Source organism: Hyperolius riggenbachi, chromosome 8 (assembly GCF_040937935.1).
Source record: "Hyperolius riggenbachi isolate aHypRig1 chromosome 8, aHypRig1.pri, whole genome shotgun sequence".
Classification (NCBI taxonomy): Eukaryota; Metazoa; Chordata; class Amphibia; order Anura; family Hyperoliidae; genus Hyperolius; species Hyperolius riggenbachi.
The window spans coordinates 146656020-146800198 of NC_090653.1; the positions used below are offsets into that span (position 1 = coordinate 146656020).

At 45.4% G+C, this 144179-nt stretch overlaps 1 long non-coding RNA gene across 1 annotated transcript; it reads right to left on the minus strand.

Annotated features, from left to right (window-relative positions):
* Window positions 1-29585: 29585 nt before the first annotated feature.
* Window positions 29586-115275, minus strand: LOC137528337 (uncharacterized). Its single transcript, XR_011023368.1, has 3 exons — window positions 115194-115275; window positions 30911-31170; window positions 29586-29754 (listed from the first exon to the last, which is right to left on the minus strand). It is a non-coding gene; the product is annotated as an uncharacterized lncRNA (long non-coding RNA).
* Between the last annotated feature and the right edge of the window lie 28904 nt (window positions 115276-144179).

Genomic DNA, 144179 nt, shown 5'->3' on the forward strand with positions numbered 1-144179 from the left:
TCCCTATAGGTATGTATTCATTGCTGTGCAATTGGTCCTTATGCAATTCTAGTATCTGGTTACTTTATATTCACTCCTATGGAGGCGCTCCTCCTCTCTTTTTCCTCATACTTGGGTCTCAGATTAACACTGGTCTGTGGTGCTTTGATGTATTTAATCAGAAATGACCATTACTTTTATTTCTCATAATGTGAGGGGCTTTAATACCCCTCACAAGAGGAGGAAAGCCTTCAGGGAATATAAGAAATCTAAAATCACAAACACTGGTCCACATGACAGCCCAGGGGCCCCAGGTCTCTCTCACTCACTGGGGCCCCCAAACCACCATGCGACACCTAGAGGGTAGTGCGGGCAAGCCCTGGACCTCTCACCCCCAGGGAACTCACCCCACCACCTCTAAACTGAATGCCAACTGCAACAAACACAATTGCTAACTTCCAGCCAGAGCAATATCCTGCCTCTATCTGGCCAGCAGACGCCAGTCAGCCAATCAGGTGCACTGTCATACACCCTTTGCCTGCTGTACCATACCTAGCAGGAATTACATAGATTAGCATTCAGGTGGGAGGCTTTGGTTGGACGCAATCGTGAATTGCGTCGTTTACAGGGACGCCCCGTGTAGGCACATCTCCCACACGGTCCCCTCCCTAACCACTCACCTGTCAACCGCATCCTAGAAGCTGCAAAAAATAAATTTAAAATCACAATCACTGGTCCACATGACAGCCCAGGGGCCCCAGGTCTCTCTCACTCACCGGGGCCCCCAAACCACAATGCGACACCTAGAGGGAAGTGCAGGCAAGCCCTGGACCTCTCACCCCCAGGGAACTCACCCCACCACCTCTAAACTGAATGCCAACTGCAACAAACACAATTGCTAACTTCCAGCCACATGGCCGAACTAAGAGCGCATGGCCGAACGTTCCCCGAACGTTCGGCTAGCGCTGTGATTGGCCGAACGGGTCACGTGGTTCGGACCCGAACGTGCTCTGATTGGCCGAACTGTCACGTGGTTCGGGTAAATAAATACCCGAACCACGTCATATTTCCGCCATTTGTCTGTGGGTTTAGCTTTGGGTAGGCAGGCAGGGTAGTTCGCGCTCCAGCCATGCTAGCCAGGGTCCCCCCAGTCATTGTGTCGCTGCTGGGAATAGTAGTACACCGCTCGCTCAGCATTCTGTTTACTGCCACTCTGTGTACCTCGCTCAGCCACACTATATAGCATTCTGTTTACTGTTCTGTGTCTGCTGGGAATAGTAGTACACCGCTCGCTCAGCCACACTATATAGCATTCTGTTTACTGCCACTCTGTGTACCTCGCTCAGCCACACTATATAGCATTCTGTTTACTGTTCTGTGTCTGCAGGGAATAGTAGTACACCGCTCGCTCAGCCACACTATATAGCATTCTGTTTACTGTTCTGTGTCTGCTGGGAATAGTAGTACACCGCTCGCTCAGCCACACTATATAGCATTCTGTTTACTGCCACTCTGTGTACCTCGCTCAGCCACACTATATAGCATTCTGTTTACTGTTCTGTGTCTGCTGGGAATAGTAGTACACCCCTCGCTCAGCCACACTATATAGCATTCTGTTTACTGCCACTCTGTGTCTGCTGGGAATAGTAGTACACCGCTCACCCACCACTGTATAGCATTGTGCTCTGTGTCGCTGCTGGGAATAGTGGTACACCGCTCACCCGCCACTGTATAGCATTGTGCTCTGTGTCGCTGCTGGGAATAGTGGTACACCGCTCACCCGCCACTGTATAGCATTGTGCTCTGTGTCGCTGCTGGGAATAGTGGTACACCGCTCAGCCACACTATATAGCATTCTGTTTACTGTTCTGTGTCTGCTGGGAATAGTAGTACACCGCTCGCTCAGCCACACTATATAGCGTTCTGTTTACTGCCACTCTGTGTACCTCGCTCAGCCACACTATATAGCATTCTGTTTACTGCCACTCTGTGTCTTCTGGGAATAGTAGTACACCGCTCACCCGCCACTGTATAGCATTGTGCTCTGTGTCGCTGCTGGGAATAGTGGTACACCGCTCACCCGCCACTGTATAGCATTGTGCTCTGTGTCGCTGCTGGGAATAGTGGTACACCGCTCACCCGCCATTGTATAGCATTGTGCTCTGTGTCGCTGCTGGGAATAGTGGTACACCGCTCACCTGCCACTGTATAGCATTGTGCTGTGTGTCACTGCTGGGAATAGTGGTACACCGCTCAGCCACACTATATAGCATTCTGTTTACTGTTCTGTGTCTGCTGGGAATAGTAGTACACCGCTCGCTCAGCCACACTATATAGCATTCTGTTTACTGCCACTCTGTGTACCTCGCTCAGCCACACTATATAGCATTCTGTTTACTGCCACTCTGTGTCTTCTGGGAATAGTAGTACACCGCTCACCCGCCACTGTATAGCATTGTGCTCTGTGTCGCTGCTGGGAATAGTGGTACACCGCTCACCCGCCATTGTATAGCATTGTGCTCTGTGTCGCTGCTGGGAATAGTGGTACACCGCTCACCTGCCACTGTATAGCATTGTGCTGTGTGTCGCTGCTGGGAATAGTGGTACACCGCTCAGCCACACTATATAGCATTCTGTTTACTGTTCTGTGTCTGCTGGGAATAGTAGTACACCGCTCGCTCAGCCACACTATATAGCATTCTGTTTACTGCCACTCTGTGTACCTCGCTCATCCACACTATATAGCATTCTGTTTACTGCCACTCTGTGTCTTCTGGGAATAGTAGTACACCGCTCACCCGCCACTGTATAGCATTGTGCTCTGTGTCGCTGCTGGGAATAGTGGTACACCGCTCACCCGCCACTGTATAGCATTGTGCTCTGTGTCGCTGCTGGGAATAGTGGTACACCGCTCACCCGCCACTGTATAGCATTGTGCTCTGTGTCGCTGCTGGGAATAGTGGTACACCGCTCAGCCACACTATATAGCATTCTGTTTACTGTTCTGTGTCTGCTGGGAATAGTAGTACACCGCTCGCTCAGCCACACTATATAGCATTCTGTTTACTGCCACTCTGTGTACCTCGCTCAGCCACACTATATAGCATTCTGTTTACTGCCACTCTGTGTCTTCTGGGAATAGTAGTACACCGCTCACCCGCCACTGTATAGCATTGTGCTCTGTGTCGCTGCTGGGAATAGTGGTACACCGCTCACCCGCCATTGTATAGCATTGTGCTCTGTGTCGCTGCTGGGAATAGTGGTACACCGCTCACCCGCCACTGTATAGCATTGTGCTGTGTGTCGCTGCTGGGAATAGTGGTACACCGCTCAGCCACACTATATAGCATTCTGTTTACTGTTCTGTGTCTGCTGGGAATAGTAGTACACCACTCGCTCAGCCACACTATATAGCATTCTGTTTACTGCCACTCTGTGTACCTCGCTCAGCCACACTATATAGCATTCTGTTTACTGCCACTCTGTGTCTTCTGGGAATAGTAGTACACCGCTCACCCGCCACTGTATAGCATTGTGCTCTGTGTCGCTGCTGGGAATAGTGGTACACCGCTCACCCGCCACTGTATAGCATTGTGCTCTGTGTCGCTGCTGGGAATAGTGGTACACCGCTCACCCGCCACTGTATAGCATTGTGCTCTGTGTCGCTGCTGGGAATAGTTGTACTGTATAGCATTTCTGTACTGCCACTGTACTGCTGCCAGTCAGCGTGTACTGTAAGGATAAGTGAAATGAGGAAGAAATCCGGTGAAAGAGGGAGGGGCAAGGGAAGAGGTGTTTCCCCTGACGGTTCACGTACAGGCCACAACCAGGACAACAACCCTCACAAATCCAAAAGAACAGGATCAGTTAATTACTTGGATGACCTCTCAAGCGTCCAGCAGTGGGTTAAGCAGCACCAGCACATCACGCACGAGGTCCGAGTCCTCAGCCAGTTACAAGGAGCCAGTGGGCACAAAGCTGAAACAACCGGCAGCGACACCACGCACACAACTGCCAGATAACCAGTCCGATGAATTAATGAGAAAAACCAGAGGCGCCAATAGAGTAAAAATGTACCAATTAAAACCAATTAAAATTGTATGAGTGGCAGTGGTGGACCCGCCTACCTCCAATCAAAAAGGACCACTATAATGGTTAACAATATAAATTTAATCAATTTAGTACTCCAACAACAACAATTAGTTTGCAACGCGTTTCACGGGACCCAAGCCCGCTTCCTCAGGCAAAATACATACAATCAGGAGCAACTGAAACAAAATAAGGGGGGGGGGTAAGGGAACATAAACAAGAGGGAAACAAAATCTTATAACCTTAAAAAAAATACCATACAAATATTTATATTTGCTCATCATGGGACCAAAAATAGAGGTCCGCATATCAATTCTGCATATAAAAATGTACATATAAAAAAAAAAATTTGTTTGTCAGTGGCCAAAGGTCCTGGAATTAGTCTGTCTTGAGGACCTCTGAATAATAAAATTCAAAAATCAAAAATCAGTCATGTTTGGCATTCTTGCATTTTTCTAATTTACCTCATGATAAAACGTATATTTATGGGGCTGTTTATGAGGTCCCCATATGAAAAGTAATTATTTGGGTAAAGGGATAGGAGATTGAGAAGGGGGGGGGGGGGGGGGGGGGGCAAGGATGCGGGGGGGGGGGGGAGGGGGCCTAATTGCCCCTAATTTTTACCACACGCGTCTGCACAACAATCATGTAGTCTTCCTCCACTAACTACAGGATTGGCCGCCACAATACTGTCTTTCCGCTCAACAGCGGACTATATTGCCCACAACCAACATGGCGGCACCAGCGCTGTGCCCAGAGATGACGTACTTCCGCCTAAAGCCAGCAACCAAGGGGCTGGCGACGGATAGCGTCATTCTCCGCATCTGGCAATCTCCGCCCACCCACACCTGCCGCTCGCATTAGGGAGGATATTTAGTAGCTGGCGTGGCGTCCATCCATAGCAGAGGCGCCACGCTGGTACAGACTACTACTGGGTAAGAACTATTTATCCCTGTATTCCTTGTTTCTGTATTTCCCATATATGCTGAATAACGAGTGGGCACACATATCTGACCACCAGGGATATAGGTGGACAGATTATAACCCAGCATGTTATGCAAACACCGATCGAACCCAAAAGCTCTTTTTCAAATGAGTATATTTGTGTGTATACAGATACTGAGAGAGTTATGTATATATATATCTGTGTCGCTTTAGGTTATTACATGACTACGCTGGCTAATAGGATTCCCAAAGAGGGTCCTCCCATCACTTGGTCCGTTTTTCCCGGCCTTCCTCCCTCTTTCCCTCCCCCCCCCTTCCCTTTCCCTTCCCCACGAAAACCTAAACAACCTCATTACCTAACCCCCCCCCCCCCCCGCATCTTTGCCCCCCCCCCCCCCCCTTCTCAATCTCCTATCCCTTTACCCAAATAATTACTTTTCATATGGGGACCTCATAAACAGCCCCATAAATATACGTTTTATCATGAGGTAAATTAGAAAAATGCAAGAATGCCAAACATGACTGATTTTTGATTTTTGAATTTTATTATTCAGAGGTCCTCAAGACAGACTAATTCCAGGACCTTTGGCCACTGACAAACAAAAAAAATTTTTTATATGTACATTTTTATATGCAGAATTGATATGCGGACCTCTATTTTTGGTCCCATGATGAGCAAATATAAATATTTGTATGGTATTTTTTTTAAGGTTATAAGATTTTGTTTCCCTCTTGTTTATGTTCCCTTCCCCCCCCCCCTTATTTTGTTTCAGTTGCTCCTGATTGTATGTATTTTGCCTGAGGAAGCGGGCTTGGGTCCCGTGAAACGCGTTGCAAACTAATTGTTGTTGTTGGAGAACTAAATTGATTAAATTTATATTGTTAACCATTATAGTGGTCCTTTTTGATTGGAGGTAGGCGGGTCCACCACTGCCACTCATACAATTTTAATTGGTTTTAATTGGTACATTTTTACTCTATTGGCGCCTCTGGTTTTTCTCATTACGTGATATCCACCTGGTGGATGGGTGTGGACACCCCCCCCCCTTTTTTTCTTCTACGCAGAGAGCGACATTTTAACCTGAGCGGGGACAGGTTTAATCTCCCCGACTGTGATACAAGTGGTTGCCTGAACCGGCAACCCACACTTGTGAGTATAACTTACTACTTTACTATTTTTACGATCACTTAATCTACAATAATACACTATTGGGGGCTCTCGATTTTTCTTTTCTTCTAGTCCGATGAATTACCTCAGGACACAATAGGGTATTCGCAGGAGCTATTCCCAGCCCAACAAACTTCCACCTTTCAAAGGTCAATGGAGGAACAGCCAGAAATGTTGTGCCCGGATTCACAACCATTAACTGTGGGAAATGCACCACGCACTGAAATACAAGGCGAGTCCGAGGAGGACTCGGAAACCCAAATCCCAGAGCAAGTTGGGCAGGAGGGGTTGCAATTGCAGGAGGTCGGCCGACAAGATCTGGAAGACGACGTTGGAGTGAGCTGCGCAGAGGTTGTTCTGGGGAGCTCTACTCCACGTCGGCGGCCCCCCACAATGACATATGACGAGTTTGAAGAGATGGAAGAGGAGGGTATTGACAATGTGGACAGAGACCCAGATTTTGTTTGTGAACGAGAACATCGCCGTCGTAGCAGCAGCACAGATGAGTCTGTTGAAGAACCCACTGCTGCACGAGTTCGCCTTGTGCCACAAGGTAGGCGGCGCGCAATTTCAGGCACCACAAGCGTGGAAGTTCAAGTGAGAGGCAAAAGAGGAGCAAACAGAAATCGCCAGCAAGGCAGGTGCTCCAAAGTCTGGGCTTTCTTTGAAGACTGCACTGAGGATGTTACCATGGCGATTTGCAAGGTGTGCAAGACCCGCCTGAGCAGGGGGAAAAGTATTAACAACCTCTCCACCACCAGCATGAGCCGCCACATGCTATCCAAACATCCCACTCTGTGGGCAAACTCGGCAGGACAGGGTACCAGCAACACTGCCTCCCTTGGGTTCACCAGACTCACCACCAGACCCGCCTCAGCAGCAGCGGTAGCCCAGCCATTGTGTGGTTCACAACATTCACAAACATCAGACGATGCTGACACTGTCACTTTCCGGAGTAGTGCTCTTGAGGTCTCCCAGTCTTCATCAAACACAACAACCAACAGCCCTTCCGTGTGCAGCGCTACGGTTTAGTTGTCTGTGTCGGAGATGTTTGAGCGCAAAAGGAAATTGCCAGCAAATGACCCCCGGGCCGTGGCAGTAACAGCCAGCATAGCCAAGCTTCTGGCCTGCGAAATGCTGCCATATCGAGTGGTGGAGACAAACAGCTTCAAGGGCATGATGTCAGTGGCCATCCCACGTTACGTGGTTCCCAGCTGCTACCACTTTGCGCGCTCTGCAGTGCCTGAGTTGCATGAGCACGTGGTCAGCAAAATAACCCGAAGCTTGAAGAATGCCGTTGCCTGCAAGGTTCACCTCACCACTGACACCTGGACGAGTGCGTTCGGCCAGGGTCGATACATCTCCCTTACCGCGCACTGGGTGAACCTTGTGGAGCCTGGCAGCGATTCCTCACCTGCTACGGCGCGGGTGTTGCTTACGCCGCAAACAGCTGCACCGCCGTCCCTCCCACTGGATAACAACAGCAGCACCTACCTCTCTGACTCCTTCTCCTCCAACGCATCTCAAAGCTGTACTTCATCCGGAAATGCTAACCCAGCAGCAGTAGGATCGTGGAAGCAGTGCAGCACAGCTGTTGGCATGCGTCAGCAAGCGTTGCTGAAGCTGATCTGCCTTGGGGATAAGCAGCACACAGGGGAGGAAATTTGGAAAGGAATAAAGGAACAGACGGATTTGTGGCTGGCACCGCTGGACCTGAAACCGGGCATGGTTGTGTGTGATAATGGGAGTAATCTTATTCGCGCTTTAAGGTTGGCTAAGCTGACACACATCCCTTGCCTGGTGCACGTGATGAACCTAGTAGTTCAGCGGTTCCTGAGGACATACCCAGGCGTGGCCGATCTTCTGTTGAAGGTGCGTCGAGTGGCCAAACATTGTAGAAATTCCAGTACTGCTTCGGGGGCACTCGCCAAGATGCAGGAGCGCTTCAATCTCCCCCACCATCGCTTGCTGTGTGATGTCCCTACGCGCTGGAATTCTACGCTGCACATGCTAGCCCGCTTTTGTGAGCAGAAGAGTGCAGTGGTCCAGTACATGACGGCGCAGTACCGAGGCGCATCCGGACAGCTGCCAAGCTTCTGTGGATCCGATTGGGCCAACATGTTGGACCTCTGCCAAGTCCTCCAAAATTTTGAGCAATCCACGTTGCTTGTGAGCAGTGACAACTCTTCAGTCAGCATTACCATACCACTGCTGTGTTTACTGAAGAGGTCAATGTTGAAAATCAAGGAAACAGCTGTCATGATGCAACTGGGGGAATCTGAAGGAGAAAACGATCAGCGTGATGGTACCAACATCAGGCCATCTGCCTCAGGGAACGCTGGCCCCAGCAGCTATGACGAAGAAGAGGAGGAGGAACAGCTGGAGTTGGAGCAGGAATTTCATGCCACCACTGACGAGGGCCAGAGCGGTGCACGTTGGACTTCCACAATTCAGCGCGAATGGTCAGCAGAAGCAGACCAGGAGGAAGGTGACGACTATGATGCATCACAACAACTATCACAACGCTCACAAGAGGATGATGAGGATTCTGGTAGGACTCTGGCACACATGGCTCAATTCATGCTAGACTGCATTGAACGTGACCCACGCATTGTGCGCATTTTGGACAACACCAATTACTGGGTTTATACCCTTCTGGATCCACGGTACAAACACAATGTTCCAAAACAACTTGAAGAAAGAGTCAGACAGGTCAAAATGGAAGAATACCAGCAGGCCCTTGTGGAGACTTTAGAGAGGAGATTGACATCCTCCTCCTCCTCTAGCCAGTTGTACGCCGACAGACTGACTTCCGCAAACCCAGGACGACCAGGAGGGCAGCAAACAACGCAAGCCGCAACTAGTGCCCAAAAGGGAATGGTATCGGCAGTGTCCTTGAAGTGGGAAAATTTTCTGACACCCATGCAGCAGCAGCCCACTGAACAGCAAGCGTGCAAATCCACCTCCAACACCGATCGCCTGGAGAAGATGGTCAAGGACTACATGTCAGATGACGTAGCTGTGTCGAACAATCCATCTGCACCCTTCAACTATTGGGTATCGAAGCTAGACACCTGGCACGAACTGGCAATGTATGCAATAGAGGTGCTGGCTTGCCCGGCAGCCAGCGTTATGTCGGAACGCTGTTTCAGTGCTGCCGGAGGCATCATCACAGATCGGCGTATCCGCCTCTCCACAGAAAATGCAGACCGTCTGACTCAAATTAAAATGAATCAATCCTGGATTGGAAATGACTACGCAACACTCCAGGACCCCAACCAAGTAGCATGACCAATGAACATCTGGGATGGTGTAGCGTTTCCGGTCCCTGTTTATTGAACCTCTCATCTGTATTACATTTATGACTACATGGCGGCAAAAAGCATTGCTGCTATATCCGCACGCTTTTTGTCCTCATGCAAGGCCTGGGTTGTTGTGTCTCACAAAGCGTGGCCTTCTCCTCCTGCGCCTCCTCCTGTTCCATCACGTCTGCTGCTGCTGGGTTAGCGTTGCCGCGTGGTCCGTTTATTGAACCACTTATCTTTATTACATTTATGACTGCATGGCGGTACAAAGCATGCTATCCGCACGCTTCTTGTCCTCATGCAAGGCCTGGGTTGTTGTGTCTCACAAAGCGTGGCCTCCTCCTCCTGCGCCTCCTCCTGTTCCATCACGTCTGCTGCTGCTGGGTTAGCGTTGCCGCATGGTCCCTGTTTATTGAACCACTTATCTTTATTACATTTATGACTGCATGGCGGTACAAAGCATGCTATCCGCACGCTTCTTGTCCTCATGCAAGGCCTGGGTTGTTGTGTCTCACAAAGCGTGGCCTTCTTCTCCTGCGCCTCCTCCTGTTCCATCACGTCTGCTGCTGCTGGGTTAGCGTTGCCGCGTGGTCCCTGTTTATTGAACCACTTATCTTTATTACATTTATGACTGCATGGCGGTACAAAGCATGCTATCCGCACGCTTCTTGTCCTCATGCAAGGCCTGGGTTGTTGTGTCTCACAAAGCGTGGCCTTCTTCTCCTGCGCCTCCTCCTGTTCCATCACGTCTGCTGCTGCTGGGTTAGCGTTGCCGCGTGGTCCCTGTTTATTGAACCACTTATCTTTATTACATTTATGACTGCATGGCGGTACAAAGTATGCTATCTGCACGCTTCTTGTCCTCATGCAAGGCCTGGGTTGTTGTGTCTCACAAAGCGTGGCCTTCTCCTCCTGCGCCTCCTCCTGTTCCATCACGTCTGCTGCTGCTGGTGCTGGGTTAGCGTTACCGGTCCCTTTTCGTGGAACCTCTTCTCTGTATTACATTTATGACTGCTTGGCGAAAAAAAGCATGTTACCTGTGCAAAGAAACATGACATTTTCCACATTTAAAAGACAGTTTTTCCTTTGAAACTTTACAATCAATTTTCTCAAAAACTATAAGCTCTTTTTCAAATATTTTTTTTCCTCTTGTACCCACTCCCAAGGTGCACATACCCTGCTAATTTGGGGTATGTAGCATGTAAGGAAGCTTTACAAAGCATGAAAGTTCGGGTCCCCATTGACTTCCATTATGTTCGGAGTTCGGCGCGAACACCCGAACATCCCGGCGATGTTCGGCGAATGTTCGCGAACCCGAACATCTAGGTGTTCGCCCAACACTAATTGCGTCCAACCGAAGCCTCCCACCTGAATGCTAATCTATGTAATTCCTGCTAGGTATGGTACAGCAGGCAAAGGGTGTATGACGGTGCACCTAATTGGCTGACTGGCGTCTGCTGGCCAGATAGAGGCAGGATATTGCTCTGGCTGGAAGTTAGCAATTGTGTTTGTTGCAGTTGGCATTCAGTTTAGAGGTGGTGGGGTGAGTTCCCTGGGGGTGAGAGGTCCAGGGCTTGCCCGCACTTACCTCTAGGTGTCGCATGGTGGTTTGGGGGCCCCAGTGAGTGAGAGAGACCTGGGGCCCCTGGGCTGTCATGTGGACCAGTGTTTGTGATTTTAAATTTATTTTTTGCAGCTTCTAGGATGCGGTTGACAGGTGAGTGGTTAGGGAGGGGACCGTGTGGGAGATGTGCCTACACGGGGCGTCCCTGTAAACGACGCAATTCACGATTGCGTCCAACCGAAGCCTCCCACCTGAATGCTAATCTATGTAATTCCTGCTAGGTATGGTACAGCAGGCAAAGGGTGTATGACAGTGCACCTGATTGGCTGACTGGCGTCTGCTGGCCAGATAGAGGCAGGATATTGCTCTGGCTGGAAGTTAGCAATATAAGAAATCTAAACCAGATTTCATTTTTTTGCAGGAGACCCATTTTTGTGACCGTTCTGCTCCAACCTTTTTTGACCCTTCCTATTCTCGAGTGTTTTATACTACTTTTGAGAGGAAAAAGAGAGGAGTAGCTATCCTTATTCATAATAAGACCCCTATTACTGTTGTACAGGTATATAGAGACCGACAGAGTCGTTTTATTATTATTAAGGCCAGACTAGGCTCTAAAGATATAACTTTAGTCAATTGCTATGCCCCCCAGAGCTCTCAAGCCCAGTTTTACAAATCCCTGTTCCAGCATATGGACCAGTTTCATTCGCCTCATTTTATTCTAGCAGGTGATTTTAATGGTGTGTCTAGTCCCTCCCTGGATAGAAGTAGACAGACGGTTTTCACAAGGGTATTTCCCAGAACTCTTATTTCTTGTCTAAGTAAATTCCAATTATTGGATGTTTGGAGGGCTCACTTTCTCGGCGGGACTGGACACACCTATTATTCTCAAGTTCGGGATGTGTATGGCAGGCTTGATTATATGTTTGTTTCTCCGGTAGATATCGGGGGCTCTTCGGGGGTTGAGACGAGGTGGCACTCTTGGTCAGATCACGCTTCACTGCAGGTATCTTTTCATCATCTTGGCTTTCCCTATTCAACGGCTCATTGGAGGCTTAATGACTCCCTGTTATCAGACTCCTCGGTGAGAGATCAGCTCCCTACTGTCCTCGAAAATTTCTTTGAGGATAATGAGATCAAAAAAGTATGTCCAGGCAACACAGCAAGCAGATCTCCAACCTTCCCAAGTCCTCTTCCCAAAGTAAGGGAATTCATCCTCCTTCCCCAAACACCAGTAATATCTTTCAGCTGGCAATCCGTTTTTTGCAGACTGTACAAATACTTAAATGCATTCAGAGGCTGAAATTATATTGACTCCATTGCCTTTCTAAGTGAACCTTAGTAGGCCCCATGTTTCTGCATATCAATGGAATTTTCACACCTCTCCTATTTGATTCACAAGGTCAGCAGTTTGCTTTTGTCTACCCCCCACTGATAAACAACAACAATCAAAGGAAGAGCTTACTTAACCCATTCCTTCCCAAAGAGCAATGTTAATCTATACAGCCAGCATGTTACTATCTCTCAGGCCATCAAGAGCTGCATCTCACATTGAGAAAAAACAAGCTAATTTGCTGCAATCTCTAGGGATTTTAAATAAAACGCACAGAGGAAAAAAAGGTGGCCAGGCCCATAAAAAATGCCACACTCAGACTCAGTCCAACTTCAGGGACCCAGGCCCATTCAAGGGAAAGAACTTTCCAGCGATCTCCAGTGATGTGTACTGGAACTCAGAGGCTGAAAGTAGCAGAAGTTACCATGTCCCTAGTCAGAGATGCAGTAACACCCCGGCAGTGAACCCAGTCGCCAATGCTAAGCCCCATGCAGTCACGGCATTGCTCTGCAATGCCCGCTCTATAAACAATAAGACAGCCATTATTGCGGACCTTATTCAGACATGCGATTTTTCATGCATCACTGAAACCTGGATTGATGCCAATGCGGGCCCCACATTGGAAGCAACCATCCCATACAATTACTCAGTCCTAAGTGAGGGAAGACGAGACCGCAGAGGAGGGGGTGTAGCAATTTGTGGCAAAACAACTCTGCAGCTCAGAGCCCTGAACGTTGGCTCAACAAAGTCTTTTGAATGTATAGGTGCCCAGATCTCAGCTGGTAAAGGCTTCAAAATTTTAGTGGTTTATCGTCCCCCCGGAGATGCTGACCCATTCCTACAGGAATTCTCAGAACTTCTGGCAATGCTAACTCTGTCTTATCCGAGATGGATCATCCTTGGTGATTTCAACGTCTGGGCTGATGACACTCAATCACAAAATGCAAATGAACTAATAAACCTCATGGGTGGACTAGGCTTCACACAAGTTTTTAAATCTGCTACCCACAGAGGAGGGCATACGCTAGACTTACTGTTCCACCTTGGAATGGACATTCGTAACATAACAGTAACCCCAGTGGTGTGGTCAGACCATCACATAATACAGTTTACTATTGATCACCACCCTATCAAGCAGCTCCCTAAAGAAACAATCAAAATCCGTCCCCTGAATAAATTAACACCGGAGAGGATAACTGCCAACCTGGATTTTACAAATCTGCTCCACAGTCAAATGGACCCAAACACTCTAGTAACCCAGTACAACAACACGATATATGAAACACTTGACAGTATTGCCCCATGGCGCACCAAATCAGCAACCAAAAAGCAGAAAGCTAATTGGTTTGACAAAACCATCATGGATCTAAAAAAGAAAGGGCGCAGACTTGAAAGACAGTGGCGTAAATCAGGGTCTGAGGAGCACAAATCTAGCCTAATTCAACACCTCAGACAATACCAACAAGCAATAACCAAGAAAAAATCAGACTATCTCGCATGAAATATCTACAGCCAACAACAGAGCTGGTCAACTCTTCCACACAGTGGAATCACTCTGCAATCCTTCCTGCCTAAAAGCCCCAACCACTTTCTCCAGGGAAAGTTGTGAAGAATTCTCTGCCTTCTTCACAAACAAGGTGTCTACCATCCGTGCCAGCATTACACCAACATCAATTGACCACTGGACTTTGCATCTGCCTACTACCGTACCACCATGGCAAGTCTTTGACACTCTGAGTGAAGATTTTGGAATTCTCATTCAAAGTCTCCGCCCCACTACCTGCGACCTGGATCCTGGCCCAACTGGATCCTTAATGCAGTGCCCAGAGCTGATCAGGCCAGCACTTCACAAAATCATTCAGTGCTCCTTGCAAAGTGGACTTTTCCCAGAAGAACTAAAGAAAGCAATCATAAAACCCCTCTTGAAGAAACCATCACTAGATCCTGATTCTGTAACCAACTACAGACCTGTGCGAACTTACCATTCCTATTAAAAGTTATCGAGAAAGTAGTCGCCAACCAGCTGGAAGCCAGGCTTACAGATAACATCTTTGATACTTTTCAGTCAGGATTCAGGAAAAGGCACAGCACTGAAACAGCATTAGTCCGAGTAATGAATGATCTACTTACTGCAAGGGACAAGGGTGATTGCTCAGTTTTGATTCTTCTTGACTTGTCTGCAGCATTTGATACTGTGGATCATGAAATACTAATCCAGCGACTGAAGAATTACTGTGGCCTAAGGGGTACTGTTCTTAGCTGGTTTCAGACCTTCCTATCTGGCAGGACACAGCAAGTATGTCTGGGCACACACTACTCTAATCCAGTGCCACTTCCCTATGGAGTTCCACAGGGTTCTGTACTATCACCATTACTCTTTGCAGTCTATATGCTCCCACTGGGCAAAATAATCCAGAACTATGGCCTAGGATACCATTGTTATGCAGATGACACACAACTGTATCTGTCCTTCAAGCCTGGCACCCAAGACCCATCAGCATCCATAAATGCGTGTCTAGTGGATTTACAAAATTGGATGAACACCAGCTGGCTGAGGCTGAACTCTGACAAAACAGAGGTGTTGGTGGTAGGTGGTCCACACATGATGGATAAAGTTCAAAACGCTCACCACCTCAAACTAGCAATTGGGGGAGATACTGTACAGTATAAAGACTCTGTGCGAAACCTTGGGGTGATCCTGGATGGAAATCTAAAACTCAAACAGCAGATATCAGCTGTCGTCAAGTCTTCCTTCTTCCATCTAAGAAATATAGCGAAAATCAAACACCTTATCCCAGCTGAAGACCTACCTGCCCTGGTTCATGCATTTGTATCCTCCCGCCTAGACTACTGCAATGCCCTGTTCATCGGATCTACAGAAAAGGTTCTGCGCCCCTTACAGCTAGTACAGAATGCTGTAGCCAGACTCCTAGCCAATGCCCCCCGCAGCTCACACATCACCCCAGTACTGCAAACTCTTCACTGGTTGCCAGTAAAATGGAGAATCAATTTTAAGATCTGCCCGCTGACATTCAAGGCTCTACACCACATGGGACCCAAATACAGAGCGGATCTATTGGAACTTTATGCCCCTCCACGCACCCTCCGCTCTGCCAACAAGATGAAGCTGATTATTCCCAGGATACACTTAACATTTGGTGCTCGGGCCTTTTCCTACGCAGCCCCTACTCTATGGAACTCACTTTCACAATCAGTACGAGAGGCTCCCTCTCTGGACAGCTTTAAAAAAAGGCTAAAAACTCACCTCTTTTCCCTAGCCTTTGAGACTGCATAATGCAGGGTCACAGCGCTTTGAGTCCCCAGGGAGAAAAGCGCTATATAAATATTATTGTTATTGTTTTTGTTGTTGTTGATGGTCAATCACCAGGAACTCTTTGGACTGCACACAAGGCAGTCCTAAGGGGCCATTTAATAAGCATAGCCAAGCATAAACATAAATCTAGGTGCGCAGAAATTGCTCGTCTTAGCAGAGAACTTGACACTCTGCATAGGAGGAACAGAATTGGTCGTTCTGGCTCTTTAAAAGATCTTATTACTGCCAAACGTAAAGAACTAAAATCTTGTTTTGATTCTCAAATTGATAAAGACCTCCGACGTTCCAAAACTCGATTTATCTTATTAGGCAATTCGCACTCTAGAATGTTTGCACGTAAATTGAACCAATCATATAGAACGCCACATGTATACAAACTCAGAGATTTGAGGGGCCGACTTGCCTCCCATCCGAATGAGGTTGTAAAATTGTTTGAGTCCTTTTATAGTAAGCTATACACCACTGAAGCTTCCCCTTCTTCAGAATCTATTAGGAACTGGCTGGATACATTACCATTACCTAGGTTGGGCGCAGATCAGTTTGAGACTCTGGGCCATTCAATTGCGGATGACGAAATACGTGCAGCCATTCAATCTCTCAAAAATTCTAAATCTCCTGGTCCCGACGGGTACACGGCTTTGTATTATAAAACTTTTAGTCACATACTTTTACCCCGTCTTAAACTTCTGTTTAACTCAGTTATGAATGGTTCTCCCCTCCCTAATGAGATGTTGTTGGCCAGTATGTCTCTCATCCCCAAACCTAAATTGGACCATACCCAACCTACCAATTACAGACCAATGTCAGTTCTGAATAAAGATATTAAACGATATTAAATTATTGGCAAAAAGTTATTCAATCAATTATTTCCCCTTCTCAGACAGGATTTATCCCTGGGCGTCAGCTCACTGACAACACAAGACTAGCTATAAACATAATACAGGATGCTTGGCTAACAGAGGAACGGGTAGTCTTATTGAGTCTCGACCTGATCAAAGCGTTCGACTCTGTGCTCTGGCCTTATATGAACACTACATTGAAACATTTTGGTATTCCTGATACAATATTAGGTACGATTCAGTCTCTTTATCATCTTCCTGAAACAGTCATTAGGATCCCAGGTGCTAACTCCTCTTCTATAACTATGCATAGGGGCACCCGTCAGGGATGTCCCCTTTCCCCGTTAATTTTCTCTCTCATAATGGAAGCTTTAGCATGTGCCATTAAATCTAATCCAAATATTAAAGGGTACGAAAAAGGTACATCTACATATAAAACAATTATGTATGCTGATGACGCTCTTATGTTTGTCACTCAGCCCCTTACTTCCATGCCTAACTTGCTCAATCTATTAGATGAATTTGCCAGTCTTTCAGGTTTGAAAATTAGCCCTCATAAATCTAAAGCTATGCCAATTAATTTTCCCCCATCTGTTTATAAAGTTTACCAAGCTAATTTCCCTTTTGATTGGCCTTTAAACTTCATCCCCTATCTGGGCATAAAACTAACCTCTACATATGAGGCCTTATTCAAATACAATTTTCCCTCTTTGTTTACGTTGGTTCTAAATGACCTGAAAGACTGGCTATCATTTAAATTACCTGGTCTGGTCGCATGGTGGCCTACAAAATGACCCTTCTGCCAAGGCTCCTATTTTTTTTTCGGGCTATTCCAGTACCGGTTTCCAGATCCCTTCTAAATTCAATCCAGGGCTAGTGTTGGGCGAACACCTGGATGTTCGGGTGTTCGCGCCGAACTCTGAACATAATGGAAGTCAATGGGGACCCGAACTTTCGTGCTTTCTAAAGCTTCCTTACATGCTACATACCCCAAATTTGCAGGGTATGTGCACCTTGGGAGTGGGTACAAGAGGAAAAAAAATATTTGAAAAAGAGCTTATAGTTTTTGAGAAAATTGATTGTACAGTGGTGGGTGAGCGGTGTACTACTATTCCCAGCAGCGATCACAGAGCACAATGCTATACAGTGGCGGGTGAGCGGTGTACTACTGTTCCCAGCAGAGACACAGAGTGGCAGTAAACACAATGCTATACAGTGGTGGGTGAGCGGTGTACTACTATTCCCAGCAGCGATCACAGAGCACAATGCTATACAGTGGCGGGTGAGCGGTGTACTACTGTTCCCAGCAGAGACACAGAGTGGCAGTAAACACAATGCTATACAGTGGTGGGTGAGCGGTGTACACAGAGTGGCAGTAAACACAATGCTATATAGTGTGGGTGAGCGGTGTACTACTGTTCCCAGCAGCGACACAGAGCACAATGCTATACAGTGGTGGGTGAGTGGTGTACTACTATTCCCAGCAGCGACACAGAGCACAATGCTATACAGTGGTGGGTGAGCGGTGTACTACTATTCCCAGCAACGACACAGAGCACAATGCTATACAGTGGCGGGTGAGCGGTGTACTACTGTTGCCAGCAGAGACACAGAGTGGCAGTAAACACAATGCTATACAGTGGTGGGTGAGCGGTGTACACAGAGTGGCAGTAAACACAATGCTATATAGTGTGGGTGAGCGGTGTACTACTGTTCCCAGCAGCGACACAATGACTGGGGGGACCCTGGCTAGCCTGGCTGGAGAGAGAACTACCCTGCCTACCTACCCAAAGCTAAACCCACAGACAAATGGCGGAGAAATGACGTGGATCGGGTATTTATTTACCCGAACCACGTGACCCGTTCGGCCAATCAGAGCGCGTTCGGGTCCGAACCACGTGACCCGTTCGGCCAATCACAGCGCTAGCCGAACGTTCGGCCATGCGCTCTTAGTTCGGCCATATGGCCGAACGGTTTGGCCGAACACCATCAGGTGTTCGGTCGAACTCGAACATCACCCGAACAGGATGATGTTCTGCAGAACCCGAACAGTGGCGAACACTGTTCGCCCAACACTATCCAGGGCCAGATCTTAAAATTCATTTGGGATAGGTGACCCCCTCGAGTTAGTCGCAAATCTTTACAAAGACCTAAGTATTTGGGAGGGATGGGTTTACCTGACCTGTGGTCCTATTATTAAGCCTCACAATTTGCTCAGTTAGGTAGTTGGTACTCCTCGTTGGATCCTCCTCTTTGGGTAGCCTTTGAAAGGGATTCTATAGGCTCCTATAACCTCCACTCCTTTTTGCCTTCTAGTAAAAATCTTTCTAAACACCTTTTTAAATATAATAAGGTTGTTTCCCATGGGATTTCTTTATGGTGGCGTAGGTTTGGGCAGTCCCCCCTAGGAATTTCAACTATCCCTTTAATTGGTAATCCTGAATTTTCCCCGGCCTTTGATGACCCAGGCTCATTTAAATGGTGTGTGGATAATGGCATGCATTATGCCAAGAAATTTTGGATCTCTGATATTTTTGTTTCTTTCGAACAGTTGAGATTTACTAAAGATATCCCAAGACCGGAATTTTTTCGCTACTTGCAGATTAGGAATTTTCTGCGTTCCAAGAGCCTTGGCAGAAGGGTTGACCCCCCCATCACTTTATGATAGACTATGCAGAGGGGACACCTTGAGTAAAGGACTCATTTCTTCTATTTATGTGGATCTGATCACAATTAATATTGAAGCCAAACCTAAATATATATTGGACTGAGAGGGAGAATTGGGAAGAACTCCTACTGAAAATCAATGGTTGCTCATTTATGACATATTTTTAAAATCCTCTCCATCCCCCTGCTTAAGGGAAACAGCTTTTAAATTGATGATGAGATAATATAATACACCGGTCAAACTTCATACGATTTTTCCCACTCATTCTCCATTATGTTTTAGGGGCTGCGGGGGGAGGGGTACATTATTTCACATTTTTTGGGATTGTACAGTTGCTCAATCTTTTTGGGCAGAAATGTGGGCCTTGTTTCACAATATTACTCAAGTAATGTTTTCTAGCTCTCCAGCCCAAGTTCTGTTATATGCCAATGCCCCTACTATCCTCAAAACTTTTAGACGCCTCTATAGTGCTTGTCTGTTAGCCGTCCAATGGGTTATCGCATTTATTTGGAAGCAAAATACCCTACCACTTTCATTATTTGAAAAAAGATTGGACCTCATTATGGAATCTGATAGACTGGCTAGCATCATCTCCTCTTCATACGAGAACTTTCAAAATAGGTGGTAAGCTTGGTTGGAATATAAGTCTAACTCTTCTCCTGCTTGATTTTGTATATGCTGCATTTTGTACCAATGTTTCAGCGATATGTTATTTAATGAATACTTTTTTGTACTAGGGAGCAAACTGTTAAAGGTTTTGTTTGTTTTATTTGTTCTATGGTCACTTCAAAAGTCTTGTATTGCATTTTGCTCGGTTGATGACTTTTTAATAAAGGTTTTTGTAAACTAAAATAACTCATGCGAAGTGTCAAATGGAACGGATGTGGTGCTAGTAGTAGCGCTGGTGACTGCAGAAGATGAGGTGTTCTGTGTTAAATAGTCAACCACGTCCTGACAATCTTGGGAGTTGATGGGACATGCCTTCTTCTGAGCACTGTACTTTGGTACAGGGCCGCATGAAATCACATCAGCACGACCTCGAACAGACCTGCCGGGTGGCCTTCCTCTGGGTCTGCCTCTACCTGTTTTTTCCATATCGGGGGGGGGGGGGGGGGTGGAGTGAAATGTATGCACCGACTTGACTAATACAGTGTGCAGTCACACAAGTGCAGTTAACAGGTATGCACGGAGTGGTATATCACACTGCGTGCACTCACTTAGGTAGGTGGGTGCACTGAACAACAGGTAGGTATATGCAGGGCTGCTGGGTATTATAAATGTGCACCTGTCACACACACATACCGTGAACAGGTACAGTGACTGGTGGTATTAAATATCACACTGCGTGCGCTCACGTGGGTAGGTGGGTGCACTGAACAACAGGTAGGTAGGTATATGCAGTGATGCTGGGTATTACAAATGTGCACCTGTCACGCACACACACGTACCGTGAACAGGTGCAATGACTGGTGGCATTAACAATGCATGCGCTCACATAGTAGGTAGGTAGGTGCACTGAACAGTGAACAGGTGCAGTGATTGGGATGGGATTACAAATGTGCAGCTGCCTGTCACACACACACAAGTAGTCACTGAATGTGCTGGGCCTGGCAGTGGCACAGTAGAAATTACCACCAAGGGGCCAAAGGCCAGCTGCGACTGACTGACAGGGCTGTATGTAATGCAAGTGGGCAACACACAAAAAAAATAGATCACAAGAACAAGATAAGCTCTCAAAAGAGCTGGTAAGGGGTGCTTTTTTAGCAATAAGAATCAGCAAGGAGCAAGCTAACAAGCCTACAAGAACCTAACTAAGCTTTCCCTATGTGAGTCTGCAGCAGCTCTCCCTCCTCTAATTACTGCAGGCACACGAGTAAGTAAAATGCCTGACACTGCCTGCATTTTATAAGGGGGGGGGGGGGCCTCCAGGAGAGAGTATAGCCTGATTGGCTACAATGTGCCTGCTGACTGATGTAGAGGGTCAAAGTTGACCCTAATGATGTAGTATAGGGATGAATCGAACTTCCGGGAAAAGTTCGCGGTTCTCCGCGATTGTGAACCCCGGAAGTTTCATGGGAACCTTCACCGGTGAACCATTCGGGCCATCTTTATTATACAGCTGCGGTGCTGCCTGTATACACATTAGCCAATTCCCAATATATGGGAGCTGCAGACACTCTTCTCATCTAGAGGAAAAACCTATCTAACCTCACCAGAGTCAAGGGCCTCTCTGGTGAGAGTAGAGTGGTCAGACTAATCGAGTTGGCAACAGACAGACAGATGCAGTACAAAATCAGCAGGCAGAGACAGGAAGATATAAACAGGCAGAGTCGGCAGCAAGATCAGATGGGCAAAGGTACAGAATCACTGAGCGGAAGAGTAGTCAGGACAAGCCAGAGTCATACACCGATAATAACACAGTAAAGAAGTAACTTAATCGCTATCAAATAATTCCTATCTTATGTGAAATCCCCAGTTTCCTCCCGGATCAAAGCACACCGGAACTATCTAAGGGCTGAGCACTAACACAATGTATTCACAACAGCAGACAAGTTGTGAGTGATTCAGCTAGGCTTATGAAGCAGAGGAGACCCCTTTGGCACACCCCCTCCTATCAGCCAATGAGGAGCGGCGAGCGGCTTCTCTGACGTTAGCCGACCGGCCGGTCAGCTGACGCACCTCCTCCCCGCATAAAGGTCCTGTCTGTGCGCGCGCACGCGACAATGCAACCTTATGTGCAGCTGACAGACCCGTCCTCGGCGTGCTAGACGCCCGGATACATTGCTAGGCAGAGAGCTGGAGGCAGCTGCGGTGGTAGCGCTGTTCCCCGCAGCTGCTTCTCCATTGTTTATTACAGTACCCCCCCTTGAGGCGGGGACTCCGGACATGTCCTGCATGGCTTCTCAGGATGCAACTCATGAAACTTTTTTCTAAGTTCCTCAGCATGCATGCGATGACCCGGCACCCAAGATCTTTCTTCAGGCCCATACCCCTTCCAATGAACAAGGTACTGTACCGAATTACGCACCCGACGAGAATCCAAAATTTGCTCAATCTCATACTCAGGTTCCCCATCAATCATCTCAGGGGGGGGGGGGGGGGGGGAGAGGAATCCACATGCACAGCCAGCTTCAACAGAGACACATGGAATGGCTTAACACCTCTCATACTGGGTGGCAGTGAAATGACATAAGTGACATTATTGATCTTCTTGGAAACAGGGTATGGGCCTATAAATATGGGACCCAATTTTGCTGATGGCTGTTTCAGCGCCAGATGTCGGGTAGAAACCCACACCATGTCCCCGGGTACAAAGTCCCATTACACTGACCGCTTTTTATCAGCCTGCTTCTTCTGGGACTAAAAAGCCTTTTCCAGATTCCTTTTGACCATGGTCCAAATCTCCTTAAAAGACCCCTGTCAATCTTCCAAAGCAGGGAAAGGAGAAGAAACCACAGTCAACGGAGAGAATTTGGGAGATCTCCCTGTGACCACCTGAAAGGGAGAAAAGCCTGAAGAGGTACTTTTCAGGTTGTTATGCGCAAATTCTGCGAATGGCAAGAACTTTGCCCATTCTAACTGCGCATCAGCCACATAGCATCTAAGGAACTGCTCTAAAGACTGATTAACCCTCTCAGTTTGCCCATTGGTTTGTAGGTGGTAGTCGGAGGAAAATGACAGGTTCATTCCAAGATGATGACAGAAGGCTCTCCAGAATTTGGACACAAACTGGACTCCCTATCTGGTACCACATTTTCTGTTATGCCATGCAGACAGAAAATGTGTTGAATGAAGAGATCCGCCAGTTCCTGGCCAGAAGGGAGTCCGTCCAAGGGAATGAAGTGAACCATTTTGCTGAACCTGTCGACTACCACTCATTTAACTGTTTTGCCCTCAGACCTGGGAAGTTCACCCACAAAGTCCATGGATAAATGGGTCCATGGTTCCTCAGGCACTGGCAATGACTGAAGGGTGCCCACAGGAGCCTGTCTGGATGGCTTATTCCTGGCACAGACTGCACAGTCTCTGACAAACTCCCTACAATCTAGGACCAGTGCTGGCCACCACACACATCTAGACAGTAGATCCTGCGTTCCGGCCACCCCAGGATGCCCTGCATTTTTATGTGCATGGAACAATTGCAAAATTTTTAGACGGAACTGAAGTGGCAGGTTTCCCCTCGGGAACGTCCTGTTGATAGGGCCTCAAAGTAAGCGACCGATCCTCCCATGTCTCGGTGTCTGCCACAACAACTTTCTCGAGCAGTATGTTCTCGGGAGCTGGTGGCTGTACGGTCTCTGGCTCAAAACATCTAGACAGTGCATCTGTATTGACATTTTTACTCCCTGGCTTATAGCTAATGACAAATCTGAATCTTGAAAAGAATAGCGACCAGCGAGCCCGTCGAGGACTAAGCCTTTTGGCCCCTTCACTATATTCCAAATTTTTGTGGTCAGTATAGACCGTAATCATATGTTCTGCCCCCTCGAGCCAATGACGCCATTCCTCAAACGTGAGTTTAATGGATAACAACTCTCTGTTACCGATATCGTAATTTCTCTTGGCGGAAGAGAATTTACGTGAGAAGAAGGCACATGGGCGCAATCTGCCCTGGGAACCTGAGTGTTGAGACAGTACAGCCCCAACCCCAATCTCTGATGCATCCACCTCCACTATAAAGGGACAAGTGACATCCACATGCCGCAAAATAGGAGCGGAGCAAACCAATTTCTTCAGAGATGAGAAAGCAGAATGTGCCTCAGGAGACCAATTGTAAGTGTCAGCCCCCTTTTTGGTGAGGTTAGTGAGAGGTGACACTACAGAAGAAAATCCCTTGATAAACTTTCTGTAATAATTGGCAAAGTCAAGGAGTGCCTTTAGCCCCATGGGCTGTGGCCACTCCAAAATGGCAGCTACTTTTTTGGGGTCCATGGAGAGTCCTGGGGTTGAAATGATATACCCCTAGAAAGGAACTTCCGACACTTCAAAAAGACATTTCTCAAGTTTTGCATATAAAGAATTTTGTCTCAACTTTTTCAGGACAAACTTTACATGCTCCCTATGTTTCGCTAGATTGGGGGAGAAAATCAGTATGTCGTCCAGATAAACTAAGACGAATCACCCCAGGACCTCTCGGAAAATCTCGTTGACCAACTCCTGGAAGACGGCAGGAGCGTTACACAACCCGAAGGGCATAACAAGGAACTCGTAGTGCCTGTCAGGTGTGTTAAATGCCGTCTTCCATTCGTCACCCTCCCTAATGCGTACCAGGTTGTATGCCCCTCTTAGATCAAGTTTAGAAAAGATACATGCATCAGTAACTTGGGAGAACAAGTCATCAATTAACGAAAGAGGGTAACGATTCTTTATGGTAATTTTAGTCAATTCTCGATAATCTATGCAGGGGCGGAGCCCACCATCCTTTTTCTGAACAAAAAAGAACCCTGCTCCGGCCGGAGACTTAGAAGGACGGATAAAACCTTTTGCAAGGTTTTCTTTAATTTAGTCCTGCATAGCGAGCTTTTCAGGAGCGGATAGGTTATACAAATGACCTCTAGAAAGCATACAACCAGGACTTAACTCAATGGGGCAGTCAAAACTCCTGTGCGGGGGAAGTTTGTCCGCCGACTTAGGACAAAACACATCAGCAAAGTCTGCATATTGTGCAGGTAACCCTTCCACCTGAATCCTGGTGGTGCAAACGGCAACTTTCTCCATACAATGATGATGGCAAAAGGAGGACAAGCTTAGCAACTGGCCGGAGCTCCAATCTATCTGAGGAGAATGCTTTTGCAGCCACAGCATCCCAAGGATTACAGCGGAAATGGCCATTTTAAGCACAAAAAACTGTATTTGTTCCTTATGCAATACCCCTACATGACATAACAAACCCGGAGTTTGAGACAGGGGCTGACTCCCTTGAAGTGGAGAGTCATCCACTGCTGTGAGAACAATCTGTCTGTCTAAGGGGAGCAGAGGAATCCCCAGTTCCTTAACAAAATCATAATCAATAAAATTGGCAGCTGAACCCGAGTCTATAAATGCCTGGGTAGACCGGACTTGATCTTCCCAGGAAATAGAACAAGGGAGAAGTAACCGATTATCAATTAGAGGTAACAATGGCTCGCCTAGGGTAGTACCTCTGGCTACTCCTAGGCGACAGAGTTTTCCGCCTTCTTAGGACAGTTCTGTACTATATAGCCTTTCTCTGCGCAGTATAGACAGAGCCCCTCTGTCCGTCTCCAAGTTTTCTTGACCTCTGACAATTTAGAATGTCCGATCTGCATCGGCTCATCCCGAGGAGGAGAAGGTGTAGGAGAGGTGACAGGAACAGATCTCACAGAGTGTCTACCACGAGTTTGCCTTTGATAGCGAATACGGTGATCTATCTTTACTGCAAGTGAGATTGCATCATCAACAGTTTTGGGTTCAGGATGACTTAGCATTACATCCGCAATGGGGTCGGATAACCCTAAAAAAAACAGTCTAATAAGGCAAACTGTCCCCATCTAGCCGAAACTGCCCACTGTCTGAACTCTGCGACATAGGTCTCAGCTGTGTTATGTCCCTGCCTGAGACTTTTAAGTTTCCTTTCAGCAGTGACTGCAATATCAGGATCATCGTATATAATAGCCATTGATTTGAAAAAATCCTGTAGCGATGTCAATGCCTCATGACCATTAGGAAGACTGTAAGCCCATGTCTGTGAATCCCCTGATAAAAAAGTGTTTAAATGAAGGTCACCCTCTGACTCTCGGTTCAAGATGAAACGGGTCACATCTCAAAGTAGGAGAGACAACAATTTCTGAAATTTTGAAAGTCAGATTTGTGTCCTGAAAACTTTTCAGGGAGAGGCATTCTAGGCTCTATAACTGGAGGGGACTGCACTGGTGCGGTAGCAGTCTGGAGAGTTCGCACAACTCCAGACAGCTGGGTGATCTGAGTTTGTTGGGTATTGACCAACACGGTTAGATTGTTCAGCGCTGTGGTCAAGGCCTCAACCTGGCTACGCAGTGCGTCCATAGACATTTTGGTCTGCTGTTCTGTAACGATATGTGTCAGCATGAACAGAGTTCTGATTATCAGGTGATCTGCAGTATCACCTATAATACAGATATATATCTGATTATATGGTGATCTGCAGAATCACCAATAATACAGATATACCAAACAGCTGCTGAGATAGCTAATCGCAAGAATAGTGCTTGGTGCAACAGTAGTACTGATAGATTTAACTGAACCTCACCAGAGGAGCTGGTGGGTACTAACAGTACAGCGACCCTCACCAGAGTCAAGGGCCCTCTGGTGAGAGTAGAGTGGTCAGACTAATCGAGTTGGCAACAAACAGACAGATGCAGTACAAAATCGGCAGGCAGAGACAGGAAGATATAAACAGGCAGAGTTGGCAGCAAGATCAGATGGGCAAAGGTACAGAATCACTGAGCGGAAGAGTAGTCAGGACAAGCCAGAGTCATACACAGATAATAACACAGTAAAGAAGTAACGTAATCGCTATCAAATAATTCCTATCTTGTGTGAAATCCTTGGTTTCCTCCCGGATCAAAGCACACCGGAACTATCTAAGGTCTGAGCGCTAACACAAAGTATTCGCAACAGCAGACAAGTTGCGAGTGATTCAACTGGGCTTATGAAGCAGAGGAGACCCCTTTGGCACGCCCCCTCCTATCAGCCAATGAGGAGCGGCGAGAGTCTCCTCTGACGTCAGCCGACCGGCCGGTCAGCTGACACGCCCCTCCTTCCCGCATAAAGGTCCTGTCTGTGACAATGCAACCTTATGTGCAGCTGACAGACCCGTCCTTGGTGTGCTAGACGCCTGAGGCACGGATACATTGCTAGGCAGAGAGCTGGAGGCAGCTGCGGTGGTAGCGCTGTTCCCCGCAGCTGCTTCTCCATTGTTTATTACACCAGTCCTTAACGGTTGGGACATACCTCAATTTACATTGTAGTGGGATCAGGCATTTAGCAATGTGGGGAACCACTAATTTTTTTATATTGTTTAATTTTGGACAGATACAGGAGGGCGTCCCATGGACGACACCTTCCTGCTTATACGAAGTTCTTCTTCTCAGAAACTTCTGATTTTAGGACAATCCCTATCTATACTATTTAAAGTGAACCCGAGGTGAGAGTTATACAGAGGCCGCCATATTTATTTCCTTTTACGCAATATCAGTTGCCTGTCTGTATTGCGGCATCAGAGGTTTACTGCGCATGAGCAGTACAAGAAAACTCTGTACCGCGCCTGCGCAGTAAGCGTCCAATGACGCGAACAGGAGCGCGCATTATTCGTCTTCTTAGACAAATAATTGCCCAGTGCTGGCAGCGGGTAACGGCAGATTGGAGGAGGAGGGCATGGGACATTACTGCTACAGAGGGTAATAGAAGCCCCAGGTAAGTGTCTGTTTTTATCTTCAACCCCCCCCCCCCCTCCCCCCCACAGAACCCTTTTAAGGTGCACCAGGCTGATTATTCTTGTGTGGCTTTTCATCATGTGGACAATCTCTCCTGCAGTAACCACTGATGAAAGAGGGATTAGGGGGTAGCAGGTAGGGGGCAGTGACTGGAGAACAGAAGAGAATGGCTAGGGTACAGCAAGCAAATAATGGGCATATTGATTGGAAAGTAAAGGGTGGCAGATGGGAAACATCGTAACTGGGAGAAGCAGGGGAAGGATTAGATGGAGGGGCACAAAGACAAACATTACATGATTAGGTGTCACTTTCATTTTTTGTTTTACAGTTCACAGAGAGCAGTTGTAAAATATCACCCCCTATTATCCCTGCCCAGCAGTCAGACACTTAAAAATTACGAAATATATCATGTGATTGTGATCTGTAGAATAATACAGTAGAGTCTATAGTTTTAACAGGTCCTAACACTTTAAAAGAACGACTGGATGTTTGCTATAAACTGCACTTGTAGTTCATTTAAGGGCCCTTCCACACTGCATGCACTTCAAATCACATTTTTGAAGCACATGCATTTTGCTAATTGCAAGGACACCGTGATTAACGTGCTAAGCCATTTTTACCCCCATCAGGAATCACAGCCACACCTGCTGATTGCACCCCTAATTGCAACAAAACACTCACAAACTAGTGAAAAATGTTTCTTGGAATTATCTACAAATGTGCACAATAGTAACCTTTGTAGATAATTCAGAGTCAAGCCCACGTTGTCGCGCGCAGTATGCTGCTGACAACGTGGGCTTGATTGACAGCGGCGCTTCACGCAAGCGCAGTAAGGACAACCTCGAGGTCGTCCTCTGCACCGTGAGGGGAGCCTGGGATGGCAGCTGCGTATGGAGCGCTCACCGTGGGACAGACAGCTGCGAGGGGCTGGAGAAAGCCCCAGGTAAGTGAATCAGATTTGTTAATAAAGAGGAACTTCAGCCTAAACAAACATACTGTCATTAAGTTACATTAGTTATGTTAATTAAAATAGATAGGTAATATAATCTCTTACCCACCCTGTTTTAAAAGAACAGGCAAATATTTGTGATTTCATGAGGGCAGCCATCTTTTTGGTTGAAAGGAGGTGACAGGGAGCATGAGACGCAGTTCCAACTGTCCTGTGTCCTGATCACCCCTCCCAGTTGCTAGGCAACGTGAATAACAACATAGGAAATCCCATCATGCTTTGCACAGCATCAGAGAAAACGTTTTCTTTGATGGGGCGGAGCTTAGCTTTTGTAAAGCTAAAAATAAGGCTTATGTAAGAAAAACCAAGTTCTGATGCTGTGAAACTGTTAAAGAAACACCAAGCCTTTTCAGTGCTGCTCAGTAGATTTTTAGTCTGGAGGTTCACTTTAAGTTTGCGGATGATTCCTTTAACGTGAACTTAAGGTGAAAGGGATATGGAAGCTGCAATATTTATTTTCTTTTAAGCAATACCATTTGCCTGGCTGCCCTGCTGATCCTCTGCCTCTAATACTTTCAGCCATAGACCCTGAACAAGCATGCATAAGGTTACTGCATGCTTGTTTCTGGTGTTATTCGGACACTACTTCAGCCAAATTGACCAGAAGGACTGCTAGCCAACTAGTGTTGTTTAAAAGCAAATGAATATGGCAGCCTCCATATCCCTCTGACCTCAGGTTCACTTGAAGGGATGTAGTACATTTTTTTCGTATTGATTTATGAGTTTCATCTCACAGAAAAAAAAATAGATGACAACTAATGTAAACCATTTTCTTTAGAAGATGACATGCATAATTTCATTATGTTATGTGTTACTGTACAGTAGTTTGGACAATAAGTGAAATAAGACTTTTTTTGTTTATTTTATTTATTTTTTGTTAGCACATAGCTAAATTCTTCTGGCAGTTTTCTTGCCTTTTCTGGTGACAATTTAAATGGGGGTATCCAATAATGTTCTTGCAGGAGATGCTGATATTAAGATTGATTTCTGTGGGCTGTTAAAGATCGAAGCAAATCACCAAAGAATGACAATTGTCCAATCCATTTAACCTCTCAGTCAGAGTGCTAAAGCAAGCTAAATTCAGCCTAAACCCTGGAAAGTGATCAAACATTATAATACAGTTACGTATTTTCACTCTAAATCCAATTAACATTTCTAACAGTTCTTATATTAAAATGACTAAACACAAACAGCCTCCAAGATTGCTATGTAATTTTGTCACAGACTATTACGCTTATTAAGTCACAGATTTTGTCATTTGCTCACTTAAATAGCTAATTAGAATTATATTGTTCAAGCTATTAATTTAACTTCTCTTCAACAGTTCTGTAATCTTGCAAGTAATAAGTGAAGTGTTAACAGGGTGCTTCATAACTCATAAGTATGCTTTATGAATATTTCAATCACAGAGTGACAGGGCTCAATGACATTGTCGGGTCCAAAGTTTCACACTTTCATAAAACAAAATCTCTTGACCTCAGTCAGTAAACTTTATTGCACAAAATTTTAAGATTATATATATATATATATATATATATATATATATATATATATATATATATACACACCGTATATACTCGAGTGTAAGCCAAATTCTTGGGACCAAAAAAGTGGTCCCAAAGTGGGGGTCTTTGCCTTATACTCGAATCACCTTTGTTGCTGACCCCCGCCCCCCCTCCCCCCTGGAAGGCTGCATGTCCCCTCGGCACATACAGAGTACTCTCTGCTATGTACCGTGGTTGTATAAAAGGAATGGCCGTTAGATTACAGTTCTGTTCTCCGCCAGACTAGAGCAGGATTTGATGCATACACGCTGTGTTCCTCCCAAATGTCCCTCGGCATAAGCACAGCACTTTCTGGTTCCTTTAGTTACCGGTCCCAGCAGCAATGTTTTCCCTCTTGCTTGTAAGTCCCAGTCTCTCGTCACTATGATCACTGCAGATGAGTCACTGCGAGAGACTGCAACTTACAAGCTAGAGAGGAAACGGCCAAAACCGGTAAGCAAGGAAACAGCAAAGCGCTGTGCTGTGCAGCAAAAGGGGAGAGATACCGGCACCAGCTAGGTTGCAAATGCTAATTTATTTCATCCCATCCAGTGACAGACACCATAAATCAGGCAACAGGTCTAACAGCCGTTTCGCAAGCTGGCAATGCTTGCTTCCTCAGAGACCAACCAATGCCTAGTGACAACATACATACATACATAACAGTAATGCAGATAATCAGATGAAAAGAGGGAGGGACTCACCCACGCCGTTTCCGGCTTGTTGCCGAGTGGTTGCCAGATCAGCATCGCCGCTCCGAGCCCCCAGCGCACACCGCAAGCTAAACCCGCCGCTTTCGGGGTAAGCAGGAGATTTCCTCCAATCGCGTCACGGTTCTAAAATCCCGTGACGTCACCAGATCTCGCATGCTTTCCACCGGGGGTATCAACAGGCTGGGCTCTGTGTCTCATGCTGGTCTGTTTCCATAGCAGCGTAACGCAGCCGGCTGGGTCATCCCATCCTCCTAGAGTAAACAGAGAAAAGAGACAAAGAGAATATTTAAAACTTTATTGATGAGCCTTAAAGTGCCTGATACATTGAACTTATTATACACACTCTTGTACCAGCCTATTTCAGAGAGATACATAATTCTACTGTACTACGACATATTAACAAAAAGGGAGGGGTTAACACACTTAGTGAGTGCTGTGCTTATCCCGGGGGACACTCGGGAGGAACACAGAGTATATGCGTCACATCCTGCTCTGGTCTGGCGAGAGGCGGCATGCGGTAATCTAATGGCCATTCCTTTTATACAGCCACGGTACAGAGCAGAGAGTGCTCTGTACGTGCTGAGGGGACATGCAGCCATTGAGAGGGAACAGCTACAAAGGTGACATTTAGCGGCACACGGCCGGTAAGAAAAGACACCACACAGTGCTGTGCTAATTACTGATGCACTGTAATAGGACTGAGGCAGCTACCGGCTTCCCCAACCTCTTCCTTTGCTTTCTAACTCCGCACCCCATGATTTAATAATCATTTTATAACTATCGGTGTCCTGAATCCATAGTATTCCTACAGTATAGATAATCAAGAAGCCATACAGTCTCTGCAGTGGAGCAGAATTACAAAAGGATTCAAACTAATATTAATTAGGGGCCAGTTTGTGGTTCATTTATTATAATTATCCTTAAAAGGGTTTATCCTTAAAAGGTAACCAACTGCAAAAGGAGGCATACGGCCATCTAAAGGACATTAATCTGCAGCCATGTGCCCAATAAAGAGCAGAGAGCAATCTGTATATGGTTCTGCTGCTACATGTAAGCCTATCAAGCAGATTGCTGTTTTTTTTAGTATTAGCAGTAAGGGGTTTATACCTTATACTTGAGTCAATGATTTTTTTCTCATTTTTTAAGTAAACGTGTGTGTGTGTTGGGGGGGGGGGGGGGGGGAGGGGGGATTGGTCGGCTTATACTTGAGTATATATGGTATAATATATATATATATACATATACATACATATATATACATACATATACACACATATATACATATACACAAATTTTATATATATATATATATATACATATACACAGTATATATATATATATATATGTATATATATATATATATATATATATATATATATATATATTCATATATATATATATATATATATATATTCTGCCCTGCTTCCTGTTACCTGAATCCAGGCCGAGCAGGTCCCTTAACTAGTTACTGCACCGTTAGTACGGATATCGGTGAATGGGAACAGTTTCCATTCACCATTCTAAGTGCCAGTGTCAGTGATCTATACACTATTGTCTGGCCCTTAATAGTACATGTATAAGTGTGGGGAGTGTGGTGGTTGTTATAACAACGTATAGACAAAGCACCAGAGGGGTGGCGCATCTGACGTATGTCCATACAAACCAGTCTGGTAAGCCTCATCAGAGGTGTGGCCATTAAGCACAGATGCCTCCTACTCAGTGGGCATCTGTGTTTCCATAGTAACACGGGTGCTGAGCGCCGACCAGAAGTGAGGTAGGCGGAAGTGATGTCACCCGCCGCCTCCGTTACACGGAAGACATAACGATGTATCCGATGGGGATGCAGTATACAGCTGCTGGGGTTACAAGTGTTCACCATATGATAATAAAGGTGAGACTATATCCCTATCCCGCACTATGGATGACGGTATAATGTCTGTGGGCCAATCCTCTGGTTGGGGAGCAGGACTGAACATCTAGTCGGCCATATTTAAACGCTGTGCAAACAGTGTTATCCAGCTCTGACTTGGGCTATTGGCAGTGTTTAGGGGGACACTCTGTCTGTGTACAGTGGTGGGGGGAATCTATGTATATATTGTAAATATGTTTGTCTGCACTTATTATCACCTCCTGATGAAGCCATAAGGGTGAAACCGGTCGAGAGTTAGGCTGCACTGTATATAATATGAGCACCTCTTAAGTATCGCTGTTCCTGTTTGAGGACCCCCTATCTTTCCACTGTCCTGTATCTAAGGGCCTAGAGAGTGGGCACTGACACAGCTATATACTGTGCATACGTTACTCTAGATTCTGCTGGCCATACGACTGTTGTCAGGTCTGATTATCTGTGGGGGAACTATTTGGGGATAGCCACACCACGCTCATTTGCAAATTCATGAGCATTGGGGGATGGGCAAAGACCCCCCTTTATAGCTCTTTTTTAACCCAGTTTTGACCGACCCAGTGGTGGACAGTGTAACTGTTTGCAATGCATTATGGTACAGTGACAACTCTATAGAGTGTAAACCTGTACAGATATTGGTTTTTAATATTGAATAAAATTACCCTTTTATTGCTTTTATACATGTACTATTAAGGGCCCATCTTTAATTAGACAATAGTGTATATATCAATTTCCCTGGTACTTCTTCGGAAAGTGTATATAAGTGTCAGTGATCGCTAGTGTTGGGCGAACATCTAGATGTTCGGGTTCGGGCCGAACAGGCCGAACATGGCCGCGATGTTCGGGTGTTCGACCCGAACTCCGAACATAATGGAAGTCAATGGGGACCCGAACTTTTGTGGTTTGTAAAGCCTCCTTACATGCTACATACCCCAAATTTACAGGGTATGTGCACCTTGGGAGTGGGTACAAGAGGAAAAAAAAATTTAGCAAAAAGAGCTTATAGTTTTTGAGAAAATCGATTTTAAAGTTTCAAAGGGAAAACTGTCTTTTAAATGCGGGAAATGTCTGTTTTCTTTGCACAGGTAACATGCTTTTTGTCGGCATGCAGTCATAAATGTAATACATATAAGAGGTTCCAGGAAAAGGGACCGGTAATGCTAACCCAGCAGCAGCACACGTGATGGAACAGGAGGAGGGTGGCGCAGGAGGAGAAGGCCACGCTTTGAGACACAACAACCCAGGCCTTGCATGAGGACAAGAAGCGTGCGGATAGCATGCTTTGTACCACCATGCAGTCATAAATGTAATAAAGATAAGTGGTTCAATAAACAGGGACCACGCGGCAACGCTAACCCAGCAGCAGCACACGTGATGGAACAGGAGGAGGCGCAGGAGGAGAAGGCCACGCTTTGTGAGACACAACAACCCAGGCCTTGCATGAGGACAAAAAGCGTGCGGATAGCATGCTTTGTACCGCCATGTAGTCATAAATGTAATAAAGATAAGAGGTTCAATAAACAGGGACCACGCGGCAACGCTAACCCAGCAGCAGCAGCAGCAGCAGCACACGTGATGGAACAGGAGGAGGCGCAGGAGGAGAAGGCCACGCTTTGTGAGACACAACAACCCAGGCCTTGCATGAGGACAAAAAGCGTGCGGATAGCATGCTTTGTACCGCCATGTAGTCATAAATGTAATAAAGATAAGAGGTTCCATAAACAGGGACCGGCAACGGTAACCCAGCAGCAGCAGCAGCAGCAGCAGCACACGTGATGGAACAGGAGGAGGCGCAGGAGGAGAAGGCCACGCTTTGTGAGACACAACAACCCAGGCCTTGCATGAGGACAAAAAGCGTGCGGATAGCATGCTTTGTACCGCCATGTAGTCATAAATGTAATAAAGATAAGAGGTTCCATAAACAGGGACCGGCAACGGTAACCCAGCAGCAGCAGCAGCAGCAGCAGCAGCAGCACACGTGATGGAACAGGAGGAGGCGCAGGAGGAGAAGGCCACGCTTTGTGAGACACAACAACCCAGGCCTTGCATGAGGACAAAAAGCGTGCGGATATAGCAGCAATGCTTTTTGCCGCCATGCAGTCATAAATGTAATACAGATGAGAGGTTCAATAAACAGGGACCGGAAACGCTAAACCATCCCAGATGTTCATCGGTCATGTTACTTGGTTGGGGTCCAGGAGTGTTGCGTAGTCGTTTCCAATCCAGGATTGATTCATTTTAATTTGAGTCAGACGGTCTGCATTTTCTGTGGAGAGGCGGATACGCCGATCTGTGATGATGCCTCCGGCAGCACTGAAACAGCGTTCCGACATAACGCTGGCTGCCGGGCAAGCCAGCACCTCTATTGCGTACATTGCCAGTTCGTGCCAGGTGTCTAGCTTCATGCCCGGTTTCAGGTCCAGCGGTGCCAGCCACAAATCCGTCTGTTCCTTTATTCCCCTCCAAATTTCCTCCCCTGTGTGCTGCTTATCCCCAAGGCAGATCAGCTTCAGCAACGCTTGCTGACGCATGCCAACAGCTGTGCTGCACTGCTTCCACGATCCTACTGCTGCTGGTGCTGGGTTAGCATTTCCGGATGAGGTACAGCTTTGAGATGCGTTGGAGGAGAAGGAGTCAGAGAGGTAGGTGCTGCTGTTGTTATCCAGCTGTTTGCGGCGTGGGCAACACCCGCGCCGTAGCAGGTGAGGAATCGCTGCCAGGCTCCACAAGGTTCACCCAGTGCGCGGTAAGGGAGATGTATCGACCCTGGCCGAACGCACTCGTCCAGGTGTCAGTGGTGAGGTGAACCTTGCAGGCAACGGCATTCTTCAAGCTTCGGGTTATTTAGCTGACCACGTGCTCATGCAACTCAGGCACTGCAGAGCGCGCAAAGTGGTAGCGGCTGGGAACAACGTAACGTGGGATGGCCACTGACATCATGCCCTTGAAGCTGTTTGTCTCCACCACTCGATATGGCAGCATTTCGCAGGCCAGAAGCTTGGCTATGCTGGCTGGCTGTTACTGCCACGGCCCGGGGGTCATTTGCTGGCAATTTCCTCTTGTGCTCAAACATCTCAGAGACAGACAACTCAACCGTAGCGCTGCACACCGAAGGGCTGTTGGTTGTTGTGTTTGATGCACACTGGGAGACCTCAAGAGCACTAGTCCGGAAAGTGACAGTGTCAGCATCGTCTGATGTTTGTGAATGTTGTGAACCACGCAATGGCTGGGCTACTGCTGCTGCTGAGGCGGGTCTGGTGGTGAGTCTGGTGAACCCAAGGGAGGCAGTGTTGCTGGTGGTACCCTGTCCTGCCGCGTTTGCCCACAGAGTGGGATGTTTGGATAGAATGTGGCGGCTCATGCTGGTGGTGGAGAGGTTGTTAATACTTTTCCCCCTGCTCAGGCGGGTCTTGCACACCTTGCAAATCGCCATGGTAACATCCTCAGTGCAGTCTTCAAAGAAAGCCCAGACTTTAACTGGCTGAGGACTCGGACCTCGTGCGTGATGTGCTGGTGCTGCTTAACCCACTGCTGGACGCTTGAGAGGTCATCCAAGTAATTATCTGGTCCTGTTCTTTTGGATCTGTGAGGGTTGTTGTCCTGGACAACATGGGCAGTATTGAGTGGGTTTTCTTGGGTGCTCCCCTGTGGCCTGTACGTGAACCGTCAGGGGAAACACCTCTTCCCTTGCCCCTCCCTCTTTCACCGGATTTCTTCCTCATTTCACTTATCCTTAAAGTACACGCTGACTGGCAGCAGTACAGTGGCAGTACAGAAATGCTATACAGTGGTGGGTGAGCGGTGTACCACTATTGTCAGCAGTGACACAGAGCACAATGCTATACAGTGGCGGGTGAGCGGTGTACTACTGTTCCCAGCAGACACAGAGTGGAAGTAAACACAATGCTATATAGTGTGGCTGAGCCGTGTACACAGAGTGGCATTAAACACAATGCTATATAGTCTGCTATATAGTCACCCCGAACAGGGTGATGTTCTGCAGAACCCGAACAGTGGCAAACACTGTTCGCCCAACACTACTGGGAGGGAACGCAGATTTTAGTACCTAAACACACGATACAACATGTTTTCCGGGGTCGGACTCTGAGGCACATACAGATGGTCCCGATCATCATCCTCATCATACAACTCTTCTCCTGAGTCTGACCCACCCACCACCTCTGCCACCCCAACATCCCCAGACACAGACCCCTCATCGTCCTCAACATTAACTTGGGATGCTGGCCTGAGCCAGACCTCCTCCTCCACATCAGGCCCCATCATCTCCTCAATGGCAGCCCTCATTAATCGCTCTGGCGACGGACTGATGGACACAACGTTCTCCTCCGGGGAGGGCTGCTGCTGACCACTGGCTGCTGGGGTGGATGTTATAGCTTGCGTGGGGCGTTGGCTGTTGCTGTTGTTGGGAGTGCTGCTCACAGCGGAGGTCTCTGGGGAACTCATGTTGAGCTCATATAGTGGTTGACGGTGAGTGGAGTATTACTGATCCCAGCAATATACACACTGACTGGCAGAGTACGCAATGCTATATAGTGTGGCTGAGCGGTGTACACAGAGTGGCAGTAAACACAATGCTATATAGTCTGGCTGAGCGAGCGGTGTACTACTGTTCCCAGCAGAATCAGAGTGGCAGTAAACAATGGTATATAGTCTGGCTGAGCGGTGTACACAGAGTGTCAGTAAACAATGGTATATAGTCTGGCTGAGCGAGCGGTGTACTACTGTTCCCAGCAGAATCAGAGTGGCAGTAAACAATGGTATATAGTCTGGCTGAGCGGTGTACACAGAGTGTCAGTAAACAATGGTATATAGTCTGGCTGAGCGGTGTACACACAATGCTATATAGTCTGCTATATAGTGTCAGTAAACAATGGTATATAGTCTGGCTGAGCGAGCGGTGTACTACTGTTCCCAGCAGAATCAGAGTGGCAGTAAACAATGGTATATAGTCTGGCTGAGCGGTGTACACAGAGTGTCAGTAAACAATGGTATATAGTCTGGCTGAGCGAGCGGTGTACTACTGTTCCCAGCAGAATCAGAGTGGCAGTAAACAATGGTATATAGTCTGGCTGAGCGGTGTACACAGAGTGTCAGTAAACAATGGTATATAGTCTGGCTGAGCGGTGTACACACAATGCTATATAGTCTGCTATATAGTGTCAGTAAACAATGGTATATAGTCTGGCTGAGCGAGCGGTGTACTACTGTTCCCAGCAGAATCAGAGTGGCAGTAAACAATGGTATATAGTCTGGCTGAGCGGTGTACACAGAGTTTCAGTAAACAATGGTATATAGTCTGGCTGAGCGGTGTACACAGAGTGTCAGTAAACAATGGTATATAGTCTGGCTGAGCGGTGTACACAGAGTGGCAGTAAACACAATGCTATATAGTCTGGCTGAGCGAGCGGTGTACTACTGTTCCCAGCAGAATCAGAGTGGCAGTAAACAATGGTATATAGTCTGGCTGAGCGGTGTACACAGAGTGTCAGTAAACAATGGTATATAGTCTGGCTGAGCGGTGTACACAGAGTGTCAGTAAACAATGGTATATAGTCTGGCTGAGCGGTGTACACAGAGTGGCAGTAAACACAATGCTATATACTCTGGCTGAGCGAGCGGTGTACTACTGTTCCCAGCAGACACAGAACAGTGAACAGAATGCTATATAGTGTGGCTGAGCGAGCGGTGTACCACTATTCCCAGCAGACACAGAACAGTGAACAGAATGCTATATAGTGTGGCTGAGCGGGCGGTGTACCACTATTCCCAGCAGACACAGAACAGTGAACAGAATGCTATATAGTGTGGATGAGCGAGCGGTGTACCACTATTCCCAGCAGACACAGAACAGTAAACAGAATGCTATATAGTGTGGCTGAGCGAGCGGTGTACCACTATTCCCAGCAGACACAGAACAGTGAACAGAATGCTATATAGTGTGGCTGAGCGAGCGGTGTACCACTATTCCCAGCAGACACAGAACAGTGCACAGAATGCTATATAGTGTGGCTGAGCGAGCGGTGTACCACTATTCCCAGCAGACACAGAACAGTAAACAGAATGCTATATAGTGTGGCTGAGCGAGCGGTGTACCACTATTCCCAGCAGACACAGAACAGTAAACAGAATGCTATATAGTGTGGCTGAGCGAGCGGTGTACCACTATTCCAAGCAGACACAGAACAGTGAACAGAATGCTATATAGTGTGGCTGAGCGAGCGGTGTACCACTATTCCCAGCAGACACAGAGTGGCAGTAAACAGAATGCTATATAGTGTGGCTGAGCGAGGTACACAGAGTGGCAGTAAACAGAATGCTATATAGTGTGGCTGAGCAAGCGGTGTACTACTATTCCCAGCAGACACAGAGTGGCAGTAAACAGAATGCTATATAGTGTGGCTGAGCGAGGTACACAGAGTGGCAGTAAACAGAATGCTATATAGTGTGGCTGAGCAAGCGGTGTACTACTGTTCCCAGCAGTGACACAATGACAGGGGGGACCCTGGCTAGCGTGGCTGGAGCGCGAACTACCCTGCCTGCCTACCCAAAGCTAAACCCACAGACAAATGGCGGAGATATGACGTGGTTCGGGTATTTATTTACCCGAACCACGTGACCGTTCGGCCAATCAGAGCGCGTTCGGGTCCGAACCACGTGACCCGTTCGGCCAATCACAGCGCTAGCCGAACGTTCGGGGAACGTTCGGCCATGCGCTCTTAGTTCGGCCATATGGCCGAACGGTTTGGCCGAGCACCGTCAGGTGTTCGGCCGAACTCGAACATCACCCGAACAGGGTGATGTTCTGCAGAACCCGAACAGTGGCGAACACTGTTCGCCCAACACTAGTGATCGCCAGATGTCTGCGTTCATTGCAATAATGAAAGTAGCACATACACGGGTTACTTCCTCTATGTACTGTTCAGTACACAAAGGAATAAATGTAGGGTTACTAGTGGCTAAAAAGTAAAGTACACCCTAAAACATTACATTACACACTAATACATACATTTCACATTAAAATTAACCCGTCACCTCCCACACTCTCCCATAGTTACCAAAGCAAAATATTTGCATGTATTAAAAAAAATGACATTTAAAAAAATACATAAATAGTTACCTTAGGGACTGAACTCAGGGGTGTAACAATAGAAGATGCAGCCCCTGCACCCTGGGGGCCCACTCAGGGCCATTTTGGGGGGCACAAGGGGGTCACAGCATGAGGAGAGAGCATAGCCGCACATCGGTGGAGGGGGGGGGCGGTCCCCACCTCACCTTGGGCTCTCCCCTCAGTGTGCTCCCCTCCTGCAATTAACAGTGGGAGCACGGCGGGCAGGAAAGAACACATACATCCATGCATTCCACGTGCAGGAAGTTCCACTCTAAGTTTCTGACGCTTCTTCCTGTTTAAACCACCGTTGCTGCCACTGATAATTGCAGAAGGGGAGTACGTTGAGGGGAGAGCCTAAGGTGAGGGAGGTGGGGGGACTGTCCTCCTACCCGCCTATGTGCAACCATGCTCTCTCCTGATGCTGCGACCCCTCCTGTTCCCCAAAAACGGTCCTAAGCGTGCCATGGAGGGGGGGTTTGCAGGGGGCCCCAGTGATTTCTAGTTACACCTCGACTGAACTTTTTTAAAATGTATGTTGTGTATATTGTGTATGTGTTGTGTTGGGTATAATACTGTTATTTTTGCAAATATGGGCTTGTAATTAGTGATGGATGCAAAACATAAAAATATACCTTTATTTCCAAATATAATATTGTCGCCATGCATTGCACTTGGGAAATATTTTAAAATGTTGAAATAACTGGGACAAATGGATAAATATGTTGTATTGGTTGTACCCACAGTAGAACGTTTTATTTTAAAACTATAATGGCCGAAAACTGAGTGAATTTTTTTTTCTTATTCCCATTAAAATGCATTTAGAATAAAATAATTCTTAGCAAAATGTACCACCCAAAGAAAGCAAATTGGTGGGGAAAAACAAGATATAGATCATTTTGTTGTGATAAGTAGTAATAAAGTTATTAGCGAATGAAAGAGGAGCACTGAAAGGGGAAAATTGCTTGGGTCCTTAACCACTTAAGGACTGCAGTCATAAAACCCCTTAAGGACCAGAGCCTTTTTTTCCATTCGGACCACTGCAGCTTTCACGGTTTATTGCTCAGTCATACAACCTACCACCTAAATGAATTCTACCTCCTTTTCTTGTCACTAATACAGCTTTCTTTCGGTGCTATTTGATTGCTGCTGCGAGTTTTAGTTTTTATTATATTCATCAAAAAAGACATGAATTTTGTCAAAAAAATGACTTTTTTAACTTTCTGTGCTGACAGTTTTCAAATAAAGTAAAATTTCCTATACATTTGAGCGCGAAAGTTATTCTGCTACATGTCTTTGATAAAAAAAAACCCATTCAGTGTATATTTATTGGATTGGGTAAAAGTTATAGCGTTTACAAACTATGGTGCAAAAAGTGAATTTTCCCATTTTCAAGCATCTCTGACTTTTCTGCGCACCTGTCAGGTTTCATGAGGGGCTAAAATTCCAGGATAGTACAAATACCCCCCAAATGACCCCATTTTGGAAAGAAGACATCCCAAAGTATTCAGTGAGAGGCATGGTGAGTTCATAGAAGATTTTATTTTTTGTCACAAGTTAGCGGAAAATGACACTTTGTAACAAAAAAAAAAAAAAAAAAAAGTTTCCATTTCTTCTAACTTGCGACAAAAAAAAATGAAATCTGCCACGGACTCACTATGCTCCTCTCTGAATACCTTGAAGTGTCTACTTTCCAAAATGGGGTCATTTGTGGGGTGTGTTCACTGTCCTGGCATTTTGGGGGGTGCCTAATTGTAAGCACCCCTGTAAAGCCTAAAGATGCTCATTGGACTTTGGGCCCCTTAGCGCAGTTAGGCTGCAAAAAAGTGCCACACATGTGGTATTGCCGTACTCAGGAGAAGTAGTATAATGTGTTTTGGGGTGTATTTTTACACATACCCATGCTGGGTGGGAGAAATATCTCCGTAAATGACAATTGTTTTCTTTTTTTAACACACAATTGTCAATTTATAGAGATATTTCTCCCACTCAGCATGGGTATGTGGAAAAATACACCCCAAAACACATTATACTACTTCTCCTGAGTACGGCGATACCACATGTGTGGCACTTTTTTGCACCCTAACTGCGCTAAGGGGCCCAAAGTCCAATGAGTACCTTTAGGATTTCACAGGTCATTTTGAGAAATTTCGTTTCAAGACTGCTCCTCACGGTTTAGGGCCCCTAAAATGCCAGGACAGTATAGGAATCCCACAAATTACCCCATTTTAGAAGGAAGACACCCCAAGGTATTCCATTAGGAGGATGGTGAGTTCATAGAAGATTTTTTTTTTTTGTCACAAGTTAGCGGAAATTGATTTTAATTGTTTATTTTCACAAAGTGTCATTTTCTGCTAACTTGTGACAAAAATAAAATCTTCTATGAACTCACCATACTCCTAACGGAATACCTTGGGGTGTCTTCTTTCTAAAATGGGGTCATTTGTGGGGTTCCTATACTGCCCTGGCATTTTAGGGGCCCTAAACCGTGAGGAGTAGTCTTGAAACCAAATGTCGCAAAATGACCTGTGAAATCCTAAAGGTACTCATTGGACTTTGGGCCCCTTAGCGCACTTAGGGTGCAAGAAAGTGCCACACATGTGGTACCGCCGTACTCAGGAGAAGTAGTATAATGTGTTTTGGGGTGTATTTTTACACATACAGATGCTAGGTGGGAGAAATATCTCTGTAAATGACAATTATTTGATTTTTTTTACACACAATTGTCCATTTACAGAGAGATTTCTCCCGCCCAGCATGGGTATGTATAAAAATACACCTCAAAACACATTATACTACTTCTTCTGAGTACGGCGATACCACATGTGTGACACTTTTTTGCAACCTAGGTGCGCTAAGGGGCCTAACGTCCTATTCACAGGTCATTTTGAGGCATTTGGATTCTAGACTACTCCTCACGGTTTAGGGCCCCTAAAATGCCAGGGCAGTATAGGAACCCCACAAGTGACCCCATTTTAGAATGAAGACACCCCAAGGTATTCCGTTAGGGGTATGGTGAGTTCATAGAAGATTTTTTTTTTGTCACAAGTTAGCGGAAAATGACACTTTGTGAAAAAAAAAACAATACATATCAATTTCCGCTAACTTGTGACAAAAAATAAAATCTTCTATGAACTCACCATACTCCTAACGGAATACCTTGGGGTGTCTTCTTTCTAGAATGGGGTCATTTGTGGGGTTCCAATACTGCCCTGGCATTTTAGGGGCCCTAAACCGTGAGTAGTCGTCTTGAACCCAAATGTCTCAAAATGACCTGTGAAATCCTAAAGGTACTCATTGGACTTTGGGCCCCTTAGCACAGTTAGGCTGCAAAAAAGTGTCACACATGTGGTATCGCCGTACTCAGAAGAAGTAGTATAATGTGTTTTGTGGTGTATTTTTACATATAACCATGCTGGGTGGGAGAAATATCTCTGTAAATGACACATTTTTGATTTTTTTTACACACAATTGTCCATTTACAGAGAGATTTCTCCCACCCAGCATGGGTATGTGTAAAAATACACCACAAAACACATTATACTACTTCTCCTGAGTATGGCGATACTACATGTGTGACACTTTTTTGCAGCCTAGGTGCGCTAAGGGGCCCAACGTCCTATTCACAGGTCATTTTGAGGCATTTGTTTTCTAGACTACTCCCCACGGTTTAGGACCCCTAAAATGCCAGGGCAGTATAGGAACCCCACAAGTGACCCCATTTTAGAAAGACGACACCCCAAGGTATTCCGTTAGGGGTATGGTGAGTTCATAGAAGATTTTATTTTTTGTCACAAGTTAGTGAAAAATGACACTTTGTGAAAAAAACAATAAAAATCCAATTTCCGCTAACTTGTGACAAAAAATAAAATCTTCTATGAACTCATCATACACCTAACAGAATACCTTGGGGTGTCTTCTTTCTAAAATGGGGTCACTTGTGGGGTTCCTATACTGCCCTGGCATTTTACGGGCCCAAAACTGTGAGTAGTCTGGAAACCAAATTTCTCAAAATGACTGTTCAGGGGTATAAGCATCTGCAAATTTTGATGACAGGTGGTCTATGAGAGGGCAAATTTTGTGGAAACGGTCATAAGCAGGGTGGCCTCTTAGATGACAGGATGTATTGGGCCTGATCTGATGGATAGGAGTGCTAGGGGGGTGACAGGAGGTGATTGATGGGTGTCTCAGGGGGCGGTTAGAGGGGAAAATAGATGCAATCAATGCACTGGGGAGGTGATCGGAAGGGGGTCTGAGGGGGATCTGAGGGTTTGGCCGAGTGATCAGGAGCCCACACGGGGCAAATTAGGGCCTGATCTGATGGGTAGGTGTGCTAGGGGGTGACAGGAGGTGATTTATGGGTGTCTCAAGGTGTGATTAGAGGGGGGAAATAGATGCAAGCAATGCACTAGCGAGGTGATCAGGGCTGGGGTCTGAGGGCGTTCTGAGGTGTGGGCGGGTGATTGGGTGCCCGCAAGGGGCAGATTAGGGTCTAATCTGATGGGTAACAGTGACAGGTGGTGATAGGGGGTGATTGATGGGTAATTAGTGGGTGTTTAGAGGAGAGAAGAGATGTAAACGATGGATTTGGGAGGTGATCTGATGTCGGATCTGCGGGCGATCTATTGGTGTGGGTGGGTGATCAGATTGCCCGCAAGGGGCAGGTTAGGGGCTGATTGATGGGTGGCAGTGACAGGGGGTGATTGATGGGTGGCAGTGACAGGGGGTGATTGACAGGTGATCAGTGGGTTATTACAGGGAAGAACGGATGTAAATAATGCACTGGCGAATCGATAAGGGGGGGGGGGGGTTGAGGGCAATCTGAGTGTGTGGGCGGGCGATTGGGTGCCCGCAAGGGTCTAATCTGATGGGTAACAGTGACAGGTGGTGATAGGGGGTGATTGATGGGTAATTAGTGGGTGTTTAGAGGAGAGAATAGATGTAAACGATGGATTTGGGAGGTGATCTGATGTCGGATCTGCGGGCGATCTATTGGTGTGGGTGGGTGATCAGATTGCCCGCAAGGGGCAGGTTAGGGGCTGATTGATGGGTGGCAGTGACAGGGGGTGATTGATGGGTGGCAGTGACAGGGGGTGATTGACAGGTGATCAGTGGGTTATTACAGGGAAGAACGGATGTAAATAATGCACTGGCGAATCGATAAGGGGGGGGGGTTGAGGGCAATCTGAGTGTGTGGGCGGGCGATTGGGTGCCCGCAAGGGTCTAATCTGATGGGTAACAGTGACAGGTGGTGATAGGGGGTGATTGATGGGTAATTAGTGGGTGTTTAGAGGAGAGAATAGATGTAAACGATGGATTTGGGAGGTGATCTGATGTCGGATCTGCGGGCGATCTATTGGTGTGGGTGGGTGATCAGATTGCCCGCAAGGGGCAGGTTAGGGGCTGATTGATGGGTGGCAGTGACAGGGGGTGATTGATGGGTGGCAGTGACAGGGGGTGATTGACAGGTGATCAGTGGGTTATTACAGGGAAGAACGGATGTAAATAATGCACTGGCGAATCGATAAGGGGGGGGGGGGTTGAGGGCAATCTGAGTGTGTGGGCGGGCGATTGGGTGCCCGCAAGGGTCTAATCTGATGGGTAACAGTGACAGGTGGTGATAGGGGGTGATTGATGGGTGATTGATGGGTAATTAGTGGGTGTTTAGAGGAGAGAATAGATGTAAACGATGGATTTGGGAGGTGATCTGATGTCGGATCTGCGGGCGATCTATTGGTGTGGGTGGGTGATCAGATTGCCCGCAAGGGGCAGGTTAGGGGCTGATTGATGGGTGGCAGTGACAGGGGGTGATTGACGGGTGATTGACAGGTGATTGACAGGTGATTGACAGGTGATTGACAGTTGATCAGGGGGGATAGATGCATACAGTACGCAGGGGGGGGGAGGGTCTGGGGGGGTCTGGGGAGAATCTGAGGGGTGGGGGGGTGATCAGGAGGGAGCAGGGGGCAGTTTAGGGACTAAAAAAAAAAATAGCGTTGACAGATAGTGACAGGGAGTGATTGATGGGTGATTAGGGGGGTGATTGTGTGCAAATGGTGGTCTGGGGGGTGGGCAGGGGGGGGTCTGAGGGGTACTGTGGGCGATCAGGGGGCAGGGGGGGGCAGATCAGTGTGTTTGGGTGCAGACTAGGGTGGCTGCAGCCTGCCCTGGTGGTCCCTCGGACACTGGGACCACCAGGGCAGGAGGCAGCCTGTATAATACACTTTGTATACATTACAAAGTGTATTATACACTTTGTAGCGGCGATCGCGGGGTTAACAACCCGCCGGCGCTTCCGATTGGCCGGCGGGTTGACGTCGCGGGTGGGCGGAGCCTATTGCCGGTGGATGCGCGCGCATCCCAGCGCGCGATCCCCGGCCAGAGAGTGCCCCAGGACCTGACGCCAATCTGCGTTACGTGGTCCTGGGGCTGCCACTTTGCCGCCGCCAATATGAAGTAGGCGGTCGGCAAGTGGTTAAGGGGAAATAACCCTTAGTGGTAAACTAGTTAATACAGTGCTCAAAGAAGTCATAACATACACTGAACTACGATCACTGTAACTCTTGTATAAGACTTGCTGTATCAGAAGGGTCAAAAACATTATCAAGGACAATACTGTCCCTGGAAACACCAAAATGAGAAAGTTACTGTTTTTGAAGTATGTTATCGTTTTCGAAGCTTGCAATGTTATAGTTTTTGTCATATTATTTTGTTTCTATGTACAGATTTTATGTTATCAAAAAATAGTTTCTATGTGTGCTACAGAGAGAGTGGTTAGTGTTGGGCACCACCAGGGGGAGTAGTTAGGGTTAGGCACCACCAGGGCGGCGGTTAGTTTTAGGTAACACTGGGGGGTGGTTAGGGTTAGGCACTACCGGGGGAGTAGTTAGTTTTAGGCACTACCAGGGGAGGGTTCTGTGTGCGAATAGGGTTGGGTTAAGCTGTATTGTTGAATTACGTAATGATTTTTAACGTTAATAGCTTTTCATTATTATTTCCCGTCTGTTTTTATAACAGTATTTCTCGTTAACCAAGTTTGTGTTTCAAATTTTTATTGAAAGTTTTGAACAAGAACATTAGACAAGAGGGGAAATAACAAACAGAGCTTATATAGCACAAACATAGGGTGACCATGTATGATAAAGCAGTTCCATAACCTTAATAAAACAGGAAATGTGTGGGTGGTAAGAGAGCCTCTGAACAAGGGTGCATTGTGTCAACCAGGCTGGGATGGGTGCGGGAGCCTAGCTTTGATTTGTGAGTCACCCAGAGTACCTAGGAGGGGGGGGGAGACATACTGCACAGGGGATAACATATGAGGGGTCTGTCTGGACCAGCAGGCCCGGTGAGGGTTGGGGAAGGGGAGTAGGGTCTATGGAAGGATAAATGTACCTCAGAGGATTAAACCAGCTATCTGGGGTATGCTATGGTAAGTGGAGGGTGTAGGAACTGGCCTGGAGGGGGAGGGGGGAAGAAAGGGAAGGCCGGTTGTAAAGGGAAGCCTAGAAAGTTAGCTCAAGGCAGCGAGCAAAACCTCTGCTATTCAAAACGTGGAGAGGGGCGGGGGTAGGAGTATGGTAGAAGAGAAGAGAGAAGGAAAAAGTAAAACAGAGGTAGTTATCGTTAACCAAGTTTGACAACAATGTTTATCGTTATCAGATTTCGTTATCCACTGGAACCATTTTGTTATCCAGCCGAGCCCTTTTTTCATGGCGCCCTTTTTTCATGCACGAGTTTAAATATTTGAAATACCTGGCATACTTGTATAATTCTTCTATTTCTACCTGAGTTACGATCATTATGTTCAGGGCCGGCCTTAGGTTTCACAGCGCCCTGAGCGAAACCTGATTTTTGTGACTCCCCCCTTCATCCTCTTCGCGCACACACATGCCCATATGCAATTCACCTTTTCTCCTGAGTTACCTCCTAGGACAGTGGTTCCCAACCTTTTTGAAGTTGTGACACATCACGGCAAATGCTCAGATCTCTGTGACACGTCACATACTGTATATATAATAGAAAAAACACTATTAATAACCATGAATGGATGGAAAGAGTGCAATACCCTGAGTATATTTAAAAATGAAGGCTAAAACCTTTTAAGAATATTAATAAAAACAATCAGTGGGACAGTTAGCCGCCCCTCCATTTAGAATGATAGCACAGCTCTGACAATTTGCACCACGTTATAGCTGCAGTGTTGCCAGCTATATGTGCCACCAGTATAGGAAGTCAGGTGTAGGTGCCCTCAGTACAGGCAACCAGCTATAGGCGGGGGGCTCAGAAAGCTGCCGCCCTGAGCGACCGCTCCAGTCGCTCAGGTCAAAGGCCGGCTATGATTATGTTCCCTATATGTACCATGGGGCTGTCATGAAAAGTAATTTTGTTTTGTTACACAATGACAATAAAGTGCATGAATCTTGAAAGTTGATGAGATTCAGACCACAACTACAGCAAATAACTTAGTGCTCTTTGGAAAAGGGGCTATACTCAGAGGCCAGTGACGAAAGCAATCATAAAAGCGTACGAGAGGTATCGGCGCAGGAGACTTGGGCGCAGGATAGAGCCGGTATATGGCTGATCCTGCTGTTGCACAAGTTCCTGGCCGTGTTAAATACTATTCCCCCTCCAGGCTGCCATGGATGGTGGGAATGAAATAATTGGCTTCCAGCAATTGCTGGAAGCCGAATTATTGTATTTTAAAAGTAACTTCAGCTCCGTCTTCTAACGGCGCCGAAGTTACTCCCTCTTTGCTGCTATAGTCGTAATTTCTATTACGGCCTATGGTGGCGCCGGCTGCGCCCAAGTCTCCTGCGCTGGATTAACAGTGTTCAATCATAAAATCCCTCTTGCAGATACTGTCACTGTATACCGATTCTGTGGCCAACTACAGACCTGAGGAGAATTTACCATTCCTGTCAAAAGTTACCGAGAAGGCAGTCACCAAACAGCTAGAAGCAAGGTAACATATTTGATATCTTTCAGTCAAGATTCAGGAAAATGCATGGCACTGAAATAGAACTAGTCCAGGTACTGGATGATCTACTTACAGCAAGAGACAAGGGTGAGTGCTCAGTTCTGATTCTTCTTGACTTATATACAGCTTTTGAAATTGTAGATCATGGAATATTAAGCCAGCAATTGAAGAAATACTGCGGCTTAAGGGATACTGTTCTCAGCTGGTTTCAGTCCTTTCTATGTGGCAAGACACAGACAGCAAGTGTGTCTGGGCACCCACTACTCTAATCCATTGCCACTTGATTATTGAGTCCCGCATGGTTCTTTGCATGCTCCCAGTAGGCAAAAAATTCCAGAAATGTGGCCTAGTATCAGAGCCGGATTAAGACCACACAGGGCACCAAGCAGAGCAATAAATTTGGGGCCACCCTGTTGACTGGACGTCCCTGCAGTATAGGTAGTTGGATGTCCCCCTACTATAGGTAGTAGCCAGATGTCCCCCCAGAATAGATAGCAAGACAACCCCCCAGTAAAGGTAGCCAGATGTTCTCCCAGTATGGGTAGCCAATTGACCCCCCCCCCACACCACTATAGGTAGCCAGATGACCCCCCAGTATATATAGCCAGCTGTCACTCCCCAGTATAGGTAGCCAGATGTCAACAGATGTATGGCCACTTTAAATCCCCAAGGCTCATTCCTTCCCCTACCCCCATTTATTTCCTCCCCTTCGCCACCATCTCTAATAATCCCTCAAATATGCCCCTCTTCTATCTAGGATAACCCCTCCCTCTTTACCAGACCACCATCTCCCTCAGTCAGGTAACACATCTTTACTGACCTCCCTCCTGGCACCATGATCCCTGCCTCGCTAATGCTAATTTCCGAAGATTCGGTACCACTCCTTCCATCACTGTTTTCACTCCAATCTTCCCCGCCCCCCTTGACATCCATGCCTTTTTGGTGGTGAGTGTCAGTGCATCACTGCCTGCACACAACCCATTTTACTATAGTATGAAACCCTATAGGCCACATCCATACCAGTACTGACAGGTGGAAAAGCCATTATGATTTGATCATAGTGAAAGAATCTGCCTGTAACAATTGAGGAGGAAGAAGGCAAAGCAGGTGGTTTTGGTGCACGGCATTCAGCACCAGTTACCCAAATTACACCTCCCTCAGAGTTGCAACAACTTGGAGGGGGAATAGTATTTAACACCACCGGGGAGTTTAGTGGCAGCAGAAAGAACCATCATTCGGCGCTCAACTCACCTGCAGCGTACAAATACTAAGGGCTCAGACACACTATAAGCGATTTTCTGAGCACTTTTAGCCATCAGAACTTTCTGCGAGCTTTTTAAAAAAACGCTCAAATTTACTTGCATTAAAATCATGGTAAAATCGCGATCGCTGTAAAATCACTCAGAAAAGTGCTTATAGTGTGTCTGAGCCCCTATGCAGAAAAGGGGAGAAACGGCGAGGTGACAAAAGCTGCAAAAGAGGGAAGAGGGAGGGCTGATGCACACCAAGAGCGATTTGAAAAGCGCTTGGCTAATGTTACCCTATGAGGGTGTTCCCACAGCAGCGTTGTGATTTTTTTCAAAATCGCAAGCATGCTGCATGTGACATTTCTCTAACCAATCCATTGTACGGCTGGAAAAGGAGAGACTACAGGCTCCACCTCCTGGGGAAATACAATTAACAAGAAGGATTAAAAGCCCCCACCCTGCCCCTCCTGCCTCAGTATCTTTTGTTTCCGGCCTACCGGGGCACAGTTAGCGTTAGAACTTTGGCCAGAGCATGAAGAGCTATACTGCAAGGTTGGAGAGATGTCTAACTATCCTGGCCTGTGATCAGGCGTTAGAAGGATAATCTCAGCAGTACTTAGTCCAGCATGCCGGTGTTACCTGAGCATGCGCTGGAAAAGGATGCAGTGCAGTGATGGTCTGCCCTCCGCGACTGATGCTCCAACTCGGAACAGGTCCATGGTGTACGGGAGCAGGAGCTGGCAAGGCGGTGTCCCCCACATGAGAAGCCCCAGCTGCCGAAGAGTAGTGTACGCAGCTTGGTGGGTGGAGCGGATGTGACGCAGGCGCGTGCGCGGCGTCTGACGTTATATGCGTGGCGGCTTGTGGGCAGTGATGCGGAAGTCTCGGTAGTCATACCTTATATGGTAGACGCCGGGGCTCGCAGAGGAAGGATCCTCACAGTGGCATTAGTTTGGGGCGGATCTTCCAGTAATCCCTGAAGGGATGCAGAAGGAGATGCCGACAGAGCGGATGGAAGGATCTGTGGCACAGTCTCCAGCAGCGAGCAGCGCGGATGCGGTAATGTATACTACCCTTATGCTGCATTGTATCTTGGGGTTTGTTTAGACAAGGATAGTCTTACAGATGTAACTGACTTGTCTTTTTATTTTTCCTTTTTCTGTCTTTTCTCATTACAAAAGGCTATGGCTGAGGCTAGAGGGGACAGAAGCAAGGTTAAAAGATGTCAAAACTGTTTTGAAAAACTTGATAATTCATGGCCGAAGAACATTTGTCTCAGATGTTCAGATAATATTATGGCCTCTGAATCAATGACTCTAGTAAAGGACTTTATGGAGTCAATGAGACAAGAGATAAGGACTGCATTGAGGGAAATGAGAGAAAATCAGGAGGGAAGGAAACTGGAGGAAGAAATTCCCGGTCCTTCTAAGCCAATGCAGAATGTAAACGCTAGTGCTTTGCTCACTCTTCCCCGCTTAACTATAGAGGATGAGGAAGAAGAAGAGGAGGAAGAGGGAGAAGAAGAGCAAGCATCTGGGGGTATGGAGGAGCTAGAAATACCCTCAGGAGAGGAATCAGAAACTGACAGTGTGAAAGACAAAACCCCAAGATTCTTGTTTCTGCCAGAAGAAACTGAGGAATTGCTCAACGCAGTTTATACTACTGAGGAAATAAAAGAGGAGACCTCTCTTTCCTCGGTGCAGGATAAAGTCTATGGGGGCCTAATACAGCAACAGGGGAGGTCTTTTCCAGTACATCAGTCATTGAAAGATATTATAGAGACACAATGGAGGGAGCCCGAGAGAAAATGGTTTGTGCCAAAATCAGCTAAGCGTAAATTTCCTTTTAAAATACAGGATTTAGACAAATGGATGAAATGAACAAAGTTCGACGCATCCCTGGCGAAATATTCCAAACAGTCAGACCTGTCCTTTGAGGATGCGGGTTCACTACGAGATCCTATGGACAAGAAAGTGGAGTTATTGATAAAAAGAGCATGGGAGGCAGCTGCGTTTTGGTTTAAGTCAAACCTATCTTCAACATGTATTTGTAGAAATGTAAAAATATGGATGGAAAGTTTGTTAACAAAGATAGTGGCAGGAGAACCCCTAGCCTCCTACTCCGCATCAATCTCCCAGTAGTAATTAAAGCAATAGCTTTCTTAGCTGATGCAACGGCAGAGTCAATCAGGATTACAGCACGCACCACGGCTTTGTTAAATTCGGCCTGCAGAGCGATATGGCTAAAAACTTGGGAAGGGGATATAACATCAAAAAAGAAGTTGTGCGCTCTGCCCTTTGAGGGGGGCTACTTTTCGGGCCCAAAGAGGGAATCAGTTTCCCATCAGGGAAAAGAAACCCTTTTTTTAGGAAAGCCTTTGTACAGCCAAAAAGCGATAAGGAGCAGGGGAGAGGTGCAATTGGCCAAAGGGAATGGTTTACCAAGGGAAGAGGCAGGGGAGGATTTGTCCTCGGGAGACCAGAAAATATTAAAGAGACCAAATGACTCAGAAGTGGGAGAGAGACTGAGATTTTTTCTGGAGGAATGGGAAAAGATAAACCCAGATATTTTTGTGTTGAACATTATAAAGGAAGGTTATCGCCTAGAATTTTTAGTTACTCCTCCAGACAGGTTTTTCCTCAATCCACTCCCAAAGGACTTGATGGTATTAGGGATGAAAGCAACAATTTCTTCCTTTTTGGCAATGAAGGTAATAAAACCGGTCCAAGAGAAAGAGAGGAACAAGGGTTTCTATTCTCATGTATTCCTGATAAAAAAGCCAACAGGCAAATTTCGTTTCATTTTGAATTTGAAAGAGCTAAACCCATTCCTAAGGTACAAAAAGTTCAGAATGGAGAGCATATATTCAGTGCGCCAACTATTGAACAAGGGGGATTTTTTTGTGAATCTGGACTTGCAGGACACCTACCTACATGTACCGATATGGGAAAGTATTTAAGATTCGCAGTAAAAACAGAGACACAGATACTTCATTTCCAGTTTGTGGCCCTGCCCTTTGGAATAGCATCTGCCCCCAGAGTATTCACAAAGGTAATCTCAGAGATCATGAAACCTTCGAGATTACAGGGCATAGCGATCATACCATACTTGGATGACATATTGATACATGCTCAGTCCAGACAAAAGATAGAAGCACACAAGCAGATAGTGATGGATGCAGATGTTCTCAAGGCTGGGATGTATCATAAATTTACAGAAGTCGAACTTGGTACCATCACAGGAGGTAACCTCTCAGACTCGAATCAGACAAAAATGTTTCTACTAAGAGAAAAGAAGCAAAAGCTAAAAGACGCAGTAGTACAGTTAGAGGGACAGGCAACAGTAACTATAAGACAGATAATGAAAGTGGTAGGGCTCATCAGGGGCATTTGTAGGGTCCTTGGAGATCAGTGGCACCTGTGGGCACCAGGCGGGGAGGTACATGCGGCGCGCGCAGCGCGCCGCGTCAAAAAATGGGCGTGGCCATGCTGTGAGTGAGCGTGGCCATGGGTGGGGCCAAATGTACATGAACTTAGCAGCGGTGTAAGCTACGGATAACGGGCCTGCCCATCGAAATATTGGACGGAGCCCCCTGTCCTTTATTTCGATCATTTACAATCAGTATAGGCATAGATCAAAGATGTATACGCACATACAATTTTGATTGGTCAATCACTGACCCCCAATTTCCCACCCCCGTGCAGTAAGTGGGCCAACAGACAATGAATTTTATGAACAGAGCTAAAATTGGCTAATCAAAATTGTATGTGTGTACCAGGCTTTACAGCTAATACTGTACATACTGAAAGTAGCAGGGATCAGCATACAATACAGCTGGTTTACAATCAATAAAGGCACAGAGTAACACCTTACACTGTACACACTGGAGGTAAATCAGCACACAGTGCAAGCACTAGAGAACAGCGTATACTGTACATACTGTAGGCAGCAGAATTCAGCACACTGCAGCTAGCGTGCCAAAAATATGACGATCACGTTGTGCGGCGTGCTTATCGCACCGCACCAAAAAATGGGTGGGCCATGGACCAGAATATAGGTGTGGTAACGGGTGGAGACAAATTTACATGAACCTAGCAATGGTGGGACATCAGATTAGGAAAGGGGCGAACCTTTTGGAGGCCGAGTGCCCAAACTGCAACCCAAAAGTCACTTACCGGTATCTATCGCAAAGTGGCAACAGCAATTTAAACTAAATACTGTACAAACGTTTTAACTCATACATGAACATTATGGAAAATCCAAGTTGAAAATAAACTGTGAAGATAAACAATTTCATCCATCCTACTCCTGAAAAATGTATTCAATTTTTTAGAACCTCCCAGTTTTATTTTCTGTTTTAAAAAGCTAAAAAAGTAGGTTTAATGCTATTGTCTCATATGATAAGGATTCAGCTTTTCCCATAGTCTCGCAGTTAGCAATCATGTGACCCCCAACAAGACATATTCAGCAATCATGAGGCCCCCAACAAATCAGGAGGCCCCCAACAAGACAAATTCAGCAATCATGAGGCCTCCAACAAATCATGAGGCCCCCAACAAGACAAATTCAGCAATCATGAGGCCCCCAACAAGACAAATTCAGCAATCATGAGGCCCCCAACAAATCATGAGGCCCCCAACAAGACAAATTCAGCAATCATGAGGCCCCCAACAAATCATAAGGCTCCCAACAAGACACATTCAGCAGTCATGAGGCACATAAATAGACAGCATTTCACATAAATAGGCAGAATGCCCCCTTAATATGGTAGCCCCCCCAAGTTAGGTAGTGAGTGACAGGGACCCCCAAGTTAGGTAGTGAGTGACAGGGACCCCCAGGTTAGCTAGTGAGTGACAGGCGCCTCCAGTTAGGTAGTGAGTGACAGGGACCCCGATAGTGAGTGACAGGGAGCACCTTTAGGTAGTGAGTGAGTGCCAGGGAGCCCCTTTAGGCAGTGAGTGAGTGACAGGAAGCCCCTTTAGGCAGTGAGTGAGTGCCAGGGAGCCCCTTTAGGCAGTGAGTGAGTGACAGGAAGCCCCTTTAGGCAGTGAGTGAGTGACAGGGAGCCCCTTTAGGGAGTGAGTGAGTGACAGGGAGCCCCTTTAGGGAGTGAGTGAGTGACAGGGAGGCCCTTTAGGGAGTGAGTGAGTGACAGGGAGGCCCTTTAGGGAGTGAGTGAGTGCCAGGGAGCCCCTTTAGGAAGTGAGTAAGTGCCAGGGAGCCCCTTTAGTGAGTGAGTGCGTGCCAGGGAGCCCCTTTAGGGAGTGAGTGCGTGCCAGGGAGCCCCTTTAGGGAGTGAGTGCGTGCCAGGGAGCCCCTTTAGGGAGTGAGTGACAGGGAGCCCCTTTAGGGAGTGAGTGAGTGACAGGGAGCCCCTTTAGGGAGTGAGTGACAGGGAGCCCCTTTAGGGAGTGAGTGACAGGGAGCCCCTTTAGGGAGTGAGTGAGTGACAGGGAGCCCCTTTAGGGAGTGAGTGCGTGCCAGGGAGCCCCTTTAGGGAGTGGGTGCATGCCAGGGAGCCCCTTTAGGGAGTGGGTGCGTGCCAGGGAGCCCCTTTAGGGAGTGAGTGAGTGACAGGGAGCCCCTTTAGGGAGTGAGTGCGTGCCAGGGAGCCCCTTTAGGGAGTGGGTGCGTGCCAGGGAGCCCCTTTAGGGAGTGGGTGCGTGCCAGGGAGCGAGTGAGTGACAGGGAGCCCCTTTAGGGAGTGAGTGAGTGAGTGACAGGGAGCCCCTTTAGGGAGTGAGTGCGTGCCAGGGAGCCCCTTTAGGGAGTGGGAGCGTGCCAGGGAGCCCCTTTAGGGAGTGGGAGCGTGCCAGGGAGCCCCTTTAGGGAGTGAGTGAGTGCCAGGGAGCCCCTTTAGGGAGTGAGTGAGTGCCAGGGGAGCCCCTTTAGGGAGTGAGTGAGTGAGTGACAGGGAGCCCCTTTAGGGAGTGAGTGAGTGACAGGGAGCCCCTTTAGGGAGTGAGTGAGTGCCAGGGGAGCCCCTTTAGGGAGTGAGTGAGTGAGTGACAGGGAGCCCCTTTAGGGAGTGAGTGAGTGACAGGTAGCCCCTTTAGGGAGTGAGTGAGTGAGTGACAGGGAGCCCCTTTAGGGAGTGAGTGAGTGACAGGGAGCCCCTTTAGGCAGTGAGTGAGTGACAGGGAGCCCCTTTAGGGAGTGAGTGAGGGACAGGGAGCCCCTTTAGGCAGTGAGTGAGTGACAGGGAGCCCCTTTAGGGAGTGAGTGCGTGCCAGGGAGCCCCTTTAGGGAGTGAGTGCGTGCCAGGGAGCCCCTTTAGGCAGTGAGTGAGTGACAGGGAGCCCCTTTAGGGAGTGAGTGAGTGACAGGGAGCCCCTTTAGGGAGTGAGTGCGTGCCAGGGAGCCCCTTTAGGGAGTGAGTGAGTGACAGGTACCCCCTTTAGGGAGTGAGTGAGTGACAGGTACCCCCTTTAGGGAGTGAGTGAGTGACAGGGAGCCCCTTTAGGCAGTGAGTGAGTGACAGGGAGCCCCTTTAGGGAGTGAGTGAGTGACAGGGAGCCCCTTTAGGGAGTGAGTGCGTGCCAGGGAGCCCCTTTAGGGAGTGAGTGCGTGCCAGGGAGCCCCTTTAGGGAGTGAGTGCGTGCCAGGGAGCCCCTTTAGGGAGTGAGTGAGTGCCAGGGAGCCCCTTTAGTGAGTGAGTGAGTGAGTGAGTGACAGGGAGGCCCCCCCTCTAGCCGCCGCCGCTCCCCCCCTACCTCTCAGCAGACCTCAGGATCAGCGGCGACCCGACCAGATGTACAAGCGGGCGCTGGACGCACCCGCTCGATATGCGGAAGTGATGTCACTTCCGCATATCAGTGCGGGCGCTGGGTCCTAGCGCCCGCACGATTGGTCGCCGGCTTGCCGCCTGATCCTGAGGTCTGAGACTGTCAGTGACGCGGCGGCTGGAGGGAGCCGCTGAGTCTTGACAGAGGGGGCGGCCGGGCGGAGATCCGTGGCACCCCAGGAAAGATTGGGGGCACGTGCCCCCCTAAAACAGGGCTAGCGACGCCCCTGGGGCTCATGACCGCAGCGATGCCGGCCATCACATGGGCTCAACTGCACAGCAGAAAGCTACAAAACTTTCTTCTGGACAGTTGGGACAAATCGCCAAAGACTTTGGAAATAATAGTGAAAATCCCAGAGGGCGTGAGATATTCACTAGGGTGGTGAACAAACGACGAGAATCTAAACCAGCGCAGAAGATGGACCCAACAGAAAGTAGTGATAGTCACGACAGATGCAAGCGTCAGCGGATGGGGAGCAGTTTGCAGAGAATTTCACTTGCAGGGTCAATGGAACAGGAACGATCAGCAACAGACATCAAATTCAAAGGAGCTAAAAGCAGTGGGTCTAGCATTAAAAGGGTTTCAGAGTCAAATAGAAGGCAGAGATGTGCTAGTTCTGTTGGACAACATTACGACAGTATCATACCTGAGCAAGCAGGGGGGAACAAGAGTGGAAAACCTGCTAGTGTTGAATCTAGAGATTCTAGAGTGGGTGGAAGAGCATGTCAGTTCGGTAGCGGCCACTCGTCTCAAGGGCAGTCTAAACATAAAAGCGGATTTTCTGAGCAGAACAAAACTAGACCAGACAGAATGGAGTCTAAATCAGGAGGTGTTTCAGTTAGTGGCAGAAAGGTGGGTGGAACCAGAGGTAGACCTGTTTGCCAGCCCAGACAACAAAAAACTAGACAGGTTCATGTCCCTTCACCGGAGCGGCCAGCCGACGGCAGTGGACACCCTGTCACAGACTTGGCCTTTTCACACAGTGTATGCATTCCCTCCATTACCCTTAATAACAAAGACAATTAGGAAATGGGAGCTAGAAAATGCAAATATGATTCTAATAGTACCCTGGTGGCCAAAGCGGGCATGGTTCACACAGCTGTGGGAAAAGTCAGGAGGATTTTTTTTGGAGACTACCACACAGAATAGACTTGTTACACCAGGGACCAATATATCATCCCAATCCAACTCTGTTCAGCTACACGGCTTGGTTTCTGAAGAAGACCTGCTAAGAAAAAAGGGGCTTTCAGAGAAAGTGATACAGACTCTGTTAAAGTGCAGGAAGCCAGTCACTAGGAAAATTTATGGGAAGGTATGGAAGGTGTATTTGGCCTGGTGTGCAAAAGAAAACAGGCACAAGCACAGCATGGCTGACATTTTAGATTTTTTTCAAAAAGGGGTAGACATGGGTTTTTTCAGTGAGCACACTAAGAGTACAATGCACTGCTTTGTCACTATCTGGCCAAACCTCTGTCAAAAGAAACTTTGATTAAAAACTTTTTGAAGGCAGTAGAAAGATCCACTCCTGTCAAAGCAAAGATAGTACCGCAATGGGATCTACTATTAGGGCCCGTTCAGATCACAAATGCGGATGGCCATGCGTGCGGAACGCGTGCGGACCGCAACGCGTACGAACGCATGGCCATCCGCGTTCGTGTGCGTTGCGTGGCTGATCCCATCACTGATAAGTGAATGGGACAGCCACGCGTTTTAGCAAAATCTGCGTGCAGCATGCGTTCCCAGACTGCACAGGTCCGGAACGCATGCAGTGTGAACATCAGACATTGCACTCTATGCAATGTCTGATGTCGTGCGTATCGGCCACCTGCACGCGTTTCCAAAATGCGGCTGGAAACGCGTGCAGTGTGAACGGGCCCTTAGTATTACAAATGTTGACGAACTCACCTTACGAACCATTTCAGGAACAAGACATCGGAAGACTCACGCTAAAAACGCTATTTTTAGTAGCGATAACGTCAGCAAAAAGGGTAAGCGACATACAGCCTTTTTCCATTAAGGACCCCTTTCTCACAATTTTTTCAGATAAAATCATTCTTACTCCGGATCCTAATTATCTGCCAAAAGTAGTTACTGAATTCCACCGAACCCAACAGGTGATCATACCCTCTTTCTGTCAAGATCCGGCAAACGACAAGGTAAAGAAATACCATAATCTAGATGTAAGGAGAGCAGTGATGCAATATCTTAGTAAAACAAAGCAGTTTAGACGATCAAACAGGCTGTTTGTAAATTATTCAAGGGCAAAAGGGGGCTCCAAGCCTCAAAATCGACTTTGGCTAGGTGGATTAGGAAAGTTATAATGGAAGCATATGAGTTGAATGACAGAGTTGTACCTAAGACTGTAACAGCACATTCATCAAGGGCAATGGCCACCTCTTGGGCAGAAAAGGCAGGGGCTTCATTGCAACAAATATGTCAGGCAGCCACCTGGAAGACACCGACAACCTTCATAAAGCACTATAGAGTGGATATCTTGTCGGGTCAGGATATGGCATTCGGACGGTAGGTCTTACAGGCAGCAGTCCCTCCCTAGAGTGAGTATGAGATTACTTACCTGTCTCTCCTTTTTCAGCCGTACAATGGATTGGTTAGAGAAAGTCCAGTTTAGACTCACCGGTAATGGTGTTTCTAAGCATTCCATTGTACGGCGTACAGTATCCCGCCCTGTCTTTTATTCTTGCTTCTGCCTTATCACACGTTGGTGTGGGAGGAGTTAGTTAGCGGTCAGACATGACTGGTTTTCCTTCACAAAATCGCACTCACAAATTGCTAGCGATTGCTATTGCAATTTTGGCGTGCATTAGCCCAGAGAGAGGAGGAGTGGAGACTGGAGAGAAATTGAAAATAGCCTAAGATGGAGCAGAGAGCTTATCTGTATTGCAGTCCCACATCACACAGAGGCTACTTAGTTGCCTGTAATAGGACTCCCGTCCCTGCCAATCTCTCACGCAAGTCAGTAAGCAGCCCTCCTGGAGTCTAGGGAACTTTTCAACTTGTTTAACACCTTATCTACACATGAAGTCATAACAATGAGGAGAGACCAGACAGACTTTTGCCCACAGACCCTCCAGGCAAGCTCTGCATCATTCTGTGTTAATTTACCAGCTTGCTTGCCCTCTAATTGCAATTTTATCAGCTAGCCAAATGTTTCACATTGCCTTACAACAACAAATCTGAATACACCAGACACCAGACCAGCCCTAAATCACTGAATGGAAGGTCTGGGGGAAACCTCCCTCCTTCCCCCCTGTAACAGATACTTTGCTTCTCTCTGCAAATTGCATCTTTTTTGCTGATGGGTAATGCCACAGTGTGTCAAACTATTACAATGTGTCAAAACATTTTTATTAGTGGAGAACGCTTGGACAGAGATCACACAAAAAACATTAGTCATTCCAGAACCCAGCCTGTGTCTGACAGCTAAGGAGGGGAGGGGGAGGACCCAGGAGGAAACACTGCCTGTATGTGTCTTATTATCCATGTATGGGCTGGTGCACACCAGAGCAGTTCTGGAGCACTTTTAACAACGCTAGCTGTTTGAAAACTGCTTGGCTAATGTATTTCAAAGGGCTGGTACACACCAGAGCGGTTCGTTTTTTCCACAAATGCAAACTCGAGGGCTACAGCATTTTTTTAGATTTCTGAGGTGTTTCTGCCTCAGTGTTAAAGTATAGGAAATTGGAAAACCGCTAGATCAGAGAGGTTTTCCAGGTGTTTTTGTTACAGAAACTGTTCAGTAACAGCTTTACTGTAACAATAAATGAAATCTGCTACACAAAAACACTCAAAGAAAACCGCTAGGCATGTTTAGAAAACCTCTCTAAACATGCCTAAAATCTCTCTGAAAATCTGCTTCAAAAACCTCTAGAATTTTGCGGATCTGCTAGAGGTTTTTGGTGTGCACTGGCCCTTACAGAGAGCATTCCTGAAGACTGTTTTTATTGGACCATAAAGAGTTACATCAACAGGGGCAATAAATTTGGGGCTGACAGGGCCCCTGACCTTTCACTAAGCAACTGCCTGTGTTGCCTGGTGGATAATCCGACTCTGCCTAGTATACCATTGTAAGGCGGACAAAATACAACTGTATATTACCTTCAAGCCCGGTACAGAAAACCCAGCAGCTTCCATCAATATCTGTCTGTGCTTTGCAGTATAATGACTATGTGTGAAACCTGGGGGTGAACCTGCATGGAAAACTAAAACTCAGACAGCAGGTATCAGCTGTTATCAAATCCTTATCCTTCAATCTGAGAAATATAGTGAGAATTAAATGCCTTATCGTAGCTTAAGACCAACCTACTCTAGTTTATGCATTTATATTCTGCCACCTGGACTACTGCAATTTCATATTCATCAGATACTCAGATAAAGTTCTGCGCCCCTCACAACTAGTACATAATGCAGCAGCAAGACTCCTAGCCAATGCCCCCCGCAGCTCACACAACTCCCCAGTACTGCAAACGCTTCACTAGTTGCCAGTAAAATGGAGAATCTATTTTAAAATCTGCCTGCTGACATGTAAGTCTCTAAACCCCATGGGACCAAAGTACATAACAGATCTATTGGAACTATACGCCTCCACCCACTCTCCGCTCTGCAAAAAAAGACAAATTTGGTTATTCCTAGGAACCGCTTAAAAACCATTGGTGCTCTGGCCTTTTCCCATGCAGCCTGTACTCTGTGGAACTTACTTCTACAATCAGTGTTAGAAGCAGTGGCGTAGCAATAGGGGGTGCAGAGGTAGCAACTGTATCGGAGCCCTTGGGCTAGAGGGGCCCCGAGTGGGCCACCCCTCAAACACAGTTTTAGCTTTTTATTAGTCCTGTGCTGATAATATTCACTTCTATAGTTGATTTGAATAGTAGTGATCATTTACACACTGTTCCCTATCCCCTTCTTGAGCCTCTGACACTGTGGTTGTCCTTGATTGGTTTTGGTGTGTTCTATCAATTGTTATCTATGCATGTTTGGTGGACCCACGGATTCTTAGATACGCCACTGGTTAGAGGCCCCATCTCTGGACAGCTTTAAAGAGAACCTGTACTGAGTAAAAATATTTAAAATAAACACATGAGGTAACTTCAAATGAACATTACATAGTTACCTTACCATCAGTTCCCCTCAGAAGCTCACCATTTTCTTCTGACAATAATCCCTTCCAGTTCTGACAATATTTTGTCAGATCTGAAATATATCAGTTGCTGTCAGTAAAATCTCAGTTGCTGTCAGTTATAGCTGAGAGGAAAACGGATGTACCAGGTAAATGTCCATGTTTCCCTATGGCTCAAGTGGGCGATGTTACAGTTTAACTGTGTGCTGACCAGAAAGCTGTTATGGGTAATGGCCATTTTCAAAATGGAGGATGGAAAATTCCCTTGATCACAGTGAACAAACAGGACGCGGGACAGGAGGAAGACACTGAGGAGTAGACTACATGGAAGGTAAGTATGACTTGTGTATGCTTATTTTGACTTTTAATTTTCAGTTCAGGTTTTCTTTAAGGAAAGGCTAAAAACCCACTAATTTTCCCAAGCTTTAGATACTGCAGAAAACAGGGTCAAAGTGCTTTGATTCCCCAGAGAGAAAAGCGCTATTATTATTAAGTACTGGCCACTTTACCACTTTATTAGGTAGGTACATCTATTCAATTTATTATTAACACATGTTGCTAATCCCCCAATTACATGACAGAAACGCAACGCAATGCAATTAAGTAAGCATCTACATGCAGTGAAGACAAGTTGCTGGAGTTTAAACCGAGCATAAGAATGAGGAAAAGAGGAGATCTAAAGTAGAACTCCAGTGAATATCATGTATTCATTGGGTCCTGTTTTTATAATCACTTGCCGTGTCTTGTTTTTATGAATCACCCCTTGTGCATGTCCACCAACATCAATCACGTAGCCCTTAAAGTGAACCTTAACTGTGAAGGGAAAACATTTTTCACTCACCTGGGGCTTCCCCAAGTCCCCTGCAGCAGTCCTGTGCCCTCGCAGCTCCTCGACTATCCTCCGGTCAGTAGGCACGGCTTAGTTTCGGTTTTGACCGACTAACAGTCGGCCCCCAGGAGCGCATCCTCTTCTTCACCTTCCCCGGCATCAAGCGCATCATGCGAAGGCGCAGTACGCTTGCGCCTGCACATGACGCGCTTGACAGCAGGGAAGGCGAAGAAGAGGACGTGTTACCGGGGGCCGACTGTCAGTCGGCCAAAAATGAAACTAAGCCACCACGGCTGACCAGAGGACGCTCGAGGAGCTGTAAGGGCACAGGACTGCTGCAGGGGGATTGGGAAAGCCCAGGTGAGTGAAACGTTTCTTCCCTTCACAGTTAAAGAGGAACTGCAGCCTAAACAAACATACTGTCATTAAGTTACATTAGTTATGTTAATTAAAATAGATAGGTAATACCCTGTTTTAAAAGAACAGGCAAATGTTTGATTTCACAAGGGCAACCATCTTTTTGGTTGAATGGAGGTGACGGGGAGCATGAGACACAGTTTCAACTGTCCTGTGTGCTGATCACCCCTCCCAGTTGCTAGGCAACATGAATAACATAGGAAATCCCTTCATGCTTTGCACAGCATCAGGGGAAAAAATCCTGGGCAGTTTTCTTTGATGGGTGGAGCTTAGCTTAAAATGCAGCAAAAAATTATGCTTTGGTAAGAAAAACCTGTGAAACTGTTAAACACCAAGCCTTTTCAGTTCTGCTGAGTAGATTTTTAGTCCGGAGGTTCACTTTAAGGTTCTCTTTAAATCTTATACATACGCTAGATCAGGCATGGGCAAACTCGGCCCTCCAGCTGTTACGGAACTACAAGTCCCACAATGCATTTGCCTTTATGAGTCATGACTGTGGCTGTCAGACTCCTGCAATGCATTGTGGGACTAGTAGTTCCGTAACAGCTGGAGGGCTGAGTTTGCCCATGCCTGCGCTAGATAGTTCTCAACCAACAAGCTAACATTTTTACAGTGGCACCTGACCTCTCATAATGTTTCAGGGGTTGATTCACATGATGTATTAACCTGGCAGGGGACATTGTCCTCTCTGTCACCTTGCCTGCTCCACAGTGTGCTTGAAAAGATCTGTGCATGCATATCAAATCATATTCTCATGCATGCCCAGTATGGCTGTGCTTGTACACAGATGGGAGCTCATCCATGTTGGATGTTGGAAAAGACTACATGTAGCAGGGCAATTCTTTGCTTTGCGCTACTGTAAGCAGTTTACAGTTTCTAAAGCATAGCTAGATGTGCTTAGATAATGTAGATAAAAGCTGTTTTTTTAAAGTAAGAACAATGAATAGTTATGGACAGTTATGATGTCTGTTTTTCTTTTGTAATCATTGTATTAATTATTGTTTTTGTTATGATAACAATTTTGCACCTTCAAAGTGACAGACATCTTGTGTAAAAATAACAACAACAAAAATGGTGTCAGCCTCCTAAAAAATGAATTTTAATTCCAGGCTGTAAATGTGAAACCACTGAGGGTGATGAATAGGTTTGTATTGTACTGTATTTGTTCCTAATAGCTGTCTGTGTGGAAGGAAAACTTAAAGGGAAGGTTCAGGGATGCTGTGAAAAAAATAAAAATCCAAATCCACTTACCTGGGGCTTCCTCCATCCCGTGGCAGGCAGGAGGTGCCCTCGTCGCGGCTCCGCAGGCTCCCTGTCTCCTCCGGTGGCGCGCCCGACCTGGCCAGGCCGGCTGCCAGGTCGGGCTCTTCTGCGCTCCAATGTGCGGCTCACTGGTGCGCGCTGACGTCATCGGACGTCCTCCGGGCTGTACTGCGCAGGCTCAGAACTACTGAGCCTGCGCAGAACAGCCCGGAGGACGTCCGATGACGTCAGCGCACACCAGTGAGCCGCACATTGGAGCGCAGAAGAGCCCGACCTGGCAGCCGGCCTGGCCAGGTCGGGTCGGCCACCGGAGGAGACCGGGAGCCTGCGGAGTCGCGACGAGGGCACCTCCTGCCTGCCACGGGCTGGAGGAAGCCCCAGGTAAGTGGATTTGGATTTTTGTTTTTTTCACAGCGTCCCTGAACCTTCCCTTTAAAGCCATCAATGCAAGTGAATAGGACTACACTGTAAGGGAAATACGGGGAATTATGGTCCCGTATTTCTTCACTTATCAATTTCAACGTTACCATCAGGATTTAAATGTAAAGTTCAAAAATGTGAAGTTGTTTTATATAAAATGTTCCCTTAAATAATTCAGGGACAAAATAAGTAGACAATATACACGTAATATTATGGTTTTAGTTGAAAGTAGCATCTGAAATGCAATATTCTGACTATTCTTCTGGTCCTTTCATGTACTTTAAATAGATTTATTTCTCGTATGTTTGGCTGATATATTTAAATTTAAGATTTGCTTGACTTTCCCTTGAATCACATAACAAGGAGAGCTCTGGTGGGACTCCTGCAAAGTAGGTGGATTAATAAAGGATTTGGTGTATTTTTAGTAATGTTAAGCAGGGATAAAAGACTAGTGTTAAGGGCACAGAAGAGAATAATTTAAAGTTTTACTGAAAGTTTTTAATATATAACAGTGAGAACAAACAAAGTTTTCACACGTGAATAAGACTTTAGATATCAGCAAACGTCTTCTTTACTACTACAACCAAAGGGATGGGCTTATGAGTAGTTGAGCTGTGGGCTTCCATGTATTTTGGTACTTCTCAGATCACTGAGCTTGACAAAGGATCGCAAACGATCCAACATTTTGATCTGGAATATTGGTGGTTAGTGATTAGCAAAAATGCAAATATTCTTTTTGTACAATTTTTTTTGCGAAAATAATGCTTAATTTGACTTTCAAGCAAAAAGGGCATCAAAAATCATTTTTTAATAAGTTAATGATTTTTCGCATTTTTTTATGAATGTTAACACAAAAAATAAACGATTTTGTGCTTTTCAAGAATTTTTGCAGTAAAAAATGTTTTTCACATTTTTGGTGAAGTTTAACCATTTAAGGACCAGCAGTCTCTGGGCACTTAAAGACCAGAGACCGCTCGTCCAATCCCGATGAAATCCCAACGAATCGCCGCACATACCCGCCGCAACCGCCGTCATCGCCGCTCGCCGAGACCCCCAGGACATAGACTCTGCCGTCTCTATGACGGCAGAGTCATGTGAGCCGGTCAGGAGCCGCTTTTATTGGCTCCTGACCCTGTTTTTTAATGTAAGCCAATGGGAACGGCTTACATTGAAACACAGGGCCAGGAGCCAATGAAATCGGCTCCTGACCAGCTCACATGGCTCTGCCGTCATAGAGACAGGCAGAGCCTGTGAGATGCGGCGAGAATCGTCGGGTTTGAGCGGCGCGATCTGCGTGGAGCAGCGGAAGCGCGCTGCGGACAGTGATTGAGATCTACGCCCTGCCAGCCAGGAGCCCACCAATACAGGGCGTAGATCTCAATCACTGCGGTCCTTAAATAGTTAAAAAATGTGTTTTCTTTGAATGCATTTTTGCTGATATTTTCTCAAAATCAAAAAACACATTTTCGATGCGAAAATGACTTTGGCAAAGATTTGCAAGCAGCACTGTCGGTGATCTATTGAATATGATGTTTTGAAGTTAGAGGTTGGACTGTATGGGTGCACCTGTACATATTTGTACGTACCTTGATGAATATTATTGGTTTCAAGATGTGTTAAATTCAAATCACATGTACAAAGTGGGTGCAGTGAGCACCTGGCCGTTACTCTTTCTCTTCAACATATATATTAATCTAATTGGCTTCACCCAGAATCTGAATTTGATCATAGCCTTAGCTTATGACAATGTACAGAAAAAAGCATCAAAAATGGCATTTTCGATTTTGAGAAAGTATTTTTGCAACATGGTGAAAAATTCGCGGAAAAGTGATAAATCATTATTTTTGCCCTGAAATTTTTTTAGTCTGAAAACTTGTTTATTTTAGTGCAAAAAATCATAAGAAATGCAAAAAAAAAATTACAAAACAATTTTTTATGGCATTGTCACTTGAAAGTCGAATTTAACATTATTTTTGCAAAAATTAATGCGAAAAGATTATTGGAATTTTCAATCACTGAAACAGATACAATTAGTATAATAAACTTCATATTGAACCAATCTCACATTTTGCACATATAGCTGTATCTGCTTTATATAAATCTTTAACTTGGTTCATTAGTTTCATAATATTTAATCTGTTTCCTATGCAGTCTACAGTATGTTATATTTGTAACTTAGAAAAGTGCAGCTTGGAACTGGTGGCATACTGTGCGCTATCATTAATAAATTAATGGAACCATAAAATGCTTTTTGTAAGATGAACATTTGCAATTCTTTTACAAAGACTTGAGCATCATAATGATACATTTTAATTAATAACACTTTGCAGAGAGAATGGCCATGCTAATAGTTCTTGACGTGCTCTAAAAGCTATTTTTTATTTTTGAGGAACCGTCAACCATTTATTTCACCTTTTCTGAATCATTAACACATTTTAAAGAAATATGTGCTTTTAAAGGGTTAAGTGTTTTCTTGATATACAACCGCAAATTTTGAAACATGTGAATCTACTAGTTGTGAAAAGTGAGTCATTAATTTTGATCTAAAGCAACGGCAGTGATTTTTTTGAGTACCAAACGTAGCATAAAAGCTTAATTATTATGAGTGATTAGGTGGTTTAATTGCAATAAATAAAAAGCCACTGAATATGTACCATCGTATAATTAGTAAATATTAAACCACAGCAACTGTTGGACACTTTCAGGCATAATTTCTTTTAATTTATTATGCATCAATGACTGTGTATATTGGGACTTTACAAGCAGAAATATCTGAGGCTTGTGGGTAAGCATTGGAGATATTACTGCATATTGCCATTAACACATATACACATGGCTCTGCAAACAATATAGGTCAACTATGCAGCCATGTACCTTTTGCAGAATTTTTAGCATTGCACATTTAGCAAAAAAGCACACTACACTTTAAAATGTATTCTTATCACGCTGGTACGTGATGAGGTAACATACATGTATATAGACAGTAATACAAAAAGCGTAGTTAGGATTAGGCCGTAGTCGTACACAAAGTAAGAGGTATCGAGGTACAGAGTAGCAAGGCAATATCATAGTCAATAAACAGGCAGGGTCACACACAAGTCAGATGTTAGTCGTATTGTAAGGATCAGGCAATAACGAAGTCAGGGACAGGCCGAGTCGAACACGTGTATCAGATGGCAGTGGTACAGGATAAATCTGCTGAAATGCAATCTTAAACAGGCAAAAAAGTCTCTGAAAAAACTTTATTAACACACGTACAAAAAATAGAAAAAATGGTTCTTCAGTATCACAATAATGGGTCTTAAAAACACATTGGTTGGTTTGAAACAACAATTGGTTGTAGCTTTGTGGGCATCTGAACTTCAAGGCAACGACATGTTCGTTTCGGGCTTTTGTATAGAATTATATGTGCCCTTCGACAGGCCGTAATACCCAATTCTATAAATAAGAACAATACATAACAGCATATTAAAATCACAGAGTATGATTCATCAATAGCGAACAATATAGTTTTTCGCAAAGGAAAAAAACACCACCAAGTGAGAATAATGGCATATTTCACCAGGTTCAATCCAAGAACCTAAATGCCTAAATAATTCCGAAATAAAGTGTGCAGTATAAGCAAGAGAAATTAGACCAAAGACCATAGAGATCCAGAAGTGTGTCAAGATGAAGAAGAGGACCAATAGAATCACTTAAAAAGAGAAAATAGGGCCACCTCGTGAATACCAGTAAATATCCACGCATAGAACCAATGAAGACAGAAAGACCCAGACCAGATTTTTAGTGTAGAGAAAAAATTAATGAGAGAAGGAGCAGTGGAAAACATGGTCATCAACAAAAAAGTCCTTTTTAAAGGTATAAACGAGTATCTGAGGGAAAGGTGGACTGCCCCTAAAAAGGACTGGGTTCTTTGATCCTCCACAATATAAAGGATCGTATCCCAGAATTTGTTCTACAAACCATTAGTGGTACAGGATAAGACAAGAGCGAGGTCAAGAGGCAGGCGAAAAGTCGGTACACAGATAAATATACAATCAGTTATTACGATATATTACAAAAAATATATAATAGAACTACAAAATACAAGACTGACTAACTAGAGTACATATATATTGTGCGTCTACACAATATAAATGTAGCTCAAATATTAGCTAGCTAGGCCAAGAACCAACGTACTGATTAGTATCAAGGCCAGCGAGTGAATGACTCGCTTGGCCTAATATACCTAGGAGAGGGAATCAATCCAGCCCACAGGAGGACGGTCTTCCTTCAGACACGCCTCCTCAGCCTGTAAAGGCCACTCTGACTCGCGCGCATGCCTCTAGGCATCACCGCCGCAGCGGTGTCAGAGATGCCGTCCAAGGGTGATGGCGCAGAAGACTCCCAACGTGAGCGAGTCTTGCTGGAGACGCCGTGGGAGACGTAGCGGGACCCGCTATGAGGAGGTAAGCTTGTTACAATTCTGTTATTTTTTTAATAGTAAACTATATTCTTATTGGAATTTTAGGAAAATGCAATGCACATCAATGAATACCTTCAGAAAAGTCACATTTGTTTCAAAGAGCAAAATTTTCCTCATTAGCTACAATTTCAAGTAAAGGAGTAACAAAGGTAACAAATAATGGAAGGTATAGTAAATGCTTGAAACAGATTACAGGTAAGGCAGCATTAAACAAAGTCACAGAGTAAAAATATAAGGTGATGAACCTGAAGAGTGAATGAATGAGCTAATTATAAGCTTGAAAAATAGTTTATCTCTTGGGTTGGAAAAGAATGGAGGTCCACCATCCACACATTAAAGCACATCGGTGGTGATTAAAAAAAAAGGCAGATACTTACCTGGAGAGGGAAGGCTCTGGATCCCATTGAGCCTTCCCCTCCTCCTCTCAGTGTCCTCGTCCCCCTGCTGTCCCGCAGTGAATTTATGTCACCCCTGGGAGCCCTTAAAGTGAACCCAAGATGAAAATAAACTGAGGAGATATACAATTTTTATTTATCCTCCTACTCCTAAAAATGACTACGTTTTCCAGGATTTTCTTTTATATTTAAACATTTACAAAGTAGGTTGAAAGTTTACTGTCTCTAATCAGTGGAAGCCTATTAAGTGTCCCAAAGTTAGGCTCCTTTTTCACAAGCAGTTAATAGGCAATGAAAAGCCTCTCAAACTCTCACAACTGCTTGCTGCTGCCTGGCAACTGCTCACTGCTGCCTGGTAACTGCTTGCTGAGCACACAGTTCAACTGCTCATGGGAATGAGCCCTTAGAAAAAGGTCAATAGCTCATGTATTTTCTCTCTCCCTGCCCTCAGAAGTTGTATTCTTCCAGGAAAACTTTCATGGCTGTAATTTTCTTATAAGTGATATTTACAATATTCCCAACAAGGTACCAACAAGACAGAAGCTGTCACTTCCATGCCTAGAAATCAGCTTTTTCTGGCAACAAAATAAAACAAGTAAAACAGCTTGGCTATTAATATGTTTTGTACATACACTTGTTTATCTCATGTCACATATTGCCTCAGGTACGCTTTAAAAAAGGCTTTGGGGGGCCCTCGTGTCCCAGAGACCTCCGTCCTGAAGGCGGGTGGCTCCCTGCAGTGCAAGCACTCGTGAGTGCACTCTCGTACATGTGAAGTACAGAGCCATCTGTTTTACAAAAGGTCCCCCGAAGGTGTATTTCAGCCAGTTGGTTGAATATATGCAATAGGGGTGATGGCACTGGAACTGGGGGACCAGGAGGGGGCAGGTTGATAGGACCTTGAGATGTCATGCTGGCATCATTAACCACTTCATTCTATCTGGATGGATATTTCCATCCAGTGTCTAAGCAGCAATGTGTGCACCCTGATGGTTTTCCATGTCAGCGGTTGAAGAAGAGAAGCAAGGCTTCTCCGAATTAACTGCAGTGCCTGTGATGAATGGACATGACCCCGGTCAGGGGCCATGTCCTTTCATAATAAACATTGAGAATGAAAAGGAACACCAACAAAAAAAAGACTAAACAGTTCCTGATAAACCAGGTACAGTTTCTAGTGCCATCCAGTGGCTAAAAGTTAAACAACACACTACATATTTTAATTAAAAATATTCATATATTTTAATCATTTTCAAAGCCCACTCCTCCACCACAGTTACCATGTAAATAGATTGTAAAAAAAAGTAAAAAAATAATAATCCATAAATAGTTGCATTAGGGACTATGTATGTCATGAGGGTATATTACTGTTATTTTAGCACATAAGGGCTTAAAATTGATGGATGGGGAAAAAATACACCTTTATTTCCACATAAAAAATAAAGCCAAACATTGTGCTAGGGACATAATTTAAATGTTGTGATAGCCGGGACTAATGGGCAAATATGATGGGTGGGTTTTATTTATAGTAGCATTACTTATTTTAAAACTATAGGGGAGAGTGAGTGAGTGAGTGAGTGAGTGAGTGAGTGAGTGAGTGAGTGAGTGTGTGTGTGTGTGTGTGTGTGTGTGTGTGTGTGTGTGTGTGTGTGTGTGTGTGTGTGTGTGTGTGTGTGTGTGTGTGTGTGTGTGTGTGTGTGTGTGTGTCTATAAAATGCATATAAAAAGTAATTACTAAAAACAAGTATCACTCACAAAAAGTTTAATTTGTGGTGAAAAAAAAAACAAGATATAGATCATTTACATGTGATGAGTAGTGATAAAGTTATTGGCTAATGAATGGGAGGAACGCTGACAGGAGAAAATTGCTGCTGCCCTGAAAGTGAAAACACCTGCAGGCTGAAGTAAAAAAAAAAAAACCTTTTGAAACTAAAACTGATAGCTGAAATGTATACAGTAAGTCAATCATTTGACTTAGTTTTGAAATGTTGTTCTGCTCCCTAGTCCCTACTGATGTAGAACTCCATCAGCAACTCAAGAGTTTAGGGTTTCCTTTTGTCACTTTTTTTTCTTTACAAGGCAGGGAACACACTTAGCAGGATCATGTGTTTTTCACTATATGCTATGGGAAAAATGCATGTGATTCTGCTGTGTGTGTTCCCTGCCTAATGCACCAAATATTTTTAGTACAACAGGTGATATTGGCAGTGCAGACTCATACTACTGTATATTGGCAGGTTCATACTATGTTTTAACTGTTAACTAGTGGTCGGGTCTCTTACGAGAGGGCACGTCATCGTCTTGGAAGAGTCTAGTATTGAACAATCTGTGCACAGGCTGTCCTTAGAGCCAATGTCCTCCTTTGCTGCATCTGTGTTGAATGCAAGTTGTGTAATTTGCCCGTATATGGGCTCTGCACATCTATGCAGCTGGTCAACCTGTATATGGAAACACTGCCAATATCTCCTGTTGTGCAAAAATGTAAATCTGCTTATGGCTGGCTGCATCCATGTGTATCAGTTTCCAAGCAGTTTATTTAGATTAGGGTATAGTGCATAGTTTTGCATCTGATTTGTATTCAAGGTGTGTAATTTAAGTCCCGGGGGGGGCGGGGGGGGGGGCGCTTCTGTTGGTTTCATCTCAGCTGCAGCCTGATTGAGCACTGAATCTTTTTCCAAATATTTTTAGTGGATGACAGATCTAGACTAAAGCTAGAAACAGGATGATTGGTCACCTATAGCCAAAGACCAGCAGAGGAGGGAGCGAAGTGATTGTCAGTGTTGCCCAGATATTAGATAGATAGATAGATAGATAGATAGATAGATAGATAGATAGATAGATAGATAGACAGATAGATAGATAGATAGATAGATAGATAGATAAGATAAGATAGATAGATACTGTATATACACTGCTCAAAAAATAAAGGGAACACAAAAACAAGATATCCTAGATCTGAATGAATGAAATATTCTTATTCAATACTTCGTTCTTTACATAGTATGTGCTGACAATGAGATCACAAAAAATGCTCAATGGAAAACAAATTTATCGACCCATGGAGGTCTGGATTTGGAGTCGCACTCAAAATGTAACCCTCTAATGACTGCTCCACGGCAGCCTCAGGACCACTCCACGCCAATTGGCGTGAAGTCCTGGGGCGGGGTTTTGCAGGATATTGCGCGCGCATCTCTGCATGAATGATGGAGCTCTGCCCCACCATCAGCCTCCCAGCGGCAATCGCCGCCTGGAGACTGTTAAACCGCGAAACCGCCGTCTATTTACAGCGATGCGATCTACAGCAGCGATGTACTGGGGACAGCCGTGTGACACAGCTGTCCCCTTGGGAGGCACTACATGCGATCCACTGTCATAGGCTGAAGCCTATGACAGCCGATCGTGTTGATTGGCTGGTGGGGGGTAACAAAAATCTAAAAAAAAAAAAAAAAAAAAACATATTCATTTAAAAAAGAAATAAATATTTGTAAAAAAAAAAATAAACAACCTGGGAGCGATCATAGCCCACCAACTGAAAGCTCTGTTGGTGGGCAGAAAAGGGAGGGGGGAAATCACTTGAATGCTGAGTTGTACAGACCTACAGTGAGGCCTTAAAGCTGCAGTGGCCCGATTAGTAAAAAATAGCCTGGTCACTAGGGGGGTTTAAGACCGTGGTCCTCAAGAGGTTAAGTGGGAAAAAACACTACAGGCTGACTAAACTTTGATGCAATATCCTTAAATCAAGTCAAAATGAGGTTCAGTAGAGTGTGTGGCCTCCACACCCCTGTATGACCTCCCTACAATGCCTGGGCATGCTCCTGATGAGGTGGTCTCATAGGTATTTCCCCCTAGACCTGGATTAAAGCATCCACCAACTTCTGGACAATCTGTGGTTCAATGTGTCATTGGCAGATGGAGTGAGACATAATGTCCCAGATTTGTTCAATTGGATTCAGGTCTGAGGAAATGGGGGGGGGGGGGGGAGAGGACAGTCCATAGCATCGATGCCGTCACCTTGCAGGAACTGCTGACTCACTCCAGCCAAATGAGGTCTAGCATGGTCTTCCATTAGGAGGAACCCAGGACCGACCATACCAGCATATGGTCTCACAAGAGGTCTGAGGATCTCATCTTGGTACCCACTGGCAGTCAGGCTACCTTTGGTGAGCACATGGAGGGCTGTGCCGCACCCAAAGAAATGCCGCTCCACACCATTTACTGTCCCACTGCCAAACTGGTCATGCTGGATGATGTTGCAGGCAGCAGAACATTCTCCACAGTGTCTCCAGACTCTGTCACATGTCAGTGTGCTTTCATCTATTTAGAGCACAGTGCACCAGAGGCGAATTTGCCAATCTTGGTGTAATTTTGCAAATGCCAAACATCCTGCACAATGTTGGGCTGTAAGCACAACCCCCACCTGTGGATATCGGGCCTTCATTCCACCCCCTCATGGAGTCTATTACTGACCGTTTGAGCAGACACATGCCCAATGAAGGTCATTTTGCAGGGCTCTGGCAGTGCTCCTCCTGTTCCTTCTTGCACAAAGGTGGAGGTAGCGGTCCTGCTGCTGGGGTGTTGCCCTCATACGCCTGTCTCCTGGTAGTGCCTCCATGCCCTGGACACTACATTGACAGACACAGCAAAACTTCTTGCCACAAATTGCATGGATGTTCCATCCTGGATGAGATGCACTACCTGAGCCTCTTGTATGGGTTGTAGACTCATGCTACCACTATAGTGAAAGCACCGCCAGCAGTCAAAAGTGACCAAAACATCAGTGAGAACCCCTCATTTAATGGGGATGTCTAGTTAATTGCCTATAATTTCCACCTGTTTTCTATTCTATTTGCACAACAATGTGTGAAATTGATTGTCAATCAGTGTTGCTATCTAAGTGGACAATTTAAGTTCACAGAAGGGCGATTGACTTGGAGTTACATTGTGCTGTTTATATAAAGTGCACAAAAAAATAAAGGGAACACACACCCATACCCACACCTGATGTAACTGTAATTTTTTACCATTGTCCCTACTTCTTTTGAATGATTGTAGATGACTACCAGGGAGATATTAGCTATGGCTATCTAATATTACTCTGTTTAGAATGCAGCATAGAAGCCTGCAGTACACCATGATGTAAAATCCAGGAAACGTATTAGCACATCCAAAGACAGACAAGGCATAGATGTCTCTATGCATGATGGGGGGCTCTGGCTTCCTACATTGGGGGCACCTCTGTCTACCTGTACGGCGGGATCATCTGGCCACCTTAACTGATTCACTGTGGGGCTAAATCTTGCTATCTATGCTGCAGGGGCTACATTGCTACATCTGGCTACCTATACTGGGGGTGGGGGGCTATATTTGACAACCTATACTGCAGAAGTCATATAGCTACCTATACTACCTGGGGACATCTGGCTACCTATACTGCCTTGGGGGACATCTGGCTACATATACTGTTTGCGATGCTACATTGGACTACCTATACTGCAGGGGTCATCTGGCTACCTATACTAAGTGGACATCTGGCTGCTTATAAAGGGGGAGGCTACATCTGGCTACCTATGCTGGGAGGGCTACATCTGGCTACCTACAGTGGTCTGCAAAAGTATTTGGCCCCCTTGAAGTTTTGCACATTTTTTCATATTACTGCCACAAACATGAATCAATTTTATTGGAATTCCACGTGAAAGACCAATACAAAGTGGTGAATAGTGTTGGGCGAACAGTGTTCGCCACTGTTCGGGTTCTGCAGAACATCACCCTGCTCGGGTGATGTTCGAGTTCGGCCTTATGGCCGAACTAAGAGCGCATGGCCGAACGTTACCCGAACGTTCGGCTAGCGCTGTGATTGGCCGAACGGGTCACGTGGTTCGGACCCGAACGCGCTCTGATTGGCCGAACGGGTCACGTGGTTCGGGTAAATAAATACCCGATCCACGTCATTTCTCCGCCATTTGTCTGTGGGTTTAGCTTTGGGTAGGCAGGCAGGGTAGTTCTCTCTCCAGCCAGGCTAGCCAGGGTCCCCCGGTCATTGTGTCGCTGCTGGGAATAGTAGTACACCGCTCACCCACACTATATAGCATTGTGTTTACTGCCACTCTGTGTCTCTGCTGGGAACAGTAGTACACTGCTCACCCGCCACTGTATAGCATTTCTGTACTGCCACTGTACTGCTGCCAGTCAGCGTGTACTTTAAGGATAAGTGAAATGAAGAAGGAATCCTGTGAAAGAGGGAGGGGCAAGGGAAGAGGTGTTCCCCCTGACGGTCCACGTACAGGCCACAGTGGAGCACCGAAGAAAACCCACTCAATACCGCCCATGTTGTCCAGGAAATCAACCCTCACAAATCCAAAAGAACAAGACCAGATAATTAATTGGATAACCTCTCAAGCGTCCAGCAGTGGGTTAAGCAGCACCAGCACATCACGCATGAGGTCCGAGTCCTCAGCCAGTTACAAGGAGCCAGTGGGCACAAAGCTGACACAACCGGCAGCGACACCACTGCCAAATAACCAGTCCGAAGAATTTCCTCAGGACACAATGGGGTATTCGCAGGAGCTATTCCCAGCCCAACAAACTTCCACCTTTCAAAGGTCAATGGAACAGCCAGAAATGTTGTGCCCGGATTCACAACCATTGACTGTGGGAAATGCACCGCGCACTGAAATGCAAGGCGAGTCCGAGGAGGACTTTGAAACCCAAATCCCAGAGCAAGTTGGGCAGGAGGGGTTTCAATTGCAGGAGGTCGGCCGAGAAGATCTTGAAGACGACGTTGGAGTGTGCTGCGCAGAGGTTGTTGTGGGGAGCTCTACTCCACGGCCGCGGCCCACAATCACATATGATGAGTTTGAGGAGATGGAAGAGGAGGAGGGTATGGACAATGTTGACAGAGACCCAGATTTTGAATGTGCAGGAGAACATCGCCGTCGTAGCAGCACAGATGAGTCTGTTGAAGAACCCACTGCTGCACGAGTTCGCCTTGTGCCACAAGGTAGGCGGCGCAAAATTTCAGGCACCACAAGCGTGGAAGTTCAAGTGAGACGCAAAAGAGGTGCAAACAGAAATCGCCAGCAAGGCAGGTGCTCCAAAGTCTGGCCTTTCTTTGAAGACTGCAGTGAGGATGGTACCATGGTGATTTGCAAGCTGTGCAAGACCCGCCTGAGCAGGGGGAAACATAGTAACAACCTCTCCACCACCAGCATGACCCGCCACATGGTATCCAAACATCCCACTCTGTGGCCGCCAGGACAGGGTACCAGCAACACTGCCTCCCTTGGGGTCACCAGACTCACCACCAGACCCTTCTCAGCAGCAGCAGTAGCCCAGCCATTGCGTGGTTCACAACAACATTCACAAACATCAGACGACGCTGACACTGTTACTTTCCGGAATAGTGCTCGAGGTCTCCCAGTCATCAAACACAACAACCAACAGCCGTTCAGTGTGCAGCCCTACGGTTCAGTTGTCTGTCTCGGAGATGCTTGAGCGCAAGAGGAAATTGCCAGCAAATGACCCCCGGGCCATGGCACTAACAGCCAGCATAGCCAAGCTTCTGGCCTGCGAAATGCTGCCATATCGAGTGGTGGAGACAAACAGCTTCAAGGGCATGATGTCAGTGGCCATCCCACGTTACGTGGTTCCCAGCCGCTACCACTTTGCGCGCTCTGCAGTGCCTGAGTTGCATGAGCACGTGGTCAGCAAAATAACCCGAAGCTTGAAGAATGCCGTTGCCTGCAAGGTTCACCTCACCACTGACACCTGGACGAGTGCGTTCGGCCAGGGTCGATACATCTCCCTTACCGCGCACTGGGTGAACCTTGTGGAGCCTGGCAGCGATTCCTCACCTGCTACGGCACGGGTGTTGCCCACGCCGCAAACAGCTGCACCGCCGTCCCTCCCACTGGATAACAACAGCAGCACCTACCTCTCTGACTCCTTCTCCTCCAACGCATCTCAAAGCTGTACCTCATCCGGAAACGCTAACCCAGCAGCAGTAGGATCGTGGAAGCAGTGCAGCACAGCTGTTGGCATGCGTCAGCAAGCGTTGCTGAAGCTGATCTGCCTTGGTGATAAGCAGCACACAGGGGAGGAAATTTGGAGGGGAATAAAGGAACAGACGGATTTGTGGCTGGCACCGCTGAACCTGAAACCGGGCATGGTTGTGTGTGATAATGGGAGTAATCTCATTCGCGCTTTAAGGTTGGCTAAGCTGACACACATCCCTTGCCTGGCGCACGTGATGAACCTAGTAGTTCAGCGGTTCCTGAGGACATACCCAGGCGTGGCCGATCTTCTGTTGAAGGTGCGACGAGTGGCCAAACATTGTAGAAATTCCAGTACTGCTTCGGGGGCACTCGCCAAGATGCAGGAGCGCTTCAATCTCCCCCACCATCGCTTTCTGTGTGATGTCCCTACGCGCTGGAATTCTACGCTGCACATGCTAGCCCGCTTTTGCGAGCAGAAGAGTGCAGTGGTCCAGTACATGACGGCGCAGTACTGAGGCGCATCCGGACAGCTGCCAAGCTTCTGTGGATTCGATTGGGCCAACATGTTGGACCTCTGCCAAGTCCTCCAAAATTTTAAGCAATCCACATTGCTTGTGAGCTGTGACAACTCTTCAGTCAGCATTACCATACCACTGCTGTGTTTACTGAAGAAGTCAATGTTAAAAATCAAGGAAACAGCTGTCATGATGCAACTGGGGGAATCTGAAGGAGAAAACGATCAGCGTGATGGTACCAACATCAGGCCATCCGCCTCAGGAAACGCTGGCCCCAGCAGCTATGACGAAGAAGAGGAGGAGGAACAGCTGGAGTTGGAGCAGGAATTTCATGCCACCACTGACGAGGGCCAGAGCAGTGCACGTTGGACTTCCACAATTCAGCGCGAATGGTCAGCGCGAATGGTCAACTATCACAACGCTCACAAGAGGATGATGAGGATTCTGGCAGGACTCTGGCACACATGGCTCAATTCATGCTAGACTGCATTGAACACGACCCACGCATTGTGGGCATTCTGGACAACACCAATTACTGGGTTTATACCCTTCTGGACCCACGGTACAAACACAATGTTCCAAAACTGCTTGAAGAAAGAGTCAGACAGGTCAAAATGGAAGAATACCAGCAGGCCCTTGTGGAGACTTTAGAGAGGAGATTGACATCCTGCCCCTCCTCTAGCCAGTTGTACGCCGACAGACTGACTTCCGCAATCCCAGGACGACCAGGAGGGCAGCAAACAACACAAGCCGCAGCTAGTGCCCAAAAGGGAATGGTATCGGCAGTGTGCTTGGAGTGGGAAAATTTTCTGACACCCATGCAGCAGCCCACAGAACAGCAAGCGTGCAGATCCACCTCCAACACCGATCGCCTGGAGAAGATGGTCTAGGACTACATGTCAGATGGCGTAGCTGTGTTGAACAATCCATCTGCACCCTTCAACTATTGGGTATCGAAGCTAGACACCTGGCACGAACTGGCAATGTACGCAATAGAGGTGCTGGCTTGCCCGGCAGCCAGCATTATGTCGGAACGCTGTTTCAGTGCTGCCGGAGGCATCGTCACAGATCGGCGTATCCGCCTCTCCACAGAAAATGCAGACCGTCTGACTCAAATTAAAATGAATCAATCCTGGATTGGAAACGACTATGCAACACTCCTGGACCCCAACCAAGTAACATGAACAATGACCATCTGTGATGGGTTAGCGTTTCTGGTCCCTGTTTATTGAACCTCTTATCTGTATTACATTTATGACTGCATGGTGGTAAAAAGCATGCTATCCGCACGCTTCTTGTCCTCATGCAAGGCCTGGGTTGTTGTGTCTGAAAGCGTGGCCTTCTTCTCCTGCGCCGCCTCCTGTTCTATCACGTGTGCTGCTGTTGGGTTAGCGTTGCCGGTCCCTGTTTATGGAACCTCTTATCTTTATTACGCAAGGCCTGGGTTGTTGTGTCTCAAAGCGTGGCCTTCTCCTCCTGCGCCTCCTCCTGTTCCATAACGTGTGCTGCTGCTGGGTTAGCGTTGACGGTCCCTGTTTATGAAACCTCTTATCTTTATTACATTTATGACTGCATGGCGGCAAAATGCATGCTATCCGCACGCTTCTTGTCCTCATGCAAGGCCTGGGTTGTTGTGTCTCAAAGCGTGGCCTTCTCCTCCTGCGCCGCCCTCCTCCTGTTCCATCACGTGTGCTGCTGCTGGGTTAGCGCTACCGGTCCCTTTTCCTGGAACCTCTTATCTGTATTACATTTATGACTGCATGCCGACAAAAAGCATGTTACCTGTGCAAAGAAAACAGACATTTCCCGCATTTAAAAGACAGTTTTCCCTTTGAAACTTTAAAATCGATTTTCTCAAAAACTATAAGCTCTTTTTGCTAAAAAAAATTTTCCTCTTGTACCCACTCCCAAGGAGCACATACCCTGTAAATTTGGGGTATGTAGCATGTAAGGAGGCTTTACAAAGCACGAAAGTTCGGGTCCCCATTGACTTCCATTATGTTCGGAGTTCAGCGCGAACACCCGAACATCGCGGCCATGTTCGGCGAACGTTCGCGAACCCGAACATCCAGGTGTTCGCCCAACACTAGTGGTGAACATGTGAGAAGTGAAAATAAAATCATACATGATTCCAAACATTTAAAACAAAATAACTGCAAAGTGGGGTGTGCATAATTATTCAGCCTTCTGAGTCAATACTTTGTAGAACCACCTTTTGCTGCAATTACAGCTGCCAGTCTTTTAGGGTTTGTCTCTACCAGCTTTGCACATCTAGACATTGCCCATTCTTTGCAAAACAGCTCCAGCTCAGTCAGATTAGATGGACAGCGTTTGTGAACAGCAGTTTTCAGATCTTGCCACAGATTCTAGATTGGATTTAGATCTGGACTTTGACTGGGCCATTCTAACACATGGATATGTTTTGTTTTAAACCATTCCATTGTTGCCATGGCTTTATGTTTAGGGTCGTTGTCCTGCTGGAAGGCGAACCTCCTCCCCAGTCTCAAGTGTTTTGCGGACTCCAAGAGGTTTTCTTCCAAGCTTGCCCTGTATTTGGCTCCATCCATCTTCCAATCAACTCTGACCAGCTTCCCTATCCCTGCTGAAGAGAAGCACCCCCAGAGCATGATGCTGCCAACACCATATTTGACAGTGGGGATGGTGTGTTCAGAGTGATGTGCAGTGTTAGTTTTCCGCCACACATAGTGTTTTGCAGTTTGGCCCAAAAGTTCCATTTTGGTCAAATCTGACCAGAGCACCTTCTTCCACATGTTTGCTGTGTCCACCACATGGCTTGTGGCCATCTGCAAACAGGACTTCTTATGCTTTTCTGTTAACAATGGCTTTCTTCTTGTCACTCTTCCATAAAGGTCAACTTTGTGCAGTGCACGACTAATAGTTGTCCTATGGACAGATTCCCTCACCTGAGCTGTAGATCTCTGCAGCTCATCCAGAGTCACCATGGGCCTCTTGATTGCATTTCTGATCAGCCCTCTCGTTGTCTGGCCTGTGAGTTTATGTGGACGGCCTTGTCTTGGTAGGTTTACAGTTGTGCCATACTCCTTCCATTTCTGAATGATCGCTTGAACAGTGCTCTGTGGGATGTTCAAGGCTTTGGAAATCTTTTTGTAGCCCAAGCCTGCTTTAAATTTCTCAATAACTTTATCCCTGACCTGTCTGGTGTGTTCTTTGAACTTCATGGTGTTGTTGCTCCCTTTTCTCTTAGACAACCTCTGAAACCGTCACAGAGCAGCTGTATTTGTACTGACATTAGATTACACACAGGTGCGCTCTATTTAGTCATTAGCACTCATCAGGCAATGTCTATGGGCAACTGACTGCACTCAGACCAAAAGGGGCTGAATAATTACGCACACCCCACTTTGCAGTTATTTATTTGTTAAAAATGTTTGTAATCATGTATGATTTTTATTCCACTTCTCAAGTGTATACCACTTTGTATTGGTCTTTCACATGGAATTCCAATAAAATTTATTCATGTTTGTGGCAGTAATATGAAAATGTTGAAAACTTCAAGGGGGCCAAATACTTTTGCAAACCACTGTATGGGGGGGGGGGGGGGGTCGACTCTTGGCTACCTATACTAGGGGCACCATCTGGCTACCCATACTGAGGGAGGCTACATCTGGCAACATATCCCTATACTGGAGGGACCTATAGCTACCTATACTAGAGATCGACTGTACATGCGTGTACCTATACAGGATCGAGGGACTGCATATGACTACCTAATACTGAGGACTAATGTGGCTGCCTATACGGGGGGGGGAGGGGTGATACATCTGGCTAGTTAATACTGTAAGCTCCTCTCACTACCTATGCTAAGTGGGGCTGCATCTTGCTACCTACTGTGAGCTCCTCAGCTACAGATACTGGGGGTCCCATCTAGCTACCTATACAGTTGGCTCTACATCAAGCGACCTAATACTGCAGCTATAAGGGGGACACTCGCTATGCAAACTGTAGCTACAAATAGTGGGTGCGCGTGCCCAAATTTTCTCATATATAGTCACAGTTTTTAAGTAGCCAGATGCAGAATCCCCCCCCTAGTATAGATAGCAAGCCCTTCTGGCACCCAATTTCCACTTGTAGCTACAATATAGATTGGCCAATGTTTTTCATTGTTTTAGGTGAAGCTGCTGAGTATATCATGGGTTTTGCAGCGGGGACGACACACGACAGAGTAAGCATCGGTGGGGGGAGTTTAAAGGCTAGACATTGCTGGGGGTCAAGTTACAGTTAGGCATTGGAGAAGGGAGGCAGTTAGGGTTGGGCATGGGTAAGAGGTTGATCAGGGATCAGGAAGGGGGGTGTCAGTGAAGGCGAGACATTAGTAGAGGGAGGGCATTGTGTGAGAATAGGGTTAGATTTAGCTTTAGTAAAATTTACCAATATTTCAATATCCAAATTAGCACTGCACAATTGAAGAATATTGGTAATGTTACTGATATTCTAGTTATCTCTGGCTCCCAAATTTTTTGCATGTGCCTTTTTTGCATGTGCGCTACCTATACAGGATGTCACAGCTGGCTTCTCATACTGAAAGGCCACCTCTGGCTACCTAATACTGAGGGCTTCCTCTGACTACCTATACTGGGAGCTACACTTATGGCTACCACATCGCAACGGTGTATTCAAGTCTACAGAGGGATAGGGGGGGGGGGGGGGGGGGGGCTGGATTTTTGTATGGTCCTTAAATAAATATTGCTACTTTCATTAGAATTGTTATTTTGTGACCTGAGTACGGCAGAACTTGTTCTCTTATTTTCAGTGATTACTAGATCGTCCTTGAATGATAGTCACAAATTTGGCAGTCATTTTTATCTTTTTTGATACTGTTGATTTCCTGTCATGTTATTTTTGGACTGGCTCCGGATTTTTTCCTTCTTGTCACTACATTCAGCCTGTTCCTGTTCCTAATTACCCACTAAACTTTCCAGAGTCTCTAATTTTCTTACCATTCTACGGAAGATATCCTTAATCCTTAATAGCTCATCTTCCCTGCATTGTCTTTAAATAATGCCTGTTACTTTTTTGGAAGCCATTTTCTTGGGAAAATAATTATGATGTGCTTATCTGGTCGCTGGGAATGAGTTTAAGTTCAGACGGGTCAATACTGCAGAAGCTTAAGCTGGTAAGTGTCAAGTATTAGTATACATATCTATCGAGAACTATGAAGGGCACTGACTCACTCTTTCATCTGCACCGCTCTGGCTTACTTAGCCTTTTAAAATTACCTTGACGGAAACAAATGAAAGCTTTGCTGTTACTGTCCTTTCTTTCTGTCCTAAAAATATATCATTAGAAATGGACCGTGGAGATACAGGCAGGTTGATCTGAATGTCAGCACTAATAGAATGGTGCACTTACGCTGTTCTGTCTGTTTTGATTACTGGCATTATGTGAAATATGCTTGTTAAACTCCACATAATAAACCTCAGGGTAAAGTCGTGACAATCAGTCAATTTATGTATCAAGTTTAAAAAAAGAAAACAACAACAAAGTTTTCTAAGCATATTATTATTCATATAGCACCATCATATTCTGAGAAATCAGCATAGGTGCATACAGTTGGCAAATAAGATCAATATAACAGTGACTGATAGTGAGTCCAGCCATTCAAGCATCCTACAGTCTACAGGAAGAGAAATGGAACAAGTTGTATGGAAACTTGTAAATAAGCTTTATATCAAAGGTAGTTAGTTTTTTGTTCAAAATCTGCAAAAAGAAAAGCTTTGTACCTTGCTGAAGGGAGTGACCGGAGGCAGTGTGCTTGCGTCAAAAGATGTGTTAAAGAAAACCTGAACTGTAAATTAAAGTCCAAATAACCATACACAAGTCATACTTACCTCCCGTGTAGTCTGCTCATCAATCTCTTTCTCCTTTCCTGCGTCCTGTTTGTCCACTGTGATCAATGGAATTCTCCGTCCTCAATTTTAAAAAATGGCTATTACCCCATAACCGCTTCCGGGTCAGCACACTGTTAAACTGTAATATCACCCACTTGAGCCATAGGGAAACATGGACAATTCCCTTGCTTATCAGTTGTCCTCTCAGCTATAACTGAAAGTAACGGATATATAACTGACAGCAACTGATATATTTCAGTTCTGACAAAATGTTGTCAGAACTGGAATGGATCACTGTCAGAAGAAAAATGGTGAGCATCTAAGAGGAAGGGTTTGGGGGGGTGGTCATGATAAATGCACTCCTTTTTGAAAGCTTCAGCATGCTCTGGCATGCAAAGTGAGGCATTCACATATGAAAGAGGACCAAGAAAAGCCAGCACTGCTGTATGTGCTGACCCTGCAGCCTCCGTAGAGGCACAACTCCTACGTGAAACGGCCGTCAGGCCACTGCACCCGGGAACCCGCTGCCACCATCTGTGTCACTCCTATGAACTTTCATCCACAATGGTATGTTCATCCATGGAATGTGTATGTACGCTTTATGTATGCACTGATACTGCATTATTAAATCAGTACATACAGCAGTGCCAGCTTTTCTTGGTCCTCTTTCATATGTGGCTCCTTGGTTTGCCTGCCCGACATGCTGGCATTAATTGTAGTCACATCACCCACGTGTAGTGTCTCCTGTCCTGCTGCTGGCTGGGGCTGTGGGGGATCAAGCGTCTCCCGCTGTCACACTCCAAACCAGGTGAATACATCTACTTCTCTAACTGTGAATTCCCTTATATTGTGCGTTTCTTATTCTGCCAAAATGTATCACATGAACATGTAACAGTATTGCCAATTTCACAAGCCATTCATCAACTAGGTATGTATTTGTATTGTACAGAGTTTTGAAAGTCTCATACGGTATATCTATCCTCCCCACTATTTGTTCTGTACTATGTACAAAACTTTGGAAGTTGTTGTGGCTGCAGTATAAATATATAATAATTAAGTTTGACAGGTTTTTTTAGCTTAATAGAACTGTCAAATGTGTTTTAAGAATTAATAAACAGGACCATTTTTACTTTCACTGTTAGAAAATGTTTTACTAATTTAATGAAGATTTTTTTTTTGACTGTGGTGCATTTTTACTTGGCCTTGGTTATACTAATGTTACTTACAAAAAAAGAAGATCTTAAGCCATTCAGTGTAAGTAATGGGCTATAATAGGGAAATTCAGAAAAAGGAAACTACTTTTTCATGTTATTTATAAGTAAATCCATTAGCAGCACTATTTTTTGTTTTCCACCTCAGAAAAATCTCAAACTCTTCTATAATGTTCTTTGATTTGTTTTTCACAATACATGGAATTAAACATTACTGCAAAAGTAGCGGAAACTGCTGGTGGAGTACATTTTGTATTATTCAACACATATAAACAGAAAATATTTCAACTCAAGGCGTTGGTAGTGAAAGCAGTGTAAACCCCATTCAAACCACGTGACCTGGGTAAATGAGACACTTCAAAGATGTAGCACATGTTTCTATTATTAAACCAGGATGCAAAAGATAAAAGAATCCTCAGTGCTCTCTATTGCATTCCCACACACTGTAAAGCCTGCAGACACCCTGTGCTCAATATTGGAGACAACAAACAACAAAAACATGTATGCAGGAGTCTGGGCTTAGTTCATACTGTACACGGGGGGGGGGGGGGGGGGGACACTTTTTTTGCAAACAATTGAAATCATTAAATGAAAACACAAACTCGCATTGTGGGTCCTTGAACACTGGACCCTTTTGCTTTAAAACGCATCAATACACTATTGCACAATAACCAGTAATGTGCCAAGTGCTGAGAAAGTCACCAGACTGTAGCTCAGAGAATGCCCATTCTACTTCCTGTAGTTCTATATTCTTGGGAATGAGTACCAAGCAAAAAGGACTCTCAAAAATGTGTATATATATCACGAGCACACCACCAAGCTCAGGGTAACATCAGGTTTCTATATAGGAGGATCTGTATTAATAAGGCAAAGTCAGAAACCCGTAGTTTGGTTCCAAGGTTTAGAATCATACTTTTTTATATTCAAAAAATCTTTTTCTTCAAAAAGGTAAAAAAGTTTTTGTGATCAACAGTAAAAAAATTCTTCATAATACAAAAATAGAAGATCAACATGTTAAGCAGATCGTAGATACTGTGTGCTTTGTTTGATGAAACAGTACATTTCAGGTATTATTAGAGATGGGACGACGAATCCGGCGAATCCACGAATCCCTCGAATATTGGGAAATATTCGAGATTCGTGGATTCGAATCCCGACGCCATTTTCCACTTTACGAATCCGCCGAATCCCGACGCTGCATCGCCGCGCATCCGCCGCTCGCACTCGTCGTCCTCCGACCCGCGCCTCCTCCGACCGCCCCGCGCCTCCTCCGCCCGGCCGCCCGCATACTTTGTATCAACTCACCCGTCCAGTGGAGCGCAGACAGAGCGGCAGACCTCTCGCTGACTTCCTGGTTCCCTCTAGTGACGGCTTTTACAATGACGTCATCAGTAAAAGCCGGTCCGGCCACTAGAGGGAACCGAGAAGTAAGGACGAGGTCTGCCGCTCTGCGCTCCACTGGACATGTGAGTTGATACTTATGCAGGGGTGAGCGAGGAGGCACGGGGGACGGAGGAGGCCATGGGGGTGAGCGGAGGAGGCACGGGGGGGGGGGGAGCGACACCTACCTACCTACCACTTTACCTACCTACCTGCCACTATACCTACCTAAAGGCCCCCTATACGACACCTACCTACCTACCGGGCACTATACCTACCTACCTACAGGCCCCTATACCTACCTAAAGGCCCCCTATATGTACCTACCTACCTAAAGGCCCCTATACCTACCTAAAGGCCTCTATACCTACCTACCTAAAGGCCCCCTATACGTGCCTACCTACCTAAAGGCCCCTATACCTACCTACCTAAAGGCCCCTATACCTACCTACCTACATACCTACCTATACTTAAGGCCTTATACCCTGCTACCTATACTGAAGGTCCCTTTAACTACCTACCTACCTACAGGACACTATACCTACCTACCTACCGGCCACTATACCTACCTACCTACCGGCCACTATACCTACCTAAAGGCCCCCTATACGTACCTACCTACCTACCTACCTAAAGGCCCCTATACCTACCTACCTACCTAAAGGCCCCTATACTTACCTACCTACCTACCTACCTACCTAAAGGCCCCTATACCTACCTACAGGCCTCTATACCTACCTACCTACTTAAAGGCCCCCTATACGTGCCTACCTACCTAAAGGCCCCTATACCTACCTACCTAAAGGCCCCTATACCTACCTACCTACATACCTACCTATACTTAAGGCCCTATACCCTGCTACCTATACTGAAGGTCCCTTTACCTACCTAAAGGCCCCTATACCTACCTACATACCTACCTATACTTAAGGCCTCTATATACCCTGTTACCTATACTGAAGGCCCTATACCCTGCTACCTATACTGAAGGTCCCTTTACCTACCTAAAGGCCCCTATACCTACCTACGTACCTACCTATACTTAAGGCCTCTATATACCCTGCTACCTATACTGAAGGCCCATATACCCTGCTACCTATACTGAAGGCCCCTATACCCTGCTACCTATACTGAAGGCCTATATACCCTGCTACCTATACTGAAGGCCCATATACCCTGCTACCTATACTGAAGGCCCATATACCCTGCTACCTATACTGAAGGCCCATATACCCTGCTACCTATACTGAAGGCACATATACCTTGCTACCTATACTGAAGGCCTATATACCCTGCTACCTATACTGAAGGCACATATACCCTGCTATCTATACTGAAGGCCCCTATACCCTGCTACCTATACTGAAGGCCCATATACCCTGCTACCTATACTGAAGGCCCATATAGCCTGCTACCTATACTGAAGGCACATATACCCTGCTACCTATACTGAAGGCACATATACCCTGCTACCTATACTGAAGGCCTATATACCCTGCTACCTATACTGAAGGCCCATATACCTTTCTACCTATACTGAAGGCCCATATACCTTGCTACCTATACTGAAAGCTACCAATATTGAAGGCACCCATACCTAGCTAGCTATACTGAAGGCACCTTTACCTCGCTACCTATACTGCGGGCAACTATACCACGGATCGCACAATTCGTATGTGCAGGATTCGTTAGATTCGGGATTCGAAAGGTTCGAGATATTCGAGAACCTTTTTAGATTCGGATCCGGATTCGGATTCGAAGAAATTGTGGATTCGTCCCATTACTAGGTATTATAATTCAGGCAACGACACTAGTCCGTTTTTTATACTGTTGATTACAAAAAACTTTATCTTTTTGAAGAAAAAGATGTTTTGAATATAATAAAGTACGATTCTAAACCTTGGAACCAAACTACTGGTTTGTGACTTTGCCTTATTAATACAGATCCTCCTATATAGTAGCCTGACGTTCTCCTTCCTGACCAGGTTTCAGCCTTACGCTGTCAACTATTCTCTGATGATGGGGGAAGTCCAAAACCTGGTCAGGAAAGAGAACGGGCATTCTCTGAACTACTGTCTGGTGGCTTTCTTAGCACTTGGCACATTACTGGTTATTGTGCAATAGTGTATTGATGCATTTTAAAGCAAAAGGGCCCAGTGTGCATGGACCCGCAATGTGAGTTTGTGTTTTCTTTTAATGATTTTGATTCATTGCAAAAAAGTGTACAGTATCAACTAAGCAGGCTTTGCAGTGTGCGGTAGTGCAATAGAGAGCGCTGAGGATTATCTTTTATCTTTAACATACTGTTCCATGGTGGATTGGAAAACCTCTGGCTGCCGATTTGATCATTCATACATCTGCACTTATATTACATCTGCATACTACCAAAACCAGGATGTGGTGTTTCAATTAGAAAATGGCTCTAAGTGCACTAACAGGTTAAACTAAATAGTGTACTGTGCCATTCCACACTGTAAGCAACTCTACTCCCAAAAGAATGCTAGTGTGACATGAATTGATATAAAATATTATTGTCCCAGGCCCTGTTTATTCAGGATGCGTACATACATCAACCACGGCAGCAGGAAATGGAGAGACCTTGCAGGCTGGGACTCATAGCCATGATATATATTAAATTCTCCCAGTTTCTAAATCATTTCCATTTATCTCTGGCTCTTTTATTAACTGACACATTACATTTGAGAGATTACATTACACTGGAAAGATTTTCATGTGTAGATCTGCAGACAAATTGCGGTACCAAAGATAATTTATCACTATACTATCTAGTGGCTTTGTTTTTTGTTTTTATAATATAGACATGCCTTGCCTAGATTTAAAAAGATGGTTTTTCACAGGATAACACAAACAGGACAGAACTGATTAAACTGTTACCATATCTAGATTTCCAGGCATTTCAAAGATGCATATTGCTTTTTCCATTCATGAAGTTTCAATTGATTAACTTAGAGTGACTCGTCATCAATTTTAAAGTGATATAAAGTTACTCCTTGATATTAAAGTGAACCTCCGGACTAAAAATATATTCAGCAGAACTGAAAAGGCTTGGTGTTTTCTTTGACAGTTTCACAGCATCAGAACTTTGTTTTTCTTACCAAAGCATAATTTTTAGCTGTATTTTTATGTAAGCTCCACCCATCAAAGAAAAAAAAGCCTGGGCTTTTTTCCCTGATGCTGTGCAAAGCATGATGGGATTTACAATGTTGTTGTTGACGTTGTTTAGCAACTGGGAGGGGTAATCAGGACACAGGACAGTTGGAACTGTGTATCATACTCCCTGTCACTTCCTTACAACCAAAAAAATGGCTGCCATCATGAAATCAAACATTTGCCTGTTCTTTTAACACAGGGTGGGTAAGATATTATATTACCTATCTATTTTAATTAACATAAGTAGTGTAACTTAATATAAGTATGTTTGTTTAGGCTGAAGTTCCTCTTTAAGCATCCAAAAACATGTGTGAAGATGTTAAAGAGGAACTCCAGTGAAAATAATGTAATTAAAAACAGTGCTTCATTTTTACAATAATTATGTATAAATTATTTAGTCAGTGAGTTCCCAACGTAAAATCTTTCCTCTCCCTGATTTACATTCTGACATTTATCACATGGTGACATTTTTACTGCTGGCAGGTGATGCCACTGGAAAGAGATGCTGCTTGGTTTTTTGGCAGTTTGAAACAGCTGTTATTTCCCACAATGCAACAAGGCTCCCACAGTGTGATGTCAGAACCATTGTCCTGACATCACACTGTGGGAGGGGTTTCACCACAATATCAGCCATACAGAGCCCCCTGATGATCTGTTTGAGAAAAGGAAAAGATTTCTCATGGGAAAGGGTGTGTTAGCTACTGATTGGGATGAAGTTCAATTCTTGATTACGGTTTCTCTTTAAATGATAGACCAATTTAAAAAATAGCAGCTAAGGAGCCCCAGTGGGAGGTTTAAAGTGAACCTGAAGTGAGAGATTTATGGAGGCTGTCATATTGGATTTCCTTTCAAGTAATACCAGTTGCCTGGCAGTCCTGCCGATCCTCTGCCTCTAAAATGTTTAGGCATAGACCCTGAACAAACATATGCAAATCAGGTGTTTCTGAAGGTGCGTACACATGCACTACACCGTCAATGATGGGTCTGTCAGACCCTCCCGCTGGGCGGACTTTCAGGTGACAGTAGCGCGTGTGTACAGTCTGTCGGCGGACTGATAAGGCCATTTCCGAGCAATCTGCTCAGCGGATCGTTCAGAAACAGCCTTATCAGTTTGCCGACAGACTGTACACACGCGCTACTGTCGCCTGAAAGTCAGCCCAGCGGGAGGGTCTGACGGACCCGTCGTTGGCGGCCGTAGTGCGTGTGTACGCACCTTAACATTATTATCTTAAAAGATAAGCTGCATGCATGTTTCTGGTGTATCTCAGACACTACTTTAGCCCATGGGTGCACGGGTGCCAGCCTAGGTGAGGGTGACAGGTGAAGGCAGGTGGGGAGAGACAGCGGGAGCCGGCAGCTATACGTCCTGCACAGGACGCATTCTAAGCAATACTAACGGGTCATGAATGATCCGGTTCTTTTTAATGAATCGTTTCTTTTTTCTTTGAAACTTAAAAATCGATTTTCTCAAAACGTATAAGGTCTTTTCGAAAAAAAAATTTCCTCTTGTAGTCACTGCCCTCCTCTACATAACCTGCAAATTTGGTGTTTGGACTTTGCTATTAACCGCTAAAGTTGGCGGGCATTAAAAGTCTATGGGAAAAATGCGAACACAAACTTTTTTGAAAAAAAGTGTGGTTCACCGCGAACAACCAAAGTTCGCACGAATAAGTTCGCCGGCGAACCATTTGGGCCCCTTCCTCCTAAATAAGAAGTAGGTACAAAACAATCCTCTTCACTATTTGCTTGAGAGGGGATGAACATCAAGGGTCCCCTTGTTATTAAAGGGGACACCCAGATTGTACCATAAGCCCCCAAACCTACATGAGTGAGGTAGTTATTCCCACCTATTCTAGCACAAGGTAGGATGTCACTCTTATCTTTGGGATGGACAAGGGGGCTTTGTAAGGGAGAGAAACAATTTGCCCCTCTTGCAGAGTCTCCCCCCCCCCCCATGTCATGGACCACACAGGCTGTACTGTTCAGGTGGCAGAATCTCAAGCTGTCGTTTTAAAAATATCACCAGCCTACATGGGGTAAAAGCAGTTAAAGTGGCTTTGGAGGGCTGTGTCTTTCTTAATTAAAAGCAGCGGTTTGAAATGAGTGATATGTCTCTCATGCAAATTGTAATTTGTGTAAGTTAAAAAGGAACGGTCGCGAACATCTTAAAATTTAAAACACATACAAATAAGAAGTACATTTCTCCCAGAGTAAAAGGATCCATAAATTACTCTTCTCCTATGTTGCTGTCACTTACAGTAGGTAGTAGAAATCTGACATTACCGACAGATTTTGGACTAGCCCATTTTCTCATAGGGGGGTTCTGAGGGTTTTCTTAAAAAAAAAAAAAAAAGGCACTTGGTGAATGGCAGTTTCTCCTTCCAACTGCCAAAATAGTGTGCAGCAAGCAGGGAGGCTGGCCAGGATATTTGTGTTAATAATTTTCAGAGAATGTCTATATAAAGAATAAAGGCTATGTGTAACGATCGGTGTAACACAGAGAGGATCTGATTATCCGTGATCTGCAGTATCACCGATAATACAGATATATACCCGATTATTGATGATCTGCAGTATCACCGATAATCAGATATATCTCTAACCTCTGGACACCTGAGTAATATGAGTGTTTGGTGCAACAGTAATACTTTGAGGAGAGCACCCGTATAGAGGGTGCAAGGTAGTAAGAGATACTGCCCAAAGAACAGGCTCCCTCCAATGGCCTGAGGTTCCCCAAGAGGAGGAGTCAGGCTGAGAGTGGGAAGGACCAGAGTGTAAGTGACACCAATGGTGGAGTGTCACTGACAGGTCTGTGAACTATCTCTAAACAGAGGAGATCGTTCTCAAGGTCGTACAAGCCAGGTCGGCAACAGGCAGACAGATCAGATACAGAGACAAGAGACTGATACGGAATCCTAAGGCAAGCAAGGTTTGGCAACGGAGAATCAGATATAGTAAAGTACAAAATCAGAGATCAGAAGAGTGGTCAGGAAAGCAGAAGGTCATAACAAATAATCAAACAATGCCTAGACTTAGGTGTGAGCTCCTTGATCATCAACACCCCGCAACTAGTCTGAATATGACAAGATGGTAATGCTAATTCCTAGTCTTGGGTGTGTGTTCCGTAGTCATCAACACCCTGGAACTAGTCTGAAGGATAACACAGATATACAGTATTCCTAGTCTGAGGTGTGAGGTCCATGATCATCAACACCTAGGAACTGGTCTAGAGAATAACACAGATTCTGACAAAAGGTCTGAGTGCTTCCACGTAGTGATCGCAATGACAGACACCAGAGGAATGACCAGCACCCAGTATATATACTATAGCACTCTCCAGCGCCTCCCCTAAGTGCTGGACCAATGAGAAACTGATGCAATTGTCAGCTGACCGGCTTGGTCAGCTGACTCGCTTCTGGCTGTCATAAAAGCTCTGCCTCTCAGCGCACGCGCGCGCGTCCTTCTGAACCTGTGTGGACTATCAGTCCCAGCCACACCAGACATGTGTTGTAACCCATTCGCTGTGGTGAACGCGGAACCAGCTGCACCGCTATCAGAGCATGCGGCGGTTTCTCCGCGTTCAGCCATACCATCAGATGTAGGCCTATGCGTGCAAACCGCCGCGTTGGACGCGGAATCCGCCGCCTTGTTCTCAGGACATGCGGCGGTTTCTCCGCATTCAGTCATGCTAGCAGATGCAGGCCCACGCGCGCAACCTGCCGCGTTGGACGCGGAATCAGCCGCCTTGTTCTGAGCACCCGCGGCGGCTTTTCCGCGTTCTCACACTATGCTGAGAATCCCCCATAGAGAGATGGACTAGCCCAAAACCTGTCGGTAATGTCAGATTTCTACTACCTTCTGTAAGTAACAGCAGCATAGGAGAAAATAATTTACGGCTCATTTTATTCTGGAAGAAATGTACTACTTATTTGTATGTTTTAAATTTTAAGATTTTCATGACAGTTCCTCTTTAAACAATTAGCCCCTAACTCTAGCAATTGCTGTGGTCAAATTGGGCCCTGTGTGTTCTTATTCAGTTTGATATCAATGCAAGCTGGTTTCAAGTGTGTTAGAGACTACTTAGGCAAAAATAATAATAATAATAAACTACCAACATATTACCCTGACAAATAGTATTTTCAAGGTAATAAACATGCTGTAATGATCTGCTCTGCTGTCTGCAGAGGCAGACAGCTTTTTTGACCATTTTTTTAGGTCTGAGTGCTGCAGGTCCCTAGAAAAGAGACCTGTCTTCATTCTGCAAGTTTCAGAGTTGCTGTTCTGGTGAGGAATTTGCATCCACTTGTCATGCAAATTGCTTAGCTGCTTCCTTTGATGGCTTGCAGTATAAATACCATTTCCTCCCAGAATTCCTTGCTGGTCATAAAGGTTTGTTCCTGCTAACTTTCCTGGAGTTTCAGCCCTCTGCTGATTGTTGGCGAAGATTCTAGTGTAGTTAATTATTGGGGAGTGCATCTTGCATTCTATATAGTGCAGTCAGGCTTTGTATTATTTGTACTGTTTATTCCTGTGCTGTTTTGTCTGGTCCCTGCAATTGTACTGTCGCCTGTGGCGGCTGGCAGTAAATTGTTTGGTCTTGTTCCTAGATCGCATTCGCCCTGGCGGTAGTGGCGGTGGATCTCCTTTGTCTGTCTTGGAGTATAACCTTAGCTGCGGTTGCTACTGGTTACTCCTTTAGTCTGTCTTGTCCAGCACGAACGCTTGCTGTTGTCTGGTGGGAGGCAACCGATTAGCAAGCGTTCGCGTTATTTGTCTGTCGTCTTTGTTAGGTTCATTTGTTAGTCAGGGTTGGCATGCTTTGTCTCTGTTGCGCCTCTCATGCGGCGACCGCGTTCAGGTAGTTCGTTTGTAATTTACTTTGACGTTCAGATTGTGGTTCTTTGCTGTGTCTTTCCTACTCAGTCACGCCCTGTCTCATTCAGTCTTGTGTCTCTATTAGCAATCGCCATTCTGGCGATTGCTTTCTTACTTTGGTTTTCGCTGTTGTATGTGAACCGTCGCCGGGTGGCGACTGGATTGGTGGACATACATACATTCTGTCTCTGTGCTCACTCTCTCTTTAGGGTTGCTGTGTCTTCCCTACTCAGTCACACTCTGTCTCATTCAGTCTTGTGTCTCTATTAGCAATCGCCATACTGGCGATTGCTTTCTCACTTTGGTTTTCGCTGTTGTATGTCAACCGTCACCGGGTGGCGACTAGATTGGTGGACATACATACATTCTGTCTCTGTGCTCACTCTCTCTTTAGGGGCTATCTTGCCCTGTATTGTTTCACCTCGTACAATTTCCATCTGGCATCTGTGGCAGTGCAGAGGGTTAATTCCTCTGCACTCCACAGCTCCATCTGCCAGTGGGAATTCCTCTCTACAGGTGCATTGCACCGAAGCTGAGTTCTGTTATTTTAAATGCTTGTTACACATGCTAGCTTTTATATTCGTTGTACTATGTTTTTCCTTTAAATTATGTCAAATTTTCATAAAAAATTGACGACTGGATGTGATGAATACATAAATACAAGATTTACATTTAAACCAAAAGAGATGGTAAAGTGTATATGCATTATTTTCATGCAGTGAAAAAAAAAGGAGATCTAGACAGGGCATGCTTATCATTGCTAAATATAAAAATGCTGTGTAACAGTTCACATGCAGTGTAGTACAATGTGAATGTGCTAAGCATAGACAGAATATTAAAGATATCCAGGGCAGTTGTGCCATTAGAGAATATTTTCTTGCATAATGCTTAAAAATGAGGTCAAGCATAACTTTCATAGAATTACACTAGTGTTTTATGAGTTCATAAATTTCAAAAGTGCAAATGTGTTTTGGTATTATTGGAAATCAGAGCTGCAAGATCTGCTGGAACTTATTTTGAGGAAACAAGATAATAAAATGATTAGAAGAAATGTCTGTGACTTGAAATACAATCTTATGAAGTGACAGAATTTTAAAAGACGCTGAAAGAAGGACTACAAAGCAATAGTCACAAGGCGTTTTTACACCAGAAATGTCTGAGATGCAGAAGCAGTTCAGTCCTATTTAAATGTAAGCTTTTGATGCAATTTTGGTTTTTATGTGAATTCTGCTAGAAGTTTTCTTTAGCATTGCACATCGCTTATTGACTACTATTTCACTATTTCTATTTTAATTAAGGCTTCTATATATTTTGATATAATCAAGTCTTTTTGATACCCTTATTCCTCATGCAAGTTGGTATTTCCCAGAACAGCTAAGTCCATAACCATGGGGTTGGAAGAATAAATGGGAAGGAATTTTATGAGGGGTGGAAATCCTTAGCCCCTTGCAAAGCCTGCTTGTCCTCAGCCCCTTGCAAAGCACTCTTGTCCTATGTCAAACACAAGGGGCTCATCCTGTGGAGTTTCCCTTTAATAAGGGGTTCCCCAGATATCTGCTCCCTCACAGGGTAATGAGCAAACTACCGTAGTTGCTGCCGTATAAGACGCACTTTTTCTCCCCCAAAAATTGGGAAGAAAAAGTCACAGCATCTTATAACAGCAAAAGCAGGCTGTGCCTGGCACCCCACACCCCACCCCTGTGTGCCTCTCCTCCCTCCCCATTTTGTCTCCAGGGCCCCCTGTACGAGCAGCGCCAGTGGCCTACCTCATCAATCAGGTCTGCAAAGATTTCAGATAATCGGCCTCTCTGTGCTGCTTCCTCTAGTGCCAGGCTTCTAATGATGCATCATCAATGAATCCCGGCACTAGAGGAAACCACACAGAGAAGCTGGATGTCTGCAACCTTCACAGGCATGATGAATGAGGTAAGACGCTGCCACTGTTTGGAAGGGGGGGAGGCAAAGACACAAGGGGGAGGGAGAAAAGACACGTGGGGGGGAGCCATGCATAGGGAGGGCAAGGACCAGAGGCAGAGGCGGCCTTACAGTCATGGCCGGATTTCTGGGAAGGCCACATAGGCCATGGCCTAGGGCACCAGATAAACAAGGGGCGGCCTGCAGACAGTGGGCATTATTTTCAAGTGTCCAAACAAATGAAAGTGGTCAGGATAACTGCACTATTAGTACCAGCTGGCATCTGCCTGTGCTGTACTACAGGCAGCTGCAGTCCGTTAACCAAACGTTTGTGAACAGTGTGTGACTAGCAAAAAGCCAGACCTTGTCCAATGACATAGCAGCAGCTGCAGGCAGTTACAGAAGGCCGGTTCTCACCTACTTGATGTGGGGGATGAAAGGACCAGGGGCAGCACCAGCAAATATTACAGAATACAGAAGGCAGCCTCTCACAGTACCCATTTCTTAATTATTGATTGGGCAGCGCTGTTACCCTGGAGACAGCAGTGGGTACAGGCCTCACTTTTACGTGTTGCTGACCCCACCCAATTGTCCAATTGTGAGCCACTTTTGACTATGTGTGTGTGGTGGATGGCTCCCACCACGCCCATCACCTGTAGATCGCTTGATTGACCAGTTCCCCCGTGTGACGTGATTGATTCACTTCACGTTGCCATGAAGACCTCAGCACTAGCCGCAATAGTGGACACCATCGGCCCAAAATTTTTTGGGTGTCTGTGTGTGTGGAGAGAGGTGGTAGGATACGGTTTCGGTTGGGGCGGCTGGTAATAGTCGGCCTTGGGCGGTAAGAAGTACAAATCTGGCCCTGCTTACAGTACGCGGGGCCTGGGGCGAGTGTCATATGCGGGGCCTAGAGACACAGATATTCTGTGGATACATACATACATACATACATACATACATACATACATACATGCTGTATATGCGCGCACGTGCGCACACACACAAACACACACACACAGATATGCTGTGGAAACACGCACACACTGTGGAAAAATTCACACTCTGTATAAGTTAGATAGGTAGGTGCCACATTGTCGGTGTGGTCACACATTTTAAATTTTTTAGGTTACATTAGTGGATGCAACAGGTTATTTCAGACCCCTTTATTAGCAGAAACCCCAATTGACAAATGCAGCCACTGTGTGCCCCCAATAGACAAATGCCTCCACCATGTAACCACAATAGACAAATGCCACCACCATGTCCCCTCCATTAGACAAATGCCACCACCGTGAGACCACAAGAGACAAATTCCACCACCATGTCCCCTCCAATAGACAAATGCAGTCGCCATGTGCACACAATAGACAAATGTAGCCACCATATGCCTTTAATAAAGAAATGCAGCAACCATGTGCCCCAAATTGACAAATGCAAAAAGGAAACATTAAATTTAAAAAAAAATTGTACTCTACAACCTAGGTTCTCAACGTGTGGTACGCGTACCCCAGGGGGTACTTCTGATGGTTCCAGGGGGTACTCGGGCTTGATATAATTAACCAAGAATAACACATTTAGAGTTTTAGAAAATTATAAATCTTATTTAAACACCAAATTAGTGTTTTAGCTAATTAAATGCAATAGCAAATGCTTAGAAATTGTTCAGAACCAATTATAATGTACTACGATTAAATATATATGTTTACTATGCTAGGGGGTACTTGTTGAGTACAGGGTTTTAAAAGGGGTACATACCAATAAAATGTTGAGAAACACTGCTCTACAAGACAGAAAAAACAAGTCACAATCCCAGCCAAACCCACACCCAGTGCTTTGTATACACAAGTCAGTCATGCACTGATCCATAAGATGAATGGTATACAAACATTTATACTTAAAGTGGACCCAACTTAAAAATACAAGATTTCAGAAATAAAATCTATTTTCTAAATTATAATGATAAATAGCAGCCTTTTTTCAGCTGCATGATGGCAAATATAAAATATTTTACATTTATTGGAGGAACCCCTCCCTTCCTTTCAAATTGCCGGGACAGAAGCTGTCAAACTTATGGAGTAGGTGGTGTCCAGCAAAGGAGGAATTGCTAATGGCTGCCACCTGTATAACCCTAGTTGTGAAAAGAGAAGGCTGAAAAGCATGCACTGAAATGCTCATAGGCTTTAAGGCGTGTTTATTTATCTTTGTATGTGTCAGAGTGGTGCAACTAAATATTTTGAATTAAAAAAATATTTGGTTTGGGTCTGCTTTAACTGGGTCTTCCTCCAGCCCCTGTAGGTTGTAGTATCACTCAATGTGCATCCAGTCCCATCCGTTCCTCTGCTGCCCACCCTGGTAGTTGGGGACTATTGTGCATGCACTGCCCCGGCCATACTTGTGCTTGGTCTTGTTCCAATGGCCAGGCGCGTTCATCGCCTTGTAATTGTGCAGGCTCAAAACACTACCATCCATGGGAATGAGACCAAGCACATGCACAGCCAGGGCCACACATGCACAGTAGTCTCCGAGCACCACAGTGGGCAGCAGAGGAAAGGTCAGAACTGGATGCACACTGAGGGAGCCCACAGCATACCGGGGGCTGGAGGAAGATCAGGTCAATAGAAATGTAATTATTGTATAAATGCTTGTATACCATTCATGTCAGGCACACTTTAAAAGCATACCAGTTGTACATAAAGTAAACCTCTGTACTACATTACACAACAGGCATTGCAAAGGGTATATTTCAGGGAACTTTTATAAAAATGTCTATCAAACATATACCGGAAATAAGTCTATATAAATAAGCTCTGATAGGCATCATGTAGCAGCAGCAGCGTTGTGCAGCTCACTGATTTTTAGTTTGCTGAGTTTGCGTGCCGTTTCCTTATCTGGTGCACTTAATTACCTCTGGCTGCCCTTCAGAGCTGAAAGGGTTACATTAATTACAGCTCCACTGGAGGTCTGACTCACCTGTGCAGTACAGGGCTGGATGCAGGGAATTGTGCTGTGACTGAGCTGTCACCGTTTTCCTCGTGTGCTCAGGGGCGCCTCTAGCCATTTTGTCACTCCAGGCGAAAAAACCTGTGGCGTGGCGTGCCCTAGTGTTGGGCGAACATCTAGATGTTCGGGTTCGGGCCGAACAGGCCGAACATGGCCGCGATGTTCGGGTGTTCGAGCCGAACTCCGAACATAATGGAGTCAATGGGGACCCGAACTTTCGTGCTTTGTAAAGCCTCCTTACATGCTACATACCCCAAATTTACAGGGTATGTGCACATTGGGAGTGGGTACAAGAGGAAATTTTTTTTAGCAAAAAGAGCTTATAGTTTTTGAGAAAATCGATTTTAAAGTTTCAAAGGGAAAACTGTCTTTTAAATGCGAGAAATGTCTGTTTTCTTTGCACAGGTAACATGCTTTTTGTCGGCATGCAGTCATAAATGTAATACATATAAGAGGTTCCAGGAAAAGGGACCGGTAACGCTAACCCAGCAGCAGCACATAGCAGCCCAAATAAACAGGTTTTTGTGACCCTAGGATATGACCTCTTCGGCCTAGGGGCCCGAAACTCACCAGTCATGTTCCTCCTAAGGGTCCTTCCTCAGGTCAAAATGGAAGAATACCAGCAGGCCCTTGTGGAGACTTTAGAGAAGAGATTGACATCCTCCCCCTCCTCTAGCCAGTTGTACGCCGACAGACTGACTTCCGCAAACCCAGGACGACCAGGAGGGCAGCAAACAACACAAGCCGCAGCTAGTGCCCAAAAGGGAATGGTATCGGCAGTGTCCTTGGAGTGGGAAAATTTTCTGACACCCATGCAGCAGCACACAGAACAGCAAGCGTGCAGATCCACCTCCAACACCGATTGCCTGGAGAAGATGGTCAAGGACTACATGTCAGATGGCATAGCTGTGTTGAACAATCCATCTGCACCCTTCAACTATTGGGTATCGAAGCTAGACACCTGGCACAAACTGGCAATGTACGCAATAGAGGTGCTGGCTTGCCCGGCAGCCAGCGTTATGTCGGAACGCTGTTTCAGTGCTGCCGGAGGCATCGTCACAGATCGGCGTATCCGCCTCTCCACAGAAAATGCAGACCGTCTGACTCAAATTAAAATGAATCAATCCTGGATTGGAAACGACTATGCAACACTCCCAGACCCCAACCAAGTAACATGAACAATGAACATCTGTGATGGGTTAACGTTTCCGGTCCCTGTTTATTGAACCTCTCATCTGTATTACATTTATGACTGCATGGCGACAAAATGCAAATTGCTATCCGCACGCTTCTTGTCCTCATGCAAGGCCTGGGTTGTTGTGTCTCAAAGCGTGACCTTCTCCTCCTGCGCCGCCCTCCTCCTGTTCCATCACGTGTGCTGCTGCTGGGTTAGCGTTACCGGTCCTTTTCCTGGAACCTCTCATCTGTATTACATTTATGACTGCATGCCGACAAAATGCAAATTGCTATCCGCACGCTTCTTGTCCTCATGCAAGGCCTGGGTTGTTGTGTCTCAAAGCGTGGCCTTCTCCTCCTGCGCCGCCCCCCTCCTGTTCCATCACGTGTGCTGCTGCTGGGTTAGCGTTACCGGTCCCTTTTCCTGGAACCTCTTATATGTATTACATTTATGACTGCATGCCGACAAAAAGCATGTTACCTGTGCAAAGAAAACAGACATTTCCCGCATTTAAAAGACAGTTTTCCCTTTGAAACTTTAAAATCGATTTTCTCAAAAACTATAAGCTCTTTTTGCTAATTTTTTTTCCTCTTGTACCCCTTTCCAAGGTGCACATACCCTGTAAATTTGGGGTATGTAGCATGTAAGGAGGCTTTACAAAGCACAAAAGTTCGGGTCCCCATTGACTTCCATTATGTTCGGAGTTCGGCTCGAACACCCGAACATCGCGGCCATGTTCGGCCCGAACCCGAACATCTAGATGTTCGCCCAGCCCTACACGTGACCCGTTTGGCCAATCACAGCGCTAGCCGAACGTTCCGGTAATGTTCGGCCATGCGCTCTTAGTTCGGCCATATGGCCGAACAGTTTGGCCGAACACCATCAGGTGTTCGGCCGAACTCGAACATCACCCGAACAGGGTGATGTTCTGCAGAACCCAAACAGTGGCGAACACTGTTCGCCCAACACTAGCGTGCCCCCCCCCCCCCCCCCGAAAATATTCATAATACAGCAGCGTTTCACCAGAAAGTAATCGTAATGTGGTAGCGTTTCACCAGAAAATTGTAATGCGGCAGCATTTCACCCCAACAACCCACCCCACCCTCCGGGGCTGTGCGGGGGCCCTAGCGCTCCATGCGACCAATTGGACGGCCTCATGCACCAGACTCCTCTGGGGGAGAGAAAATAAGATGGAAGAGGAAGAGAGAAGGAGGAGGGAGAGGCAGCATAAGATGGAAGAGGGAAGGGGGCAGAGAGAAAGGGGCTGGAGGCAGCATAAGATAAAAGAGGAGAGCCGAGGGAAAGAGACAGCATCAGATGAAAGAGGGGCAGAGGAACAGATAGGGGGGAGGGAGAGACAGCCTAAGATGGAAGAGGGGGAAAGATGAACAGAGAGGGGAAGGGAGAGACAGCATAAAACAGCAAAAGCATAAGGAGCAGCACCATGGCAAAGTGGTTAGCGCTCTCGCCTTGCAGTGCTGGGTCCCCAGGTTGGAATCCCAGCCAAGTAAACATCTGCAAGGAGTTTGCATGTTCTCCCCGTGTCTGTGTGGGTTTCCTCTGGGCACTCCAGTTTCCTCCCACATCCCAAAAACATACAGATAAGTTAATTGGCTTCCCCCTATAAATTGGCCCTAGACTTCGATACATACATAGACATAAGACTATGGTAGGGATTAGATTGTGAGCTGCTCCAAGGGACAGTTAGTGACAAGACTATATATACTCTGTACAGTGCTGTGTACAGATGGAAGAGGGGGCAGAGGAAAAGAGAGGGGGGGGGAGACAGCACAGGATGGAAGAGGGGGAGAGGAAAAGAGAGAGGTGGTAGAGACAGTGCTAGATGGAAGAGAGGGGGGAGGGAGAGCACAAGATGGAGGATGAGGAGAGGGGGGAGAGGAAAAAGAGAGCACCGAAACACAGCAGGTTACAGCCTAACCAACTTTCACATAAACTTCTCCAATCAAGACAGCAGAGCACATTCTTGCAGCTATTACATTAGTAAACAGTGGTCTGCACACAGGACCTGTCCTGTTCATCAGGCTGTCTGCATACCTTCTGTTCTGTCCGTGCAATGCAGCCTACAGCATCTCCCAAGCAGGAGCAAAAGCCACTGTCATTCCTCCTGACTCCCGGGGCTGTGTTGATCTCTTGTGGGGAGGGGAGGTGGGGCAGGGCTCCTACACGGACACTTCACATTCTAATGTATCCACTCTCACTGTGACTGCGTCTGCCCCTGGCTGGCTCCCTCCAGTGTCTGTGCAGCCAGTGACACAGGGGGGTCAGACATATGCTGGGGCATATGCTGGCTGGTACGCTGGCTCCTGGATTGACTGGTGGGGGCGGAGTTAAAGGCTGGGTAAACACTTTACCCGTGTGGCTGATGAGATGCAGGGGCGTGTTTTAAAGGAGGAGCCTGGTGGTAAAGCCCAGCAAAGATTGTTTTATTGGCTGGGGAGAAGGAGGGGGCGTCTATGGAGGTGGAGGTACTGTAGTGAGCACATGGAGGCAGCGTGTTGAGCCCTCCGATTCGGGAGCTTAAATTAAAAAAAAAATTAGAGCAGGGAATACGTCTGCTGTGTGCGGGGCCTTCTTCAGACGCGGGGCCTGGGGCGATTGCCCCACTTGCCCCCCCCCCCCCCCAAAGGCCGGCTCTGACCAGAGGACACATGGAGAGTCTGGGGTGACTTGGGGGAGACTGGAGGACACATGGGGATACAGGAGGAGGCATGGAGAAGACACAGGAGGAGACAGGGTGACACATGGGGAGACAGGAGGAGGATGCATAGGGGAGACAGGAGGACACATGAAGGAAACATGAGGACACGACATGGGGGATACAGGAGGACACATGGGAGACACAGGGTGACACCATTCGGGGGTGGTCATGTACAAGGCACGCCTGAAATATGAATGCACCAGATTTAGTTTATATTTTATTTCCCCCTGGTTTTTGCGCACTAAACCTAGATGCAACTTATATTTCGGAACTTCTTATACGGCAGAAAATACATTACGTCTAACTCGTTCTGAAAAATACTGCTTAACTTTCACTTTGCTTCACTGATCTTACTTTGAACCCTAGAAAAAACATTGTATAATCATCTTGCAGCAGCTTTCCAATCAAGGCTTTTTTGCTGGTGAGTCAATAGGTAACCCTAGCAGGACATTTAAAAAGGAGATTTAAAAATGCTTTTGCTGGGATTCCAAGTAAGATCAGTGCAGCAGAGGTACGCAGTAATATGGATGACCTTTGGTGAGTCTTCGTTCAAGACTCTCATAAGATCCTTGAAGAGTATATCATTTGGGACAGACTGCAAGACTTAAATTACAGTGAAGGACATTATGAAAAGCCTGTTGTGAGAGGAAGAGTTTATTAACCACCCTGGCGTTCTATTAAGATCGCCAGGGCGGCTGCATGAGGGTTTTTTTTAAATAAAAAAAAAACTATTTCATGCAGCCAACTGAAAGTTGGCTGCATGAAAGCCCACTAGATGGCGCTCCGGAGGCGTTCTTCTGATCGCCTCCGGCGGCCAAAAGTAACACGGAAGGCCGCAATGAGCAGCCTTCCGTGTTTGGCTTCTCCTGTCGCCATGGCGACGAGCGGAGTGACGTCATGGACGTCAGCCGACGTCCTGACGTCAGCCGCCTCCGATCCAGCCCTTAGCGCTGGCCGGAACTATTTGTTTCCTGCTGCGCAGGGCTCAGGCGGCTGGGGGGACCCTCTTTCGCCGCTGCTCGCGGCGGATCGCCGCAGTGCGGCGGCGATCGGGCAGCACACGCGGCTGGCAAAGTGCCGGCTGCGTGTGCTGCTCTTTATTTCATCAAAATTGGCCCAGCAGGGCCTGAGCAGCACCCTCTGGCGGTAATGGACGAGCTGAGCTCGTCCATACCGCTAAGATGGTTAAATATTTTTCAAGGTGCCAGTGTTTTGTTTTTTTAATGTCCTTTAAACCTTTGTGGGAATAGGTATGGGTTGGCTCCGGTAAAATAGGCGCAATAAGCGAGTGAGTCATTTGGCCACCAGCAAGGATTGAAGTGGGGTACTCACTGGGAGGAGTACCTAGGGCACCAGGAGAGTGGACACAGGGGCCGGAGCTTTAATGGGCACTTGGCTACAGTATAGCCTAGCATTGGGGAGTGTGCGTATAGTGTACAGTGTTCTGTTAGGTGTAGGGGCAAAGTTAGTCATAGGGGGGAAGGGGTAATATGAGAGTTAGGGTTGTAAAGCCGATATTAGACCATTAGTAATACTACCAATATTTTACTACCATTTCACCGGGCGCCTTGATTAAACATGCTTTTTCCATGTCTGCATATGGGTTAACCGTATACCCCTACATTCTATCCTGGGGCATCCATATGTGTGGCCCCCCTTATGGACGGCATGCACATATTCCACCTTAAAAGGACACTATAGCAAAGAAAAAACTGTGGCATTTGAAATAATTTCATTTTTTCCCATAGTAAATGTACTGTAAAGTTTGCACTCCCTATGTATCTACGGTATGTACTTACACTAAGTATTATGATCTAATGTCTGTAAACCTTGTAATGATTTTGAACTAGTCGATCGCCACTGAAAATTCCCAAGGTTTCCTTTTTTTAAAAAAGTATTTCTTGGGAAAAGAGTTATACAACAATGCCAGCTGGCCTCCATACTTACATGCCACTATTTCCAAAGCTAAAAATGTGCCACTAACGTTCAAGGAGAGCTTTTAAAAAAGAATGAAAATTTGGGAATGCTGGAAAATGTACTAGTCCAAATCATGTCAGTAAGAAGGTCAGTGTTATCGGGTTATAAAGCTTACTGCAAATGACGGACACATAGAAAGTAAAACATTTACATTGGATTTGCTGTAGGACAAATGTCTGTACATGTACTGTATGCATGCATTTAAAATTTTACAGTTTTTCACTATAGTGCCCTTTTAATTCCCACCATTCCCCCTCTTCCAGGCTTAGCTACACCACTTTTTCAGGGACACATGACAATGAGGATAAGCACCTTGGCCTAACATTTTATAACGCTATTTTACTAAGCAGTAGAACAACCCACTTTGTAAAGACACTATCCAGTGTTATGCAGGATGATATTCCCCAAAGGGTGGAGCCCTATGCTACTGGTTTCTAAATTCCTTAAAGGATAACAGCTTGTTAGTCCTTAAAGAGGAAATCCAGTGAAAATAATTTAATAGAAAAAGTGCTTAATTTTTACAATAATTATGTATAAATGATTTAGTTAGGGTTTGCCCATTGTAAAATCTTTTAAATCCCTGATTCACATTCTGACATTTATCACATGGTGACATTTTTACTGTTGGCAGGTGATGTAGCTGCTGCTTGCTGTTTTAGCAGTTGGAAGCAGCTGTAAACAGCTATTTCCCAATGCAACAAGGTTCACAGACAGGAAACTGCCAGGAGTACCATGGTCCTCACAGTTTCCCGTGGGAGGGGTCTCACCACAATATCAGCCATACAGAGCACCCTGATGATCAGTTTGTGAAAAGGAATAGATTTCTCATGGGAAAGGGGGTATCAGCTACTGATTGGGATGAAGTTCAATTCTTGGTCGGAGTTTCTCTTTAATGCTAGAAATAGTTGTAACTGAATTATGTCCCCAAGAGACTGTTACCAATATATTATGCTGTAACATAACTGGAACAAGTCTGTAACAAACAACAAGACTCTGTCAGCTAATTCAAGAAGAAACTGTAGGAGGTGCCCTAAAGATGCTAAGAATCTAGTTAACAAGTATAAGAAAAGCTTTAAAGCTAAATTTTCGTGAATACCTTCTGTTTTAAGAAGGCAAACAACACAAAGCTTTGGTTTTAGTAGGATGGCTTTTCGGTCTCTTTTAGTCCCCTTTACTTTCCTTGTGGATTTGGGTCACCCTGAGCTGCTTGATAACTCTGTTGTACTGGTCCAAGCCCTATCCTATAGAGCCATATCAATCCCTGTCATGCACCGAAGAGGACCAAAAGTCCAAAACAGGCTGTCTGCATGTGGGGTTGGTGTAGGTCTGTAAAATGTAAAGCTATAGGCATGCTATACACCAGCGGTTCTGGATGTAAGCCTGGCTTCAGGGGCATAAAGATATAATTTGCATTATTCAGGAAAATTGCATTGTTGGCAAACACAGATGTTCACTTAAAGCTGAATTATCGCAAATATCTTCTGTTTTATGAAGGCAAACCACACAAGGCATTGTTTTTTAGTATGAGGGCTTTTCGGTCTTTTTTAGTCCCCTATAATTTCCTTGTGGTTTTGGGTCACCCCGAGCTGCTTGGTTACTCTGAGTATAGGATTAGGGGCTTGATTCATTAAGCTGCGCTGATGAAGGAGCAGCCGCTATGCATGCTCTACATAGCAGTGCTTGCTGCCATGTAAGAAGCGTGCCTTCCTTAGTTACGTGCATTGCTTACATAGCAACGCATGTAACTTTCAATGCAGGCGGTCCTTTGAAGTATCACAACCCCAATACTTCACTAGTGGCCTCTACTAGGTCAATTAACATGTTCATTGATATAGTAGTGGCCGCTAGTGAATAATAGCGGTCGCAATACTTGAAAGGACCGCCTGCATTTAAAGTTACATGCGTTGCTATGAAGCAACACGTGTAACTAAGGAAGGTACGCTCCTTTCATTGCAGCAAGCGCTACTCTGTAACGCGTGCATAAAGGCCACTCCTCCTCTAGCAGCACAGCTTAATGAATCGAGCCTTAGGAGTAGATTCTGATTCTGATAGTTTGATCTTACCTCTATCAAAGAACAAACCGCATGAGGTAGATACAATATTTATTGATGCTCATAAGACAACGCATTTCATGGGTACTGGCAACTGGCCAGCTTCCTCAGGTCAAAGTTGCAGCAGTCATGAGTGTGGGCGATCGATTTTCCATAGAACTAAACGGAAAATTAATCAGAAATCAGATAGAATCTGTTGGAAATAATCAATCTGACAGTAAATAGGACAAAAAAATCTCATTGTGTGTACCTAGCATAAAGAAGCAGGATTGATGGTTACCCATAAAGTCAGTGGGCCATATGCAATTCACTTGTTCCCTTATGTTTTCTCCTAGGTTGTATTTTCACATCTCTCATCAATAAAATTCCCCTAAAGCAACCAGCAAGCAAGGAATTACTCAGAATAATTTTGGCAGTACTTTTCACCTATTTTTAGTACTTTTTCAAACGCAGAGTGCTCATTAGAGGTGTAGCGAACGGTTCGCCGGCGAACATTGGTGGTTCGCGTTCGCCTGCGCCAGGCGAACTTTTACGGAAGTTCGATTCGCCCCATAATGCACTATGAGGGTCAACTTTGACCCTCTGCATCACAGTCAGCAGGCACATTGTAGCCATTCAGGCTACAGTAAGCCCTGGAGCCCAACCCCCCCTTATATAAGGCAGGATCCGGCGGCCATTACACTCACTCGTGTGCCTGCTAGTGAGAGGAAAGGGACAGCTGCTGAAGACTTGTTCTTCTAGGGACAGATTACTTAGGTTCTTGGCTGCTTAGTTTGCTCCTGGCTGATTGTTATTGCTTTATAGCACCCTAGCTTTTGTCAGAGCTCATCCTGTACTTTTTTTTTTTTTTACACTGTGTGTCAAACTGACACTTTTGTTGCATGCACAGCCTTGCTAATTGATAGTGTGTGTGCCACTGCCAGCAGCCCAGCACATTCAGTGACGGACTGCCTATGTGTGTGACAGGGAGCTGCACATTGTACTACCCAGTACTGCATATACCCAGTACCTGTTGTGTTTACTTAACCCACCTCATCACTGCATATACCTAGCTTTGTGTTGAGTGAACCCAGCTCACTGCATACACCTACTACCTGTTGTGTTTACTTAACCCACCTCATCACTGCACATAACTACCTGTAGTGTTGAGTGAACCCAGCTCACTGCATATACCTACTACCTGTTGTGTTGAGTGAACCCAGCTCACTGCATCCTACTACTACCTGTTATGTTTTCTTAACCCACCTCATCACTGCACATAACTACCTGTAGTGTTGAGTGAACCCAGCTCACTGCATATACGTACTACCTGTTGTGTACTTAACCCACCTCATCACTGCACATAACTACCTGTAGTGTTGAGTGAACCCAGCTCACTGCATATACCTACTACCTGTTGTGTTGAGTGAACCCAGCTCACTGCATACACCTACTACCTGTTGTGTTTACTTAACCCACCTCATCACTGCATATACCTAGCTTTGTGTTGAGTGAACCCAGCTCACTGCATATACCTACTACCTGTTGTGTTGAGTGAACCCACCTCACTGCATCCTAGTACCTTTACTGTTCAGTGAACCCAGCTCACTGCATATACCTAGCATCCCCACGAGATGGACAAAATGGACAAACCAGGTAGAGGAAGAGGTAGAGGCAGACCCAGAGGAAGACCACCAGGCACCGGCAGGTCTGTGCGAGGTGGTGTTGCTGTGATTTCGTGCGGACCTGCCCCAAAATACAGTGCTCAGAAGAAGGCACGTGCCATCACTTCCCAAAATCGTGAGGAGGTGATTGAGTATTTAACACAGAACACCTCATCTCCCGCAGCCACCAGCGCTACAACAAGCACCACATCCGCTGCATTTGACACTTCGCAGGAGTTATTTGGTGGTGGTGAAATCCCCGATTCACAGCCACTACTGCAACAACAAGAAGAAGGCGCAGGTACACCACCTCCTACGTCTGAGTTAGGTGGGGATAGTATGGACGTAACGTGTGTGGAGGGGGCTGATGAAACACCTGAAGTTTGTGCAGTTGAGGAGGTGTCTGAGGAAAGTGCAGCTGGCCAGGAGGATTATGATGACGATTATACGGATACCACATAGGTTCCTGGTAGAGGAGATGACCAGGGGGACAGTTCAGAGGAGGAGTCAGAGAGGACTAGGAGGAGACGACTCCATGATAGAAGCAGAGGGAGCTCGTCCTCAGAAACAGCTGGGGGCAGTGTCCGGCTCCATGTATCGCCAGCTATGGCCAGACAGCCAACATGCCCTTCAACGTCAGCTGCTGATGCCACCGTAGCGCCATCACCCCAGGGGGCTCAGCGGTTTGGAAAATTTTTAACGTGTGTGTCTCAGATCGGAGCAAAGCCATCTAGTGTCTCTGCCAGCAAAAATTGAGCCGTGGAAAGGCCAACTGTCACGTAGGGACAAGTGCTTTACGAAGGCACCTGGAGAGAAGGCACAAACAGCTATGGCAAGAACACCTGAGGAAAAGCAGCACCCCTCAAAAGACAAGCCGCGGAGAACAACCGCGGCAGCCGTCACAAGGGGCTTCTGCTGCTCCACGTTCCCATGGTATTGTTCGTGGCTGGGGGGAGGAAGAATGGCTACACTTAAACAATTTAAAAATACAACCATCTAAACTTTCAACCAATTTAAAAATACAACCATCTAAAAACTTTCAAACAATTTAAAAATACAACCATCTAAACTTTCAAACTATTTAAAAATACAACCATCTATCATTTTCAAACAATGTAAAAAAAAAAGGGCAACAAAACTTGCCCTCCGTAAAACATTCTTGGCAAATGCTTTCGACTTGGTTTGTCTTCCGCTGGCTCAAGGGTCCATCTGACCACAGATGCCTGGTCTGCAAAGCACGGTCAGGGCAGCTACAGCATGGGTCTCAGCAGGCTCCCACTTCGGGCCGGAATCCAACCTTCATTTGCCGCGGTGACAATGTCAGACTTGCCCTCCATAACGGATTCCTGTTAAAGGATTTAAAGTTAATTCATTTCAAATACACAGCAGGGCCTCGAAAGTCCACCTCCTGTATTGTTATTTTTGGTCACTACCTCGGGGCGGGCGTGCATGCCTGCCTGCTGCCCTCCTTGGATGTGTAGTGGTAGCCGTTTCTCAGGCTCCACACCGGATTCCATCCCTCATTCCCCAGCCATTACCCGGGGTCACAAATGGCAGACTTGCCCGCCTCCATATGATTCTCGTGAAAGGAATGTGGTGTCATCTTTGCCCGCCATAACTGGTTCTCGTTCAAGGATTTAAAGTACATTCATTTCAAATACACAGCAGGGCCTCGAAAGTCCGCCTCCTGTATTGTTATTTTTGGTCACTACCTCGGGGCGGGCGGGCGTGCATGCCTGCCCGCTGCCCTCCTTGGATGTGTAGTGGTAGCCGTTGCTCAGGCTCCACACCGGATTCACACCCCTCATTCCCCGGCCATTACCCGGGGTCACAATGGCAGACTTGCCCGTCTCCACAGGATTCTCATTGTAGCGGTACTGAACAAGTACACAGCAAGTAGAAAATGTAATTTAAAAACAAAACGTAAGCTTTTTAACAATGCCATGGAAGGTTGAGAAGGAAGTCACACATTACCTGACATCACTGAGTGAGGAAGAGCAATCTCGCCATGTTGCGCAGTAGTCCAGCATGGCCATCACTCACTACATAAACAGCTGTTTGCGGTGCGTTACACAGTGATTTTGGTGTGTCAGTGTGAAGCAGTACTCGAATTACACTCCCTGATTGATGTATACACATGCAAGATGTTTTAAAGCACGTTAGGCCTGCAATTTAGCATTCAATGTGATTTCTGCCCTTAAAACGCTGCTTTGCGTCACATCCAGATTTTTCCCCGGGACTTTTGGCATGTATCCCACTCCGCCATGCCCCCGTCCAGGTGTTAGACCCCTTGAAACATCTTTTCCATCACTTTTGTGGCCAGCATAATTTTTTCTATTTTTTCCCCATTGAAGTCTATTGCGGTTTGCGAACTTTTCCGCGAACCGAACCTTCCGCGGAAGTTCGCGAACCTGGTTCGCGAACCGAAATTCGGAGGTTTGCGACATCTCTAGTGCTGATATGCTGAGTTATTTTAAACAGAAGTTGAAAAATTATCTCCTAGGAGAAAACATAGGAACTAAAGTGAATTGCATAGGACCCAGTGAGTCAAAGGATTTGACAAGCATGCATAATTTTAAAATGACAATACTCCCTAAAGCAATTAGATAATTGTGAGTTTTGAAGGATCTTCCCTAGACAGACGGAGGCTGCCATAGCAGTATGCAGGTAAACCTGATATGGGAACATGTAGATAACCTACAAAAGGTCACATTTATTTCTCTGCTTAACCACTTCACCACTGAGGGGTTTTACCCCCTGACCACCAGAGCAATTTTCACCTTTCAGCGCTCCGTCCATTCATTCGTCTATAACTTTATTATTACTTATCGCAATGAAATGAACTATATCTTGTTTTTTCTGCCACCAATTAGGCTTTCTTTAGGTGGGACATTATGCCAAGAATTATTTTATTCTAAATGTGTTTTAATGGGGAAAATAGGAAAAAATGTGGGAAAAAAATTATTATTTTCAGTTTTCGGCCATTATAGTTTTTAAATAATGCATGCTACTGTAATTAAAACCCATGAAATGTATTTGCCCATTATTCCCAATTATAAAACCATTTAAATTATGTCCCTATCACAATGTTTGGCCCTAATATTTTATTTGGAAATAAAGGTGCATTTTTTTCAGTTTTGCGTCCATCCCTAATTACAAGCCCGTAGTTTATAAAGTAACAGTGTTATACCCTCTTGACATAAATATTTAAAAAGTTCAGTCCCTAAGGTAACTAACTATGGTTTTTTTTTATTTATTGTATATATTATTTTTTTTAAAAAATTACAAAAAATAAATAAATTGGGGAGTGTGGGAGGTAATGAGTTAATTTATTATGTAAAACAATGTATTTGTATGTGTAAAATGCATTAGGGTGTAGTTTACTATTTGGACACAAGATGGCCACAGTGAGTATGTTTACATGCGACCTGTAAGCGACCGGAAGGACGCTTACAGGAAGCAGTAGGAGGCTGGGAGACTCACAATGATCTCGCTGTTTCTGAAAGAAGCAGCAGATCATTGCGGGGGCTTAGATCAACGAACGGGAATGGATTTTCCCGTTCATTGATCTCCGGGTAAAGCGGGCGGCGGCGTGCACGAGCGGCGGTAGCGCGGACAGCGGCGGGAGCGCGGAAGGTACGGATTTCTCCGTCCCTGGTTTTTTAGGAGGGAAAAAAGGGACGGAGAAATTCGTACCGCCGGGGGTAAAGTGGTTAAACTTTATTTTCAGATATAGATACGCTTTGGAAGATCACATCGAATGATGTATGGCTATTTGACAGTGAAAAGTAATCTGGAAAAAAAACACACAATGATTATAAGTCCCACAAGTATTTTCTTGTTAGGAGTTCATCATTAAAGTCAAAATTAAAATGCTTATAGACTTAAAAGTATTTATGGGAATGAGAAATGCATTAATCACTGTCTTGCTAAAATGATCATTGTTCAAGTACTAAAGCAACCTTCAATCCAACCTGCAAAGGGAACCTATTTAGAGTAACTTTGAGCTACTTATCTGGCAAAGAGTCAAGAAGAGACACATTCATTTGCATGTGCCTTGCATACTGACAAGCATCTTTTCCTTATCAAGGTCACTCAATATCAAGGCCATTAAATTAAGTTTTCCCTTAAAATAAGGTCTCATTACCAAGACTAATTAAAGGATGAAAAAAAAGTCTCAGCAATTCTTTTTATCTGGAAAGCCTGATTCATGAGTAGGCAATTCCTTGCACAGAAATTCTGAGTTGAAATGAGTTCAGGATATTTTACGGATGATTTCTGAAATCTGGGCAGAATGTCACTAAGCTAAAGTTCCCATCATTCTTTGTAGTTGCTGGGCAATTCCATTCTTCTAGTAATCTGCTATTTTAAATGAACTAATTAAAAATATTGTATTGGTTTTCATTCCCAGACTGTTCTATTGCTTGCACACTCTCAAAGGTTGAGGGCAAATATTCTGAAAAGGACATACATGGCCACTAAAAGCATGCAAAATACAGTAGGTACTAGTCTAAAATGTATGCAGATGTAGGATGTCCACCACAGTGCCGGTTTAAGCAACAATGGGGCCCCAGGGCAAAATAAACCTGGGGGTCCCCCCAACAGATACCCCAGAACAAAAATCGGCATTAAAGAGACACTGAAGCGAAAAAAAAAATATGATATAGTGAATTGGTTGTGTACTATGAATAATTATTAGAAGATTAGCAGCAAAGAAAGTATTCTAATATTTTTATTTTCAGGTATACAGTGTTTTTTCTAACATTGCATCATTCTATAATATGTGCAGATTACACAACACTCAGCATTCAAAATGATTCTTTCAGAGCAGTCTGTGAACTAATGACCTCTCCTCTGGCAGAGAAAAAGTAATTAGTTCACTTACAGTTGAGATAATAAAAGTCAGAAAACAGCCCTCTCCACGACTTTGAAAGTCGTAGAGCTTATGGCTTTTTTGCATAGAGATAACAACTAGAGTTTCCTAACTTTTCCTGTACTGGAAACAATTAGACTGATATATCTGATCTTAATGTTTTATTTCTTAGCTGTACTACACATACAAATCATAATATCATTATTTTTTTTTTCGCTTCAGTGTCTCTTTAAGGGACCTTTTTTGCAGCTGGTATAGTCAGGGTCTGAAGCCCCAATCGGTCAGAGCTCCACATTCTGGCTACCCCACCCTGCATGGGGGACAAGGGGTTAAAAAGTTTCAGGAGGGGGACCCCACATAATTAAAAAAAAAATAAATTCCCGCACTCTAAACATAAAATTTTTGGGGGGAAAATAGGAAAAAAAATGCCAGGGATCTTCATACAGCCATATTGCGGCTGTATAGCGATCCCTGGCCAACGCGCTGCGGCTGCATATGGGCCCCCTGGAAACCCCGTCAGGAAATGTATTGCTCTTTCTTTTGATGCATGTAAAAATTACACTACCGTTGGGTTTGCTACTAAAAGTGACATTTACCGCATTTACAAGTATACATTTTCCTTTAAAAACTTTAAAATCAGTTTTCTCAAAAACTATAAGGTCGATTTGAATTGTTTTTTCCTCTTGTAGCTACTGGGGGCCCCTACAAGCTCTGGGGCCCTGGGGCAATTGCCCTCTTTGCCTTTATGGTAGCGCCGGCCCTGGTCCACCAAGGGGTACGGTGCAGGGTAAATAGATATACATGCAATATACACTCCTAACTAAAGGAGCACTATGGTGAAAAATTGTAAAATTTAAAATATGTGGAAACATACAAATAAGAAGTACGTTTTTTCCAGAGTAAAATGAACCATGAATTACTTTTCTCCTATGTTGCTGTCACTTACAGTAGGTAGTAGAAATCGGACAGAAGCAACAGGTTTTGGACTAGTCCGTCTCTTCATGGGGATTCTCAGGGATTTATATATGTTCAAAAGCACTTAGTGAATGGCAGTTGCTCTGTCCAACTGCCAAAAAACTGTGTAGCGAGCAGAGAAAGCTGGCCAGCATCATTATTTAAATCCTTTTAAGGGAATATCTGTATGAAGAATAAAAGCCTTGCTGAGAATCCCCTATGAAGAGATGGACTAGTCCAAAACCTGTCACTTGTCAGATTTCTACTACCTACTGTAAGTGACAGCAACATAGGAGACAAGTAATTTATGGCTCATTTTACTCTGGAAAAAAAACATACTTCTTATTTGTCTAAGTTTGCACATTTTAAATTTTTACATTTTTTTTGTCATAATGCCCCCTTTATAAAAAACATTAAGTGAACACTGTAATCCATATTATTAGTATTAGGACCGATTCACACTGGCAATGTATTGGCAAACAGATCCATGAAAACCGATCTGATTACCGGTCGATCGGATAGTTTTCCCTCCGTTGCCGTTCAGCTGCTTCCATTTCATTTCCCCACATCCCGCCCAGACCTTCCTTCACCAAAGTGGACTTTGCTCCTTAGTTCGTTTCTTTACTAGTGTGAAGAAATGTTCAATTTTCTCATTGCCCCCAATGCAGTGCTTCAGGATCCTTATCCGTTCCGCTGGGCTCATTGGTCCGGAAAAATTGCTGCAGGAGGAAACTTGCAGTCCATTCAGCGGATCATGCAGAATGGATCTGTTTGAATGGACGGATGTGAATGAAATCATAGGTAATAATAGTAATAGTGGATCCATTTGCATCCATTCCAATCCATTCCCTTCCCTTTGTTTTGTACCAGTATTACTTTTACAACCTACATTTACGTTTTGTACCAGTATTACTTTTACAACCTACATTTACGTTTTGTACCAGTATTACTTTTACAACCTAGCTACATAACTTTGTGCAACAAATTCATAGGATTAACTCTCATGGGACTTGATGTTTTTTATGCTTCTTCTGCAGGAAAATATGATGTGCTTATTGAGGATAACTGTTGTATCTGTATATCTTGCATAGTTGTAGGTCCTATACCTACTTGTCCCAGTCTCTTAGTGGTTAGCAGTGTGGTTAAAGGGCTATAGTCTTTCTGCAGTGTAAACCGTCGACCTCAAAGATATGTTCTCCATTTTCCCAAAGCCCAAACACATGCTAGAGCTTTTTTTTCAACTGTAGAACTGGACTGTTCACAATGAGCTCCTTAACATTATCAAAACTTTTCTGAGCAGCCTCTAACCAGACAAAACTAGTAAAGCTCGCATCAGCTCCAGAACTGAGGCATGGAGACAAGTCTCAAACACCATGAAGTAAGACCCAAGAATAAATGCAAGGTCTGGAAATCAGATGGAGCAGGTATCTGCGTTGTAACATGTTCAGGGTCTGGCAATAGTCCTTGTTTTGATATAATATGATCCAGGAATGATTCAGTTTCAGTTGTGCAAATTCAATGTCGTCCATCACAATACGGAGGTTCAGGTTTCAATTTTTTATTAAATATTTCATTTTCATACAAACATTTTGCAAATCAGTTGCAGATCATCAGACTGAAAGGTAGAAAGGACCGGTATAAAGGCAAAATATACAGTTACAAAAAGAGTGTACTTGCTGAAGTCCTCACAAGCAAAATCACGTATCACACAGACGAATTCTGAAATAATTCCCAATATCACTTCAAGTATCCATAGTAGGCCAAAGCCTAAGGGAGCTAAAGTAGAGAAATATGCCTGCCCAAGAAGGAGAGGGCTATAAAAGAGAAAGAGCAGGAAAGTAGAGAAAAAAAGAGGGGGGAAAAAGGAGAAAAGGAAAGAAATGGAAGAAAAAAGGGCCCAGATGCCCCCAAAAAGGGCAGTATTATTATTGATTTATATAGTGCCAGGGCACGGTACAATAGCATACAGGGTATAACAATACAGAGTATATAATACAACACTTGATACAAGACAAGAGGGTATAACAGCTAATACAGTGAACAAATTAACTACATGTTTTACAAGAGGTGGGGTGTATGTACACCCATTACACAGCATTGTGAAACAAAAGGGGAAGAGAGCCCTGTCCAAAAGGCCTTACAGGGCGAGAGTAAGAATTTTAAATTTTATCTTTTGAGTAACTGGCAGCCAGTGGAGGGACTGACAGAGGGGGAATGGGTTGGAGAAGCGGGAGGAGAGGTGAATGAGTCGTGCAGCAGAGTTCATGACAGACTCTAGCGGGGCTACACGGTTGGCAGGGAGGCCGCAGAGCCGAGAGAACTGCAATAGTGTAGTCTGGAAATAATCAGGGCGTGCACCAGAAGTTTGGTAGTGTCCTGTGTTAGAAAAGGGCGGATGCAGGAGATGTTTTTTAGGTGGAGGCAACAAGAGGAGGATAGTTTGTCAATGTGTGTTTTGAAGGAGAGACTCAAGTCCAAAATTACACCTAGACAGCGAGCCTGGGGGACAGGTGTTATGGAGGTGCCATCAACAGAAATTGTGACGTCTGGCAGGGGAATAGAGTTGTGGGGTGGGAAGACTACCATTTCAGTCTCGTCCATATTTAGTTTCAGGAAATGGGAGGAGATGAAAGAGGCGATTGCATTGAGACAGTCTGGAACACGAGCTGTTAAGGTGTCCAAGTCAGGTGGTGAAATGTAGATCTGGGTATCGTCAGTGTATAGGTGATATTGGAAACCAAAGGAGCTGATGAGTTGACCAAGACCATATGTGTAGATAGAGAAAAGGAGAGGTCCGAGGACTGAGCCTTGGGGAACTCCAACAGTGAGGGGACGTGGAGAGGAGGTGTGCCGTAGTAGAAAGTCCTATCTGAGAAGTAGGAGGAAAGCCAGGAGAGAGCAAGACCCTGAATGCCCATGGATAAGAGGATTTGGAGATGTAGGGGGTGGTCCACTGTGTCAAAAGCAGAAGAGAAGTCTAGGAGGAAAACAATAGAGTAGAGGCCTTTAGATTTAGCAGTTGCCAGGTCGTTTGTTACTTTAAGTAGGGCTGTTTCGCTTGAGTGGCTGGGGCGCAATCCAGATTGGAGGTCATCAAACAGAGAATTAGCAGTGAGGTGATGGACTAAGTTAGTATAGACGTGGCGCTCAAGAAGTTTTGAAGAGAAGAGGAGGAGAGAAATAGGTCGGTAGTTAGGCAGGGAAGAGAGGTCAAGAGAAGGTTTTTTGAGGCGTAATAAGGGCTTGTTTGAAGGAGGATGGAACAATGCTTCTGGTGAGAGAAAGGTTGAAGTGGGAGGTTAAAGAGGAACTCCAGTGAAAAAAATGCAATAAAAAAAGTGCTTCATTTTTACAATGATCGGATGATCAGGAAGAGCGGAGATCGGTAACGCCGAATCCGGGATGTTGAGGGAAACTAGCGGTGGTGGCGTGGTATATCCTATCGGCCTGTCCGGGAGGCACGGGGGAGAGCCCGTTCACAATACTCTGCACGCTGTTTACCCAACATACGCTTGTGAGTGTTTTTATCAGCATTAAAAGTTTTAAGGTTTTACGGAGCTGTACTATGTGAGTTTTTATATCATGAGGTGCAACTAACGTGGAGGGGACAACAAGAGACAAAGTGGAGAAGAAGGAGGAACAACTACAGCACAGGCGGTGCGGGATATCACACAAGCGATTGATGACCAGTCTAACAGTGGTCTACTGACGGGGTGAGTGTGATACCATACGGAATGTTACTGCAGACTGTAGTGTTGATCTGGAGCGCTACCTGTTTACATTGGGGTATGTATGGAAAGAGGAGGCTGCTGGTTAAAGTTTTTTCGGATATTGGTGATTTGATTGCTAAAGGAGATGACAAAGTCCTTGGCTGAGATGCAGGGAGTGGGAGGTGGAGGTGGGGGTTGGAGGAGGGAGTTGAATGTAGCAAAGAGTAGTTACGGGTTGTGGGAGTGTGAGGAGATTAGTGAGGAGAAGTATGAATGTTTGGCTGCTGTAAGGGCCTGTCTGAGTGTATGCAAAGCCTCTTTGTAACTGAAAATGCTCAGGAAAGTTATTTTTTCGCCAGCGCCGTTCATCTATCCAGGAGTGGTGTTTCAGCAGTTTGATCTCCTCGTTAAGCCAGGGTTGTCAAAGGGCCCGGTGTCGGTAGATCGTGGAGGAGGGAGCCACAGAGTCAATGGCTGGAGAAATCTGGAAGTTTGGTGAAGTTTGGTAAATTTAGGCTTGAAGACACTTTGAAATGACACTTCGAAGCAGACACTGAGGCCTGACATGAGTGTGTGCTTACTGTATATATAGTCTGACCTACTGAGGTGATCACCACACCTCTATCAGGTGGGCTTCCTTAACTACTTTGGCCTCCTGGACGTACTAGCTACGCCCAGGAGGCCATGTGCGCGTCCGCGGCCTATCGCGCGTGTGCACGCGTGCTCCCGGCCCGCGGTTTGTTAGCTAGGCAATCAGTAAATCGGGCTATGGTGCCCGATCACTGATTCCTCTCCCCCGCTGAAAAAGCGACAGCTTCTCTCAGAAGCTTCGCTTTTTCTGGCTGTTGCGTCCCCCATGCGTCCCTCTAAGCGTATGTTACGCTTACAGTGATGTCATGTAAACAAACTCATGGCCGCCATCTTGTGGCCAAAAAGTGAAACTAAAACTAAAAGTAAAAAAAAATAAAACTCAACACACATTTACATTATAAAAGTGCTGTATACATCCCACCCTCCCAAAAATACCCAAATAAAATGTTTGTTATAAAAAAACCAAAAACATTACAATAAAAAAACAAACATGTAAATATTTACCTAAGGGTCTAAACTTTTTAAATATCAATGTAAAGATGAATATTTTTATATATTTTTTATTCTAAACTAGTAAATAGTGATAGATGCAAAACGGAAAAAATGCACCTTTATTTCCAAATAAAATATTGTCGCCATACATTGTGATAGGGACATAATTTTAACGGTGTAATAACCGGGACATATGGGCAAATCCAATACGTGAGTTTTAATTATCGAGGCATGTATTATTTTAAAACTATAATGGCTGAAAACTCAGAAATAATGATTTTTTTTTCTGTTTTTTTTTCTTATTCTTCCTGTTAAAATGCATTTACAGTAAAGTGGCTCTTAGCAAAATGTACTACCCAAAGAAAGCCTAATTGGTGGCGGAAAAAACAAGATATAGATCAGTTCATTGTGATAAGTAGTGATAAAGTTATAGGCTAATGAATGGGAGGTGAAAATTGCTCAGATGCGTAAAGTGAAAACGACTGAAGGTTGAACTGGTTAAGGAAATTAACACAGCAGGGGAGACTTACTAACATGCAAATTGAACAAATGTCTGTCTGCCAGCCAAACTTACAACCCAGCAAGGAATAAAAGATGTCTGAACAGTATATTTCAATGTGAGACTAATATTTAAACTAGCATTGTAATTTGCAAACATATAAGAGAGAAAAAAAAGCACAGGATAGAGATCGAAAATCATATCAGTTAAAAAGACAGAATGCAGCCAAATGCAGGAAATGCATGGAGTTTGCAATTAATGAAAGATTGATAGTTGATGAAAGATTGAGAGTCATACCAGTTACCATACCAGTAACCAACCTTTATAGGCTATACTCTTGTAACGGACCAATGAACAGCCTCCAAGGGTCCCACACCAATGCGGAGGTTCTTATCATGAAGATCCAGAGTTGGAGCATATACAATGGGGTCACTCAGATAGCTCTGTATACCAGGTACATTATTGAGAATGAAACATCAATCTTTGAAAACAACTAGGTGCTGAAGCCAGGTCATAAGGTACACATTGCCAGACCATAAAGAACACGTTTGTAGCGGAACAATATTTAAAGATTATTAAATGCAGTGAGGCCTCTACTTCCTTATAGAGTTGGGCCGAACCTCCGATTTTAGGTTCGCGAACCCTGTTCGCGAACTTCCGCGAAAGGTTCGGTTCGCGAAAAAGTTCGCGAACCGCAATAGACTTCAATGGGGAGGCGAACTTTGAAAGTTTTAAAAAATTCTATCAGCTGGAAAAATGATAGAAAACATGTTTCAAAAGGTCTAATACCTGGAGCCACACCTAATTGAGTGAAATACACATCACTGCTGGAGGACCTGCCCACCCTCCCTCCTCAAAGCAAGGTCCTTTATACCATTTGACTCAGTAGTCTGCCTACACTAATTAGTTATGGGACAGCTGCTACACACTCTGCTAGGAAGATTTTAATCTCCCACCTCCCTCCTCCCTCCTACCCTTCTACCCTTCTACCTATTCCCTCCTCTCTGCTAGGGAGATTTTAATTAGCCTCTTGTGGGTCTCCTCCCACCTCCCTCCTTCCTTTCTATCTATTCCCGAGGGTCTCTTCTGCCAGGGAATTATACTATTTTAAAAACTAGTATACATCATACCATAGCTGGGAATCGAACCCAGATCTCACTGTGTGGTGGGCACGTCACCCTAAGCACTGTACCACTACAGTAGTAAGTGAAGCTAGCCTAAAATGTACCATTTATGCTCAATGCAATAGAACCATTAGGTTGCTTAAAGGAGAACTGTAGTGAGAGGTATATGGAGGCTGCCATATTGATTTCCTTTTAAGCTATACCAGTTGCCTGGAAGCCCTGCTGATCTATTTGGCTGCAGTAGTGTGAATCACACCAGAAACAAGCATGCAGCTAATCTTGTCAGATCTTACAAAAATGTCAAACACCAGATCTGCTGCATGCTTGCTCAGGGTCTAGGGCTAAAAGTATTGGAGGCAGAGGATCTGCAGGATAGCCAGGTAACTGGTATTGCTTAAATGGTAAATTTTAGGCCAGCTTCATATGGTACAGTGGTTAGTGTGCTTGTCCACCACACAGTGAGACCCAGGTTCAAATCCCAGCCAATGTGAGTTGGCTTTTATGCTACAAATCCTTAAAGGGAACCTAAACGGAGAAGGATATGGATTTTTCCTTTTAAAATAATACGAGTTGCCTGAATCGCCTGCTGATCCTGTGTCTCTAATACTTTTAGTCACAGCCCCTGAACAAGCATGCAGATCAGGTGCTCTGACTGAAGTCAGACTGGATTAGCTGCATGCTTGTTTCAGGGTGTGATTCAGCCACTATTGCAGTCACAAAGATCAGCTGGACTGCCAGGCAACTGGTATTGTTTACAGGAAACATCCATATCACTCTCAGTTAAGGTTCCCTGTAAGCAACCTGTTTCTATTGCATTGAGCATAAATGGTAATTTTTAGGCCAGCTTCACTTACTACTGTAGTGGTACAGTGGTTAGGGTGACTTGTCCACCACACAGTGAGAGCTGGGTTCGATTCCCAGCCATGGTATGATGTATACTGGTTTTTAAAATAGTATAATTCCCTGGCAGAAGAGACCCTCCTCCCTCTGGTAGGAGGGAGGAGGGAATAGATAGAAAGGAAGGAGGGAGGAGGGAGGTGGGAGGTGGGAGGAGACCCACAAGAGGCTAATTAAAATCTCCCTAGCAGAGTGTGTAGCAGCTGTCCCATAACTAATTTGTGTAGGCAGACAACTGAGTCAAATGGTATAAAGGACCTAGCTTGAAGGGAGGGTGGGCGGGTTCTTTAGCACTGAGAGCAGTGTGTTTGACAAAAACATGTCTGCTGACAGTGATATGAAGGGTCAAAATTTTGCTCAATAGAGCATTATGGGGCGAATCAAACTTCCGCAAACGTTCGCCTGATGCAGGCGAACGCGAACCCCCAAAGTTCGCCTGGAACCGTTCGCAGGCGAACCGTTCGGCCCAACTCTACTTCCTTATCAATCAGCGCTTGATATGCGCATTGAAGATCTAAAGTAGAAAAAGTTAGCTACTCTGAGTTATGAAAACACTTCTTCAATATGCGGTAAGGGGTGATTATCTTCAACAACTGCTTTATTTGGTTCAATAAGGTCAACACACATAATACAAGGGTTAGACAAAATAATGGAAACACCTTGAAAATCAACAAAATACATTTTAATATGGTGTAGGTCCACCTTTTGCGGCAATTACAGCCTCAATTCTCCGAGGTATTGATTCATACAAATTGTGAATTGTTTCCAAAGGAATTTTAGCCCATTTTTCAAGTGAACCTCCGGACTAAAAATCTACTCAGCAGAACTGAAAAGGCTTGGTGTTTCTTTAACAGTTTCACAGCATCAGAACTTTGTTTTTCTTACCAAAGCATTGTTTTAGCTGCATTTTTAGCTAAGGTCCACCCATCAAAGAAAAAACGCCCGGGCTTTTTTCCCTGATGCTGTGCAGAGCATGATGGGATTTCCTATGTTGTTATTCACGTTGCCTAGCAACTGGGAGAGGTGCTCAGGACACAGGACAGTTGGAACATTTGCCTGTTCTTTTAAAACAGGGTGGGTAAGAGATTATATTACCATCCTATTTTAATTAACATAACTAATGTAACTTAATGACAGTATGTTTGTTTAGGCTGGAGTTCCTCCAAGTTAAAACACCATCCAGTTCTTTTAGATACGATGGTGGCGGAAATTGACTTCTTATTTGAATCTCTAATAACGACCATAAATGCTCAATAATGTTGAGGTTTGGGGATTGTGGTGGCCAGATGAGATGCTCAACTTCATCATAATGTTCTTCGTGCCATTCTTTAACAATTCTAGAGAGAGTGTCAGCACTGGTGCTGCATCTATAAGCAAAGGTTGCAGTAATTCCAAGGAAGGGTCCACACACAAGCTGATTGCAGAAACAGTGTAAATTTATTGTCCCATCATACACTCGTCAAGACATCTGACCATTCACAGATGATTGTCCAATTTTCCCCGAAAGGATCTTGGAATGGTCAGATTTCTGCACCTGTGTATGATGGGACAATACATTTACACAGTTCCTGCAACCTGCCTGTGAGTAGACCCTTCCTTGGAATAATTTTGCGCATGTGCAGCTCTGCCCTGCTGTTCAGGCAATTTTCTTAATACAGCCTTGTTTTGAGCCCGGATGTTCATATCAGGGGAAACTGATTCTGATATGCAGACAGTATTGCACTTGCATTACACCGACTGAGTATTTTTGCTTCAGCCACAGCATTTTCACTTTGACTTGCAATGGTAATAGTCTTTTCAGGAGTTAAATCTCATCTCACACAGTAGGTCTTTGCATAAAGCAAAAAACTGCTGCCACATTAAAAATTACAGAATAGATTAGCCTTAGGTCTACTGAAAGTCACTTTAGGACCTGTAGGATTTAGAGAGTACCTCAAACTCAACATATCTTTTAAAAATAAATAATTTTAAACTTTAATTATGTAAAATAAAGATATGTACCCATATTCCATTCTCGCAATTTGATTCTGGTCATCATTCAGATGGCACAAACAGCTCAGCCATCTTGTGGGTGGCTTGTACTTATCTACAAATAGCCAATGACAGGTCATGAATAATGCCACATGGTATGTCATGAAAAAACCCTTCCTATAATGGCAGTGAGATCGGATTGGTGCAACTAGACTGGAGGAGGAGGGTAGGTAATGTCACTTCTCTGACAACCAACTGTGAGCTTGCTAATAGGGGGTGTGGCTGCCCAGGGTTTAACAGGGATCATCACAATCAGAATCAAAATCATGCAGTACTTATGAGAATTTGGGGGTACATCTTATAAATTTCACTACAATTTAGGTAAGAATAACCAACTTGCGTAATGTTGTAATTTTACTTGATAATGAGTTACTTGATAATGAGGTGCTCTTAAAGATACAATCTCATCCAACTTTAATTGACTGCTTTTTTGATTGTTGTAGATGTTACTATCTACCATAGTTTACGTTTCTTCTCAACTATTGCACTTATTGTAGTGCCACTATATAACAACTATGTGCCTTTAGCTCCCTGCAATTTGGGGGCATGGACCAATAGTGGATGTTCTACTTTTTATGCTATGCTTATTAAAACCATTTACAATCTCATCACCTGTCTCCTAACTTACTACTATTTAGTCTAGGCTTTCTCAATCAGAGATCCCTAGAACCCCAGGGTTCCTTGAGTACTCTGCAGGGGTTCCTTGGCATTTCCACCCATCATGGGGGTGGGGTAAGTATGACAGAGCACACTATAATAGAGGAGTACTGTAAAAAGAAGCACTAAATTGGGGGTCAGAATAATGATGAGCACATTAACCTGCTGGGCGGTCTGGACGAGCTCAGCTCGTCCAGTACCGCCGGAGCCTGCCGCTCAGGCCCTGCTGGGCCGATTTTCGTGAAATAAAAAGCAGCACACGCAGCCGGCACTTTGCCAGCCGCGTGTGCTGCCTGATCGCCGCCGCTCTGCGGCGATTCGCCGCGAGCAGCGGCGAAAGAGGGTCCCCCCAGCCGCCTGAGCCCAGCGTAGCCGGAACAAAAAGTTCCGGCCAGCGCTAAGGGCTGGATCGGAGGCGGCTGACGTCAGGACGTCGGCTGACGTCGATGACGTCACTCCGCTCGTCGCTATGGCGACGATGTAAGCAAAACAAGGAAGGCCGCTCATTGCGGCCTTCCTTGTTTATTCTGGGCGCCGGAGGCGATCGGAAGAACGCCTCCGGAGCGCCCTCTAGTGGGCTTTCATGCAGCCAACTTTCAGTTGGCTGCATGAAATAGTTTTTTTTTTATTAAAAAAAAAACCCTCCCGCAGCCTGCCTGGCGATCTTAATAGAACGCCAGGCAGGTTAACAAAGAGCACGTGAATATGGAGATAGTATTAGGGGGGCACTATAATAGGGGGCAATATAAGAAAGAGTACTGTTATAGGGGAGTAGGGATGATCAATGAAATGCAAATAATTTCTCCTTTCAAACAGATTTCATGTAACTGGTATGCAGCTTGTACTTGGACCAATAAAAATTGGCAGGCAGTTACTCTGATTGGTCACATTTCAAGCTGCAAATTATTATCATGAAATTTTGAACCAAGGAGGATAGGAGAGCACTATAATTTGTGGGGGAGGGGGGAGATGACGGCAACGATAATAAGACAGTGAAAGGAAGAAACATGGAGTGGCAACTAAACAACAAGGCTGTTACACTAAACCACTCCTACGTTCAATAGTGCCTCCTATAGAAAGAAAAAAAATGCAGGGGGTTCCTTGAGATCCAAAAATTATTTGCAGGGTTCCTCCATGGTAAAAAGGTTGAGAAAGGCTGATTCAGACCTTGTGAAATCTACATTTTACCCAGGCACCTGCTGATGTAAAAATAAACATGCGTATATACTCGCATATAAGCCGACCCGCGTATAAGCCGAGGTACCCACTTTTCCCTCAGAAACCATGAAAAAGTTATTGACTCGCGTATTAGCCCCCTCCCCAGGATAGCCCTCTCCACAATCACCAGATTGCGCTCAGTACAAATCCCCAGCATCCCCCAGCCAGATTTGCACCAGGGATGATACAGCCATGTCTCAAGATGCCACTAGATGGCGTCATAGATAAACAGCAATTGCCACACAGGAAGAATCCCCTACCATTGAACAGCTGACAATGCTGCTTGCACGTTCTGTTCCGCATGCCAGGGGACACAGGTTGGCTTGAGCAGTGCACTCTGCATACCATGTTGCAGGGGATGGAAGGTTTGGACACAGCAGGGAGCAGCTGGAAAGAGAAGGATCACTTACGCTTCTCTGCCAGTAACAAAACCTGCTCCACTGACTCACATACAAGATGAGGGGGTAACTTTTTAGTACATTTGTTGTGCTGAAAAAGTAAGCTTATATGTGAGTATATAAGGTATACAATTTCACTTCACTAGTGTGTTTTGTAGGTGATCTGAAACTGTATACCTATTTCAGATTGCTTTACCATTTTATAGCTAAGGTCATTTTGTATCAATATCTGTTTTATCGCACCGTATTATTCACTGTATAAAATTTATAGCAAATATCCCAGCTGCCCTTCTACTTGGTGTTTAACCATATGTCATCTTGTAAGCGCACTGTGACCTACTGTACAAAGCCCATATGCATTTCAGTATTTCATTGCAGCTGACATATAAAGGTTCAGTGGGTAGGCAGGCGTCCTCTCCTGCATAACGCTTTCTCAATAAATGACTTGCTGTTATATATAACAGAATTGAGGAAAAGTCTCCTTGAATTTGAAAAGCGGTTTCTCTTCTCTCTTGACTGCGTTCCCCAGGAGTATAAAATGAGATCCACTACACTATCATCTGAGGCTCATTTAATGATCACTACAAGACTGCAGAAAAAGTAACAAAGATTTACAACAAAATCAAAAGCAAGCACACATTCTCAAGAACTGATGGGACTTAATCTGAATCTAAATCACAAATCCCATTCCAGATTATTCTGATTTACTGCTTATTATGAATGGTAATTTGCTTTTATTGTGCAAGTTGACATGCCTTTCTCTTGCATGTTAACCAAAACACTTAAAGAGAACCTGTACCGAGTAAAAAATATTTAAAATAAACACATGAGGTAACTTCAAATGAACATTACCTTGCCATCAGTTCCTCTCAGAAGCTCACCATTTTCTTCTGACAATAATCCCTTCCAGTTCTGACAATATTTTGTCAGATCTGAACTATATCAGTTGCTGTCAGTAAAATATCAGTTGTTGTCATTTATAGCGGAGAGGAAAACTGATGTACCAGGTAATGTCTATGTTTCCCTATGGCTCAAGGGGGCGATGTTACAGTTTAACAGTGTGCTGACCAGGAAGCTGTTATGGGGTAATAGCCATTTTCAAAATGGAGGACGGAAAATTTCCTTGATCACGGTGAACAAATAGGACGTGGGAGAGGAAAAAGACACTGAGGAGTAGACTACATGGAAGGTATGTATGACTTGTGTATGCTTATTTTAACTTTTATTTTCAGTTCAGGTTTTCTTTAACTTTATATATTTCATCTGGAATTTCAGAGTTTGGCCATTTTATTGTATGACAGATTAAAATCTCAGCCTTATTGAACTAGCTTGTTTAATGTGGTTTATCAAACTAAAATGGCACTTTAATTTCAATCAACACGCCGTATCTAAACAGAATTACAATAAGTCCATATCTAATCATCAATAAGTCCATATCTAATCATCAAATGACTGCAGAAATTGACGTCATCATACCTGCTGACAAAACATTATGCCAGTGATAAAGCCTAATTGTAAGAAAATTATTACTAGTGACCTAAGCCAGTTTGAAAACGAGCTCTAGGTCTGTCATCGTCGCCACAGCGTGCACCCACCCGCTGCACGTGCACACAACCGCCTGTCCCGCCTCCTGACCCATCCTGTGTCCTGTCCCAACAGCTGTGTCAGTGCAGGACATGCGTAGTAGTGTAGAGGCACAAGGACACAGGGACATGGGACACAGGGACACTTGTATTTTATTAGGTAGGATTGCAGTAGTCAAAAGGGAAAGTGGTTTCCTGTCAGTCTATTCCTGTTCAGATGTAAATTCTTTAACCACTTAAGGACTGCAGCCTTAAAACCCGTTAAGGACCAGACACTTTTTTTTCTATTCAGACTACTGCAGCTTTAACGGTTTATTGCTCGGTCATAGAACCTACTATCTAAATGAATTTTACCTCCTTTTCTTTTCACTAATACAGCTTTCTTTTGGTGTTATTTGATTGCTGCTGTGATTTTTAGTTTTTATTATATGCATCAAAAAAGACATGAATTTTGTCAAAAAAAAATTTTTTAACTTTCTGTGCTGACATTTTACAAATAAAGTAAAATTTCTATATAAAGGTTTGTCTAAATTTATTGTGCTACATGTCTTTGATCAATAAATAGACACTTATTGGATTTTTTTTTGTTTGGGTAAAAGTTATAGTGTTTACAAACTATGGTGCAAAAAGTGAATTTCCCCAGTTTGAAGCATCTCTGACTTTTCTGAGCACCTGTCATGTTTGATGAGGTGTTCGAATTCCAGGATAGTATAAATAACCCCCAGATTACCCAATTTTGAAAAGAAGACATCCCAAAGTATTCACTAAGAGGCTTGGTGAGTTCATAGAAGATTTTATTTTTTTGTCAAAAGTTAGCAGAAAATGACACTGACCAGAAAAAAAAAAAAAAAAAAAAAGTTTTCATTTCTGCTAACTTGTGACAAAAACAAAAATGAAATCTGCCATGGACGCACCATGCCCCTCTCTGAATACTTTGGGGTGTCTACTTTCCAAAATGGGGTCATTTGTGGGGTGTGTTTACTGTCCTGGCATTTTGGGGGGTGCTAAATTGTAAGCACTCCTGTAAAGCCTAAAGGTGCTCATAGGACTATAATGTGTTTTGGGGTGTAATTTTACACATACCCATGCTGGGTGGGAGAAATATCTCTGTAAATGAGTTTTTTTTTAATATTTTTTTTACACACAATTGTACATTTACAGAGGTATTTCTCCCACCCAGCATGGGTATGTGTAAAAATACACCTCAAAACACATTATACTACTTCTCCCGAGTACGGCAATACCACGTGTGACACTTTTTTGCAGCCTAGGTGACCCCATTTTAGAAAGACGACATCCCAAAGTATTCTGTTAGGAGTGTGGTGAGTTCATAGAAGGTTTTATTTTTTCACAAAATGACCTGTGAAATCCTAAAGGTACTCATTGGACTTTGGGCCCCTTAGCACACCTAGGCTGCAAAAAAGCGTCACACAACGGTATCAAGACTACTACTCCTCACGGTTTAGGGCCCCTAAAATGCCAGGGCAGTATAGGAACCCCACAAGTGACCCAATTTTAGAAAGAAGACACCCCAAGGTATTCCGTTAGGAGTATGGTGAGTTCATAGAAGATTTTATTTTTTTGGCACAAGTTAGTGGAAATTGATTTTTATTGTGTTTTTTTTCACAAAGTGTCATTTTCCACTAACTTGTGACAAAAAATAAAATCTTCTATGAACTCACCATACTCCTAACAGAATACCTTGGGGTGTCAGCTTTCTAAGATGGGGTCACTTATGGGGTTCCTATATTGCCCTGGCATTTTAGGGGCCCTAAACTGTGAGGCGTAGTCTGTAAACAAAATGCCTCAAAATGACTCGGTTCAGGGGTATAAGCATCTGCAAATTTTTATGACAGGTGGTCTATGAGGGGACAAATTTTGTGGAACCGGTCATAAGCAGGGTGGCCTCTTAGATGACAGGTTGTATTGGCACTATGCAGGAAGCGCAGGATGTTCTCAAATCGTGACCTGGACATGGCAGCAGAGAACATGGGCATGTGATGTATTGGGTGCGTAGACCAATAAGACCGCAATACATTATTTTTGACTAGACCCATGTTAAGGAGAAGGCCCCAAAAAATGTTATGTTTGGAAACTTGGAGTGGTTTCCCCTGAAAAGGCTGGGCATGGTAGCTTCTTGGATTGGCAGTTGCGTATTGTGTGGCATAACGGTTGGTCTCAGCCACAATTAAGTTGTAGAGATCCTCGGTGCAGAACAGATGAAAAAAGTCTAGGGCCGATCCTAGATTATCTGTCTCCACCTGGACTCCAGACTGGGTGGTGAAAGGGGGCAGTACGGGTGCGGCGGAAGCAGGGGATTGCCAATTGGGATTTGCCAACACCTTTGGTAGACTATGGGTAGTACAGGCCAGTTTCTACTACCATGCTGGCGCTTGCCGCTTCACCAGGGTCTACGGTAGTACTGGTGCTAGGTCCAGGAGATACTGCGCTTCTGGTGCATGCCTCACCAAGAAAACTCGGATCAGCGCTAGCACCACTCTGCTGCCCTTGAGTCTGTCCAGTGACATGGGGTGTGGTATGCCTGGCTCTAGCCGTGACCTCAACCTCGTCATTGCTAGCGATCAGAGAGCTACGTGTGGTTCGTATTCTGACCCGGATGATTCGTCGGATGAGGCTTCCCAATCGCACTCACCCCACTTGGCCAGAACCTGAGGCCTCTTCAGCGGAATACCCCTTTTTTGCCATGGTGGACTGCTAAATTTGGGGGGTATTCCTCTGAGACTACCCAGGAAAAAGAGCACCTACCTAGCAAAAGGGAGTACTTGTGAAGTAGAAAGCTGTGGTCACTGAGTTTTGATTTAAAAAAAAAAAATAGAAAAAAATAAAAACTGATCTTTACAGCGCCACAGTTATTGTACAGTGTTTTTTGCAGTGATCAGAAAACAAACAATTCTGTCACTGCGGTGGGGCGGGTGAGGGTTTGGCCGGGTGATCAGAAGCCTGCAGGGGGCAGATTAGACCCTGATCTGATGGGTAGCAGTGACAGGTGGTGACGGGGTGATTGATAGGTGATCAGGGTGTGATTATAGGGGAGAATAGATGCAAGCAATGCACTGGTGAGGTGATCAGGGAGGTCTGAGGGCGATCTGAGGGTGTGGGCGGGTAATTGGGTGCCCGCAAGTAGTGATGGGCCGAACCTCTGATTTTAGGTTCGCGAACTTCCGCGGAAGGTTCGCTTCGCGGAAAAGTTTGCGAACCGCAATAGACTTCAATGGGGAGGCGAACATTGAAACATAGAAAAAATTATGCTGGCCACAAAAGTGATGGAAAAGATGTTTCAAGGGGTCTAACACCTGGAGGGGGGCATGGCAGAGTGGGATACATGCCAAAAGTCCCGGGGAAAAATCTGGATGTGACGCAAAGCAGCGTTTTAAGGGCAGAAATCACATTGAATGCTAAATTGCAGGCCTAACGTGCTTTCAAACATCTTGCATGTGTATACATCAATCAGGGAGTGTAATTAGTGTACTGCTTCACACTGACACACCAAACTCACTGTGTAACGCACCGCAAATAGCTGTTTGTTGTGTGTTGTGACGGCCGTGCTGGACTACTGCGCTACATGGCAAGATTGCTCTTCCTCACTCAGTGGAAGTCTGCCATTTGTGACCCCGGGTAATGGCCGGGGAATGAGGGATGGAATCCGGTGTGGAGCCTGAGCAACGTCTACCACTGCACAACCAAGGAAGGCAGCAGGCAGGCATGCAATACGGGACTTTGATGCCCTAATTGTAATGAATCAACTTTAAATCCTTTAACGGGAATCCGTTATGGAGGGCAAGTCTGACATTGTCACCGCGGCAAATGAAGGTTGGATTCCATCCCGAAGTGGGAGCCTGCTGAGACCCATGCTGTAGCTGCCCTGACCGTGCTTTGCAGACCAGGCATCTGTGGTCAGATGGACCCTTGAGCCAGCGGAAGACAAACCAAGTCGAAAGCATTTGCCAAGAATGTTTTACGGAGGGCAATTTTTGTTGGCATTTTTGTAAATTGTTTGAAAATGTAGATGGTTGTATTTTTAAATTGTTTGAAAGTTTAGATGGTTGTATTTTTAAATTGTTTGAAAGTGTAGATGGTTGTATTGCGTTCCGGAGTTGGAGCCTGATCAACGGCTACCACCACACATCCAGGCAAGGAGGGCAGCAGGCAGGCAGGCATGCATGCCCGCCCCGAGGTAGTGTCCAAAAACAACAATACAGGACTCAGTAGGACCTTTTGAGGCCCTAATTGTAATGAATCAACTTTAAATGCTTTAACGGGAATCAGTTATGGAGGGCAAGTCTGATGGTCCCCTCACTGCGATTCACCAGGTTGGTCTCTGGCGAGAATCCGTTATGGAGGGCAAGTCTGAAGTTGTCACCGCGGGGAATGAAGGTTGGATTCCGGCCCGAAGTGGGAGCCTGCTGAGACCCATGCTGTAGCTGCCCTGACCGTGCTTTGCAGACCAGGCATCTGTGGTCAGATGGACCCTTGTGCCAGCGGAAGACAAACCAAGTCGAAAGCATTTGCCAAGAATGTTTTACGGAGGGCAATTTTTGTTGCCATTATTGTAAATTGTTTGAAACTGTAGATGGTTGTATTTTTAAGTTGTTTGAAACTGTATCCATTCAAGTGCAAGTTATGCACTGACTGACAGGTATAATGTGCAGTCACAGATGCAGTGAAAGGTATGCAGTGACTACAAACAGCCGTTTGTGAAGTGACGGCCGTGCTGGACTGGTGCGCGCCATGACGAAAGTGCAGGTGATGGTGGCTTTTCAGCCCATATGCTTGCCCGGCTGATGTAGCTGAATGACAGAACAGTGACTGTCCAGCTGATCAATTTTTGGTCTGACCACAATGAAACAACGACCTTATTATCTTTGGTGTGCCACCCCCACCCGAGACACTCATATAGCCGGCGGTCATTGCTTCATTGTGATACGCAAGCCCCTTCACCGCGGCAAGGTAATGATCACGAAGGGGGATGTGCACATGTACATGCCTTTTGTCTTTTGTTGCAGCCGCCTGCAGTTCAGCCATAAAAATTAGGCAGTCATGTGCATGCCAAAGAAAAATTAGTATAGCGGCCGCTGCTAGCAGCGGCCTTAAAAATTCTGGAATCCGCCTAGAGTCCTGGACCCTGGTGGTGGTGGCGGAGAAGGCAGTCAAACGGCCTGCAGGCAGAGATGCTGTGTGTGGAGACTGACTTAGTCTTCAGTTGTGCAATAGCCCTCAGGGATCCATGCCTCGTTCATTTTAAAAAAGGTCAGGTACTGAACACTGTCATGACTTAGGCGACTTCTCTTCTCAGTGACAATGCCTCCAGCTGCACTGAAGGTCCTTTCTGACAGGACGCTTGTGGCAGGGCAAGAGAGAAGTTGTATGGCAAATTGGGACAGCTCTGGCCACAGGTCAAGTATGCGCAACCAGTAGAGCAAGGGTTCATCGTCGCTGCTCGCAGTCGCAGTGTGTACATCCACACTTAAGGCCAGGTAGTCTGCTACCTGCCGGTCCAGGCATTGGTGGAGGGTAGATCCCGAAGGGCTACTGCGAGGCGTTGGACTAAAGAATGTCCGCATGTCCAACATCACCCCGAGATCGCTGGAGCGTCCTGTCCTTGCCTGCGTGGACTGGTGGAGGAGGAGGAGGAATACTGCCAGTGGTACCTTTATTGCGTTGTACTGTCACATCACCCTTAAATGCATTGTAAAGCATCATTGACAGCTTGTTCTGCAAGTGCTGCATCCTTTCCGCCTTGTGTGGAGTTGGTAACAGGTCTGCCACTTTGTGCCTGTACCGAGGGTCTAGTAGCGTGGCCACCCAGTACAGGTCATTCCCCTTGAGTTTTTTGATACGGGGGTCCCTCAACAGGCTGGACCACATGAAAGAGGCCATCTGCACAAAGTCGGATCCAGACGTACTCTCCATCTCCTCTTGCTCTTCCACAGTGACGTCACACAACTCCTCTTCCTCCCCCCAGCCACGGACAATACCACGGGAATGTGGAGCAGCAGAAGCCCCCTGTGACGGCTGCTGCGGTTGTTCTTCTGCCTCTGCCACCTCTTCCTCCTCCACAGAAACACCTTCCTCATAATCATCCGAGTCTGACTTCTCTCCTTCCCCACACGACTCCTCTTCTTCCTCCTCCTCCCCCCTCTGTGGTGCCGCAGGTGTTGAGGAAACCTGTGGTTCGGCTGAAAATTGGTCCCACGCCTGCTCCTGCCGTAGCTGTTCCTGTTCCCGCTCCTCCACAGCTTCATCCACCACTCTACGCACAGCACGCTCCAGGAAGTAAGCGTAGGGGATCAAGTCGCTGATGGTTCCTTCAGCGTGACTCACCAGATTGGTCACCTCCTCAAACGGCCGCATGGTCCTGCATGCATTTCGCATCAGTGTCCAGCTGTTGGGCCACAACATCCCCATCTTCCCAGATGGTGTCCTTCTACTGTAGTTGTACAGGTACTGGGTGACGGCTTTCTCCTGGTCTAGCAGGCGAGAGAACATGAGCAGGGTGGAATTCCAGCGAGTCGGGCTATCGCATATCAAGCATCTCACCGGCAAGTTGTTTTTCCGCTGAATGTCCGCAAGCCGTGCCATGGCCGTATAAGACCGCCTGAAATGCCCACACAACTTCCTGGTCTGCTTCAGGATGTCCTCTAAGCCTGGGTACTTTGAGACAAATCTTTGCACGACCAGATTCAGCACATGTGCCATGCAGGGTACATGTGTCAGCTTTCCCAAATTCAAAGCGGAAAGGAGATTGCTGCCATTGTCACACACCACGTTGCCGATCTCCAGCTGGTGCGGGGTCAGCCATTGCTCCACCTGTTAAGGAGAGCTGCTCCAGTGTGACTCTCCGCTTTGAGGCAAGACATGTCTAAAATTGCGTGACACCGTCGTACCTGGCATGCAGCGTAGGCTCTGGGGAGATGGGGCTGTGTAGCTGGAGAGGAAGAGGAGATGGCAGCACCGCTAGAGTTCAACTGACACTCAGCCAAGGAGGAGGAGGAGGTTGACAGCGAAGAGGATGTAGCTGGAGGAGAAGGAGAGGAGGTGGCTGGAGGCCTGCCTGCAAGCCGTGGAGGTGTGACAAGTCGGTCCGCTGCGCAGCCACGTACTCCCTGCTTGCTGCCATCGGTCACCAGGTTGACCCAATGGGCTGTGTACGTAATGTAGCGGCCCTGCCCGTGCTTGGCAGACCAGGCATCCGTGGTCAGGTGGACTCTTGACCCAACGCTCTTTGCAATAGATGACACCACTTGCCTCTGAACAGCATGGTACAGTTTGGGTATGGCCTTTTGTGAAAAATAAGTGCGGCCTAGTATCTTCCACTGCGGTGTCCCAATGGCCACAAATTTACAGAAAGCCTCTGACTCCACCAGCTTGTATGGTAATAGCTGGCGAGCTAATAGTTCCGCCACACCAGCTGTCAGACGCCGGGCAAGAGGGTGACTGGCCGAAATTGGCTTCTTCCGCTCAAAGACTCACCATGCCTCTCAGTGAATACTTTGGGATGTCTTCTTTCCAAAATGGGGTCATTTGGGGGGTATTTATACTATCCTGGAATTTTAGCACCTCATGAAACATGACAGGGGGTCAGAAAAGTCAGAGATGCTTGAAAATGGGAAAATTCACTTTTGGCACCATAGTTTGTAAATGCTATAACTTTTACCCAATCCAATAAATATACACTGAATGTTTTTTTTTTTTAATCAAAGACATGTAGCAGAATAACTTTCGCGCTCAAATGTATAGGAAATTTTACTTTATTTGAAAAATGTCAGCACAGAAATTTTAAAAAGTCATTTTTTTGACAAAATGCATGTCTTTTTTGATGAATATAATAAAAAGTAAAACTCGCAGCAGCAATCAAATAGCACCAAAAGAAAGCTGTATTAGTGACACGAAAAGGAGGTAAAATTCATTTAGGTGGTAGGTTGTATGACCGAGCAATACACCGTGAAAGCTGCAGTGGTCTGAATGGAAAAAAAGGCTCTGGTCCTTAAGGGGCGAAAAGACTGTGGTCCTCAAGTGGTTAAGATATAACTTAATAAATACAATTAAAGCAAAATGCATCAGCTGCTGGTCAATTCATAGTGAAACCTATCAAGGAGTTGGGGGACAAGTATGTATCAGGATCTGCCAGCCTCTATATCTAGCCAAGCATATAAGATCACCCTTCAACCAGGGGCATAGCAATAGGGGGTGCAGAGGTAGCGACCGCATCAGGGCCCGAAGGGCCCTCCCTCAACTACAGTATTAGCTCTCTATTGGTCCTGTGCTCATAATAATCACTTCTATAGATACTTTGAATAGTGGTAATTATTAACAAACTGTTCCCCACCCCCTTCTTGCACCTCTGACACTGTAGTTGCAATTGGCAGGTTTTGGTGCGCCGTATCAATTGCTATGTATAGAGTGCTTGGGGGGCACCATTGTAAAACTTGCATTGGTGGCCCACAACTCCTTAGTTATGCCACTGCCCTCAACTACTTGCTATCAGTAGTAGAATATTAACAACTGCTGCTTGATGGCCAAGATTTTTGTTGTTTTCCATACTTGATTTTTTAATGTAATTGTTATTTTATGCACTTGCACCTTGTCACCAAGCACTTTGTCCCCCAACATAACCCTCCCATTGGGGGGAGGGGGGTTTATGTAGAATTGGTGGAGGGTTTACTTTTTATGTTAATATACTGATTGATTGTTCACAAGTAGTTGAGGGGTGATCTTATATGCTTTGCTAGATATAGAGGCTTGCAGATCCTGATACCTATTTGTCCCCCAACTCCTTGATAGGTTTCAATATGAATTGACCAGCAGCTGACACATTTTAATTGTATTTATTAAAAGTTATATATTAATACTAGTCCTCCTTCAGGTTAGAAATTGGGCACGATTTACTGCTCCTGGTTACTTGTTTTGCCTCGCTGAACTGCTTTTCTGCTACTGTCCACCAATGTCCTTTGTCCCCGTTTGCTGTTGCATCACATCTGGAGGCCAGGGGAAGTTCAATGTAATGGCAATCAACACCAAAACGCTGCATGAAGCGTCTGGGAAAACTCAACCAACCACGTTGCTTTATCAAACAACGGTAAACATAGTAAGATTAATGCACTCATTCATCTCTAGAATGACATGGTGGATCCAAAGCATTAAATACCGGGGCCAATTGCCTTTAACCAACCAGGTCTTAAGGGATGGGTTAAATCTTAAGGTGAAGGACCAAAAAAATAAATAAATAAAAAATAAAACCTTGGCCTTTAACCCTTTAGCAGCCAATTTATTTAATGGCAGCAAGTCCTCCAGCATTTGTTACATTTCCCAGAAGGACCGGCTGGATGATGCTGTTCTCCCGATCCTGGGTGGTGTGGTGACACTGTGCAGCTGCTACGGGAGGACTAATCAGGATCCAGGCAGCTCTCTGTGATAGGACCCTGGCAGGGTAAGTGGGGAAGACTGTCCTGCACTGGTGGAGGTGTGCTGAGCCGGCCTCTGCCGATGCAGGACTGGCTGGATGGTGCTGTTCTTCTGATCCCAGGTGGTGTGGTGGTGACACTGGGTGGCCGCTGTGGGAAAATGAGTCAGGATCCAGGCAGCTCTCTGTGTGGCTGTAGCCACGAGTAGTGACAGGACCCTGGCAGGGTAAGTGGGGCAGACTGTCCTGCACTGGTGGAGGTGTGCTGAGCCGGCCTCTGCCGATGCAGAAGGACTGGCTGGATTGTGCTGTTCTTCTGATCCCAGGTGGTGTGGTGGTGACACTGGGTGGCTGCTGTGGGAGGACGAGTAAGGATGTAGGCAGCTCTCTGTGTGGTGACACTGGGCAGCCACTGCGGTTACTTGTCCAGGACTGAAGGCCAAGCAGGTAGGTGAGCCATGTGTGTGATTGCAAGGTGGGTTATGTGAAGAGGGAGGGTGGAGCTGTATGTGCTGTCACTGCCCTTACGGTGCACGCTGATCTGTGTTGGGTCCTGGCTGTTCTGTGTTGGGTCCTGGCTGTTCTGTGTTGGGTCCTGGCTGTTCTGTGTTGGGTCCTGGCTGTTCTGTGTTGGGTCCTGGCTGTTCTGTGTTGGGTCCTGGCCAGTGGCGTAGCTAAGGAGCTGTGGGCCCCGATGCGAGTTTTACAATGGGGCCCCCCAGGCACTCTATACATAACAATTGATACGGCGCACCAAAACCTGCCAATGGCAACTGCAGTGTCAGAGGTGCAAGAAGGGGATGGGGAACAGCTTGTTAATGTTTACCACTACTCAATGTATCTATAGAAGTGATTATTATGAGCACAGGACCAATAGAGAACTAATACTGTAGTTGAGGGAGGGCCCTTCGGGGCCCCTCTGGCCCAAGGGCCCTGATGCGGTCGCTACCGCTGCACCCCCTATTGCTACGCCCCTGGTCCTGGCTGTTCTGTGTTGGGTCCTGGCTGATCTGTGTTGGGTCCTGGCTGATCTGTGTTGGGTCCTGGCTGATCTGTGTTGGGTCCTGGCTGATCTGTGTTGGGTCCTGGCTGATCTGTATTGGTCCTGGCTGATCTTTATGGGTTCTATCTGATCTGTATTGGTCCTGGCTGATCTGCATAAGTCCTGGCTGCCCTGTATTGGTCCTAGCTGATCTGTAATGGGTCCTGACTGCCTGGGTTTGGTCCCGACTGTCTGTGCTGGTCTGTGTTGGGTCCTGGCTGTTCTGTGTTGGGTCCTGGCTGTTCTGTGTTGGGTCCTGGCTGTTCTGTGTTGGGTCCTGGCTGTTCTGTGTTGGGTCTTGGCTGTTCTGTGTTGGGTCCTGGCTGTTCTGTGTTGGGTCCTGGCTGTTCTGTGTTGGGTCCCGGCTGTTCTGTGTTGGGTCCCGGCTGTTCTGTGTTGGGTCCCGGCTGTTCTGTGTTGGGTCCCGGCTGTTCTGTGTTGGGTCCCGGCTGTTCTGTGTTGGGTCCCGGCTGTTCTGTGTTGGGTCCCGGCTGTTCTGTGTTGGGTCCCGGCTGTTCTGTGTTGGGTCCTGTTCTGTGTTGGGTCCCGGCTGTTCTGTGTTGGGTCCTGGCTGTTCTGTGTTGGGTCCTGGCTGTTCTGTGTTGGGTCCTGGCTGTTCTGTGTTGGGTCCTGGCTGATCTGTGTTGGGTCCTGGCTGATCTGTATTGGTCCTAGCTGATCTGTAATGGGTCCTGACTGCCTGGGTTTGGTCCTGACTGTCTGTGCTGGTCTGTGTTGGTCCCTGGCTGCCTGTGTAGGGTCCTGGCTGACTTTGCTGGTCTGTGTTGGTCCTGGTTGCCAGTGCTGGTCTTCACTTTTTGTGCTGGTGGTGGGGGAGAAGCTCCACAAGATGCCCCTGCTCCATGGATGCACTCAGGTTTAGTAGATTTTTTTCCTGGATTTTTTTCCTCTAAACCTAGGTGCGTCTTATGGTCAGGAGCGTCTTATAGTCTGAAAAATACAGTAATTCCTTTGAAGCTGCTAATGGGTTAAGCACCTCACACAATTTAGCAAATATTGAACAGGCAATTGTATTAAGCAGATGTTTCTAAATAAACAATATCACACAAATCCTACGTAGTTGGAGAAAACACCTTGGCTGCAAACTCTAGAAATTTAAATTAGCACTATAAAAAGAGAAAAGGAAACTAGAAAAATCCCTGAGTATTTTGAAATAATGAATAGACAGATTAATCAGAACAAAAAGAATTGAAGGAACAGAAGTGTCTTTACATCTAGTACTTGTAAATATGACATGAAACCGAATGTTATAAGAAGAATATTAATAAATGAAACTAGCTGCTAGCCCCTTTCCAAATTAAAAACATTCTAACACAGAGGCGATAGTTCCTTTCACACCAGTTCATGAGTACCAAGCTTAGCCCTTGCCGTGCAATAAAATGCATTTCGTTTAAACACATTTAACGTGCTGGTTTCAGGCTCATGCACTGGAGAATGGAGCCATTCATTTGCATTGTCTGGTCAAAACAGTAAAACAGAGAAGGGGTAATGTGACAGCATTGAAGCTACATAAAGTATAGCACAAAAAGAAAGACATTAAGCTACAGACTTGAAGTATGACAAATTAAAATTAATGGAGCAATGCCTAAAATGTTATGAATGGATGTAATGAATAGGAAAATATTCCTAACTTCATTGAAAAATAATTATTTCCCTGATAGCCATGCTGATCTTTTATTTGATAGTATTTTTAGTTGCACACAAGAGTTAGGCAGGTCAAAATACCAGATCTACATAGGTTCTCCACTGCTCTTCAGCCTCATACTTCAGGGACAGAAAATATAAATTAGTAGTGGGGATGCTGAGAGTCCATATAGGTACTAAAGGGGTAGACAATGATAGATAAGCAACAAAGGCATCTGTTGAGCAGAAGTTTAAGGCCAATTAGCAGTTTTGTAGCCACTACTCTGGCTTGATGAATTAAACACATTTTGCTGTCCACAGGCAAACTGGACAGAGCATATAGTCCTGTCCAGGGGCGTAACAATAGACCCTGCAAGGAATGTCTCCGCAGGAGGGCCCTGAAGCCACAGGGGGCCCATGGGGGGGTGGGAAGTTTGAGAGACTGACAGCTAAGGTCATGGAGATAAAAAACGTATTCTGCTCTTGCACCATTATTATATTGACTGCATGTGTCCACCACATAGATAAGGACTCATACACACTTTGGAATTTGTACACTGTCCCTGCTCCCTAGGGTTCGTAAAAAATGTCCCTCACTGCTGCAAAGCTCCGATGACCACATAAATAACCTTACAAACAAAAGAGTCACATTTTGAAAAGAAGTTGCAGACTTTCCCTTTTTCACTCTAAAAGGATTCCTAGATTCTTATCACACAGGCTAATGACCTTATGCCCCCGGATTACTTTTACAATACAATGGAGTGGAGATTGATGTCTTTACTATTGCTGCTGCTTCATTGAGAGCTTGTTAATGAAGTCCAAGATCTTGTAAAAAACAGTATCAATCAGTGACATTCTGAATGTTTTGCCAAAGTTATGCTGGGTTTACATCATACAATTTTAGATTCTTCTGTTAGATTTTTCTGTTAGATTTTCTGTTAGAATGCATAATTAGATTCTTTTCTGTAGAGAATGGTCATTATCTCTGGTGCATTGTCTTCTGTTTATCTCCTGCTGAGCAGAACAATGCCTAATTGCTCGGCAGATAGATCGTAAGATAGATACATTTCCAACATGTTGAACTTTATCTATCTGGCAGGGAAATGTAACAGAAAGTTGTATGGCGTAAACCCAGCATTACAGTGAATACTAGATCTTATATTCAGCATGTCATTGTTGTTCCTCCATATAGCATGTGCTCTCATTTTTTTAAATAATACAGCTGTGTGTGTATGTATGTACTGGGAGCAGAGCTTCAACAAGGGACTTGTCAGCTGCAAGGGGCTGGAGGAAGCCCAGGGCAAGTAGATCTGGGGGTAGCATAGATTGCCTGACATTTCCTTTAAGTCTAAGTGTTTTTATCTGCATGGGGAAAACACATTGGTCCTCAGTTTTCCTGTGCAGAAAGTGAGGGGGGTGGGGGGCCCCATCCAAAGTTTCGCAGGGGGGGGGCATCCAAAGTTTCGCAGGGGGGGGGGGCATCCAAAGTTTCGCAGGGGGGGCCTATCCAAAGTTTTGCAGGGGGGCCCAGTGATGTCTAGTTACGCCCCTGGTCCTGTCACTAGCTGTACCTTAGTGGAACTCACAAATTAATCCCTATCCTAGTCATAAGCCCCTATTATAGACTAAGGCCAATTTTTGTTGAGCTCTATACAATGCCAGGGGTGTGCATGATCGCTAAATCATTGCAGTAATTGTGGGCAATGGGCATGTTTGCAAATAGGTTTTTGTTGGCCTACCATCAGGAGACAAAGGTTCTATGTCTTTGACATAACATAGCTATTGTATTGAAGTGAGGAAAGGGACTCAAAGCTGCTATCTCACCTGAGACCCCTGTTGACGTTAGCCCAGCTCTTAGTTTGCCCAGTCTTGGTCTCAAGGAGTAAAGACATGCTTAAGGGACCACTATAGTGAATGTTTTTTAGAATGAGACCTACTTATGCACATATCTCCCAGAGTAAAATGCACCATAAATTATCTTTTTTTTACTATGTGGCTGTCCTTTGCAGTAGGTAGTAAAACAATGACATCTGACAGGTTTTGGACTAGTCCATTTCCTCATGGGAGATTCTCAGCATTTTCTTTATTCTTTACATGAGCACTTCCTGGGAAGGATCTATACGAAGATGGCAACTAGCATCCCTACTCATTTGCACACTATTTTGGCCATTGGAAAGAGCAACTGCAGTTCAGTAAGCGCCTTTGAAAATAAAAATAAAACAATTAACAGAATCCCCTTGTCCAGAACAGATCTGACAGATTTTCCCCATCTGCCGTAAGTGCCACTAACATAGGAAAACAGTAATTTATAGTATATTTTACTCTAGGAGAAATGGACATTTATATGTACCGTACGTATTTTAACATTTAAATTTTTTTGTGATAGCTCTCCTTTAAGCTGAGCATATTAGCTTCAATAATAGACATTTTGAAAGACCCTTGTAGTGCTGCACAAAGGAAAAACATGTCTTTTTAAAGTGACAGAAATTGTTGGTAAGAGCGATGGCTTTTAGATCATGAGTAACGAGATATTTTGTATCCCCTGGTTGATTCATATGAAAATCACCGATAACACCTATTTTTCTCTGAAATGTATACAAAGAGAAAAAGGCAATTTTCTCCACTCATTTTCTGAAAACTGAACTGAAGCTATAGCATTGATTTAAAAGGACATCACTGTTAAAAATAGCATGGACAAGGTAATATGCCTTAAATTATTCCTTAGCCATTTCCCCTTTATAAATGGCTTCCATTAGCCTGAACTTCAAGTTACCTGTTTAATCTATACTGACAAGTGTTCATATAACGCTATTGCATCACCATTTTGAAGCCTGTAAAGTTCTCAGCTTTGACTTAGTGTAAAATAAATTGAAAAATTGCCATTCTAGCACTTTATCTTTTGCTTTCTCGAGCAGATAGCTAGCAGCATCAAGTCCATTCTTTTGAAAACTTTAGACATTTCTTTGTTAAAAATGTGTTTCCATAAAACAGTGCCAACATGCTGCTAAATTACAACAGTCTTCAAGGTCCTCTCTCTATTCTTTTCACATATACATTTTGGACCAAATTCAAGCGACCTAGCTAGCGTTATACACTGGAATCTGAGACAGCGATTTTTACAGGCAAGCCAAGGTTTAGTCTGCCATTATGGCATTTTGTTCTGTTGAATGCTGTGATCTGAAATTTCTGATGTAGTTTAAATAAAAAAAATGGATAAGTTAACAGTCGCATCAGTAATTTATGGTGGAGAAATGGGTCAGTAATCTACTATAGGTTAAAGTCCGAGGCGGTGGTGTTAGGGTAGTGATCCCTGATGACAAAGGATGAAAAGGGTCTCATACATGTATACTTATCTATTACTGTCACCTGAACACCATGGGCTTGATTCACTAATAGAGATGGCCCGAACGGTTCGACCATGAACTAGTTCGCGCGAACTTCGGTGGTTCGCGTTCGTTCACTTTACGGTGGTTCGACCCGCCTCCTATACTACATCATTAGGGTCAACTTTGACCCTGTACATCACAGTCAGCAGGCACATTGTAGCCAATCAAGCTACACTCCCTCCTGGAGCCCCCCCCCCTTATAAAAGGCAGGCAGCATCAGGCATTTTACTCACTCGTGTGCCTGCAGTAATTAGAGAAGGGAGAGCTGCTGCAGACTCACATAAG